A 120,684-nucleotide genomic window follows, 5' to 3' on the forward strand; every position below is an offset into this window, starting at 1 on the left:
CAATTTTTAAATTTTGGTTCATACATTTTCATAAATTTTGTCGTTACCAAGAATATGGTGGTCATGGTGAAGCCATAGCCTTCATGATATTTTTGTCTTTCTGGAATTTTTTCTACTTCGTGCTTTAAGCATATTCACCTGTGATATTTTTGTTGTGATTGTGGTGAAAACCTGAAGTTATTTTTGCCACCTTTGTGTGTGCTGAAGACTGCGATTTATTGTGGACCTTTGCGTCCAATTAAGTGTGTTCTACACACCGCGATAAACTTTTATAGTTATCGGCTTATTATTTTTTTTGTTGTCACAGTGCGTTGTGATATTAATTTAATTTATTTGAACCGTTGTTCACATTTATATATTAAGTGATTTTTTTTTGTTGTGCCCGCACTTATTAATATCTTTGGACTTTTTGTCCTTTTTGATATTTTTTTACTTGTGAAAATACTGTTTCTTTGTTATTTATTTTGCTATTATTATTATTATTATTATTTTGTTTTTCTCAGCTGAATTTACTGATTTTGATACTTTTTATAATTATTTTTGTTAAGTTTCATTTTTTTTTTTTTTTTGCTCTTGTTTAATTTTTGTTGTGTCCAGTAAGACATCAGACCGACTGTGAACAATCTATTTATTATTAATTTACTCTTTTTAGCGTTTTACACGCATTTGTTGTTTTACTAATTTTTTTGTCTATTTCTATTTTTGTTTGAGATGTCTGAAAGTGCGGGGAAACGTGCGTCACAGCAATCTGAACGATTGGACATCGACCCGCAAGCTACTTCTGCTTTTGAGCATTCTCGGTTAGTACCTCCTATTTCTCCCGTGCGTACAGAGACCACGGAATTTGAGTCGAACACTACTTTGGATGGTCTTCGGTTAATGGTAACCGATAACTCGTTAATTTGTCATCAGAATAGTGAGAAAGCCGATAAACGCAGTGATCCATTGGAAGAAGCTTTAATTGAAATAGCTGCCAGTGCTAAACGAACAGATCAGCGATTCGAATTGTTTATTCGATCTATGTCTGATCTCAAAAATCATTGTGATGAATCTGCTGAAAAATTGTCGAGTGATATTGTCCTCGTTGAAAATATGTGTCTAAAGTCTTCTAGTAAATTATCCAGTGATATAGAGTCTGTTAAAACTGAGGTTGATAGATATGTTACCATCACTATCAATCGCTGTAAAGGTATTGATGGGCAAGTTCGTGAAGTGGGCAATCGTCTTGATGTTATTTCCAAGACTACCCTGAATTTAAAGGCTGAATTCGATAGTTTTAAGTTAAAAATTCTTTCTGGTGAACCTGTGAATAGTGATTCCGTGACTGCAGTTCCTGCGTCTAGGCCTTCAATGTCTTTCGCGCCTCCTGTTTTATCTTCTACCTATTCGTTGGCATTTAGTAATATGCTGGGTGTACATAGTTCTTCATATAATAGTAATTCTTCTTTTTCATTGTTAAGTGAAAAGTTTCATGAAGCAGTTCCTGAGTTCTCTGGTCGATTAAATAATGTCCACCCTGAATTATTTTTGAGTCAGGTAGATTCTTATTTTGAGAATGTTGTGGCTTCTGAACAGTAGAAAATTAATTGTGTGCAGCGTCGTCTAATACAAATTGTTAGGATTTGGTATGATACTCTTGTTCCTCCACCTACCATTTTTGAAGAGTTCAAGGTTTTGTTTAGAGTTCAGTTTTGGTCCGAATTTGACCAGTGTGAGTCTGCTGTTAGCAGTTTGTCTGCAGTTATTCCATCTGAAAGAGCTTCATTTAGCCTTAATCATTTGTCTACTCAGTCTACTCTTAGTGAGAGCGTTATTCGTGAGAAGGTTGATGGAATTCCTGATATTGATTCTAGTCAGAAGTCACAATTCTTTGATGTTTTATATAGTTACCGTTCTGTGTTTAGTGACTGGCCTGGTCTAAATAATTTATATGCTTGTAAATTTGAAGTTGTCAAAGATGATCCCTTAAAGGTCAAGCCTTATCCCATTCCTTTTTCACAGGGGTCTGCTGTTGAAAAAGAGTTGAATCACATGTTAGAGTGGGGGGTGATTGAACGTAGTTCGTCACCTTACGCTAGTCCGATCATCTGTGTTAAATAACCAGATGGATCTGTTCGTTTATGTCTTGACGCTCGTCGAATTAATTCTATTATAGTTTCTATGTGTTATTCGTCTCCGCCTTTGGATAAGATTTTGGCACGGTTTTTCGGTAATCAATATTTTTCATCCATTGATTTCTCGTCCAGTTATTGGCAGGTTGGATTACATCCGTCCGTCCGGAAATAAGTATCTTTTGTATACAATGGAGGTACTTATTATTTTTACCGTGTCCCTTTTGGTTTCAATATTTCTAACACTGAATTTGGTAAAGCTTTGGAAGCGTCATCATCATCAATCTATCAACATCTACTATCAACGACTCAACGGACATCAACTTCAACCTTTATTACTATTCTATATTTTTTATCTTAAATTGTTTTTAATGTCCAAATTTAATTTCTTTTTAAAATCCTACTGCAGTCCGACAATACATTGTCTCGCCCAGTGAGTTGGCGACCCTTTTCTTTTTGAAATTATTAATGCGCCATGAAAGTTACAAATTTTCTGTTGTGACCAATTAATTCGATTTTTCTATAATATTTGTATGTTTTCAAATTTTTGTTAATGTCTTAACATATATTTTAATTTTGTAATTTATAAGGCTAATTAATATTCTATTTCCTAATTGTCGAGCTATAATATATATATAATAAAAACTATGAAAAAAAAAAGAGTAAATTAGAAATAATGAATTGAATTTGTATGTACTATGGTAAATCTACTCAGATTTAAATCAATTCTATTGTTGTACTTATGTCAATAAGTCAAAAATATGCATTTACGTCGTTGTTAAATCGGAAAAGAGGAAATAAATATTACATATAGTGTTAATATTTTATTTTAAATTGATGTATCATTATATATTATAATATATATATTAGGGTGGTCCAATTCTTATGGGTAAAAAAAAAAGTTTTTTTTTCTGAGCTCCACAACCATATTTTTGTTTCTTAGTCAAAAATAAATGTTCACGCCATAAACTAGCCCATTCTAAACATATTTAGAGGTCGCTAGGATTTGTAAGTAAGAAGTAATAGGAATTTATCAATGGTTTTTATTCTAGCGTAATCATTAACCGCCGATAACGAACAGATAATAGCTGTGCATAATAACCATGAGTATTTTACATTGTCCGTCAAAAATGAATTGTATTTTCCTTTACTATCTTATTTTATTTACATTATTGGTTGTCCAGTTAAAACTGAAATGGTGCGACATGAGTTAACATTTCAAACCATTTATCGACATTTTATTTTGAACTGTTGTTGAGTCAACATCGCTTGTTATAAACACGTGAGTATTTGAAACGTTACCTGCGGTTATTAATTAATTTAAAATACATATATTAATGATTGTACTTTTTTATTATCACATTTGAAATATTTAACACTTTGGTGTCCGTTGAAGCTATTGACATTTTTTTAACTATTCTAAAGTTTTGTTTGATAATCAAAACAAAATTATTTTTGTGAATTACCTATTAAATTTTTAACTATAGTTATTACAAAATATTATATTAGATTTTGTCTTAAATAATATAATGGCTTCCACCAGCAATTTAAAATCAACAAGAACATCAGCTACCGTGTGGTTGATTGGAAAACCTACAGAAACATTTTCATTTAGAAAAAAAACAAACTTTTAAAAAAAGTATAAGGTCTACAGCGGAATCCGTTTTGGAAGTTTGAGAAAAAGCAAGGATACCTACTCAAAGAATTGACTCAGTTGAAAGAAAACTAAGTAAACTGGTGGATGAATACTATCTTTTAAAAAAGAACAGAAAAACAAATCTTGATAGTTGCCGTATGAAAGAATTGGTATTTAAAGGAGACTTAGTTGATATTTTTGACATAGCTGTTAAGGATGCATTAAAAATAATGAAAAATGAAGAAGACAAAACATTTTTAATAATGCAGAGAGAAGACAGAATGAGCTGCAGTATGGCAGGTGTAGACAAGCTGCAAGAAAAAAAAGAAATTAGAAAACGAAAAAGAGAAGTAGAAGCTGAAACTAGAAGACAACATAATCAAGAAAAAACGCTAATGAGCTTAGAAATAGCATCCGATTCCGAAATAATGGATTCTTGTAAAAGCAGCTCAAACTGTTCATCGGGTGATGAGTTTCAAGTTCCTTCTACTTCAACAAATATAAAAAAACCCACCAATATTAAAAGTGTATTTACTGAGGATGTTGTAGCATCTATTGACCGTGTAAACTTGTCTGATCGGAATGCAATGTTTGTCGTTGGATCAATAGCTCAGGCTTTAGGAACCCCAATAGCAGATATCTCTTTATCACGTAGTACAATACGTCGTAAAAGAAATCAAATTCGCAAAACTGTTGTGGAAACTGACAAAACAACATCTTCTTTCGAGCATCCTCTAGTTTTGCATTGGGATGGTAAACTGCTGCCTGACATTGTTGGAGGGACGCAAAAAGTCGATCGAGTGGCTGTGCTTGTCACTGGCGGTGGTTTAGAAAAGCTTTTAGCAGTTCCAAAGATTGATAGAGGCACGGGCAAAGAACAGGCTGATGCTTGTCTCAATGTTCTTGAAGAGTGGAAGTTAAAGGCCTACGTGCGAGGACTCTGCTTTGATACTACATCTTCTAACACGGGGTTGAATTTGGGCGCATGCTCTTTAATCGAAAAGGCTATAGCATCTGATAAAGAGCTTGTCTGGATTGCTTGTAGACATCACATTTTTGAAGTTTTGCTTTCTACCGTCTTTAAGGAAGTGTTTGGACCAAGTGGGGGTCCAGATGTCAATCTTTTCAAACGTTTTCAAAAACAATGGCTGGGAATAGATAAACAAAATTTTAAAGTTGGTGATGAAAATTTATTTAACCATGACAACCTGCTTCAACTCCGTCAAGACATGCGTTCTTACTATATTGATGCTATTGAAACGCAACAGCCAAGAGACGACTACCTTGAAATAATAAACTTGTGCAGAATTTTTCTCGGAAAGTCAGAAGAAAGTAAAGTTAGATTTCGAACGCCAGGAGCCTTTCATCAAGCCCGTTGGATGGCAAAGGCAATCTATTGCCTAAAAATATACATGTTTCAATATCAGTTCGAACTCGCTGCAGCAGAGAAAAAAGGTGTCACGGAAATAAGTCTATTTGTAAGTCTACTGTATTGTCGTTACTGGAATGAAGCCCCAATAGCCGAAAGAGCTCCCCTTAATGATGCCGATTTGATTGGACTGATAAAAGATTACCCTAATCGGAAGATAAGTATTGCCGCATCTAAAGCATTTTTTCGTCACCTTTGGTATTTTTCAGAACATTTAGTTGGACTTTCTTTTTTTGATTCTCGTGTCAGTACTGAGTCTAAAAGAGAAATGGTAAAAAATCTTCAACGACCTTCCAAGGGAAATGCATTGAAAAGACTTGATGGCAAAACGTTCAATCACCAGGATCCACTGGAGTCGTTTATCACACAACGCACAACGGTTTTATTTGATTTGTTAATTAATAACGGTCGAGAAAAAGCAGCTTCATTTTTGGCGAAAGATTCATCAGAGTGGCCGACAGATTTGGTCTATATTGAAATGCTAGAAAAAGTTCGCTAAATGAAAGTTGTTAATGATTGCGCAGAGCGTGGGATTGCACTGATTCAAAAGTTCAACAATAACATAACGAAAAATGAGGAGCAAAAACAATATCTTCTCCGATTAGTAGATCTCCATAGAAAACGATATCCTTCTGCATCAAAATCTAGCATTATGAAAATGACTCTAGGTAATTAAAAACTAAGAAACATAGATTTTAACAAATATATATGTATAATATTGTAGCATAATGTTTTGTTTTATTTTTAAAAGTTGAATAAATTTTCAAGAAAATAGTTTTTATTTATTTACTATAACTTTATGCATAAAAGTGATAAATCCTAGCGACCCCTAAAAATTATTCAATTATGCTGAAATTTTTTATAAGTGCAAGTTAGATGGTCTGAAACAAAAACAAACTTGTGGAGAAACTAAATTCCAAAAAAAAAAAAATTGGACCACCCTAATATATATCTTATTTTTCTATTAGTATACATACTATTTTGTGTGATTTATTAATTGANACCAGTTCATAAAAATTATACATTAAAGCAATAATTGTGTTTTTCATAAAATAATTTATCTATATGAATTCATAAATAGTATTTGCAATAAAAGATATTTATAAATATAATTAAGCTTAATAGCCTATGTATAATTAATGACATTTTATTATTTTATAACAATTTATTTATTCATATATCAAATAATTCAACAGTTTAGCGTGGGTGGGAGCTAGAAAGCTATAACCTATTCTATTAGTAAATCGTTACTATAAATAGAAATTGACTTAAATGCGCGATATAAGGAAAAATAAAATCATTAGCATCTTTTAAACAAAAATACTGAGGTACTCCCGATATAAATTTTTATAGTTAAAAAATATGTAAAGAAATATACTGAAATGTAATGAAAAATTATTAAGATTAGTAATTTTTGGATTANGTAATGAAAAATTATTAAGATTAGTAATTTAGATTAAGTTAAAAATATATCTATATATATATATTAAAATATAGAAAATTTATAAATGTAGATATTCAAAAAGAAATGTTTTTGTAAAATTTGTAGTGACTCTGCATTAACATTTTTGTTTATTAATATTTTTTTAGTGTATTTTCATAACAGAACACTATGAATCTTGTATTTAGGATCTATAATATTTTTAAAATAATGTCATTTAACTTTTGCACGTCATTGAAAAACGAGCTTAAATAAAAGTTCTTTCAAACTTTAAGGTAAAATATTTATGGATAAAATTTCGACGGATGACAGAAACATATGTGAGGATGTTACACTGATAAAAAAATATTTATTTTTTATAAATTACACGTTTTTGATAAAATATGTAACAGTTGGAAATCATGTTATAGTTTCAGGTTAAGAAAAAGATAAAATATATATAATAAATAAATTTTTCATCATAAAATTTACAACACTTTAGACAATTATAAAATAAGAGTTATTGTTTTTCATTGAAGTTATCACATTGTACTCTACCAAAGCTTAAAAATCTAAAAATTATTAGATAACATTCTAGTTCAAAATATATTAATATTGAAAATTTTGTTTTTGTGCAAATTTCTCTAATTATTTAATGAAATTAAAATCCTCACAAATAACTAACAAAAAAGAGTACTATATTCTGTATATAATAAAGTAAAAACAGTATTTAAGTTTTTCTGAATTAAATTAAAAAGTAACCTGATTAAAAGTTTACCTGTATTCAGCAAAAATTTAAATAAATGGAGTTTCTAAAAATCATATACACTTTTGCGAATTTGTACGAATATAATTTTTTTTTTTATGATTCCGCTTTAAAATTAAAGTAAAAACCTTTTTTGGTTTCTACAGAAGGATGAAACCAATGCTTTATTCTTATAGCTAAAGTTAGTATTGGATTATTTTATCTTAAAATATTAATTATTTTAATATTTTATTATACTATAATTATTTTAACTTAATGAATAAAAAGTATGTTAGTTTTATTTTTTTAACAATAATATTATGTAGATATTTTTCAATTAGTACTAATACTAGGAAGACTTAAAATCATTATAAGAGTTTCAGTATCACTGACTCCCACTGAGACGAACGGATTAACTGTAAATTTTGTGTTGTTATTTATTGTGTAATTAATTTATTATTTCATATTATAAACTTTATTTATGTGCAGAAACTTTCCAAGTAAAACCTGAAAACTTCTACTAATATATAATGTTTAAATATCTATTGAACTTTAGGAAAAGAAGGCGTTATTATAATTGTTTCTGAAAAACCAAATCCAATTTATAACACTTTGTTTTAAATGATTAGGTAGTTTATGAGTCGAGTATGATATTATGCTCTGACCCATTTAAAATTTAATGAACCCATATACACAATGCATAATATCTATAGTTTAATATTGTTGTAATATGTATAAATATTCTCTTACGTATGCCGTATCTAACCTTTTTAAATATATTTCACAATAGCTCTGCAGTACCGATTTTTATTTTGATTGATGGATGTTAAAGGTAAGTATACATTTATAACATGAACATTATAATGTGTGCTGTAATTTTGAGTCTATTGATCTGTAGTATTTCTAAAATTATAAGGTATTACGCTTGACATATGTTATGTTTTTATAAATATTTTTAACTTTTAATTATTTGTTAAAAATGACTCAAAATCATTTTCTTATAATGAAAAATAATTTCCAGAAAAACCTGTTTTGCAACTTTTTGGAAAAAAATGTTTACTTTAGTTTTATTACTTACAACATTTAAATAAACATATATAATAATAATAATACTTAAAACATATATCATACTTTAACACCTCACTAGGATCTAACCCAAAAAAAAGATAAAGTCCTTGCATTTCTCCTTGCATCGTTTCAAAAACAAATTTTTTTAACAAAGTATAGAAAATTATAATGTAGATATACCTATATACCTTATATATAATATAACAATTATTATCAGAGAGTTAACCTATACAAAAGATTATTCAAAAGGTTAAGTATGGTTTTAAGGCTACAGTAATTCTAATTTATTCTATAATGGATTGATAAAAGTATTATTGTAAAAATGCGTATTTTAAAACTATTTTAAAAGATAATAAATTATTCATCATGAGGTTGATTTACGTCAGAGAACGATAAATTTAAGTATTCTAGGAAATAATGAAATATAATAGAAAAAATAGTAATTAGTTCTATAGATGAGTTTAGAGTTTTATATATGTCAATACAAAGCGATATTTTTATACGAAAAATATTTATTTTGTTTGGTCTAGCAATCGTATATCACATTTGTTGGTTGATAAAAAAAGGCAATTTAAGGTAGTTCAAATTTTCAAAGTAATTTTCTCAACAAAAATTTAAAATAAGTTTAACTTTATATTAAATGAAAGGGAAATGCCTAAGGTAATTATATATAAAAATATATATTTTGTTTTGTTCATTTTTAAAAAAGTTATGGCAGCCTTAAGTATCAAAATAATAACCAAAACAATGATTTTTATATAAAAATTACATTTTTTGTTGAATTTTGACAGCCATTTACTCATAAAAAACCCAGCACAGGGGGTTCGCGGCATAGTTGGATCAAGTATAATGATATCTGACAGTGATTAAAATCACTATCAAAAAAAACTTCGATGCAAATCTTTAGATAGTGTTTAATTTTAAAAAATTGGTGGATTATTCCAAAAGCTACATGATCTGCTAGTTCATTATTAATATCCTAATTAAGATAAAGTATGTCGAATGAAAAAGTGATTATTAAAAAATATTATTTCTCATAAAAAAATAATGTTGATCCATACACTTTTCAATAAATTATAGCATTATAAAGTTAAAAATGTAAAAAATAAAATCGAGAATTTTCACTCAATAATAGCCATTTTCACCGTGAAGATAAAATAAAGTCCGAAATTTTTATTTTGCATAATAAAGTATATTACATTAGCTTTAATTTAAAATATATATAAAAGTGTCAGACTTTCCGGAACACTTTCAAAAGTTAAGTTGAAAAAATTAATTTTTTGTAAAAAAGTTGTCAATTTAAATCCCCTTCTTTGGGCAGATAGAGTGTCAAAAAAAAAATATACCAAATGAAAGGTAATGATATCATGCATCTATAAAAAAAAAAATTATATTGATTTGATCATTTCTAAAAAGTTATGGCAATTTTAAATAAAAAAAATTGAAAAAATTTCGAAAATTAGCGATTTTTAAATTTGTAATTTTTTTGGAGGTTTCCCCCATTTACGGGGAACGAGGGAAAATTTTTTAATTTTTAAGGGTAATGTCTTCAATTAGATACGTTTTTTGATCTTTTGACGTATCATTGAAAGAAATCGGTTTGATGAGAGCTGAGAAAAAGTGGTAAGAGACACAAAAAAAAAAAAAACACATCTTAGTAAAACCAATACCTTCTCAGCTTCGCATCGAAGCTAAAAGTATCTAGACAATTTTTTTTTTTTTTTTTTGTCTTACTTAGTATAGTATGTAACATAAGTATTAATTTGACTTATGTTTAAAGCTCGTGGTATTTCCAGAATATTTTCAAAACAGTTAAAATAGTTAAATTTTTTTCAGAAATTACTTTTTTGAATTGTCTCCTTTTGGCAGGTAAAAATACCAAATACCATTATATAAAATGTAAAGGAAATGCCTAAGATAATTTTATAAAAAAAAGTTATTTTGTTTCGTTCACTTTTAAAAAAATTATGATAGTTTTAAGAAAAAAAAGTTTAAAAAAGTTGAAATTTTCTGATTTTAAAAATCAAACATTTTTCTGCTTATTTAAAGTGAACCAGAAATTTTTTTTCAATTTTTGACGGTAATATCTTCAACTAGATACGATTTGTGATCTTTTGACGTATTTTTGAAAGAAATCGGTCCAGTGAGAGCTGAGAAAAAGTGGCAACTGACATAAAAAAAAAAACACATAATAGTAAAATTAATAATTTCTTAGCTTGGCATCCCAGCTAAAATCTATATATGTAAATGATATTGGACAAGTATTTCAGATGACTATCAATGAAAATGAAATCGACTTTGATCTCCAAACTTTAGTTGAATATTTTGAGTAATGCAGACTTTTGTCAAATTCTCGTAAAACTAAAGCCTTGGATTTTTGAATAAACATTACAATACGAACTCGAAATTTTAAATAACTTTCCAAAATAAAGCTAAAAGTAAAAATCTAACAAAGTTTTACTTTAAATAGTATTTAGTTTCATTTAAAATATATCCAAATAATAAAGTATCACAATTTTACTGACATGCATTATGAATAAAAAATTCATTAAGCTATTTTTAAGTGTCATCTTTGTAAATTTTATATTTTTTCAGAGTCCTAATCTACAGTTGTTTTCTGCACAATATAATTAAGTAAAGTTTAAATTAATATGTGAACATGACTACAGTGATTATAGTATTATTTAATTTTAATATAAAACGCTATCCATTATTCTGCTAGATTTGTATTGCTGTACTGTGATAACTTTAAAGTAGTATAACGTTTATTTTACAAGTTTTTCATAAAAGAAAATCTAAATAAATCATAAAAATAGACAATTATAAACATAAATAATAATTGATTTAGTGATATGATATAAGAATGATTTTAAAAGTTGTTTTAATAAAATGTAGAATGGCCTTTACAATATATGCTTCTTTTACATTAATGAACAACGTTTTGTCCAAAAATGTATATATTTCATTAATTCTTATATAGTATTTAAAAAATCTTAGAACTTATTAAAATAAATACTGCATTATATATCTCTTTTATATTTAATCTTCATCTAAACCACTTCTATCATAATACTATTAAGAAATACAGTTTATAGATAAATTGTCTGTACATATAACTATTCCACAGTAAAGTAAATAAAAAAAACGGGAGAACATAGGGGTTGCGGCACAGTTAGGATGTGGCATAGTTGGGACAAGTATAGATAATATCTGACAGTGATTAAAATCACTATGATAAGAAATGCTTTAATGCAAATCTGTAGATAGTGTTTAATTTTAAGAAATTGGTAGATTATTTCAAAAGCAACAAAAACTCTTATTCCCTTAGTTTTATCCCGATTAGTTATTTGATTTATAATTATAATATATGAATAAATAATAATTAAAGTAATTAAATTTAGTATGAAATTGATATTCAATAATTGAATATTGTAATTTTTTCGAAGATATTATAAAAATAATAATGTAGTTGTATATTTCTTTACTTTTAACGCGTATAAAAATTTAAAGGGCTTGATACAATATTTTTCAATAAAAATTTTTGTTACTTATAACAAAGTTATAAGTTTTATACACTAAACTACAAGGAACTTTGATCAGAAACAAAAATATACTTTTCTAAATCAACTTTTTGCGATGTTTTCAAATCTGCAATTAGACTTTTTCTATCACTTTTAAGTTTTAATATTATTACTCATTATTAAAAAATAAGTATTTACATATAAAAAAATAACAAAAAAAATTTGTTTTCAAATTTTTGCTAATTTTGATTTTTAATATGTTAAAAAAAAAATGACATATTTAACCTATTTTTTTAATCCTTTAAAGTTGATTTTTGTGAAAGTTTATAGTAAAAAAAATTAATTAAATACCATAACTTTTAGCTCATTTTGCAAGTTTGAAATTTACATCATTAAATAGAAAATTTTATGAGAGTTAAAAAAATTGTATTGTTAAGATTAATATGCAGTCAGGAAATTTTATAATTACTATTTATAGTTAATTTATCAGAAAAGCTCAATATTTTTTTGCATTTTTATCGTAATAGATAATTTAAATAGAAATAATAGTTATCATTTCTTAGTAACCTTTGGTGTTTAAAAAGATTCTACAATTGAAATATGAATTAATAAAACTAATAAATAAAAAATAAAGTTGTTAAAAAGATTTACTCAATTTTTAAGATTAATATGCAGTCAGGAAATTTTATAATTACTATTTACAGTATATTTATCAGAAAAACTCATTATTTTTTGCATTTTTATCGTAATAGAACACTTATATAGAAATCATAGTAATCATTTCTAAGTAATTTTTGGTATTTAAAAAGATTCTACAATTAAAATATCCAGAACTGAATTAATTTTAATGATTTACTTTAACTAAAAAAAAAAAAAGTTATTATTTTGAATCCCTCTAGTGGGCAGGTAAAGGGTTAGATTTATAAAAAAAAAAACCAAATGATAGATAAAAAACATGCACCTATATAAAAAAAAAATTATACTGATTTGGTCATTTTTGATAAAGTTTAACAGTTAACAAAGTAATAAGTTTTATACACTGTACTACAAGGAACTTTCATCAGAAACAAAAATATAATATTCTAAATCAACATTTCGCGATGTTTTCAAATGTGCAATTAGACTATTTCTATCACTTTTAAGTTTTAATATTATTAAAAAATAGTATTTACATATGAAAAAAATAATTAAGAACAAAAAAAATTGTTTTAAATTAATACTGATTTTGATTATTAATATGTTAAAAATAAGGAAAATGACATATTTAACCTATTTTTTTAATCCTTTAAAGTTGATTGTTATAAATGTTTATAATAAAAAAATATAATTTATTTTTTCTTAACTTTTAGCTCAATTGGCAAGTTTGACATTGACATCATTAAATAGAAAATTTTATGAGAGTTAAAAAAATTGTATTGTTAAGATTAATATGCAGTCAGGAAATTTTATAATTACTATTTATAGTTAATTTATCAGAAAAGCTCAATATTTTTTTGCATTTTTATGGTAATAGATAACTTAAATAGAAGTAATAGTAATAATTTCCTAGGAACTTTTGTTGTTTGTTGAAAAGATTCTATAATTGAAATATTGAGAACTTNTATTGTTTGAAAAGATTCTACAATTGGAATATTGAGAACTTAATTAATTTTAATGATTTACTTTAACTAAATGAATCAATCAAAACAAAGTTTTTAAAAAGATTTACTCAATTAAACGTATTATAAAATTTGATTATAATTGTAAAAATTCATTGTTAAATTCAGGTGAAACTAAAAATCTTTTTTTTTAAAAATTTATGATTTATATAGCAACATGTTACAAAAAAATTTGGAATATTGTAGACTGGTAGTAGCACACACAAATAGAGTTAAAAAATTAATAAATTACAAAGTAAATTTATTTACTTTTGTAGTTGAATACTTTTATCATATCAAATCTAATTAGACAATAAATACTTTAAAAATATTAGAAATGAATGATTTTAATTGTTTGTATGGAAAAAGCTGGTTAAGCTACTTTTTATTTGAATAAGGAATATTTTTTCGATTTTTAAGAGTAATAACTTAAACTAAATACAAATTGTAATAATTTGACGAATCGTTGAAAAAAGTAGGTCTAGTGAGGGTTGGCAAAATAAATCGTAGCCACAAAAAGAACCACATAGTAAAATAATATTAACATGAATATCAATTTCTTCTCACGAGGGGAGACTATAGTGATANAAATAAGATATTTCTTCTCACGAGGGGAGACTAAAGTGATGGGATCTTTAATATTTATTGAAGTTATTGAATCTAAATGAGATAAATAGCATATGATTTGAAAATTTTATTCTAACTCAAAAAAAAATGCAAAATATATATTGCCACAGTCGGATTTGAACCTCGTACTCTACGCGTGAAAGACACAAGTGTTATCGATTTGGCAACTGTTCGTTGCCTTCGTCTCTTAAATTGGCTATTTAAGCTAACTCAAATTTAAAAATTACTTTTTGGACTTTAAAAAAGTAAAAAAATTAAATAAGTTTAATTTCTTATGTCTTATGTATTTTATTCTATGTTAATTAAATTATATAATATTCATGAAAGTCTGTGTATTCCCCTAATAAGATATTTTAAAATAAAATAAAATACAAAACCTAGAATTTTAATAGAAAAATAGCATATTTTTGAATACGGTAGCCGCCATTTGTGCATAAAAGATAGGTCGTCGGGACAAATTTTTTTTTTTCATTTTGTATTACATAAAATAAGCTTTAATTTGATATATATTTAAAGGACGCAGTATTTCTGGAACATTTTCAATAATTAAGTTGAAAAAGTTAGTTTTTGTAAAAAAGTTCCTATTTTAAATCCCCCCAAATGAGCAGGTTAAGTGTTAGATTTTCAAAAAAATGATATCAAATGAAAGGAAAATATCTAAGGTTTTAGTATAAAAAAAAATTATGTTTATTTGTTTATTTTTAAAAATGTTATGGAAGTTTTAAGAAAAAAAAGTGGAAAAATGACAAAATTTATCGATTTTTAAATTTGTAATTTTTTTGGATATTTCCCCCATTTGCGGGGAACGAGGGAAATTTTTTCAATTTTTAAGGGTAATGTCTTCAACTAGATACNTGCGGGGAACGAGGGAAATTTTTTTCAATTTTTGACGGTAATATCTTCAACTAGATACGATTTGTGATCTTTTGACGTATTTTTGAAAGAAATCGGTCCAGTGAGAGCTGAGAAAAAGTAGTGACAGACACAAAAAAAAAAAAAAAATAAACACATCATAGTAAAATTAATTCAGCTTCGCATCGAAGCTAAAATGTTATTGATTTGTTTATTTTTGAAAAAGTTATGGCAGTTTTAAATAAAATAAATTGAAAAAATGTTGAAAATTAGCGATTTTTAAATTTGTAATTTTTTGGGGGATTTCCCCAGTTTACAGGGAATGAGGGAATTTTTTTCAATTTTTGAGGGTAATGTCTTCGACTAGATACAATTTGTGATCTTTTGACTTATTGTTCATCAAAATCGGTCCAGAGAGAGCTAAGATTGATCGTTCACAGGCACAAAAAAAAAAAAAAAAAAAAAANAGAGAGAGCTAAGATTGATCGTTCACAGGCACAAAAAAAAAAAAAAAAATAAATTTCTTTTCAGATTCGCATCGAAGCTAATATACCCATGTCATTTAATTTTTTGGGCTAGTTTTATTAAATTGATAATTTTACATATGTCAACTACAATTAAATTTGACAAAGTTTAAGTAAATAAATCTTTACAGCTTCATTATATTTTACATACCTAATAATTACTTAATATTGTATATTAAACCAAATATTGTTAATAACTTTGAATGTAACCATTATTTGTTTCTCACTCTCGGATTATATTATAATATTATCAGGGAGCTGATTTAAGGCATATTAATATAATATTAATTTTTAATATTGTGAAATCTCTACTAGTTAGTATACATTTTTGTTAAAAGCTTGAAAACTGTCATATGTTGTAACTTTGGGTATAGTAATTACGGGAGCTTAAGGGGTTTATCTCATCTAAACGAAAACTATTTCTATGATTGATGTATGTATATATAACTCAGATGCCTTTCAAAATGACCAAAATAATAATTGTTCTCTGAATATATTTTTCAAAATCAATAAAAAAATTCTTACTAGCCTTTGATGTGCAACTATTATACATATAATAACAGAATGATACGATTATTGTCAATGTTATACATACATAATTCTATTTTATGTTTTTATAGAAAATATTCGCAATATACCGAATTTTAAAAAATTACACAATTACAATCATTACACAAAATGTTATTTAAAAAATTCAATGGTTCTCACTAAATTTTATCTTAAATAAATACTTAATTGACTATGAATGTTGAAAAATTTAGAATACTCTTAAAGTTTTTGTAAATGGTATTTGATCTACATATTGGTAATCTTGTGCGATTTAATTATTCATTTTAACCCTTAAGATCAATTGAATGTAACTATTATGTAATGCGATTGCATCCGAAATCCGTCTGCGTTTTACAAAAAAATCTGTTCAAATTTCAAGTATTGGTCGCCTATAACGAGTAATAAGTATGAACTCGACGACGGCGGTAGCTGCGTCTGAAATAGTTTGGAATCAATGGGGGTCGATACGAGCAGCAAGCTGCCATGCGCCAGGGGTTTGCTATATGTACCGGCGATTCCAGTTACACGTTCGCTGTAGTTTCGAACAGTCAGTGTTGTGGTACAGTCGTTTTCACGACAGATGTTATCATCCTCATACGATTTTCGTTTACGCTCGTTACCCGACGTAGTGCTCTCATAACGGTTTTATTACAATAGAGTATTTATATTGAGTGATTAAAAGTATCTCGTAGTCAAATTTTATTTCTTACATGAGCAGTACATTACTTTTGTGAGGCGTTAAATAAACTGTGAGCTGTTTTAACAATCAAGGCAACTAATGAAATGTAAGTACACACAATTGAATATACATCTAAAACATAGAAAACAGTTTATATAATATTATGCTCGGATTATATTTGACATGTTTAAATAGTATTTGCATTATTATTTGCAAAAATAGCAGAAAATCAATTCAATTTAGTTACTCAAATATTTTTGGTTTTTTTATGTAAACAGTTATAGCCAAATAAGATTTATTTGAATTTATTATGCTATAATATGCTTTGCCTTCATTTTTCTTACAGTACTTATCTTACTCGTGTAAATAGTAAATGATTAATGATACGTTGTAAAATAAATGAGACTTTAAGTAATTTAAAGGTAAGCATTTTAATTAATCAAAATATAACATAAATCAAGCTGTTCCAACGAAATTAAAAGCTTTGTGACTCATTAAAATTAATGTATTAGTTTTGCCTTAATACACCACAAATCCTCTTCATCTATAATTTTACAAAAATAATAATCATCTTTTTTTTTCAAAAAATAAAAATATTTATATGACGAAGCAGTTAATGTGCTATTTAAAATAATTCAAATAACCAAAAGAAAAATGAGAAATGTTTATGTGGTTAAATTACAATTAAAGTCAATGTTGTATTAAATATTTATGCAACATCATTTATAAAATAACGTTTGAATAAAATATCATTATTAAAGCTGATTTTAAAATTTAAATTAATAACTTGGACAGATGACGTTATTATAAGCGTTAACAACGTAGAAAAACTATACTTTGAGAAATCATAAATGTAGACAAAAATAGCTGAATGTTCTAACTAAACGAAAGTATTTATGTGCGGGTTAATTGAGTATAACAGTACACGACGACAGCCGGCATTAAAATGATTTCATGGAAGAATTGTCATAATGAAAAATAGTTCAATAATCATATATTATTTTAAATGAATCAAGCTCAGAATATTTAGAATGAAATAATTTTAAAATACTAAAAGCGTAATAAAATAGAGGCAAAAAATTGAGTATTGTTCTTAATTTTAACTTAAATATTTTATATACGTTTGTCTTTATTTAGTTTATTAATCACGTTATAAAGATTTATGAGAAATTAGTTTAATTAGACTTATAATATTTTTATTACGCCATACTCTATTATTTACAAACATTTTTTTCCTGTCTGAATAAACAATTAATAAAACTTTTTAAATTTGGGGAAATAAAACGTGATTAGAAAATAATTTTATAAAACTGTTGAGTTTTTATAGTTTATACCTTTTTTATTTTTTATAATTTTTATCAAGGTTGTTAAAATTTAAACACACAGTGTTTAAAATATCAAACATTTCAAAATTTACATTGATATTTTAGGATATTATAAACTTTTAAATTGTTTACTTATATTTTAAACAGGTTTTTTTTAACATTCTTGGTTTTTAATATTTGTGTTACCTTATTTTCTGATATTGTTTATATGATGACATTTAGCTATATAAAAATTATTGAGAATTTAAGATTCACTACAAATTAATTTTACTGAAAAAAAAAATATATTGAAATTATTTTGTTTGTGTACTTTGAAAAAAATTTGCAATGGTACTTTTACAAAATAAATTTTACTAGAAAAATTAGTATGCATTAATATTTAAATTTTAGGATTACATTATTAAACATAAAAGTTAATTAAATGTATGTTTTAAGGTATCAATATTTTTTTATGATTATCATAATTCTACATGTAGATGGTAGAGGGTTCGATAGATTTGTAAAACATATTTTTAACTGAAATCTTGAAATATCAATTAATTCTTCAATATTTATAAGCTACAGACACATAAAATTCTAAGAACTATTATGTCAAGATGTTAAATAAAGAAATACAATACTTTTATTATTGTAAGGTAACTTCATCAATAAATGAACAATTAAAAATTTTTTATCTTTCAAAGTTCTTTAGTAATTTATATTTTGGTGCCACATTTATAAAGTGAATAAATATTTGTTGTCTAGGAAATTCTCTTGTAATAATATAAAAATATTTATAATTAACTAAGACAAATATTTTTATTTATTATCTCATGTTGAAAATTTAAGTTTTCCAATGAATGACAGATAAAAACAACTTATTAAAACCGTATTAAACAAGTTTCTATTTAAAAACTCAGTAATATTCGTTTACTGGTAGTATTCATTCACTAGCGATATTATCCTAAAATGTTTTGAGTTTTACAAATGTTTTTGGAATTTATATATGTACAAGTATTTATACATGTAGATACGCATTCATAATGTGAATTTCGTGTTATATGTTTTATAATGAAAATTGACAGTATTGACACACTTTAAAATTGTGATAGTAATTTTTTATTTGAAAATACCTTAGGTCATACATTTTTAACAAAATATAATGTAATATGACATACTATGTACTCATTCAACAAATATGACGGAATCCTACAGTTCCACATCTCATGTTATTTATATTTGGTAACTTTTTACAATGATAGTAATTATTGAAGTATTTGATATTAAAACATTGTATACTAAACTACTACCTAAATTGTATTTTGTTCATATTATTAATTGAATATTTTTTTGATATTTTAAAATAATAGTTTTGTCTATTAATTAGTTAGTTTTCCATAACTGGTTGAAAACAAAGACGCCAAATAAACTTAAAAAATTTAATATGTTTATTTTAAGATAGCTTTTGATTTTTAAAATTTTAATAAAAAGGCTATAATATATAAAAATAAATACATTTTTATTGGTACTTGTTGCTGTTATACAGCAAAATATTCAAGTACTGAATAAAGTTTTTACATTACAATGTTTCATGCTCATCATTTAAAACATACCGTTAGTCAAAAGTGAACGTGATTCATAAATGAATTACATTAACTTTCATCATGTTGTGATTTCATAATTCTTTAAATATATTTCCACCAGACATAGGCTTGTTAAATAAATTTGATCACGTTAAACATCATTAATAACTGTTTGACGCTAGTCACAATTTCATCAGTTTATTAAATTCTATAAAAGTGTTCTATTTTTTTTATATAATATGATAAAAAGTGGATTTTTTTATTAATAATGCAATATTTTAGTATTTTAAACTTGATTGATTTTTGGGTGTTGATTCGATTAAATTTGAAAATTTGTAGTAGCTGTTACATAATAGATTCAGGACGGTAATTCTTAAATATTTTTCTCGAATAGTTTATTATAGTTTTAGACGGAATAATGGAGTTAGCAAACTGCTGTTTCGCCGTCAGAACGTTACTGTTAGCCTAACAAATAAAGTGCAAGGTTGAAACGTGCTACTGAACGGCTGCATGAGAATATTGTTGTAAAGTTGGAATTTACGAAAAAAAATATTATCCTAAACAAAAGTTTGTATTTCAGCGTAAGCGCATGGTAGTTTTATTATACTATGTGGACCGTAATGCGAATGTATAGAACAAGCATGTCCTAAACGAAGTAACACGATAAATTAGAACAATTACTCTTTGACCTATGAACGTTGCTGAATACTTATACGAACCAAATATTTCATATGGATTTCATTCGCACAATGAACATCCTAGTTGGAAAAGTTATGGCATTGTAATTTAGAGCCAACGACTGTATCGTTTTGAAATTCTACACTCCCATTCCATTTACATGTGTTTTCTTACCGCGTGACCGATAGCACAAAGCACGTTCGAACGTTCTTTACACAAGAATAACAACACACCCGTATGTTTATTTTTTCTGGACGCCCCAGATAAGCATTTTAGCGGATTAATTTTTTTTTAATTGTACTGTTTAAAGTCGACTCACCAAGAACTTAATAAAAAAATACATTTCAAATTTAATTTTATTTGTCACTGTTAAGATTTTTTTTGTAAAGTAAATGAAAATATAGGCCCATTATTTTTTTTAGAAAAATAAAATACATAAAAGTACTATAGTGATTTGAGTAAATCAAAACTGACTTTAAAGTGAGTTTAAATTATACTTTGGATACAGAAATAAAAAGGAAAACTAAATTAGATTCACAACAGCTGCAGTCTTAAACGCGTTTTTTTAAGATTTTAATGTTGTTTGACTAAAAGATAGCATACATTAATCTAAAGCAACTTTATTGACTTACCAATTTGAACAAAGAAAGACAACGGATTTCAAGGCACTTAATCTGTTAGACAACACATAGTTTAAAATTGTATATTAACTGTATTCTTGAAATGATCTATTTTTTCCAAAGTGGATTGTTTTATTTCATACGTAATATTTTAATAATGAAATAAAAATCCGTAGTTAAATTCATGACTGTAATTTGTTGATTGATTTAAATTATCATACTTAATTTTACCGTCCGGTATGATTATCAGGCGTTTTATATTGTTTGTTTTTCTCTTTAAAAGTTATGATTAAATTATAAGTCTAGAAAGGCACGACAAATAGTAATAAAATAATTTTAGGGTTTACTATAACTTTTCTATACTATTAATAACACATGGAGATAGTTTTTTTATAGCAAAATAAATTATATTCATATTTAGTTTAATTAATTTTCAAAAGCTTCTTATTCATTTTACAGCCGATAAAATATTAATTGATCGAATAAGTTCTTTTCGGCATTCTTTTTAAGTATACTTAAGTAAACTTTTACAAGTCAAACTTGATAAATGATATAAGCCTGATTTTGCTAAATTATATTGAAACGCTGTCACTATTGGGCACATAATTTATGATTAACAATAATAAGTTCTAAAATCAAATTAACGTTTCAACAATATTTTAATAAGTATAAAGGAACGGCGTTTCGGATATGCAATTGTGGTACGCGGAAGCGTAGAAGTTTTTACTGTCGTTATTTCCGTTGAAGTTGTTAATATTGTTATTTATTCTCATTTTATTTTATTGTTTTCGAACGTAAACTCAAATCTTTAAACGGAAGACTTATTATGGACTTCAAAAGTTTTTAATGCCAAAGAGATAGAAAAAATTAATTCCACAGAATCATTTTAGGGGCATATGACCGATAGAAATCAGTTATCTGTTTGAAATTCTCAAAATTTATTTTTCAGTGTGCAATATAATAATTCTTTAAGAATAATTTCTATTTAAGTTAGGTATTGCTACCGAGTATCCTTGAAAAACAATAGAATTGTGACATGGCAAAGTGTTGATGGGAAAATTTATACGGTTCTGTTTCTCTGTTAAGTTTTTTTTTGCTATTTCGAATGTAAAATGGTCGAAGTTGCGTTTTTTATAAGTCACCAATGCGTCTGGCGAGATCATACCATTATAATACTTTAATATTTTTCATACTATATTATATACTTTCTGCAAAACAGCATCCTACAACTTTTCCATCATTGTGTTCAAATAATTACGTGAACATGTTGAGTTGCATACAAAGAGCAGTAAAAGTAATTTAATAAAACCAAACATAATGTAACTTCTTTGAAATTTACAATAAACTGTAGATTTTTCTCCTTCATGCTAGCGTATACTTTATTCTAGCATTCTTTAAATCTAATTAATGTAAAATAATATTTTATGTTAACTTTTTATAATCTGTTTATGTTTTTCAAAGGTAAATAAATGAAATTACATTTTATGCTTTAAACGTAATTCTTATGAAACTGATTTTTAGATGAAATAGACGTATTAGAAAAATATAAATTTATAATTTTAGTATTTTAGATACTTTTTATAAAATATTTTGATGTAAAATTGAGACATAATATGTTAAAGAATAACACTCAAATTCTATAGTCACGAATATAATATTACTTAGGTAATTTTTAAAATGTATGGAAATTCTAAAAAAATCGACAATACTACATATTAAAAATATATTATTTGAATATTTTCTTTGATTTTTTTTCTAATATACAAAGATTTTTCATGCCTTAAGTTACAAATTTAATTTTTTTAAAGATATAAAGTAGGTATTTACTCAAACTAATTAATTTATATTTGATGGTTCATTTCAATGAACACTTTATAGACCTATTTATCATAAAAACTGTCTTTAATTTTATCAGTTCTATTTATAAATTCGAATAGATCAATCAAATAAGAGAAAATAACATAATTTACTTTATTTTGCAAATGATTCTATTTTAATTGGAACTTAAATATGAAATTTTAACTTATGAGTAAATAATAATATCTTAGTATAATTTATACACTCTACAACGTTGCGTATAGTAAATACAGATTATTATGATAAATCAAATACTTCAGATATTAATCTTTTATGATTTTAAATAATTTTGTTAGTACAAGAGAGTTTAGAGAGTTAAATGTAGTATTATGAACATCAAAGTTGCAAATTAAAATTTTCAAAATAAATAAATACACAAAATAACATAACTTGCTAGTAAGAAAAAAAACTTTATGCAGCTATTATGTATAAAACGACCACAATATTAACTTATATATTTAGTGTAGTAAGTTAAAAATTTTTAAATATAAATTTCTCTAACCATCGAAAATTTCTATGAAAAATAGAACTTTAATAAGATAAATGTTTAAAAATGTTTTTATGATACTTTGAAAATAGTTCATTGATAATAATATTTGACGCCAGTCATAATAAGAGTCCGGATTTATGCTTATCTAAAATGTTAAAAACTACATGCATTTAATTATATAACAATTTTTGAAATTATTATACGAGTATAACTATTTTTAAGTTATTAATATTTTTATACCTGGTAAAAAGAGGCCAAGAAATGTTTAATGATATGTTTAAAAGTTATTTACAGTTATTTTTAGTAATAATTAAATAAAGAAAAAAGTTATTTTAAAACTCTTAAATGTAAATGTTAAACTTTTTCAAAATGTCTCGCGTATTCAATTTCCAGACATTTTACAAAACATATATATATATGATTAAGTTATGGATTAATAAACTATTCAATGCTTACATTAAATGAAATGAGGAACTTATAAATAATAATGATTATTTGTTAAACCTAATTAATAATAAAGTATATTCTAAGTTGAATTTTATATATTTTTCAAAATCTAATTTTAGAACTTTATAATTTACTATTTTTCTATATAAAGAATAATAAAAAACCAGTTAAAATTAGGAAACATAATTAAATTCTATTGAAAAAATAGACTTGTTATTTATAATTCTGTTTATTTCATTTGCTAAAAAGAATTATTATTATTATTATTTCATTGAATGATTAATAAAATTGTTCGATGAACCAATTATTAAGTTTACATTTACTTTTTTTTTTGTTGACACTTCTTTAAACGATAGTAAGTAGTTATCGTTAGGTGCCATTTATGCATACATATTTTCATGTGATATTTATGTTAATATTTACCATTACATATACTATGTCCACAATATTTACAAAATACTAACTTTTTACCAACAAAAGCTTGCCAAGTTTTGTCGTGTGTAGTGATCCGTTATAAAGTAAAAAATATATGCGGTGACTTAAAGATCATGAAAACCCACTATTTAGACGATTTTTTTTTCTAGTTTAGTTTGGAGCCTGTCCTTCTTAAAACATACTTCTAATTTCATTGTAATGATTCAGAATTATATATTAAATGCCTTATAAAATCAAAACTTCACAAAAAATAAAAATAAATTCTTTTACTTATATAGATGATATTTTTTTCATAAATTGCAAAAATAAAAATAATTATGTCAATTATTTATTTAATAAACTAAATATCTTGTAGTAAGCTGTATAAAAATAAATTAACAACATTTAAATATTAATAAAAATCTGTCAATTAAATATAATAACAATATATAGTTAAGCATAATTATTTATAATAATTTAACAAAATAAATATATTGAAGTTAAATACAAGGTAATTTTTTTAATGCTAGCCACTAGATTTCTCTTAAAATAATAATTATGTAAAGAAAATATAATTTTCTATTTTTTAGTATGTTATATTTTTTTATTTATTTTTAATTCATACCTAATACTTTATAAGGGTAATTTTATTTTATTAAATGAAAACATACGGATTGAGTGAAAACGGAAAATTATAAATAATGTAACTACAATGTTTGAATGTAAACGATGAAATTGGCCCAAGTTGATTTTGTATACCCACTTTAATTTTATAACATCTATGAAAGCGCAATGTGGCTTCTTAATGAGGAATGTTACACCAAATATTTTCTTACTAAAAAACCAAAAAGATTTTTTTACAAGATAAAAGTTAATATAGTTTAAAAATGCATTTTAAAATTATTTTATGGAACATTGATTGGTGTAAGTAGGGTATTGTCCTGGGAGGGATGTGCGTCCAAAAATGTTTCGCTGTTCCCTCAAAATGAAAAAAAAAATTATCGTCGTTATGTAATTACTTATACTCGTATCTTCGGGGAATATAACAGCCATATATCCCCATATATTAATGTCAACAAATTATTTCTCAAGTTTTTAACTCACTGTAGAAAGATTAACTATATTTGATTTTCAGTGCAATAGTTATTGCTCCGAAGTTGTAATTATTACGTATAGACAAATTAGTGGTTATAAGATTACTGGGAAACTATTCTTATTTTAACTCATAGTATATTACCCTATCAAAATTGTAATTTTTTTTCAGAACTTTTAGTTCTAAAAAAAATTTAGCTAACAAAATACATCTAATAATTGGATTTTAATATTTATTAAAAAAAACCCAGCACAGTGGGGTGGCGGCACAGTGGGGTCGTGGCATAGTTGGATCCAGTATAGATGATATCTGACAGTGATTAAAATCACTATCATAAAAAACGCTTCGATGCAAATCTGTAGATAGTGTTTAATTAAAAAAAAAAAAATTGTCAAAAAAGTAGGTCAAATGAGAGCTGAGAAAATAAATGATAGCTACAAAAAAAAACCACATAGTAAAATAATATTTATATGAATTTCTTCTCACGAGAGGAGACTACAGTAATGGAATCCTTGATATTTATTCAAGTTATTGAATCTAAATGAGATAAAAATCAAATGAGTTAAACATTTTTTTTTAACTCAAAAAGAATTAAAAAAAAATTCAGTGCCACAGTCGTGAAAGACCCAAGTGTTACCGTCTCAAAAACCGTACGTCTCATTCGTCACTTAATAAAAATGGATATTTGACTAGTTCAAATTTTAAAGTTTTTTTTTTCGACTTCAAAGAAACAAAAAAATTTAAATATGATTAATTTTTTATAATATGTCATTTAGATTGATATAATATTTATGAAAATCAGTGTAATCTCCTTATAATAAAATAAAATACAAAACCAAGAATTTCAACACAATAATAGCATATTTTTATATACGGGAGCTATTTTCACCATGTATTCTCCTAATAAGATATTTTAAAATAAAATAAAATACAAAACCTAGAATTTTAATAGAAAAATAGCATATTTTTTAATTACGGCAGTCGTTTGCATGCAGAAGATAAAGTGTCGGGACAAATTTTTTTTTTTTATTTTATAGTACATAAAATAAGATTTCGTTAGATATATGTTTAAAAGACGCAGTATTTCTGGAACATTTTCAAAAATTAAGTTGAAAAAGTTAGTTTTTGTAAAACAGTTCCTATTTTAAATCCCCCCCAATGAGCAGGTTAAGTGTTAGATTTTCAAAAAAATGATATCAAATAAAAGGAAAATATCTAAGGTTTTAGTATAAAAAAAAATTATGTTGATTTGTTTATTTTTGAAAAAGTTATGGAAGTTTTAAGAAAAAAAAGTGAAAAAAATGACAAAATTTATCGATTTTTAAATTTGTAATTTTTTTAGATATTTCCCTCATTTGCGTGGAACGAGGGAAAATTTTTTAATTTTTAAGGGTAATGTCTTCAACTAGATACAATTTTTGATCTTTTGACGTATTGTTGAAAGAAATCGGTCCAGTGAGAGCTGAGAAAAAGTGACAACAGACATAAAAAAAAAAATTAAGTTATTTGGTTTTTAAAAAAATTAGTCTATTTCCAAGAGCAATATTTAATTGTGTCTAGATCTAAATTCACTAGAAATATAAATTAATAAGATTTATTAAGCAAAATATAATATTAACGCTTTAATTTGCAAATAATACTGCCAAAACCACACTATTATAATTAAAAAATAACGCAATGCCTAAAGACTAATGTTCATATATACCAAACTTAAGAAGTCTAGCATACATTGCCAGTATTATTATTATACATTATTACCATTAGTATTATAATTCACAATGATTTTTCAACATGGCAATGTTAAAAGGAAATATATTCCCTAAATTTATTTCACATAAGAGATGGACAATAGTTCACAGAAACATATTTGTAAGGTTTGTCTTATTAAATCAGGGAATATAATGTGTAGTATTACATAATTGAAAAGCGAATGAAATAACGAAAAAATTTAATTAAATTATTCCTTAAAAATAATATTTAAGAAAAATATATGTACTAATGACGTTTGTGTAAAAAAACCATCAAATAATTTGTTTTCGATAAAATTCTTTAGCGGTTTGTGTATGGTCATCATGGTCATCATGATTAACTGTACTAAGTACTTGATGATTAAATTTAATCTTTGCATTTAGGTTAAAACAAATAAAAAGAATTATTGTTTTTATGCAGCCAACTACCAAAATTTAGTTAGGTTTCTCAATAGTACAACATACGTTGGTTACTAATGTTTCACTATATACTTCATGAAAAAACGTAATTTCAGTAATTAATATTGTAGAATTATCTTAAACTTTTACATTTAAAAAAATTGACATAAAATTTAAAATGTACATTAATAAATTACATTATAAAAAAAATGTAGGTAAATCAAAGATTACTTCAATTGTTAAACATTACTGATTTATTTTTTTAGTGAATTTTAAAGTGTTTTTATTAGATTATTTTTTGTTATTACAGATATTGTTTGCAGTGATGAAAATGTTTTGGACGGTAAGTACATCAAAAGAAAAATTTAACAATCTGTATATACGACATTTTACATAAATGTATAATGGTTAAGCTTCTATACTAAAACTTCTATATTTTTTTATTAATTGCTAATTTTTTTTACTTAAAACTGCTTAACTTTTTCAATATCATTATATCAATATAATTTTTTTTTATAGATGCATAATGTCTTTACCTATTATTTGATATATTTTTTATAAATTTGATACTTTACCTGCCCATAGGGGGGGATTCAAAATGACAATTTTTTCACAAAAAATTAACTTTTTAAAATGTTTTGGAAATACTGACACTTTTATAAACACCTTAAATTAAAACTAATGTAATATACTTTATCATAAAAAAAAAAAATTCGGACTTTATTTTGTCTTTACGGTGAAAACAGGCATCAAAGTTCATAAAAAAATACGATTTTTGTAAAAAAATTCTTTATATATTTTTAACTTTATAATGCTATAAAATTTTGAAAAATGTATGGACCAATACAATTTTTTTATGAGAAATAATATTTATATCTTTTTTTCATTCAACATACTTTTTTTTTAAATAACATCATTTTCCTTTATATATTTGTATATTATATAAATATAATAAATATAGATATTTATTTATTCATATATTACACTTATAAATCATAAAATTTGTAATCAGGATATAAATAAGGAAATAGGAGATCATGTAGCTTTTGGAATAATTCATCAATTTTTTAAAATTAAACACTATCTACAGATTTGCATCGAAGCGTTTTTTATGATAGTGATTTTAATCACTGTCAGATATCATTATACTTGACCCAAATATGCCACATCCTCACTGTGCTGGGTTTTTTTTTTGTTCTAAAACTGTTTAGATAAATGACCTACATTTTTATCTTACTGTTTTTTTTATTTATGTAATAGAAGTGCCCATTTTAAAACATCATTATGATAATAGGCGAAACTACTGCTCGTGCCTACAAGGCCAGACTTAATATTTAGAATCCTTTGTGGATAATAAGTGTAAAACTTGGTCAAGTGGGGTTCTACAGAAATGTCACAAAATTATTAAATTTAAATTATAATAATGTATGAATTTTATATAAGCCAAAATAATAATAAGAAAAAAATCCTAAACAAAAAGAAAAAGTGTGTAAAATTTCTTAATAATTTTAAATACAATAGTTAATAGTCTCTTATTTTATCAGTGTAAATTATTTTTTTCCAGGGCTAGCGTTAGAGAAGGTAATGTAACCCATCTTTTTGGGGGGCCTGCACTTTAGAGCATTACCTACACAAACCTTTTCATTAATTTACGTGGTATCAATAAGGTGATCCAATACTAGTCATAAACAGAATATATTGATATAATTATTTGTTTACACGTATAGTATTTGTATACATGAACTATAGTATAAAATCGTATTTCTAGACGTATAATAAGTCTCCAGATTCTGTTGTATTACCCATTATACAAGGTGTTCAGTAAGTTAGGAAACAGTTAAATTGTTACAAACAATGAGTACAATAGAAATTCGTTTCCTTATTTACTGAACACCCTGTATAAATTATTGACGGTATTTTAGTGAGATAACAATATTGATAAATATTGATTTGGGTTTTGATGGCTAGTTAATTAGATAGAAAAAATTTAATGTCTCTTATTAATATTCTTCTTTAACTGATAGACTAAGTTGTCCTAGCTTTACAAGAAAACATAAAAACAAGCCATTGAAAATTTAATACAATTTTATTTGGCTTAGTTTATCTAAAGTTTAGTTTCGCCTATAATATTGATATATTTTAAATTTTGAGTTTATTGATATATTATGTTTCATAAAAGTAGAAATGACGGTAATTTAAATTATTATAGATCTTATAGTTAATGTATCTAAAATGAGTAACATTTTGAAACTAACTGTTGAACTTAGCCTTACTAAACTTTTTAAAATTAAACTAATTTAAAACTTTTAAAGAAAAACTAACAAATATACGAAAGTTGAAACTTTATCCCAAAAATTTAGTTGTTTGTTTTATTATCTAAAAGACGCATCGTACATAATGTAAATGGTACACTGACAAAATCATTTTATTCCGGTTCCGGATACGTCTAACGAAATTAAGTCTAAAGGTATTCTAGTTAGAATAACAATAGTACTCGAGTACTGAATATCATCTCTGAAACAATATAATTTTGTAAAATGGTAACTATTAAAAACTGAAAATAATGTTAATATATAAATTTAAAAAATATTAGGATAATTGTTATATTTTAATGTAAAATGACTCTACTGAAAAGTAAATTACTACAAATTAATTTATGATTGCTAAGATTTAAACGATAACGATAAAAAGAAATTTTCTTTAATAAAATAAAAACATAACTCATCAGTTTATTAAATTCAACGCTAATCACTTCAGGTCCTATCAACTAGACTACATTAGAAATGTAATGACAGCATAATCAATACTTAACATTAAACTTAAAACGACTTTAGATATTGACAACTTCACTTCCGAAAGATATTCAAAAAGCTGCAAAAATGTTTTCCTAACCCACCAACATAAAACTTACTAAAGATATTCTAACTCCTGAGCTTAGATAATTAATTTCCGGAAATAAGAAAGATGGATCTAGGTGACAGCTAATTCAGTTCTTAGATGAAAAGCATAAATACAATTTATTACCAAATAAATTTAAAAAACTACTTCAAAATCATAGAAATGAAAACTACGAGGCACATCTTAAATTACTCTGTCTCTTAAATGTCTCATTATGGAGAAGAACCAAATCACTCTCCAAACACAAAGAAGTTTCTTATCCTCTACGTATACCAGATTATTCTTTAATTAAAAATTACCAAAAAAAAATCTGACGCTCTTCTTAACTAAAATTTAACAATCTTTCAGTTTCATGTCATGTGTCGACCTCCTCACAAGTTAACAAAATTGAGCAGCACCTAACGTACCCTTTATCAAATACATTTCTCATTGAACAAATCAACAGTCTATGATCTCATCACGAATGAAGTAATAAAAAATCCCTTATATAAATTAATCATTCTCATCACATTAATATTTAACACCGTCTTATGTATATCATATTTTTTCTATAGTATAGAAAAAATCAAAAATCGTTATAGTTTCCTAACCGGTAAGCCACCTGAAACTCCACTTTTTTATAGGCCAATTAGTTTCCTACCAGCACATGAAAAATAGCTTGATAAACAATAACGAATTAGTAATAATTACTAATTCGTTATTTATCTATTGTCTAAAAATTAAAAACAATTCTTAATTTCTAATATAGTTTTTGTGCATTGATGGGTAGCACGCAACTATATATCAATTACATAGTTTTCACAATAAAGCTCAGGACTTCCTTTCGATCTGACACCCTGGCCTGTTTTTCAAAATCAAAAATATATTTACAACATCACATTACCTATTGATAAAATTCTACTTAGAAAATCGAACCTTTAAAGTACGGATTAACTACCAAAATTTCAAAAACAAGTTTCAAGCCGGTGTTCCCTAAGACAGTGACATAGTTTTATGTCTCAATATAATGTTTACCTCAGACTTACTAACATTCTTCACACACAATTTTTGACATACACTGATAACATTGAAATATAAGCATCTAATAGAGTTCCTAATATAGAACGATAACAATTAGATGAACACTTTGACACTCTTGAAAAATAATTAAAGAATTTGAAAATTAAAGTATATGAAACTAAATTATTACATGTCACAGTTAAAATTCGCTCTCTAAATTAATTTTTCGTTTCAGAAAGTGGTTTTCTCATCATCCAATTACCTCAAATAAAATATTTAGGCTTGATATTTGACAAGCGTCTAACTTAGTCTCCATATTTAAAAGAAAATTTCAAAACACTAAACTTCCGTTTTAATATGCTAAGACCATTACTATACTTAAAAGTATCACTCAAGATCAAAATTTTCCTTTATGATGCTATACTGAAGTCAATATAGATATATGGTATCATTATCTGAGGTTTAGCTAAAGTCTAAAATGTTAAAATTAACCAATCTTTCCAATTTATTTATCTCAGAACAATCAAAAAGGTACCTTGGTATGTTAGAATATCTCTTATCACTCTGATCTTACCATAAACACATTTGTTACACTCAAAATTTAGGTTGAGTGATATATCAAGATATTAAGAATTTTATAAAGAGTGTCCTAGATATAACTGATAAAACTTATTACTTTTGGTTCAATTATCATTCTTTTCTTATACTAGGGCATATTTTTTATTATTTATCAGTAAAAAGAAAAAGTTTAATTTTTTTTAGAATTAAATAATAGCTACTTTTTACCTCTTTTCTTGCAAAAAAATTTTGATTGGTCGATAACAACTTTAGGATAAATATTTATTGAGTTACAAGAATTTTAATAAATATAGTAGGTAAAATAAAGTTTTATAAAAACTATTATGACACTTGAAGGATAAGCCCCCAATTTTGAACAACTCTTTTTTAATAACATAAAATTATATCAAAAAAGTTTTAAAAATTATTATGATTTTTCATTTTTTTTTATAATAACTTAATTGTTTAATTAATACTTAATAACTAACTAGTAATTATATCAAAAATAAAATGTAATGGAAAAAATCTGAAGGCAGATTTGGAATCATTGTTGAAATATCTTATAAAATAAACTAAATATTTTGGACAAAAAGTTTTTCATATTTACTTTTCTTTGTAATTATTAAAAGAACAATAATTTATCAAAATAATAAATGTTTAAAAGTTGTCAGTTAGGTTTAAGACACTCTGATATATAGTGTTAACTTTAACGCATCAAATGTAAAATTTTTATTAAAAGATTTAATTTTTAGTTAGAGTACTCTAACTAAAAAGAAAAAAAATTTACGTAGGTTTAGTCCATTCTTTTAAGCTTTTTTTCAAAAGCGTGCATTATTTCTATATAAAATATCAATAAATATTATATTAGAACTGTTTTCAAAAAATACTTCTAATTTTAAGATTATTTGATAAATAAAAAATAAAAAAACTTTTAAAATAAACTTTACTAGAATTTTTTTAGTTGCTGTTCAAACAATAAAAGCATAATATGTAACAATACAAAATAGTTTTACAATTAACAATCTTCCTTGGTGTTGATTAATAATTATATGTACGTTTAATAGGAATAATAACTTTGAATAATTAATTAAATATATGATTACCTTGGAGTGAAAGTAATTGTTAGATTTGCCACCCGATTAAATGGTACTACGCCTTCGGTAGGTAAAATCGTAAACGTTTCACATTTCGAATATGCAAGAAAAGTTTCCGTGCCTATTATTAATATAAACAAAAATGAAATTATTATTCAACAAAAATTATGAAAAAGTGAAGAGGATGGTACCGAAAGTAGTGACTGAGAAATCGTTTTTCGGAAAATTTAATATCTAACAATGTGGAAACGGGGTCAACAACTAGGTTAATCTATACATTTATTAATTCACATGCACATAAATCTTACACACCTGAATAAGAAGATAACTTCACATCTATGGATTTTGTCTCTCTTATGGCCACTTTGTCAAAATTTATGTTTTTTACTGACAGTTTTAGCACCGGATAATGTATGTGCAACTCAAAAGAAGTTACTACCTAAGTATAGTAGTAAAACAGAGTGTAAAAAGAATAGTTTGTTTTTTAAATTTATCTAGTTAATTTGTCAGAGTTTTTTTGAAGAATGATTTTTTTGTTGGGTTGATAAATTTAATAAAATAAATAGGTCAAAATAGTTTGCGAACATCAATGTTATTTACAAAAAATTTATAACTAATTAAAAATAAATATATTTAGTGAAATAATTCATAGTTAAAAACATCAAAATAGATATTTTATCTATATGATAAAATAAATACTATATAATACATGAAAATTTTAAAAGTTAAAAATTAATCTAACATTCTGTGTATAATAACACTATATGAAAACTTAAATTAGGTATATGAAATTTTATATTGCATATTCGTTTATTTATGAAACAAAATTGTTTTATTTTCATACTCTAAAAAGATACTAAATTATAAGTTATTTGAATAAAAAATATATAATTCAAATAAATGGTATTCTCACATTCAAATAAGTAAATTAAAAACAAGAAATTCTGATGAGATAGAAACACGTGTAGCTATATAAATCATATACCGGCCACTTGGGATAAGTGTTTTAATGCAGAAGGAAACAACCTAAGGAAAATGTTTCAAGATTAATAATTTACACCTCGTCTAATTTATTGCACTGTCAGTAAAATCTTTAACTGCATAATACTCACCATGTTGGAATACCGTTTAGTTGAGCTATTGCATCGATTACAGAATTATATAGAGTGTTCAGTAAGTAAGAAACCAGCCAATTGTTATAAACAATGAGAACAATAAAAACCCGTTCCTTACTTACTGAACACCTTATATAATTAATAGTTAATGTTTAACTTATTAATATCCTAGAAAAAATTACAATACATAAGATTATCTAAAACTTACTCTTGGATTATATATTGATTCTGAACATTTAGCATATAACTTACTAGACAAAACTAACTTTCTTGAAATTCCTTGTATAGGCATTTTTGGTGTATTTAAGTTCATAATCGAAATTACAACTTCCAATTCTATCTGTATAAAGTTTTAGTAAAATGCAAAATACTGTTTACGTTATTATTACACGAATAATTTATAATTTTATAAATCATTTTTATAAATTGGTTTCAATAAAACTTATTTTAATTCTTACATTAATTAAGTCTTCGTAAAATATTCGAATCTCAGTATCACCTGGTTTAGTACCGCATCGTAAAGTACGAATAGATTTGATAAAGAATGGAGCATCAATTTCGAAAACTATGGCACTAGGGTATTGTAATATGTTCAACAGAGCTATATGTCGAGTAATCTTATGATGTGCTTTTTGATGGCTATATATTTCAACGGCTGAAATCTTGAGAAACACATTATATTAAAATGGTATAATTTTTCAAGTCAAATATTATGGAAAAACTTCATTTGCGTTTTTATTTCAAGCAGAACATTAAAATATATTAATAGCGCCCGTCAAGTTTTTTTCATTTCCGGTAATTTATCATTTTTTTAATGGGTTATAGTATACATTTAATTACCTGAAATATATTATTTTGATCCCGTATAAGAAAATTAGGTAGCAACGAGTGTCTCGTTTCTGACCGAATATCAACTGTCAGTGGCAACATGTTAAAACCATCTACTCTCGTGCAGTTTTTTCTGTAATAACGAATCATAGTATTATTATACAAAAACAACAATTTAGTTAAATAATGTCTAATTTACTATTGGTGGTATTATACCGCTAAAACATTTTGAAGTATGTTAAGTTTAAAATATATTTTATAGAATACCAAGGCTACTTTTATACCGTAACAACTAAGATAGTTTCGTTACTAAATATAATTCTATACTAAGAGCAAAATAGAGATGTTTGGTTAGTTTGTGGTTTAGGGTTCAGAAAACTTCACTCTTAGGTTTCATAGTCGTGATGAGTTTTCGGAATATAAACATTTTATTTGTTTAATTAATAACAACCATAAAAGTATTTACTTACTCAGGAGGATTTAGTGATGTAACTATACCAATAGCTTTTCCAAATGTGATGTTTTTTTCGTTACGTTTAACCAAAAGCTCCTTACTTCGGTCTAATGAAAATGTTACGAATTTATTTTCTCTCGGTTTTATCGATAAAATTTTTGGATCTACCTGGTAATAAATCAATTTTTGGTTAAAAATTGAATAAAAATTAATGTATTTTATTTATCTGGAACTTAATATAGTTAAATCTATCAAATTACAAAACATATATTGTGCATAATATATTTTATATTTACATGATCAAAGATGGTAAAGTAAAAAGTAGGTTATTAAAAAAATGCAAACGCTCTTTATTACATTATAAATGAATAATTATAATAATTTAGAAGACTCACTTTAAAATATTGCGGTTCATTTGATCCATAATAAGGTGCTATTCTAAACGACCAAGGTTCTGATAGATTAGGCGTTAACATATCGAGTAATACTGAAAATGGCATGTTCTTATGATCTTTATTGAATAGTAGCCATGATATCTGAATTGGAATATCACATTTATTTCTAATTGCTAATTGAACATTAGACTCCATAGAGTATAAACTAAAACTAAAGATGTAAAATGATAATTTTAAATTTAATAAAATAAACTAACATAAATATTATTAATAAGTATCCACTAAAATAGTTCAAAATTGAGATGTCTATTGACATCGTATTGTATTGTGAAGAAAATTTGACTTTGTAGAGATAATACCCTTATGATTTTGCCTATGATTGTTATTTTAGTATATTTTATAGATAATATAATTATACATATGAAATGGCAATTTCAGAAGCTATTTTGTTTTAATAGATAAATCAACTTTATTTGTAATACAAAACCTTTAAGAGCTATAATATTTTAAAATTAAATAAATACTCTTTTTTGAGTGTAGTGATATATGTTATAGTTATGTTAGAACTTAATCAGTCTCTTATCGATCACGTACTTAACATTGCCGGTGGGTCCGGGTGGCGTGGCCAGTGGAAACTCAATTGGGTACGTGACTACTAGGATAAAGATGGGAATACATACAGCCGGCAGCACATCATCATCTAAATGAAGCTCGATCAACACCTCATCCTCATACTGACCCCAAACTGTAGCCAACGTGCACACTGATATTGTTAGTTCTTTTTTGCTTGGTAAATCACTATGGCTAATATCAATCCATACAGCACAGTAACTATTCGATGTCTTCAAAAATTCTATTAATTTAAAGAGATTTTTTACTAATATTTATCAATAATAATGCAGTGAAAATTCTTAATCTAACATAACATAAAATACTCAATTTTAAGGGATACATTTTATGATGTTAATACCTAACAATGTTTTTTATTTTTATTTAACTTATACCTCAAAGTTTTATATACCTTAAAAGAGCTATTTAATGTATTAATAGTAAATTAATATGATAAATATTATTTTGTACATTTTTAAAAAGTACTTAGGAGTTCTGAAATTTAAAGTTTATGTTTAAAGCCGTTTCATTCATAATATGTGTTGAGCAATAATTACATTTTGATGCTGTATTAGTTTATGATGTTATAGTGACAACGATACAAAATAATTTAATACAACATTAATAAATTTCAATTCTGATATTTTAAATTATTCAAATAACTATAGAACTAACTATTCGTGTGGCTTTCTACAGTTACAATATATTAACACTACTCACTATTGTGGCTTTTTAGTATTGTTTTCAGTATTATACTAAAACATGAAACTTTTTTTTGTGAATTATTTTTGGTTTACTTGGGTTTTATCAATATGGTTTCACCCTTGTCTTATACTGAACACATATCTTATGTAATTCTGACGTGTATATAGAAATTGATTGATCGGTATATTTAATAAAATGACAGCCCATTTACAAGAAGGTTTAGTTTATAATAGTATATTACACTGTACTGTGTATACGTGAAATACGGACTAACAATTTTTGTTCAATTTTAGGATTTACATGCATAAGATTAAATTTTATTCACAATCTTTAATGTGATTTTGATGTGTTTATTAACTTGAACTTTTTTGTAAATTATTTTAATCATATATTAATCAAATAATTTTACTTTTAGATTATTTTACCTGAAATTGTAAGATAAAATAATTTTAAGTTTCCAAACCAATACCTTTTAATACCATTATATTAAGTAATAATTTTGTTTTGCGATATGATAGTTGATTTATTGGTAGAGCAATAAATATTAAAGTACCTGCTTTTATTGTACTATTGTCATGCAGTCTTACATTTTTGTTGGGAGTTGTTGGTTCGCGCAGTTAAATTTATTATAAATACAGAACATTATGAAATTATCGTGTAGGAAAAACACAACATAATTCCTTTTGCACCGTAAATATCTTACTAGATAAACTCCTTTCCGTAAACAATCAATAATTTAATTGATTGAGTATTTAACAGTTGTATGTCAACTTTTAGGTTCGATGCGAAGCTGAGAAGGTATTGGTTTTACTAAGATGTGTTTTTTTTTTTTTTTTTTTTCTCTTACCACTTTTTCTCAGCTCTCAGCTCTCACCGAACCGATTTCTTTCAATGATACATCAAAAGATCACAAATCGTATCTAGTCGAAGACATTACCCTCAAAAATTGAAAAAAATTCCCTCGTTCCCCGTAAATGGGGAAAACCTCCAAAAAAATTACAAATTTAAAAATCGCTAATTTTTGAAATTTTCAAAATTTTGTTTTACTTAAAATTGCCATAACTTTTTAGAAATAACCAAATCAATATAATTTTTTTTTTTATAGATGCATGATATCATTACCTTTCATTTGGTATATTTTTTTTTTTGACACTCTATCTGCCCAAAAGGGGGATTGAAAAGGACAACTTTTTCACAGAAAATTAATTTTTTCAACTTGACTTTTAAAAATGTTCTGGAAAGTCTGACACTTTTATATACAGGGTGATTTTTTTATCATAACCCACTCAATTACTTGCAAAATAATAATAATTTAAACATTTTTTTTTTCATTATCTTTAGATACACATTATTCTTGAAATTTAACTATGTAATACTTTTTAAGTGCATCCCTTATGCCTTGGAAGAGGGTCAACTTTGTTTTTTTAAATGGTAACACATATTTTTATTTTAATAAAATGTTTGAGCTTTTAATTTAATAGTAAATGGCATTTGAATTTTTAATATAACTTAATTCGTTTATTAGATATAATCATTTAAAGTTTCAAATTTTTGAGTTAATATACAGGTATAATACACAAGGGATTACAAATATAGGTAGCTAATTGGTTTTAAAGAATAAACACATTAAAGAATAATGTGTAACTAAAGATAATAAATAAAAAAAATGTTTAAATTATTATTATTTTGCAAGTAATTGAGTGGGTTATGATAAAAAAATCACCCTGTATATCTTAAACTAAAGCTAATGTAATATACTTTATTATGGAAAAAAAAAATTTCGGACTTTATTTTATCTTCATGGTGAAAACAGACATCAAAGTTAATAAAAAAAACCCAGCACAGGGGGGTCGCGGCACAGTGGTGACGTGGTATAGATGGATCAAGTATAATGATATCTGACAGTGATTAAAATCACTATAAAAAAAAAACGCTTCGATGCAAATCTTTAGATGCTGTTTAATTTAAAAAAATTGGTGGACTATTCCAAAAGCTACATTATCTGCTAGTTCATTATTAATATCCTAATTAAGATAAAGTATGTAGAATGAAAAAGGGATTATTAAAAAATATTATTTCTCATAAAAAAATAATGTTGATCCATACACTTTTCAATATGTCATAGCATTATAAAGTTAAAAATGTAAAAAATAAAATCGAGAATTTTCACACAATAATGGCATTCGGTAGCCATTTTCACCGTGAAGATAAAATAAAGTCCGAAATTTTTTTTTCGCATAATAAAGAACATTGCATTAGCTTTAATTTAAGATATATATAAAAGTGTCAGACTTTCCGGAACACTTTCAAAATTTAAGTTGAAAAAGTAAATTTTTCTACATGCATTTTTTAGATTTGAACCCCCCTCGTATATNAAATTTTTTGTGAAAAAGTGGTCATTTTAAATCCCCCCCTGTGGGCAGGTAAAGGGTCAGATATAAAAATAATATATACCAAATGATAGGTAAAGACATCATGCATCTACAAAAAAAAATTTATATTGATCCATAAATCATTATCTACTCACCTCCAGTTATTACTTTAAATTATTAATAACTTCTGAAATACTGGTTATCGACCAGTATTTTTTCAATTAAATTATTTCCTATTTTAAGAGCTAATTAAATATGTATGTTGCCATTTTAAAAAATTTAGTTAATATACCTTTTTTTAGAAGAAAATAATTTTTGAGATATAAATATATACAATTCAGCCACAATTATAAGAGTTCATGAGTTCAAGTATAAAAACTATAAATTTAAACAGTTATATGATATCAGCTTATTTACCTTGAACTTTTAAATTTTCTAAGCTTTTTGTGGATTTAGTGTTGTTTAAAGCTTCAAGGCTAAAGTTTTTTACAGATGTATAAACTTGACAAAAAATATCTGTAGTGTTGCATATTTTTAATTGTTGTTTGTTTACTGAAAAGTTAACCGAAAATATTCTTTGATTTATAAATCTGTGTATTTAAACGAACAAATTAAATGAAATAATTTTCTTGAAAATAGTATATTATTTTTTATTTATGGTTAAAACTTTCATTATTTTTCTAATTTTGAGTTTATTTTGACGTTTCATCAATTTTTTCTTACCAACGTTACATTGCACATCTTTGAATGCTATTGGATATTTCATTAATTGTTGATGTTTACCAATTGATGATGTCTTTGTAGCTATTGACGCCATTGAAGCGTCATGTCCTGGCAATTTGTGAGTGCACCATTTGACTAGTCCTGGAGCTTCCGGCCTGTGTCATTTCCGGTCAATTTATATTATACGTTCAATTTATACCTAATTTAAAGAACATCTTGCCTTAAAAATTCAAAGTACAGCTAAAATGAATTACTAACGATATTTTAATCCCAAAATAAGATGGCTAAAACAACTAGGAAAAGGCATGATATTCTTTAGTGAATTAAATTTTAAGTAAAGCTTCAAATTATTTATGATTAATTACTCTAATTCTGCTTCAAAGGAATTTTCCGATTCATAAACCATCGTATTATTTGACATCATGACATAGTTTTCGGTAATACACTCTGCTTCATTTTCTAACTCATCAATATTATCAATAGTTTTATTAGTTTTCCATTCCTTTTCCCTATATTTAAAAATATTAAACATTGATTAAAATTTTTTTAGCTATTTCATTCAAATTAGTAGATTTGCAAAATAAAATATTTTTACTAAAATAATAAGTATGCAATGTTGAGGACTATTATATCTTAACTTTAATATTTAATTATCTAGTTATAAATTTAATTCAAATAAATGTTCAATTTCAATAATACTAAATATTAATTTTTTTTTTTTAACTAATTATTTAACAATTTTTGCAATATATATATATATTTTTAACTAAGTTATTATATATTTTCTTACTGATCACACCAATGTATTATTCTTTGTATTCCAATTATATCGATGTATGATATTTTAGCGCTAAAATCTTTTACCCAAAACTCAATCATTAACTTTTCAGGTTCAATCGCATTTTGTATAAAACAAGGAATTGTAAAAGAATTATATGACTTCTGTTAAATTAGAAAAAGTTAAAATAAAATAAAAACACAATTTGCAAGGAAATTAGACATTAAAGAGATATAAAAATCAGCTAAATAATTTACATTGAATGTAATGGATATTTATTATTCGTGATTTTTTGTACATTGACTTTTAACGTTTGTTTCAAAAATTATAACATTTTATTATTTAATTTTACTTACATTTGTTTTGGGAGTTATGATAAGTTCAAACTCGATGCATGTATGACTTTGTATAACTCCATTAGTAGGTTCAGGAGTGCAAAGTACAAGATTAGCATGGGGCCCCAAAGGAGTACCCCAACAGTACATTTGACCACTATGTGAATAATTAAATAATGAGATTCCTTTGAGATGATAGCCAATACCTTTGTATAGTGGTTGGTCAATTGACACGATTTGCTTATTTAAGCGCACATTTGGTGCAATAACTAACGCTATAGTTTGGTTGTAGACAGTTTTACATCCTCCCAGCGTCCATTCAGTTAATTCACATGAAATCCCACTTGCCTAAAATGTTGATGGTTTTAATAATACTATTGAAAATACGATCAAAGTAGTGGCACAAACTACATTCTATTCTTTGAGTTGAATAATTTAGTTAATTCAAAACTTCTTAATGGTTAAAATATTATTGTTTTAGCATATATCAAAGTTCTCTTTTTCAAGGTAATATTTTTATAAAATAATTGAAACTAAATTATATTAGATTTCAGAGGTTCAAGTTAATAAAAAAAAATTATAAACTAATATCAAATAAATATTTATGATTACATACGTCTGTATTAACGGAAGTTTCATAGTTCTCTTTCATTACGATAATTGATTCAAGGTTCGAAACTTTTGGGTTCAACTCAAAAAAATAACTCTTATGCGAGACTAAATGTAATTCTCTGTCATTATTTTCAAAATAATAAACGTTTAAATTTATTGAACGATCATCGTGCATCCAGGATTTTAAATTTATATTGTGAGTCACCAATGTCCCAATGCTTTGATTTTCCAATAATAGTAGAGAAGTAGGTTCTATGATTACTCCCGGTGGTTCAATGTAACCTCGAACATATACTTCTATATTATCTACGCTGTCACGGTTAGTCATATTGAATTTAAGCACATTTCGTACGTGTCCTGTTCTCTTGGGATCAATTCGTATATCAAATTTAGCTTGTTGGTAAACGACTAAAAATTCAGGAACTACTTCAAAATTTATTGTCGAATCACAGTAGCTATTGCCTTGATTATTTTTTTCCTCATAGCGTAACCATGAAACATTGACTGGTGATGTTCCTTTGTTTTTAAAAATGATGGTTTCTTTCACGCATATACCCTCACTGTGTAAAATACAAATGTTCAAAAGGTTTTTATAGGCTTAAATCTATAATATGGAAAGAAAATAATACTAATTTTAAGTAAAAAATTATTTGACTATTTGTAATTTTATTAATAAATAATATATACTGTCGAATTGATATATTGGTATTAAAACCACTACATTTGTTTATTTATTATTTATTAAAAAATGTAAATTAATCATTTTATTTAATTTCGTAAATTTTGTTTGACAACATTTATTGAAAAAGGATTCATTATTTTAAGAGAAAAGTTTTAAGTGTTTATTTAAATATAATCATTAAATTTGAGGTCTAATAAAATATTGACTTACCCAAGTTTGTATTTATACGAATTTAAGTCGACAACTCTTGGGTATACCTCCATGCAAATAGGCTCCTTGCCTTTATATGCACATAGTACTTCAAGGTCAGCAACATTAACGTTCTCATACTAAAATCAATTACTCATAATTTAGGATATCATAAATTTTGGGAATAATTATTAGATAATATGCTAAAATATTTTAATAGCTATCATTTTTTATAAAATATCTCTCTTAAAAACTTTTACTTGTAGAAAAGAGAATAGCCAAATCTATACAGCCCAACGTAACGGAATCAAATTTTAGTACTTATGTACTGAGGCACAAATAGTGCCAAACTTAATTATTTAAGCTACATAATGGTACTTTTATGTCTTTCTAAACACAACTGAATAAAATAGAACAACTCAAATTTAATAGACTGAATAAGATTTTGATTTACAATGTGTCTCCATAAGGCGTGGTTTGGCGTTATTACTAACTTATGATCCGACAACACTCACGAACAAAGCTTATGCACTTGAATGGAATTCTACCATTTATGCCATTAATTTTAAAAGTCCCGAACATTACTGAATAATTTAATAGAAAATAATATGAGAGACAAAACATATTTTAAATATTACAAATTTTATAAATTTTGTATAATTTATTATTGTTATTCGGCGTTTTTTTATTATTATTGGAGTTATCCTCCATTCATTGTGAAATCGTATAAAATTAAGTACATTTTTTTAAATATTTAGTTTGTTACGTAAATGTGTACCGAAAATTTAAAATAAAATATTTTCTTAGTTCATAAAATAATCTATTATATTATACGGAGGTGTCAAAATCGTAATTTTACAGAATAATGAAATAGCTAATAGACTTGGAGAGACCCGACTAATTTTATCCATCACATTGGCTTTTCAAACAAATTACGATGAATTACGAAGTACAGTCCACATAATTTCAATTACGTTTGGTTCTTGTGGCTTTCTCTGTTATCCATAGTGGTTAGTTAAATTTAATTAGTTTAACTTTATTTACGCAGTTTGAATTTCATCTAATAATATTATTTGCACTGGTAAAACTAATAATGCAAATGCTACTAAAATACTATACATTATAAAATTAAATTATTTTCTCTATTATTTTAATATGTGTTATAATATATATATATATATAGATCAATAGATTTAGACATTATAAAAGATTCCTTAGGGTGAGTATACTTTTTTAAATTTATTATAAGAATCATAAATTATATTTATCCTTATTTTCTAATAAACCAGGATAAATAGTCTATATGAAATTGTAAACAAAATTAAAAAACAGCTATAAGAAAACATGAACTCTATGGACATTACTTATTTACCTTAATAAAACTTTCTCGATCTTCATTTCGCATATTGTCTTGATAAATTAGGCTGACTTGAGGAATATGCTCAATGATTAAGCTAATAAAGAACAAAATTATTATTTTGGTTCGATTATAATTCTTCAAACATTTTTCCTGGTAGTAATTATTAAGATAAAGTTAAAGTTATCCACAAAATAATTTTCCAAAATCAGTTATTAGCGTTTTTCAACAAAAAATTATCTTTTAAATGTCTAGAAGTAATTTGTTTAGATAAATAAAAATTCTGATGCAGACATTTATAGTAATAGTGGAGATTTATTTTCATTTTAAAATACATTTTTAAAAACAATTTTAAGTCAAATAACACAAATTATAAGACAGATATTGAAACCTAAATCAATTAATTAATTTACATAATAAAATAAAATGTTACCACATCTAAGCTGATGTAAATATTTATAAATTAGTTTACATATAAAATCTAAAATTTAATTAACGCAATGTAATACAAGTGTTTATTATCTCTAAGTTATTTTTTTTGTACATAAAAGTTCAACAACTTGCAAATATAAAATTAAATTATATAACATAAATTATTCATAAAAATGAACTTTATAAACTTGAATATAAAATTTAATATGGGGCAGTAAAAAAAAAGTTTAGTTATTATTCTATTTATTACACTACATATTACGTGGGATAAATAAATCTTTTGTTTTTCTATATGTTTGAAAAATATAAAACTATATATATTTTATTTTTATTATTAAAATTTATGAAATTTTTTATTATATTAAAAATACATATTACTTATCGTGCATAATAATATAATTATTATATTATTTAAAGAAAAAATTAACCAAGTTAATAATATTAAAAGTATATTATTTGTTTGATATAATAACATAGAGTATTTGTTTATTTAACCATTATATTATATTTTCTTATGAGTCGATCTGACCAAGTGAGTAGAAACGTATGTTACAATGCATGGAGTCTCAGGTTCGATCCCCAGGGTTCCAACGAGATATTTATTGTGATTTTTTCATTGATGGTGTATGGTCTCTGGTGCAATTCGTTCATAATACACGTCCCACGTCTCATTGGTTTAGCCAAAAACAATTTATGACTCCCTAACACGTGAAGTAGGGTCACCACCCACTGTAGCATATTATGTTTGAGAAATTAAAGAATGTAAAACGGAAAAAAAATTGTAATTTGTTGGAAATGATTATTTTTATTAATATATTATTTTTTTTACTATTTATACATTTTAATAACACTATTTTTTTATATCAAAGAGCTCGACGTGATTAAATGTTTAGTTTTATTGAATAAATTGACTACTAAAAATGATAGCACAATGATGTCATGATACATTGTGGACTTGGAATAATTGGGATATGCTTTGATACAAATCTGTAAATAGTGTTTAATTTTAAAAAGGTGATGTATTATTCAAAATGAACCCTTATTTTCTTATTTATAACCTTATTACAAGTTTTATGATGTATGAGTGTAAAATATGAATAAATTTCTTATAAACTTTAAATATAGTATGAAATGTATATTTAATAATTTAAAATTGTAATTTTTACGGAGAAATTATATTAATAATGTAGTTGTATATATCGTTATTTCTATGGAAAATATCTATAAAAATTGAAGCGCTTGATGAAAACTCTTCTACAAATAATTTAGTTTAAATTGGTCTACAAGGAATTTTCATCAGTGACACAAATGTATTTTTGATAAACCAATTTTTTCGCAAATTTCAAATCTGCAATTTGATTTTTCGTATCACCTCTAATTTTGAGATTATTACTTATAAGTAAAAAACGAATATTAACATATAAGAAAAAAATTTAGGATAAAATGAAATTTATCAACATATCAGTGATCAAAATCATAAATGAAACTAGACTCGGAATATTTCTGATTATTAGTTTATTATACGAGGCGTGTTCAGAAAATAACACAAATTTGGATAATCTGATTATCAAATTTTTTATCATGTTGGTACACATGTCTCTGAAGTATGATACAATTTTCAGCTAGATTCATTTTTTACTTTGTCAGTGGCAGCTGCTAAGATTAGACGTGTTTATATGATCTCGTCGATTTTCGTTAATTAAAAAAAATTTTGCGTAAAAATGAAATAAAGTGTATGATATGATAACAAAAGCCTATGGTAAGTCTGCCATGAGTAAAACAAAGGTTTACGTATGGTATAAGCGTTTCCAAGATGGGCTTGAAGACGTTGAAGATGACGAACCCCTCAGATGCCTCAAGACATCAACAACTGATGAAAACGTGGATAAAGTGAAAGAAATGATTATGAACGATCGCCGAATTACAGTAAGAGAATTCACTGATGATTTTGGAATACCAATTGGCTCATGTCATAAAATTTTTTCAAATATTTTGCGTATAAAACGCGTAGCAGCAAAATTTGTTTCAAAATTGTTAAATTTTGATCAGAAAATGCGGCTAATGGAAGTTGCTCAGGAGTCACTTAATGATGTCAATGACGATTCAGAATTACTGAAACGTGTTAAAATAGGTGACAAAACATGGATTTATGGATACGAAGTTGAAACTAAGGCTCAATCGTCCCAGTGGAAGCATTCTGAATCGCAAAGACCGAAAAAGGCTCGACAAGTGTGATCGAACGTGGAGGTTATGTTCACCGTGTTCTTTGACTTTAATGGCATAGTGCATTATGAATTCTTGTCACGAGGTCAAACGGTCAATAAGGAGTACTACTTATAAGTTCAACGCCGTTTGCGTAAAGCAATCCAAAAAAATACCCGGCTTTGTGACAAAATAATTCATGGCTTTTGCACCACGATAATGCACCTGGTCACACTTCATCGCTTGTTTGTGAATTTTTGGCCAAAAAAAACACTGTAACGATGCCACAAACTTCATTTTCTACAGATATGGCTGCATATGACTTTTTCTATTTCAAAAAATAAAGAAAACCTTAAAGGACTGTGGTTTTATAAGCTGAGATGACATTATAAGCACATCGCTGATTGAGCTGAAGGCTATCCCAAAAATTGAGTTTGGGAAGTGTTTCCAGGATTGAGAAAAGCGTCGGCACAAGTTCAAAATATCTAATGGGGACTTTTTTTAAAGCGATAATATTAATGTAAACGAATAAACAAATATTTTTTTCAAAAAACGAAAATTCCCCTTATTTTCTGAACACACTTCGTAGAGTATAATTAGGGTATAAAACTATATCCTAGTTATTTATAGTTCTTTTATAGTTCTAAAATATTTCAATTAAAGAATCTATAAACCACTAAGAGATTCATATAAATTATTATTATGATTTCTATTGAAATTTTTTAATTCGATATTTATACAAAAAAATTATGACAATGTAAGTAAAAATAACAACTTGAAGGACCGTTTCATATAAAATACAAATCTTCGGGACAGTTTAATTTTTTTAACATTTAGTACTTAAAATAAGATTGATTATAATATATATTTAAAACTTGGGTATTTCCAGAACGTTTTCAAAGTTTAAGTTGAAAAAATTTAATTTTTGTGTAAAAATTGCAATTATTAGTTTTCTTATAGGTTAAGTTTTCAAAAAATGTACACTAAATGAAATAGATATATCTAAGATAATATATAATAAAATTATTTTTTTTCATTAATTTTTAAAAATGTTATGACAGCAGAAAAAAAAATAAAAATGTATTGATTAAAAAAATAAAAATTTTTTAGAATTTCCCCCATTTATTGAGAACAAAAGAATTATTTAAAATTTTCGAAGGCAATGGCTTCAACTGAATAAGATACGATTTGTAATTTTTTGATCTCCTATTGAAAAAAATCGGTCTAATGAGAGCTGAGAAAAAATGGTGACAGACATAAAAAAAAAATACACATCACAGTAAAATTAATATTTTCTTAGTTCGCATTCAATCTAAAATATATTAACTATATATCTTTAACAACTCAATAGCTATCAATCATAAATTTTTTATTATTTAAAAATGATTTATAGGAGTTTCTCAGAAGTTTGAATATAACTAAAACATTTACATTACCTTTATTTATGACATATATTAAATATAATATGTACCTAAAGGAAATTAGCATAAAAATATAATCTAAAATTCCTCATTAAAGTGATAGGGATAACAACTTGAAGGACCGTTTCATATACCATTTTATTTTATTTTTATATTTGTAAATTAACATTAGTGTCATTAGCTGTAATCTAATTTATTTGCTAAAAGTTTATTTTTATTGCAAATATAAACTCTCTGTAACAGAGCGTTTTATTTAAATTTCACCAACTAAATTAATATAGAGTGAATATTGAAGAACCAATGTATGATGTTTGGATATTTATGAAATATCATATTTTATATTCAATTGTCATTAGTTCATTTCATTTATTTCTATGGGAATTTAACATAATGTAGTATGAATAGTAAATCGTAACAGTTATATTTATAATATCTCATGACAAAATAATACGATATTATTAAAAAATAAGCTTTAAAAATGATTTGCAGGTTTCAAATTGAGCAAAATATATTTTAAACAATTTATGTATAAAGTATGTATAAACCGTAAATAATAAATTGTTTCGAATGAAAAACTTTATAAATAATAAATCCAATATAACTATTAGTTAATTATACTAAAAAAAATACGAGACTTATGACTTTTATGTCTAAAAATATATACATACGAAAGGATCACGTGATATTTGCCGACAAGTTGTTGATTAACAATCTCACTGGTGACAGAACATGTAATCGTGAACTTGATTTCAGAAAAACAGTCCAATGTACCAGTTGACGGATTGACATTGAATTCCACTTTGGCGTTTTTTGACCACGGTCTATCAACCACGTGATTGATGACCCATCGATAAGGATATTTGATTCCACTTAAAAAGTATGAAAAATCGTACATAAAGATTTATTATGTTTATACGGCGATTCGATGTAAACAATTGATATCTCAAATGTTTATAAAAGAAACTTTAAGATTAATATTTATAGATCACTATTACATATAACCATTATTTTTTAATTAAATTTCTATGAAAATTAGCAAAATATTAGTTATTTGTATCAAAGAAAATGATAATTTTTTATAAATTCATGAATAATTTAATAATACGAGATATTTTATGTTTTGGAAAACTGTCGGATAAGAATAGTGAATATTTTATTAAAAATTCTTGTTTTCACAACAAGATAATTTATCATTTCGAAAGAAATTTAGTTTTGTATGGTAATTATATTAAAATATTATCTGGTCTGAAATCTCACAAAATCATTGAATTGATTTCTTATTAACTTATAAAAATTATGAGATATCCTTATAATTTTTTAGTAACTACAATTAAATTAACATGCAAAATGAAATTATTTGAATACTACTTATAGTATTAATGTTGTTATGTTACGTATTAAATAAGGTATACATTCTTTAGTGAATAAACAATTAATGATTTGTTTTTTATATTATTGTAATATCGAAAGAAAAAATAATTAAACAGAACAAATTTTTACTGATTTGAACTTAGTAATGTAACTATGTCTTATTACAAAGATTATACTTTTGGGATATTTAGTGGTTTATCCTCTAAAACTAATAATATTTCTATGCTATAATATAATATACTATGACAAACTTATAAGTAAACTTGATACTCTTCAAAATGATTGAAACAAAATTTATAAATGCATATAATTCTTTACCCTATTAATAACATTTGTATCCCCGAAACAGATTTTTTAAGTCAGCCTTACTATATGAAAATGAAAACATTAAAAATTCTTTGAATATTTAGCATTTCACTTTACATTTAATGTAATATGATGAGTATGTATATGTTGTACGTAGTCAGCGAAAAAAAGAAATAAGCTCTATAAATTTATTTGAAATATTTTGTTTCTCTCAGTATTAAAGAATTTAATTTTTGCTATAGGTAATTAGTTAATATATAAAACATGACTATATCTCTATTAATTTTCATAATAATTAATAATTACTTAACTATTTATTAAATAAAGAACAGTTAAACAATTTTTTTTTATTAATATATACACAATCTATACACAAACGGCACAATAAGAGTATTAGCTAAGATAAACAAGAATGAAATATTGAATGAAGAAGCCACCCACCCAATTTTAAAATCTAAAATATAATAATAATTGATTTATGGAAACAATATTTTTTATAAAGCATCCTCTTATTGCTTTTACTTGAAATATTTACCAAGAAAAAAAATTTGCTATTCGTAAATAAAATATAAGTATTATATTTTAATATTTTTAAAAGTAAAAATGTATTAACTTTAATTGTTAATACATTTTTGTCAAGTATTTAAAGAGAATTTTATTATTATTTTAATACCTTTATTACTTCTAAATTTTTTCTTGTCATTTAAAAAGTTACTTATGATTTTAATTTATCATTAAAGTTTAAGTAAATCAAAATATTATTTGAATATTCTGTAGCGACCAAAACATACGCAACGAATATTCTCGAATGTTCTCGTTATCAAAAACCTTCGAGAAACTTCGATAACGCCATAAGATAACCTACGCGGGTATAGAATATTCTAGAATTAGCGAGAGCCTTATCGGAGCTATATATATATCGGAAGAATCAGTCAGTTAGTTAGTTCAGTTCAGACTGTCTAGTCCGCGATACGCTACACGACCGCTACACTCCGCCGCTGTTGTCATCGTGTATTACGTTTACTTCGATTATTTTATTTTTCCTTACTGTATATACATATATTTTCTTTTAGTGTTTATACGTCTATTTTCGTGTTATAATTTTGTTTAATAAAAGTCTACCGCCATTTAAATAATTGTGTGTTGTAAGATATAACCCACAATTCTATTTGTATTATTAAAGCTTTAATAGGTCATTTTACTTAAAAAAATGTATGGGTGAAAAATTTGTTGGGAGATTTTAATAACTTAGTTTATCAAACTTTTGTTACAGTAAACGTTTGTATTAACAAAATTTGTGTATCTTGATTTTAAGATTTTAAATTTAAAAAAATTAAATTAAATTTTTTAAATAGAAAAATTTGATTCGTTTTTCCATGGTTAATTCAAATTTAGTATTTATAATTTAAAGGAGCTAGATTAAATTCATCCTATATCGCGATTTCAATCCCTTCCGAATATACTATACAATCTAATAATATCCTTAATCGTATGTCACCCGTTTTACCCTTGTCCGGAATGGAACTTTATCACGTTTACCCCATCTGTTTTCTTAGAGTGCACATGTACACAAACCCTGCAGGGAACGTGAGATGACTATAACTACTGTTGTCGTCGTCGTTGTAATATTATCATTTTAGCACTATCCAACTCTTTAATATATCGTCCTTTCGTACATACCTCGTATTTCTAATGTACAAACATCGTGTGGTTTCACCAATTTCGCCAATGTCCAGAATATATCGCCCAATCCCTTTCACCATATTATTCACAGTTATATTCTCGAGTCCTAGTCCCTGTAAAAGTTTAAGACATCTAATGAAAGTTTCTGAGACCGCTAAGTTCTCCTAAGAATTTTAGATTGGTTTTAGATAAAACAATAGGGCGCAATGGTTTACCGTTAGCAGGATACAATTTTTATCAAATAGTTGACCATCACCAAAAACATTAATTTCTTGTGCGCATGAGTTGTCAGCCACGATTATAAATTTCACACACTATAATTAAATTATTCAAATTATAATTACCTTAATACAGTATACAGATATTAAAAAAAATTTATGTGCATAATTGATAGGGAGGTATAAAAAGGTAGTAGTCAATGTTTTCCATTTTGATTTTATAATTTGATCCGACAGCTCAATATCAATAGTATCAAATAATAATAACAATTTTTTAATAAAAAAAAATTTAATTTTTCTAGAATTAAAGCGTCTATTTTTTTTTTATTGTTGAAAGAATATGAATTTATAATTTTATTATAAAAAAAAAACATTAAATGTTAAGGTCAAATTTTACAATATATATTTTATTTATAATAATTCAGTTTTAAACTAAACAATTTACAGTAGTATTTTACCAATAATTATAATTACTAATAGGAAAATAAAATAAAACGGACAAAATTATTTTTTTAATATAGTTTCACTTAACAATAATAAATCGCTTTAGAGAACACATTTATATAATAAACTTACATGAAATGATGGTGAACTGGGCTGAAATGTAACTTTTAATAATTTAGTCTCTTTTTGTTTAATACTAAATACAGATGGTTCAATTGAAAAATTTTTTAATTTCATACAATTATCTTTAGGTTTTGGCACCTAAAAATTAAAATAGAAATAACGTAGATAATATAGAGTAGACCTTATTCGTATATCTATTATAGGGTAAAACTCTTAAGGGTAAGCAGTAAGCAGACATATATGAATACATTGTATAATGCTATACTAATGTTTTACTGTTTTTAAAGATAATATTATTGTTACTAGACTTAAACCCAACTTGTCAATATTTCAAGTTTCACACTTTAATCATAAATATTTGGTATATTAAGTCAATTATTTTTTTTTTATTTAATTAAATTTTTCCATATTCAAATATTTTACTTATCATAGCTGCTATATATTTTTTTGATAATAATTTAACTTACTTCTAATGCATTTGAGTACCAAAATTCTTCAGAAATACAAACAAAACTGGATGTACGTCCAAGATTACAAACAGATATTTCTATTGTTTTTGAGGCACCCACTAGACATGAATTACACTCAAATACACAAATATTAGTCAAATTTTTAACGATAGATGAACTTTTTTTTCTTAAAATTATGGAGTCAAAACTATTTATGACATCTAAAAAACAATTAAAGATGATTATATAGGTGTTCAGTAAGTAAGAAAACGGTTTTCTATTGTTGTCATTGTTTGTAACAATTGACCTGTTTCCTTGCTTACTGAACACTCTGTATATTTCATTTTGAAATACAAAATTGAATAAAACATATATTGATATTTTAACTAATTCTAATCTGTTTTAAACATGATGCATATAGAATAAGATACACGCTTAATTTTATCTATACTATAAAATATTATTCAACTGTATTTCGTGTATGAAAAATATGTGTGTTAATTATTATGATAGAACAGTTTTGTATGGTGCTAATAATAATAGATAAAGTGTATATGGCGCATTAATGGCAATTGTTCCATTGCATAAAAAAATGTCTACGAATTATTTAATTTTTTTTAATAAAAAAATGAAAGTCATGTTACTTACACCTAAGAATAGGCATTTGATTTTCAGCTCCTATTAATAAATGGGTTAGATAATTTCCATCTTCTACGATTGTTAATAATTGAAATACATCTTCCATAGAACTACAGTGAAATATAACTGTCAATTTAGTATGCATGCCAGGTGCAAGTTGTCCTTTAGGTGAATAATCAAAATTAAACACATCATTTGAATTATTATCACTGGATATAATTTTAAACGAAACGATTCGATGTCCAGTGTTACGAATTGTAATCGATCTCTTAAATAAATCAACAAAAATGTTTTTTTCAATACAAAAAAATTGATCTACTACTCAAATCAATTTCTCATAAAAATTAGGAGATCAAATAAATGAAAACCAGTACAGTGGAGATATGGTAAAGTTGGGGCGTAATATATCATCTAAACGATGATACTGACTGTGATTAACTCAAAAATTATAAAAAACACTTCGATGCTAATCTATTAAATTTCATAATTTGTATATTTGTAATATAAAAATGTCTATAATTTAAAATTAAATATTGTTGATTAAATTATTTGCTTAACTAAAAATAACATTATTTTTTTGCTTTGACAATCAAATTCACATATTAGAACACAATCGTCAGGACAAATTTAAATTTTAAAAGCTCATTAAATTATTTGTAATATTACACATGCATGGTAAATTTCTGTAATTTTATAATCTATATTTTCTTTCTAAATATCAATTGCTATCCTATAGTAACATGAAGTACATAAATCCCATTTCTTACTGTTATTTTTTTTTTCATCCTTTTGACAATATATATACCTTTATTTTTTTAATTGCAATTTTTTTTCTTACGGAAGAACAACCGTCGGACAAAATTTTTTTTTTCGTATATTGTAGTGCACTTCAAAAACTTTAATTTGGTATGGGTTAGAAGTTATCAAACCTTCCAGAACATTAAAAAATTTTTACATGTTTGGGTAGTCTTTTTTAAAGTCAATTAAAAAAAAAAAAAATATAGCAGTTTTAGAAGAAGAAAATATTTTCAAGAAATTCTATTTCAGATTATTGATTTTATTGGCTATAAAAACAAAATCCAAGAACATTCAATTCCTATCTACAATTTTTTTTTTTTGAGTCGAATAAGTAAATTGCTAGCAATCTTCTTTTGATTTTATACTTAAAAACTAACCATAGTGATATATTTAACAATGATTTTTCATGAAAAAGTTTAAGAACAGAGTTCTATACTTAAATATAACTTATGTGACATATTTTGTCATTAATTATATCGATAAGTAGGAATAAAATATACAAAAATAAAAATTAATGATATTAATTAATAATATTCATATATTTTTTTTAATTTTTATATTATATTCTTAATTTTAGTAATATTTTATCGGTCGGGGATTAAGTATTAAATATGTTTTAGAGTTTAAAATGTATAATGGTTCTATTTAAAAGATATCCAGAATCAAAAAACATTATAGAGGAAAATTTCAAGTTTATTAAATGATACAATAATTGTATCGTTAAAAACAAGAATAATAATTATAATTATAATATAATAATAATTATGATTTTTTATTTTTGTTTTTAACATTAAGTGCTATCTAAATTGATACTTCTATGAACCTGTCTTAAAACTACCATTATTTTAATACTTTTAAATAAAATAGTGAATGTTCGGTAACATAATATCAAAAATTAATAGTTGTGACAATTCTAAAAGTAATAAAAAATTAGCGTAATTAACCAATAAAAGTAAAATTCTTACTAACTTTGTATATTCTACCAGGCACGAAGTTATTAAAACGAATAATGCTGAAATCTGTGTGAAGAGAAGGCTTAATGTTTTCTACAGTTTGTAAGAGTGCCTTTGAGGCAACGACAGGTAAACAGGACTTACAAGGAGATTTAAATCTAAATCAAAAAACGTTAATCACCCCGACGATTTAAAATCCATTTAAAAACTTACTTTGGCTTTTTCTTATTCAAACGGAGTCTCAAACGTTTCATTTCCTCGTGTATACCGTAAACCTTTTTATTTTCAATATCTACAATATTATACAATTCAATAATGTAGCACTTTGATAAAATAATATAACAATTATTTTTACAGTGGGTAACTGTTATTAACTTTCTTACTTCGTTTCGATTCAGCTATATTACTAAAATTATTATTATTTAATGCCTCCAGGCGTAGCAAAGTATATTTATCCACATAGTTGGAGTTTAAACTATGGAATTTGTCGATTGAATTTTTTTTAAGCTTTTTTTCTACTTTCATAACATTCTCTTCAGCACATCGTATATCGCTAATACGTTTCAAATGATTATAGTACTCCTTAAAGCAATATGATATATTAATCCTTTTATAATTTAGTTTTTTAAAATAATTAATATTTTTTATTTACATAAATTGAATACTTTTGTGTTGATATAATAAATTATATATTATATAAAATTGAAAAATATTTGATAACAGTTTTTGTACATTAAAATTATTGACTGAACAATAATAATACATATAGAAGTGATAAATGTCTTATAATAAAGACAAAAGATAATATTATGGAAAAATATTTTTTAAATATAAATTTTTCATTTTAACCATAATAATAAACGTGCAAAATATTTATCTTATCAATTAATTGAAATAACAATGTTTACTTGGCCATCGAAAAGTTTTCTTTGATTTCCAGTAAATGTTTTCTGGAGGTATTCAAAAAAAACATTGTTTATTAAATCAATTGCATCATGTACTATTGGTTTCTCAATGATTTCAGGAATTCCAATTTTAAGAATTTTATTATCATCTTTACATACATAATATTTTTGGGTAAATATATAATAATAACAATTTAGAATTTTAAGGAATTATAAAATAATTGTATAAATAATGAAAATCTAGTTCTAAATTCATAAATTTACTTACTTAGTTCTCTATCAAAGAGTTTAATTTCATTTTTACCATTTGTTTGATTGTTTAAGTCGTTAATTAAATCTTTTGCTAAAGCTAAACGAGATAAAAATTTAGTGGAAATAACTATCTTTATTTAAATGTTTAGAAATTTGTACCTTCTACATTTTTTGTGTGTTTTTTTAATGCGAGTAAGTGAGCTTTACCATTATCACAACTTTTTATAGTATTACGAGCCTAAAGGCAAAAAATTAAAAATCGTTTTATGAAAAATTGACATTAATAACTTATTAAGTGACTTCTGAAATATTAAAAATTGTTTTCTTTTTATGAGCTGATGATAGTTTATATTTTGTTTTTGTACTATCAGTTTTCTTTACACTGTTTTTAATTTTTTTATTAGCTCTGTCTTTTAAATCACTAGAATCACTAACAAAGTTATCGATATCTGAAAATTATTTCAAAATAAAATGTATGAATACAATAATTAACTAATTATATACCATTTGATATTAAAACAACGTTTGATTTTATTGCCATAGTAGGTTTTATTCTGAAATAATTTTTTTTTGAAATTATAGCTTCTTATGAAAAAAAAAAGATAATATTAAATATAATAAGTGTGCCATAAAATTCCTACACGCACTCCTCAATATAAATTTTAATATATTGAATTTAAAATACAATAATATAATTAATATTAATTTGAATCTACAATATTATCAACTAGCGTGTATATAAAATTATTGTTATTTGTTATTTTAAAAATGAAAAAATCTTGAAAAATTTGTTAGCACAATATTTATACAGTATTAAAACAAATAAATATATAGCGAATAGTAACTATAACAATAAATTTAAATTCTTATTATTTTAAATTAGCTATTGACAGTACACATTTCTATTCTACTCTATTTTAAAAGTTTCTCAATTGTACTATTCATGACTATAAATAACTATTTACTGAAACTGTAAGCTGTGGCTTACAATTGATAATAAAAATAAAACAATATATTGAAGTTTTTCTTTTCGACCTTTTTAACTTTTGAATTTATCTGTCAAAGTATGAAATGAATTTTTCTTGTTTATGGAATAAAGTATTATAGCTCTCTTATCCAAGATAAGGGAATTTTATGAAGTATTATAAATTAAATTTATATTGTTAGTTTCTAAAAATCATAATTATGATACATAACAAATTAGTTAATATTTTAAATTATCTTCAGTATTTGAATTATTGATGTAATTGAATGTTTTGTTTTTTTTTTTTTGTCATTGTTATTTGAGCTATTTTATAATCTTTTAAAAATACTTAGTATTGATTTAATGCCAATTGAGACTTGATACATAATACAATATTATTGATGTATTGATATTACAATATAAGTAAAATACAATTGAATAAAAAAGAATATATAAGTTATAGATTATAAATTTCACATCAAAATGCGTTTCAAAAATTCGTTATAATGTACGTGCACAGCAGCAAACATTCGGTGGCGTAGGTTAAACATGGTTTTCACATTTAACTGGTGTCCTTAATAAGTTAGTACTTTTTGTTTTCATTTAAAAGCTTCGTTGAAAAAAAAACAGCAGGGAGATATATTTTAAACAGCTTAAGAAAGAATTTTGTTTAGTAATTGAAAAATATTTTCATATATTGATGTTCACATGCTAGCTACAATAATCATTATTTTAAATAACAAGACCATTCTTAATATTTTTGATTCAGCTCACTCGCCCAACTGTTTTATACCACATAATCGAGTTTATATTAATTCAATAATTTTATATTAGTGTGAAAGCAAAGTAAATGGTGGATGTTACCCAAACGATGTATTAAATAAAATGATTATAACTCAATAGGCACTTATCCTAAGTTGTTATGATTTTATTAAAATTTTTTTTTAAAAGAGCTAAAAAGTGGATATTTTGAAAAAAAAAATATTTTTTTCTAATTAAAGATAATTAATAGTAAAATAAAACTTATTGAGGTACCCCATTGTCGACAACGATACATACTTTGGATATTAGGTGAAAATGTGACGTAGTGACGGTTGAGGGTAACGTGACATTGTAATAACTTCTTTGATTATTACAGTGAATTTAATTGACAAATAATTCCATAAAAGAAACAAAAGTTTTGAGTTCATTCAGTTTTCAGTGACAGATTAATTTTTTTTTAAATGTACATACTAGGGGTCTAGTAAAGGCTTATTTATTATAAGAGTACGTGTACTTTTTCACAATTAAAAAGAAATTTTCACAATAAATGTTGTGACGTTATTTTAATATTATTTCATATCAATTATCTATTAAAATAAATCAAGTAAATAAAAATGTAGAAGTACTAAAATGATGTTGGATTGGGTTACTATGTTAATTAAAATATTATACCTTTTGAAGTATTAGTACAAAGATATTATCAGATTGATGTAAACGATAAAAATATATAGCGAGCTATAATAATTAATAAAAATTTATTGTGATTAATTTAAATGTTGCCAATGCTACTGTTATCTCATTATTAATTATTTATTAAATTATTATATAACATTTTATACAGTTATCTTATAATTTCTATTAGGTCTTATCAGTGCATTAAATTATATATATTCATAGTTCATATAAATCAATATTTACACAAAACATTTATTTCTTGTGGTGTAAAAATGACTAGGGATAATACACCCATTTTCTTAGAATTTATATTATACAAAATAATCTAAAAATTCTTATATTTCATAATTTATAATATGACATTTTTATTACACACAAGTAGTATAATTTTAACATTGAGTATCAAATATTCGTACACAAATAAAATATTTGTAATACTTTTTATAAAAAAATTCGCTTATATTAATGCTTTAAATACTTCAATATTTTATTATTAAATATTTTCAATTTATGTAAAAAAATAATGTACAAAAATAGAGAAAATACTCTACAATTATATGTAGTTAAATAATTTTTTAACTATCCCTCCATAAAACCTAAACTTTAATTTTCTTTAGTAGGAATCTCTATTGACTTCGATGAGTTACTACTCAAAATCTATCATTACTTTTTCTCAGCTCTCACCAAACCGATTACTTTCAACGATATGTCAAAAGATCACAAATAGTATCTAATCGAAAACATTACTCTCAAAAATTGAAAAATTTTCCCTCGTTCGCCGCAAATTAGGCAAATTTTTTAAAGAACTTGATTTAAAATTCTAATTCATCAATAAATTGATTTTCATAATATCAGAGGCAACAATAACCAGTATAAATAGTCCATAAATTATTATCAATATTTATTATTGCTAACTTAAGGAACAGATATAATAAAAAAATTGGCTTCAAAAACTTGTTTATGATACATTAGAAAGAAATAACGACTACTTTGTTCTTAACAGCAAATTATCAATAGAAAATTCGCTAAACTTTAACGTGTGATGACAAAATAATGCATTATCAAATCTTATTATATAATGAAACATAAGCCAATGCTGGAAAATTTACTTTTTTATTTTAATGAAAGTGCACGGTGACATTATTCTAGGATAATTACAAGTGAGATGAGAAAATTTTTTTTTACATATTGGCCTCTTCACTAAAAAAAAATTCCTGATATTCTTGACATATTTATAATCAAAATACCTAATTCGTTAAACACTAGTATATATAATCTAAATGATAATTCATCTGATCATCCAATCCACACGTCCTACCCTCATTGCGAGTAGAGTTAATTAGTTTAAGATTAATCTTGCTATAAGCAAAGAAATAACTTCTACAATTTTCTTAAAAATATTTAGATGAAGTTAATAAGGCAATCGACTCATTTACTTCTCTTATTTAACAATTTTCTATTAATGCAATAGCGTCTGCTTTGACGTCTACTAAAAAAAAAAATTATCAGCACACTTAAAACAATTACTCGAAGAAAAACGTTCGGTTAGATTTCATAGACAATACTTTGGAAACCCTAATATAAACATAATTTTCATAAAAATAAACTAAGCAAAGCTCTCTAAAGCTACAAAAATGAGAGTTATAATTTGTGTTTATCAAAATGATCAACCCAAGATTCATCCATGTGGAAAGCCATAAAAAAATTAATTCACCAAAAATACTCTCTCCTCCTTCGAAAAAAACAGACATCATGTGGGGTATTACTGATGTTGATAGAGCAAATATTTTTGCGGAACACCTCTTAAATGTTTTTGAATCACATGTCGTAACTTCTAGCAGCACTCAATAACAAATTATTGCCAAATTTCTAAATTCTCCATTACCAATTACACTACCCGTCAAGCCCATTAGTCCTAGTGAAATTCAGTATATAATACAAAATCTTCCAATCAATAAAACTGCTGAGTATGACATCACAACTAATTTTAGAGTCAATGAACATCTTCCTGACAAAGGACTTGTTTTTTTATGTTTAATTTCTAATGCTTAACTTAGACTATCTACTTTTAACTTTTTTTCCACTCTAAACTAAAATACCACGTCAACCCACTTGTAAAGCAACTTTCCTCACTAACCTTGCCTGAAAATCCTCTTAGAAGACTAAAACGTAACGTGTCCAAGAGACCTTCTGAAAACTTAATAATAATAAAAAAAAATATATGTATAATAAAAAATAATAATAATCCAATAAAATAAGATGTCAAGTGGCGGTACACTGGGTGTTTTACTTCAATACTATCACTTACGACATTGTAAATAAATTTGTCATTATAATTGCTTATTTTACAACAGATGAATAGATTGAAATTTTTTTATAAATAATAAAAAAAAACTTATTATTAAATATAGACGTAAAATTGTAAATTTTTTAGTGGTCATAAGAAAAATATATTATTGTTAAAAAAAAGATTATAAGTAGTTATTATATTTTATTGTGGAGAAGCAGTATATAGATTAATTTCTATAATACAAATTTTTTTTTTTTAATTTTTCCATAATTTAGAAAAATTATTTTTCATCAATTTGTCATTTTTTTGGACATTTAAAATCTTTAATTTCTTATATCAATGTTAAATAATGTTTTAATAGTGTATAAATTCTTTGGTAAAATAAATAATATTATAAATTTAAATAACTTACAACAATCAAATAACAGTTAGCCTAAAAATCTCGATTTTATAAGAGAAAAAATGTTGTTCAATTATTATACTGCGTTTAATACTAATTTTAAATTGTTAATTTAAAAATAAAAATAAAAAAGATCAACTAATTAAAAATTTCCTTAAAAAAAAAAAATTATTATAGGTGTAACAGAGATGAGAATGCTTAGATGGATGAGTGGTGTGACTAGAGAAGACAGAATAAGGAACGAAAATGTAAGAGGGAGAATAGGTGTAACGTCAATAGTGAATAATAAGAGAGAAAATAGACTTGGATAACTTGGTCATGTTATAAGGAGATAGGAATCGGAAGCCGTAGGAACAGATATGGAAATGAATTTTAAAGGAAGAAGAAGTAGAGGAAAGGCAAAAAAGAGATGGTGAGATGTTATTGAATATGATATGAGAACGGCTGATGAGGGGGAGATCGTGTCAAGTGGATGTCTAGAATAAGTGTGGCCGACACCAAATAGTTGGGATAAAGGAGAGGAAAAAGAAAAAAGATATTAAATACATAAAACGTGAGATAATTTAATACAGTAGTTTTTCGACGGTCTGTAGTACAGTTTTAGTTGGCGATTATCAGTGTAAATTTTTTATTGTACATATCGTTTATTTTATAAATAATTCATTTTATTATTGTTTTAATAAACGGTTTTATTTTATTTTTCATTACGTTCATTTGTAACAATATTATTTCATGGATAAGACATAAATGTTCAATTTTATTATATACTTTCGTATATAATTTACCCATTATATTAACCAGTCGTTCTTCCACAGATCTGGTCTCTTTTCTAAACACCCTCTCAATTTAATTAATACCTTTTTATAATAATATTGGTTGACTGTCTGTCCACTAGGAACTCATTCAACCAAAATTGTATCCTTAATTTCAAAGGAAACAATGAGCATTACTTTGAATTTTAACTTACACATTCACGCTTTATTTTTTTGGGGGGCGGAGAATTTTATGTCTTCCAATGTATGGATTACCTTATTGTTTCACACGTAAGAACATTATTTAAAAAAGATTAATCGTCTTTTAAGATTTTTAAAGTGTTTGAACAAATCTCTTCACGATTGAACTTATGAATTACCGTCAAATTTTTAGGGACCATTTTGACACACACTTTTCATGTTTGAATTTTCAATTAAAATTCTACAAATACTTTCTCTTTTAATATTAACCATCTCTGTTATAGTCATTATACTTAATCGACGATTTTATTGAATAATTTTGTTGATTTTTCAACGTTTTGATTTGTTGAAGATAACCAATCATAATCATATTTCAATAATCTCTGTATAGACAACGTTAATAGTTTACGTTATATATAAAAAGTCTAGTTACTTATTTGTTTCACCTCATATATCATTCATCCTAAAATTAATTAGGTAGGATAACAATAATTTTTTTTACGATTTTTATATGAATTCTTTATGGAATTTCGATACTAATTCTGAATCTCACTTATGATTTTTTCAGTCATATCTAGTTTTTGAAATAATTACTAATTAGAAATGAAGCAATAAATATATAGTAAATTGTCGTCAAAAATAATTTTTTTTTTAATTTTCCAAAATTACTTCATGATATTTAATAAAAGCTGTTCAACACTTGTGATTATTTCACAGAGTTTAACCGATTTTTTTTGGATATTTAAAGTTGAGTTCAAGTGTCATTTTTTTTTAAAAAAAGCTAAAATATTGAATATATACTTTTTTAGTTTAATTTACAATTCTGAAACTTTAACTAACAAATAATTTTATAAAGATTTAAAAAATATTAACTTTATACATTTTTAATAAAATAAAACGAAAATATTATTGTTAGTACAAAAAATGAAGGAAAATCTTAAAATAATGATTTTTGAATTTATACTTTATGCACGTCAACTTATCGAGTAATTAAGTATCCGAATAACTTAAAATCTGCTATTAGACCTATTCCTAATAATCTAATGATATAAAAATAACTGAAAACTGAAAAAAAATACGTCTTTAATAAGTGGTTCAAGGAAGTGTTCGATTGTTAAAAATAATTGGATGAATAAAAGCCCTAACCTTACTTATCATATACACCTTATATGTCAGTCTTAATAGGTTCAGCAACTTAATGCACATTTTTATTGTAAGAAAAAAAAATTAAAATATAATGACATAAAGACATAAAAAATAATATTTACATATACAGTGTTCAGTAAGTAAGGAAATAGGTGAATTGTTATAAACAATGAGAACAATAGAAATCCGTTTCCTTACTTACTAAATACCCTATATAAAGATATATTATGCCTTATTATTATTAACCTTCATAAAAATTATGAAAATTAGAATTTCCTTTTCTTACAAATAATTGTCATTTATATTGAGGGTTCCTATGCACAACTTATTTTACTTGAAAAAAAGACTTTCTTTTATAACAGTTGAAAATTCTCGTTTTGATTAAGATCGAGCTTTTCTCTTTTATTGTAAGAAATATTTAAAGTTGTTAAGTTATTTGTACTTATTTTGTTATTCAGGTCACGAGATTATTGTTGGCGATGCCGTAGCGACGCAGTACCGGAATGACAAACAGCCCTGGGGCCTATCATGCCACCGAAAACAACCGTAACACTAGCCATACAACTGCAACTTCCACACCAATCTCTGCGACGAGCCGTCGGCAGGACACTTCCTCTCACTACATTATGCCTACAGATCCGTAAGCAAACTATAAACTTACTATAGAGAAATTAAAATATAGAATAATTTATTATCAAATATTAAATAAAATAACAAAATAATTTTTACTATTATGAAGAAATAGTAAAAATTATATTGCTTTAGTGTTACACAGATTTGATTTCTCAAAGGTTCGATTTTAAAAACAGTCAGTTAATAAATTCTGCTCTTTTGGTCCTAAAACAGTCAATTTCAAAAAAAAAAAAAAATTTTTCTTATAACAACATTGCTTTATTAATAAAAATCTCTGAAATTCTATAAAATGTATAACCATTTTAATGTTCTCGTCGTATTCCATTTATTCAAAGTAATAATAAAAGGAGATAAATTAAAGATTATGCATTATATTGTATTGTAAGAAAATAATTTTATATAATCAAATGCAAAAATAACTAACAACAATTTAACTTTGTTCAAATTAAAACAGGGTTTGCCAATTTCTTAAAATAAATATTATGAATTTACAAAATTAATTATTTAATTTGTAAATAATATAAATGTAAACGTTATTTGAATTATTTTTTTTCAAGACATACAGATTATTTGACATTGAATTATTGACTTATTATACGCCAAAGTCAAATTACTTATATTTTACATTGTTTAATTCGTTAAATTTGATGAGATCTGCCATTATTCAATTGTTGAAATTTGACTAAAAGACATATAATAATGAAACAAAGCAAATTGAGATGTTATCGGGTTTAAATACACATAGTTTAGTTTACAAACATTTCTTCCAAAAAATTAAGTGCAACATAAAGTTTTACTATGTACATATTAGCTTCGAATCTATTAGATGCAAATCTGAAAAGGTATTAATTTTACTAAGTTTTTTTTTTTAATTATTTAAACAATATAAATCTTTTATCAAAAAGTTATAACAAAATATTTGTTTATTTCTTTTTACCAGTATTATTAAAAGTCATAAAGTTATGAAAAAATATGTTTTGAAACCCATTAAACATTGTGTGTTATCAAGTATATTCCTTGTTTAATTCTTCTTTTTAGATATTAGCATCGATATAAAGCTGAGGAGATATTAATTTTACCATGATGAGTTTATTTATTTGTGTTTGTTACCACTTTTTCTCAGCTCTTACCGAACCGATTTCTTTCAACGATACGTCAAAAGATCACAAATCGTATCTAGTTGAAGACATTACCCTCAAAAGTTGAAAAAAATTCCCTTGTTCCCTGTAAATGGGGGAAACCTCCAAAAAAATTACAAATTTAAAAATCGCTAATTTTCTTATAATTTGTCATATTAATTTAATCAAAAGTTCTACAAAGTTTTCAATGAAAAATTGTTTATAATAATTTACGTACTTCTTTCGTTAATACATTGTTGATGAAAATTTTCTGATTTAAATGATTGACAAATATTTTAATTATTTTTAGCGTACTTTTATCAAAAGTAAATTTTTTAATCATTATTATTACTTTTTTGACACTTTAATATTATTTTTTAAAAGATGTACTACTTAATTTTACCAGAAACTTCTATTAAAAAAAATATGTTACTTTCATAAAAGATCTTTTTTCTTTTTTGAGGTATACATAATTTATACTATAATAATATATTTAGGATATAGGAACATTTCTAATGCAAAAACAGTGACGATAAAAATAATATTTTAATAATGAGGAGGTATAACATGAAACGCTAGTGAGAGATTATGGGGTGGACGACAGATGTTGAAAATTTAGTCGTTACACGCTGCAGATTTAATGGGTTTAGCTCAACAAGGGCTTTGTTGGTATTCTCAGTGGTGACTGTAGCGTTTTCAATGAGTCGATTTACATGCGTCCGGCAATGCCTTTAAAACAACAATGACACGCCGGAGTACATTAAATCGTGGACCTAACGTCCTCAGCCAAGCCATTCTTGTTCCTGGCTGTATTTGGTTTAAAGCTATCCATAGACTGTAACATTTTAAAACGTCATTGTGATCTGGTCAACAACGCCATGTTTAGGTCACAGCTACGTGATCGAACCTTAAAACAATTTGCGAAAAACAATAGTGTACTAACCTTTTTGAAACAATAACTTGCCGCAAATTCTATATAACAGGATAATGATGTACTGAGACGAGTTCGTTATACTTTACGACTTGATTTAGTCCCTACGGCACCAATTGAAATATACACGATTGTTGTCAATATAAGACAACAAAGTGTTATTTTTTATAATTCTCATTTAACTTCTGTTCAGTATATTTTTGCAATTTTATTTATGAACCAATAAAAAAAATTACAACTGTTAAATATAACGTGACTTAAGTTTCTTAAAATTTCTCTTAATTTTATTGAAATATATATTTAAATGTGTTTATTTAATCAATTGTTACTTCAACAATAATTCCTTTTGGAAACATTGTTTATGGAGGATGAAAAAAAAATTCCCAGATAACAGTGAAATCCATTATCACACCAAAAATAAAATAATTACACAAAACATTGGTTAATCATGAGTCAAAATTAAAAGTTTGGATTTATTGAAAAGAATTTAGCTCAAAATACTTGTATGTGTAGAGTTGCGTGATGAAGTTTAGATATATTCAGTGCAATAAATAAAAAATGAATCAATCAATTAAATATTAAAGAAATTTAATAGGAAATAAACAAAATATTCTTCTTTAAAATTAAAATTTTATTAAATAATTTTTTTTAACTTAAAAAGCCACAAAAATATTTCGTATACGTATTTAGGGAACAATATTATCATTATCAATGCTAAACATATACATATGTTTAGAGTTAAAAATTTGTAAAACAATTTTAATTTTAAATAATATTAGTCACAAGTGATCAATTTTTATTGTATAATTCTTCTTACTAAAAACTATTATTAAAAAAAAAATACCGAGCGCTATTAAAATATTTACTATAACATCAATAGAAAAGTAAACCTACTTTTTCTAATAAAATGTCTAATTAAAATACTACTAAAAATAAAATAAAACAAGTGAAGATATATAGTTACATTATTACAAGTTTTAGAAACTGATCAAAAGTTTTTGTATCAAATAAAAAGTGTAAAGTTTTTTTCACAAAATTACAGATAGTTTTTTCACTGAAACTACCGAAATAGTTTCATCCAGTGAATTTTTATTCACGAAACACATGTCGTTGTCACGTCAGATACAAGTAAAAACAATATTTTTACAGTTAACGTTAACAACAGTTGGGTTAGTATTGAGTGTTTTGGAATTCAAAATATTCTAGCCTTTTTAGCATAAAATGACTTGGTATAAAATCCCTTATTTAACATGAAAACTAAAGTTTGGTCGTATAAGCAAGTAGCTCAAACATATGTATTTCGTTAACATATACTTAAAAGAAAAATCCAACTTGAATTTTTTTTATTAAATTTATATACTTTTGTATCATTAATAGAGGTATTTTAAATTCAGATATTGAAAATAATATTAATATTTAATACATGAAATAATTTTTCAGGCATGGTTGCTGCGATCCAGCACCTACTGTATTGTCAGGAGCAGGCATCTGTTTTATAGTACTGGGGTATACAATGTTTGGTGCATTTACATTCATGACATTAGAAAATAGTAGAGATACCGTTCAACTGCGGTCTAATCAACATCAGCACCAGCCATCACAATCACAACCACAACAGCAACAGTATCAACCTAATAGAGTATTGTCCGCGTCCAACGATAAATTAAGAGCTCAGACGGTAGAAAAACTATGGAAAATTACGGAAGACTTAAACATACTTTATAGAGATAACTGGACAAGATTAGCTGAACAAGAAATTCTCAAGTTTCAAGACTCGTTAATAAGAAAATATGGAAATTCTAATCAATTAGACCGAAGGCATCGTTGGAATTTCGCATCTTCGTTTTTGTATTCCTTGACATTGATTACCACAATTGGTAAGAATTTTATTTTTAAATAATTCACTATAAATTAAAATATTAATATGTGTAAGGAACAAAAGGTAATAACCTATAGGAAATATAATTTTAATTATTTATCTAGGATTAATATGTTACTATGATAATGAAAATAGAATCAAAATTATAAACCCAATGTATAAGTTTGTTTACCCATTATATGTAGTCATTATTCATTTATTGCTACTTAGTACTTAATAATAATTCATGAACTCCAACCCAACTCTGTAAGATTTTCAAATTAATTAATGATTTTAAATAATTATAAAGCTACTGCGAACCGCCATTCTATATTACCTTTGATCGAATACGTTAGTATTGCACAAATTGGTTTATTTTGTTTGTTAGCATTAAATATATACACTTAGACCCATTATAACAACAAAATTTAATTTACACAGAAATTGTAAGTCGTCGAAAAAATTACTACAAAAGAACTTTAATTAATATTTTTGAACATTATATTCATCGATATTGATTTTAGTTTTTATTTAGATCTGACTTTTTAATGATTAATATGTTTTTTAAAAAATCTATTACATTTTAATGTAGAATGATAATTTTAAAAATGATAAAGATTTGAAATATTGATAATTTTTTATTATTCGCAAATTTTGCTTTTTTTACGTCCAAATCAAAAAAATACTCACAATTATTCTCTAGTTATAGTTTTCTACTTTTTTGTTATTTATGATTATTCAAATATATACTTAGCATTTTAGACAGTGGTGTTTGGAGAGATTTACACGGGTATGTGATGTTTACCCATTAACATTTTTATCTTCGATGCGAAACTGAGAAGGTATTAGATTTACTATGATGTTTTTTTTTTGTGTCTGTTGCTACTTTTTTTCAGCTCTCAAAGGACCGATTTATTTTAAAAATACGTCAAAAAATTACAAATCGTATCTAGTTGAAGACATTACCCTTAAAAATTGAAAAAATTTCTCTCGTTCACCGTAAATGAGGAAAATCTCCAAAAAAAATTACAATTTTAAAAATCAGCAATTTTCGACTTTTTATTCTTAAAACTACCATAACTTTTACAAAACTTCAAACCTTAGGTATTTTCTTTTTGTTTGATATCATTTTTTTGAAATTCTGACCCTTTATTTATCCACAAGAGGGGATTCAAAATTGTAACTTTTTTACAACTTTTACATATTAACTTTTTAAAATGTTCCGTAAATACTGCGTCTTTTAAATTAAAGTTTATGTTATGTACTATAAATTAAAAACAAAATAAATTTGTCCCGGCAGTTTATCTTCTACGTGCAAATGGTTGCCGTAGTTAAAACACATGCTATTTTCGTATTTAATTTTTTTTTTTAGTTTATTTTAAAATACCTTACAAGGATTTGCCATAGTAATGAGTCCACCAATTATTATAAAGTTCCATTAATCTAATTTACATTAAATATAAATTTAAACTTATTTGATTATTTTACCTTCTCAAAGTTAAGAAAAGCTACTTTGAATTGTTAAATTAGCTTACATAGTTATTATATAATTACAGATATAGTACTCAATGGCTGCGTCGTATAATAATCACTATATACGCATGGGGTATAAAATTTGAACCCCGCTAGACAAAATAATTTTTTTGCATTTTTTCTCAATTCTTTTTTGAGGTAGAAAAAAAATTGAATATGAATAATAATAAATAACATTCAATCATAATGTTCAATAAATATCACTGTCACCGTAGTCTCCCCTTGAAAAATCCTTTAATTCTAGCAATCTAGTCAAATATTTCAAAAATATGGTACTTCAAAAAATTTGTTTTTATACTGAATTACATAGTAAACTCATATCACTAAAATGAAATATTTTTTTTTAAGATTATAGATCAATATATAATTAACTAAACCAAATTTTTCAATTGAATTTCAAGTCAACTGAAATTAGATTTTTTCTAATACCTCATTTTTGAGATTATTACGAACTCGAAAGCCAGTATTTACAAATGAAAAAATTTAATTAAAAAATAATTTGTATCAAGTTATTATTAATTTTTAACATGTTTAAATATAATTCGTGTAAAATTTAAATTCACAATGTCATTTTTAACTTATTTTTTTGATCTTTTAAAGTTGACTTTCATGAAAGTTTATAATTTAAAAATATTGAACTTTTAAATACTATTTTAGCTAAACTTGAAAGTTTAAATTTAATATTATTAAGTAAAAAATTTTATAAGGAATAAAAAATTGTATTTTTTAGATTAATCAGAAATTCATATTATTACTATTAACAGTAAATTTATAAGGAAAACTCAACATTTCGTTAAAATCAACTTTCCGGAAAGTCTGACACTTTTATATATATCTTAAATTAAAGCTAATGTAATATACTTTATTATGATAAAAACAAATTTCGGACTTTATTTTGTCTTCACGGTGATAACAGACATCAAAGTTCATAAAAAAAATACGATTTTTGTAAAAAAATTCTTTATATATTTTTAACTTTATAATGCTATAACATTTTGAAAAATGTATGGATCAATATAATTTTTTTTTGTAGATGCTTGATGTCTTTACCTATCAATTAGTATAATTTTTTTATACATTTGACCTATTACCTGTCCACAGGGGGGGATTTAAATGACAACTTTTTCACAAAAACTTTACATTTTTAACTTAAATTTTTAAAGTGTTCCGGAAATACTGATATTTTTATATAAACCTTAAATTAAAGCTAATGTTGTAATATTACTGAGAACATTTTTACTTTTTTCTTCTTAATTTAAACATTTTTATAACTATTTTGGTATTTTTATTTCGATTTAAAAAGAAATTTATGTATTGTGCAGTTCTTCAGGACCGCACGAACTTATATAAATCAATAGTTCTCGGAAACAAAAGTTTACAAATGGGTTAAAAGTTTTCTTTTTAATAGAGTTTTTGCTTTCATTTCAAGTATAACAGCTTTTTTTTGTACGTTTTTGCAACTTTCATTTTTAAATAAACACTAAACTTAAATCATTAATAAATTGAATATTATTTATAAATTTTCTTTAAAAGCAAATAATAATAAATTTAAATAATTTTAATTATGATGAAATCACAATTTTTTTAATACCTCATTAATTATTTATTAAACTGTATTAGATTGTTAAAAAAATATATTTTAATCTTTTAACTATAATTTAAATAAATTCCTAAATAATAACTTGCATTTACTATAAAAATTAAAGAGAAATAAATTAACGATAAAATAAAATGAAATAATGATAACTTCTCAATTATTTATATTACTAATTATTAATTAATTTTTACTGGATAAATTTAAGTCTTCTTCGTTTTCCTTGCCTTAATCCCAACTACTTAAGGTGGCCACCCTTATACGCTCACATCAGCTGTCCTCATATCGCATTTAATAACACCCCTTCATCTCTTTTTTGGTCTTCCTTTACAACTTCTTCCTTCAATATTCATTTCTATAACTGTTCTTACAGCTTCCGATTCTTCTCTCCTCATAACATAATCAAACTATCAAAGTCTATTTTCTTTCATCTTATCTGCGATTGACGTTACACCTATTCTCCCTCTTACATTTTCGTTCCTTATTCTGTCTTCTCTAGTCACACCACTCATCCATCTAAGTATTCTCATCTCTGTTACACTTATTCTCTGCTCTACTTTTTTGTCAATCACCCAAAACTCTGAACCATTCATCATGGTTGGTTTCACTACAATCTTATAGAACTTACCTTCTAGCCTCATTGGAATAACACACCAGACGCTTCTCTCCACTTCAACCACCTGCAGTTAATTCTATGTCTTACATACTCATTAATATCACCATTCTTTAACTGATCCTAAATACTAAAAAATTTCCACCTTTCCTATTACGTCCTCGCATATTCTTACTTATCTCTTCATCTTACCTACTTTGTGTTTTGTCAAACTCGTACTCTATATACTCTGTCTTACTCCTACTTATTCTTATACCCTTTTAGGCAAGAGCTGATCTCCACACCTCTAACCTTTAATTAATTTTCTCCCTATGTTCTCCTTTTAACACAATATCGTCAGCAAACAATATGCACCACAGCACCTCTAATGTATTTCTCTATTAATTTCATCCATCACTATAGAGAATAAGTAAGGGCTTAAAGCAGAACCTTGGTGCACTCCTACTCTTACCCGAAAACCTTCTGATACTCTTCCTAGGCTCTTTACCCTGGTATAAGTGCCATCATACATAACTTCTATTATATAAATGTACCTTTTCGGGCCTCCTTTTCTTATTAATGCCCACTTTAAAACCTCTCTCGGTACTCTATTATACGCTTTCTCCAAATCTATAAATACCATACACAGCTTTTTCTTTTTTCCCTAAACTTTTTTATTAGTTGCCTCACACAAAATAATGGCTTCATTGTTGACTTACCAGGTATAAATCCAAACTGGTTTTTAGATACCGATGTCTCATTTTTTATTTTCTTATCTATTACTTTTTCCCAAATTTTCATACTATGACTCATAAGCTTTATGCTTCTATAATTTCCACACTCCTGTATGTCACTTTTACCTTTAAATATTGGCATCACAATACTATTCCTCCATTCATTTGGAATTTTTCCTTTTAATAAGATTTTATTTTCCATACTTCTACTGGCACTTCATCTGGTCCTACTACTTTATTATTTTTCATTGATGCCACAGCCTCCCATACCTCTTTCTCACTCGATGAATTTAAGTACTCTCTTTAAATATTAAAATCTATAAATCCAAATAATTCGTAATCAATTTATTTATTCTATGTAAACATTTATAATATTTTTTAGAAATATATAGAATAGATTAGCTATTTTGAAAAAAATACTTAACCATTCCATTCAGTATGAGATATATTTATAATTACAATGAAAATAATCTGTTAATTCAATATTTTTTTAATAATATTCATTTTATAATTCGAAATTATACAATACTTGTCGTACGTCGGTAGNTTGAAATTATACAATACTATAGGACGAATATGATTACTTTATATTTTTGCTCACTAAATTTTTTTTTTTACTTTTTTTTTGTAAACCATTATACCGGTTTACAAATAGCACATATGTTATTTTGTTATTGTCTGGTAAATATTTTTTATTGTATTTTTTATACAATAAAAAAATTGTTTTATCCAATTTTTGAAAATATCTTTTGTTCAAATATTTAAATTAGAAACCAACGTATTAAGTTAAGTTATTAAATTATTGTTTTCATACACTATTCATTTTATATTCACCAACTGATTGAAATTAATAATTTCTTTAAAAACATGTTTTAATGTAGTAATGTTAAAAAATGTATATTTCAGGTTATGGTAATGTGACTCCACAAACACCCTGGGGTCGAGTTATTACCATTCTGTATGCATTAATTGGCATACCATTAATGTTATTATATCTTTCAACTATGGGTGAAACTTTGGCCAAGAATTTCAGACGCATCTACTCAAGGATGTGTTCTGTTCCGTCCCGTCGAGATGAAGAAGATGATGAACGTCAGGATAGCAGACGTAAACGTCTTCCTCCTAATACGGTGTCAAGTAACCACATAGGAACTACTGGAGGAAGTGGTGGTGAATTCATCGACTACTATCGATATGACTTTGAAACGATAACGGGTGCTACTGCATTACCACCTATTTCTCCTTCGTCTGCAAATATTAGTTTTAGTAACCAAAAACGAGTGCCCATCCTATTGTCACTTTCCATCGTTGGATTATACGTAGCTTTGGGGGCGTATATCTACCACAAGCTCGAAAAATGGACGTTGTTGGAAGGGTCATACTTTTGCTTCACCAGTCTAGGCACTATCGGTTTTGGCGAGCTAGTACCCGGTGGGGTANACTATCGGTTTTGGCGAGTTAGTACCCGGTGGGGTAGAAGCTACCAAAGACGTATCGGTCTTTGTGTCGTCTGGCTACATACTCATTGGCATGGCTATTGTAGCCATGTGCTTCCAATTACTACAAGACGAATTAGCCGCCATTGCCCGAAATTTCCGATGGTGGTGGTGGTCAAGTAGAAAAGAGTTTGAGGATGCGGCTAACAGTAATGATTCTGTATTAATTGTCAGCCCGACGCATAACTCCTGACAAACAGATTTCGGGCCGGTGACGGTAATCGATCGATCGCCACCGTCACCTTCTCTCGTTAAAAAATTGCCACTACCACCACCGGCATTCGACGATCACGATCGACATCGCAGTGGAATGTGCAACGTGCAAGTTCCTCTTCCTCCACTTTCATTTCAACGAGCTTCCGTTGGTCGCTGTTCCGTTCAGCCAATCAGCAGAACAATGGCGTCCGCAGCCACCACTACGGAATATTTGATACCCCGCAGTGCTAGTGAACACAATCTCTGTTCAACAATTGAACTGGAGAAACTACCACCTCTACCACCGTCCGCTTTACGTGTTGTTTCGGCAACACCACCAGCTAAACAGTCTTGTATCGTTCGATCTAATCGTGACAAAGTAGTCACGTTTGAAGATGAAAAAAGAACGTTCAAAGATAGCAATCGAATAGCTAGTAATAATANTCAAAGATAGCAATCGAGTAGCTAGTAATAATGATCTAGATGTGCGAAGTTTTCATTCAAGTAATTGATATTAAATTATTTTTAAAAATATTGTTAAGCAGTGCTCATATTAATAATTTTTAATTCATTTTTTCTGAATGGACGTAAAACTAAATAAAAGGCAATTACAATTTTTTTAACATTTTTTGTGTAAAATTATGAAATTTAAATTAATTTTAATAATTTTAGAAATTGAGTAAATTTTCTTTAAATTTCTTTAATTATAGCGCATTATAATTTTTTAAATAGTTAATATATCTTATAATTAAAATACAATTTCCATTTAAAATTTGAATTTGCAAAATAAAATACTATTTGGATTTTTATTTTTTAATATAAAGCTTTATAAAGTAAATTTTAAATTCCACCTAAGATAGATATTTTCAAAATCAATTATTTATCTTTTCAATAGAGGTATATTTTTATCAAACTATATAAAAAGGATCACAAAGAAATGATTTTAATTTAATTTGTTCTTTAAGATTACATTACTTTTCTAATAAAATAAGTTATCATTAAGTAAACAAACAATAGCCTTTATTTTATAACCCTATAATTCAGCCAACCATTAATTATATAATATCATTTACTTAAATTAACTAAATGGATTTCAATTTTTAAAAAACAAATACTTTATTTACTATAAAAAATATGACTACACAATTAACGAAATATTGGTTAAAATAATTTAAATAAATTTTATTAAAAAATCCAACTTATTCCTAAAAAAAATAATTTTTCTTTTATTATTTCTCAAATGTTATTTCTAAACAGTATATTTGATATTCAAATGTTTCTATAGAAATTCCAGTCTAAATTTAAAACTTAATAGCTAAAAGTTATTCATTAGATACAATTGGTAACTATTCTTAAATATTTACAAAGTATTGTAAACATTTTATTTCTGTTGAAAATTATTTCGAATAACCCTTCAAAACCGTTTAAGAGAAACCTCCAATATTTTAAAATAAATATAATAAGAACATACAATTCTCATAAATAAATAATAAAATAAATTTATGTAATACTGATAAATAACTTATTCAAATTTTATTTGTAAAACATTTAAGCTTATTATTAATTACATATTTAAATATACCTTCGAACATTTTTCTATTGGTATATTTTATGACTAATTATGTTGAATCTTATACATTAATTTTTTTTTTATATATTCTTCCAATGTTTTTTTACTAAATAATTATTAACAAAAAGCCTTAGTAATTCATTTTTATTATTTTACAAGTAATTAAAATTTTAAAGTGAAAAACTAACATCAAATTTAACTCGATACAAAATGTTAACAATATACTCAGATGAACCCAAAATAGTTTAAAATAATTAATTTATGATATTAAAAGACTAATTAATAGATTTCTAATTTATGAAACTAAGGATAGGCATTTTTTTTTTAATCACTAACAAATATATACCTGTTTCTTTGTGATACCTATTTATTTAAAACATTTTTTTTCCAAATGTTTTCAACATTTAATAGTGAGCTTCTCTTTTTACTTTTATTGGACTATATAAAACAAGAAAAAAATTCTGTAAATCCGTAAAAAGTCATCTAGCAAGTTAGTAAGCACAATTTTAATGTCGAGTGCCTTTGTTCAACGCATCTTAAAGAAAATATAAACCGGAATGTACACATTCAGTCGCTTAAACTGTGCTCTGACTTAAGCCACTTGACGTTGATTTACATTTGTTGTTTTAAGAGGGCCTTATGAATTATAAATGTGTTTTCGCATCACTAAATGTCTGATAACCCGTAGAATATCCAACAGGCGATTGTGGGTTGAAAATGGCATGATAAAAACTTTCAAATAATATCTGTCAACGTCGAATACAGATTAAAGCCACAAATTATCGTCTCTTTAAATGACATCATCACTATCCACGACAGTTCTTCTTTGACCAAAAACAACAAATTTTACTTTTTCATTCAGTTATGGAATTAAATATTTTTGTTAGAATTATAAATTCTGTAACTAAAAAATGAGCATTTTTTAAAACAAAAACTCACTAATTTTCTCGGGCAAGAATAAAAATAAAAATTTTGTACTTGCAAACAGACCCAATACAAATAAAAACCCGACTAATAACTCATTATATTAATTTAACACGAGAAAGCTTAACTGTAGTAGTATGTTTATATGTTAATCTACACTTCAAATAGGCATTGTATTCTTATTTCTAAGTAACCCTATTACATTGATCGTAAAGCCATTCTGAAAGATATTTCGAGACTTTTTGTATTTTGTTATTATTGCATATACAATACGCCTTTAACCATATAACTAAATTGAAAATCAACACTTAGACATTCTTACATTATACGCTTTTGTTGGAAGAGACACAACTATGTTATCGTTTTTCAATGGTGTTGATCCGTTTATCGACAATATCAGGCTGTATTTGTTCGTTCATATTATTCTATTTGTCATCCGGAATGTAAATAAATCCATTAATATCCTCTTTTGGCTCTCTTTTCACTTACTATTTGTTTCATTGCTTGTATCGACTTGTTAGCCTTTAACCCTTCATATAATTTCTACCAGTATGGAATTAAATTTTTTTAGGATGGTCGGGGATCGAAAAATTGGTATAATTAGAAAAAAAACATTTTCATAAAAATTACTACAAAAAAAAAAAATTTCTATTTTATACTAAACGAAGAAATGTGTTAATTATTGATGATAGCTAAATTATTGTCACCGTGAGATAATTAGAAGAATTATGAACACTCAAAGGAGACTAAATAGTTGCACATTTGTAGTATATTATTTAATTTTTGATGAATAAACAAGTTTGTTGACTTTTTCAATTACTTTTTTGACCAATTTATGTAACATATTATATTAATTATAAATAACATTTTGTAAGATTTAAAGAACTGTTTTTGTTTATTGTTATATTTCTAATAAATATGAAAATTAGTATAATGAGAAAAATTACTGAGGGCCAACATCTTTTTTAAATTTTTTTCTTATATATGCTATTTAAATAGAGTCTTAAATTTTTATTTTTAAATACAATAATAGCATTGAAAATAAGTGTATATGAAAATTAATGTAACAGTAAAATAACTATTTATTGATAAAGCTGAATTAAAAACACAATAAATTTTTTATAGAATTAAAAAAAATTAGAACTTAAAAAGTTAAACATGATTAGAGTAATACAAAAACTCACAAGAGACTTAATCTTATTTAACCCATGTTAAACTTCACCAATGATAATTTGATAATTATCAGATAGTCTTATTCAACAACTCCAATTATTTTGATATTAATTAATTAAATTGTATGGGTTTATTTGATAAATAAAATTATATTACATTACTATCAGCAAAATACATCCTCATTAAATTCAATCTTTACAGCTAAATCACAAATATTTTTCTCAATTATCAGATCACCAATTAAATAAATTATGTATACGTACTTTTATATTTTTATCATTTGGATTTTTATAAATTCATATAAATAAAATACTAAAGAATTGTAAGTATGTTCAAATAATATTGAAGTTGAGGAGTATATGTTGTAGTATATGTATATAAAAAAAAATTGTATTATATATTTTAATGAATAATAAGTTACCCGAATAATTTATGGGACAAAATTGTGATTTTTGCCATAGGTATAAACTATTTTTAAATGAATAATTATTAATATAATATGATTGTGCTCGAGAGAAAAAAAATTTAATTTCTAATTAAGTACTGTTGTTCTATATTTTAAGTATTATGATTGTATAAACTAAGATTTTTTTTTTGATAATTCAAAGAAATTATTAAAAAATATTTGTTAACTACTTTTTTATGTTGACTTACATTATTATAGTTATAATGTGCCTATATTATAGGTTGTTATTTAATAATTATATGAAATAAAAATAAATTATTGTAAAAAGATATTTTATTTGATTGTATGGTTTATTGATTTATTTTTACTCCAGCCTACATTTTTTTAAAGTAGTAGGAATATAACAAGGAGCATCATCGGTGGGTTGGTCTATTGTAATTCAGAAGAAATCGATGCAGTATAGCGTACTTTTATAATGACCAAAAGTTTTCTTTTTATGGTATTGAGCAGAAAAAATCTATGTGTTACATATTGTTGTTTTATATTTATATTACTATTCAGTGAACTAAACACACACCACAAAATTAAGCAATATAGTTGTACTTTGTGCTGGATGTAGTACAGTTTAAAAATATAACCATTTAACAACCATGTAAAATGTAAATCCAGTAACATTGAAATCATTTTTTTTCATAGATAAAGCATATAATATTCGTAAAAACTAATATAACAGTAAATTGTGTAGTTTACATTAGACTGACTTTTTCAGCGTATATTTAAACATCAGCAATCTTTAGAATATTCAAGTAGTAGATTGTTTTATCCATATAAGTTTTCGTACAAATTGAATCGGGAAATAGTATGTGAAAGAAGTTCAACTATACCTGTGCCAATATAAAGCATATGACATAGAAAATGTCGATTTACAGTATATATATTTTTAAACATAAAATTCTTTTCTATAAATTATTCAATCTTCAATTACACACACACAAAATACATTTTTACATGATTGCTGAGGTACGCACAATGGACCAACAGGCCTGAGTGCATGGGCATTATGTCCACCTCGATAATAACTAAAACTAAACTAAAAACTACATGGTTGCTAAGTTCCTAGAAAAGAAGATAAAATCTAATTACTGCATTATAGCTATTATTGAGGTATCCAGAATATTTTTATAGGGGAATATATATATATATATAATGGAGTAACGCTTTATTATGTATTCATATAAAAAGAATTGGGTTCTTAAGACTATGGAAAAAATTATTGATATGCACTTTAAACCGAGGACTCTAAAGGAGAACCCTTTACATAGGAACCAACATTTAAAATTAGAAAAAATTTAGAATTATGGAAATTTACTAACAAAGCTCCCCATAATTTAACCATCATAGCGCGAAAGCTGTAGAGTATAAAATGTATATAGTTAGAATACTACTAGACATTGAAGGGATTTTTGATAATACACCCTTTAAAGCTGGAATCAGTAATAATTTCTATTCCATGCTACTGTAAATAGTAAATAGAAATCATGCTTAAAAAACACTCTATTTTGCGACAGCACAATGAAACTAAAGTAATTAAGAGTGTTAAACAAAGTAGCCCACAAGGAAGTTTTATATCCATAGTATCTACTTTTAGACTCCATTATTAAATAATTAAACAAATATTGTTTTACACAAACCTATGCGGATAACTTAGCTATACTAATGTGAGTAAATTCTCATATAAAATTACAGACAATCAGCAAAGATTGAACACCTCAAACATATGGTATAGTAAATATAGCCTAGCTATTAATTCAAACAAAGCAGAGGTAGTTATGTTTACTTGAAGAAGAACAGGTCTTGATAGCCTTGGCACACAGCCTGAATGAACAAGAAATTGACTTTAATTCAGAGGTGAAATATTTGGGTATTTACCTAGACTAAGTAATAAATTATATATTAGGGCAAGAATCAAAATAGCAATGGCTACATTGCAGCAGAACTCTTGAAGAAACCTGATATTTTATACCAAGAGTTGAGATTTTAACAAGTAGGGAATGGAGTATAAGCACCAAAGTAGAAAAGAGGATTTGTGATCTATACAAACTGCTCCAAAAAAATTAGGCGAAGCGGGTGCTAGTATTTGGCATTCAAAATCTCGCATAAATGTTAGCATGTCAAAGGGAATAACACCCTCTGTGTTCCAAAAATAGGTAATAACAATAATAGTAAGGTCCTAGAACCTAATAGTATTCATGAAAAAGAACATAACTATCTCAAGTGATAGCCAAGCTGCTCTGAATGCACTTAAAATAATCAGGTGAATTGATGGCCAGTCCTTGAATAAAGAGAAACTTTAGAATCACTATCAAAGTTCAATAAAATTACAACAACAGTGTTCAAACGATTAAATTCCTATACAAGATTTAATGGTTTATAATACTCAATGATATACCAATACCAATCAAGAACCATTTAATTGGTAATTTAAGCATTTTATAATGAGGGTGGGAATAGTAAAAATATAAAAAATTCCATATTTTTAATTTTTTTAACTGTTACTTCATTTTAAAATATTGCTGTCAATGGGAGGTTCAAGACGTAAACTATTTCACTATTATAACTATATAATTAAAAATTATTTTAAATTATAGTATAACATATATATATATTATAATAGATTATATAAAGTTTTGTCCATTTATTTTTAGCAATCAGTCTATTGTGCATTTCAGAGAAAATTATCGGAGATATGAAGAAGATAAAACATTTTAGAAGTTTCAAAAAATCGTTTTTATTATTTCAGTACTATAAAATTGGACTGTTATAGATATAGATATTCATTTTTTTATGAACTTTTATCTTCAATACCGTAAGGAAAAGAATAAAATTTGTTTTTACCTACCAAATAAAAAATTGTTTTTTTTTTGGATAATTAAAAAAATTCCGTTATAAAGTCTAAATAACCTATTTAGATTAGAACTTAATAATAATAATTATTACATAATAATAAAACATGGATATCAAACAAAAATATAAAACTATCACTAAAACTATGACTTAAATTAATAGCGTACAAATAAGTTCTGTCATGTGATAATAATGCAGTAGTAATCAATTAAAATAGATCAATCAATAAAAAATTAGCTGATAAATTTGAAACATTTTAAAATTTTCTTAATGTTGAAGCATGCGTTATATTTTTTCTACAATTATAATTCCAAAGATTTTTTAATTATAGTTAAAATATCAAAAAGTATTACTTCAATATTAAATTATTGTAATTATTTACTAATATTAAAGATATACATTAGTATATTTATCATAATATTTTTGTTATGCTTTCATATTAAAGAAAAGTTAAGTAAAAATTGGAATTTTGTTCTAATTATACAAATTTATTTATGTTAAAAAAAAAAAATAAAAATTTATTTATTTAATATATCACATTGAAACTGAGTACACAATAAAAAAACTTATTTCAAAAGCAATAATTTTAACTACATGAATTTTTCATTTGTTGATGTAATGTCCAATAAATAAACAATTTATTATTGTTAGATCATAATAAAACAGCCAAGAGTAATGGATATGACAGTTTTATATATAAATCTTATGCACATTAATTCACTTGAAATGGTTATTTGTATTATTATTAGTATTTAAATACAGCGTTAACATAAAAAGCTGCACTAATACACCATCAGTTAAGTTGCCGTGATTACTTACTAATTTTATTTTATCGTTCTCTACATTAGCAAACCGTTAACGTTTAATGCACACAAACTATGTATATCACACTAATAAAACCTCAAGAGCCTAATAAAGTAAGCCTTGAAGCCAGCTTTATCTACGTTGTTTTGGGGTTTTCATAATGCTCTCTATTTAGTAAGGTCAAAATGTGAGGTTATGCATGGTTAAATTACAACAACGACTGTACTATATGTTTTCAATCCATTAAATACCGTTATATTATTTAAATACTCACCAACAAAATAAAATAAAACATTATAACATTCATCAACTTATTCGTCACATAACTAATAAAAAACAAATAAATAATTTAAACAAACTTCAGGAAATTGTAAGTAAATTTTTTTTAATATTGTACATAATTCCGAATCTGAACTTTAATTTCTTAAATTATGTTTGATTTTGAGAAATTTTCTTATTTCTAAATATAATTAATAATAAAAAATGTTTTTTGACTTTATAGAATAAAAATGGTTTCTTTAATGTAAATAAAAAAACCAAGACTATTGTATCAAGATTAATCTGTATAACTTTGTTGAGATCTTCAATTTTATTTTTTTATTAATACAATTTTAAAATTCATAATCTACGTTAAAATTGTATTTTAACTCTGATGTGATGCTGAGAAGGTATTAATTTTACTATAATATGTTCTTTTTGTTGTGACTATGACCCTTTCTTTCAACTAGCAATGGACAAATTTTTGACAACAACGCGTCACAAATCGTATATGATTAAAAACAATCAAACTAGTTTTATATATATTTCCAACGTTTTTGTCACTTCAAATCAACAAAAACGATTTTAATATTTGAAACAGCTTAAATTGTTCTATTTATCGTTTTAAAATAGCAGAGTCGGATGTCGGGATGGTAACGTCTATCTATTGTTTTGATGCACTCTGTTTAAAACTCATCATGCACATTGATTTCATGCAACTTTTTCTTAATTTTTAAAGGGCACCAATTTCCAATTTTTTTTTTTTGCTATTATCTCTTATTTAACGAACGATAAAATAAAAAACAACGTCCTGACGACTTATCTGCTATATACAAAAAGCTGCCGTATTTAAAAACATGTTATTTTGAGTTACAAATTTCGATTTTACATTTACGACTTGAAAATGCTATAACTTTTTTAAAAATGTATAGATCAATACAATTTTTTTAACTAAATACTTCATATATACCCCTTTCATCCAAGATTTATTTTTAAAATCAAACCATTTTTCCTTGTACAGAGGGTTAAAAACTTGAAATAACATAACCTTGAAAATGTTCTAGAAATACCATTTCCTTTAAACATATGTTAAATTGAACATTATGTTACGTACTATAAATAAAAAAAAAATTGTCCCGATGACCAAATAGGTCAAGCAGGTGTTTCATTTTTATTTTACCAATTCTAATAATTTTTCGAAAAATATGTGGATAAATACATTTTTCTGTGAGTACTTAAAGCATACACTTTTCATACTTATCCGACATACTTTTTTTTAATTAAAATATTGTAATAACAGAGGTAACAGTGATAACTGAAATTATAATTAACTAATGAGGGCCAGAATGATCAAACTTTTTTTTCTTTTTATTAATCCATACTTACAATTTTGCTATACGTTTACCATGTAGTTAACAAAATATGCAACTACATTATAATATTCAATGATTTGAACTAAATTATTAATATGTAAATAGTAAGCCATAAATTTTTAAAATCAGGATTTAATTGAGGAAATACGATTTGATATTGCTTTTGGAATAATCCAACAATTCCTTCTAAAAAATAAACACTTTCGACAGATTTGCATCAAGCATTTTTTGTTTGTGATTTTAATCACTGTCAAATATCATCTATACTTGTCCCAACTATGCTACGTCCACACTGTTCCACCATTTTTTATAATAAAATTTGTTAATACATTAAATGATTAAAAAAGTAATGCTTACAAATAAAAATAATTAATATCGAATAAACCAAACAAATACATAAGTACAAGTAGAATATTTTTTACTAAAATGGCTACGATTTTTTTAACAAAATAAAATTGCACAGTTAATTAAATATATATATGAGAAAGCTTTTGAACTGAATACTTTTTCTACGTCTGAAAATTTTCTGAATATTTTTCTACGATGATCATTGTTTAGGAATTAAACTTAACAAATAACTTTACATTTAACGATGTGTTTTTATTGTATATAAACATTTTAATTTACCTAACTATATGCTACGTCGTCATTGTGCTAGTTTTTTTCAGAATAGAAATTTTAATTGAAAATTAATTTAGTAAAATTACACTATTTATTAATATTTGTCCAAAATTCATGCATCTCTTTTCTATAATCAGCCATCAAAATAAAATAATTTTTCAATCAATTTTTTTCATATTCGATTGAAAACAAAAATAACAAAAACAAGTACAACAAAAAATGAAAACAGCAATAACGATAAACACAAAACAATAACAACTAAAAAAAAAACAATAATTATAATGATAAATAGGAAATGAACTAAATCAGCAGTATAGTTCCAACCTTGGACTTGTAACTATCACTCTGGAGATGAGCTTCACAAAGATTTCATTGTAATATTCTAAATAGTAAAATATAGAATTGAATTATAATAATAAATTATTATTCGATATAACATACAACGATTTTTTCATTATTTAATGACTTTAGCTACTATAACGGCCATTAATCTTCTTTTATTTTTACAATTTATGAATTTTAAAAATGCTTTTTATAATGTGATTTAAATAAATATCTAATCAATTTTTGAATAATTAATTAGCTAAATAAAAAGAGAACAGATTATTATCATTTTATTTGTGTTATAGATTCTTTTGGGTAACTTAAGATACTGAATATTAAATTAGTCTAAAAAACCCCAGAGCTAGTTGAATCCCTTAATTTTAGATGATGTCTAGAATTTTTAGTAGAAAAATTAAATGAATTAAAAAAAAGTCATTTAATATATAGTTATAGATAATCCGTTATTTTTGAAACAAAAATAACTGTAAAAAGTAGGTTTGCAAAAATAATTTTACATTATAAATATTTTTTTTTATCCTAAGTACTACTAAATGTATTATAAACTTAAAAACATCGAATACTTTTACTTGAAAAATTAAAATGTTGGAATTTAGAGTAAATTTACATTGTGTATGAAGACTATATAAATTGCATAATTTAAGTTTATTACTTTTTTTTTAGATTTGATAAGTATTTAAAAGAGTGTTCCCTAGTATATTATAATATTATTTTATTTAAGTACTGTAAAGTTAATCAAACAGCATTCGATAAATATTAATTTGAACATTTTCAGCGTTTCTCTTAAGAAATTCCGTTTGATCCTTTATAAAACATTTCTTATATAATAAATTATTAAATATATATATATTATTATTATATATTGCTATTAAATCTAAAAATTATAAGAAAAATATTGATTTTCATTTAAATTTTTAAACAAAAAACTTGTACGAATTTATAGTATGCATATATATGTTTATTGTTATTAAAATTTCTTTTTTTATTAACAAGCTTTTTTATTCTTTTTTTCTAGAATCAAAGAACTTGCAGATCTTAGTTTGAAAAAAAAATAATAACGATAAAAAAGTAATCAAGTACGTGCTGAGTATAGTCTTAAGGGATATATTTAGCTAAACTTAAATCTGGGAACGTTTAAACTATTATATATTTTCGTGACTAGCAACATTTTCTTAAATTTTTTATCAGTTTAGCAAAAATTCTAATTGTCATCACCTCTTTATTTTTTTAATTGAGTCTCATTAATCCCAGCAAGTACATATTAATTTTATTTTAAAAATTATGTTAAAAAATTAAATCTAAATTTTTATTTTGAAAAAGTTCTTTTAACAAATAACGTTAAAATTATATATTGGAGTGAAACTTCTTGAAACAGATTTGAATATGATTATGATAATCTAAGAGTTAGTCTGTTTAAATTGGTTTTTGTAAGGTTTTAATATTATATAAAGAAAACATGTACCTCAGAGCATAACTTACGGTATAATCATTTATTAAAGTATATTTGAATTTTAAATAAATGAAGCATGATGACATTTTCTTGAAGTATAGTTTTTCTGAGTCCAAAAAAAAAATCTAATTTATAAAATGAGTCATTCAGGTATAAGTCATAACATAAATAAAAAATTTTAATATTTTTTACACGATAAAAGATTAAACAGTTAAATTTGACAGCGTGGTCATATAATATACATATTTGAGATAAAACTGTGTAAGATTTAAATTATTAAAAATTCAGTACATCCAAACTTTTTAATAGATAATTCTATTATTTAACTAATTTTAATTAACTGTTTCCATATGAATGTGGTAACCAAGTTTGTAATTAGAACAATTTTTGACTTTCGAGTGTAATCGATTATCAAATCAAACAATTACTAAATTCTTCGTTTTACATTGTTTGATTTATTAATTAATGGTATTTATAAACTTAAAACAACTTTAACTTTAAAGAATAGTACCACCTTAGTCGCATTAATATCGTCCTAGAATCTTACGTAGATAAATTATAAAATAATAATATATAGCGTTAATTTATCGTACAAGTAAAAAAAATATATATGAATGTTTGAAAGTACAATTTTGATATTATGCTCTTATTTTAATGAATATCACAATTCTAAATTATTCATTTAATGTTAAAAATAATAGTTTGTGTTTACTGTTACATACTATTATAAATCAGTAATGGGCAAAAATCCAAATTTTATCGATATAAATTTTTTTTAACCAAGAAAACTATAATACAAGTAAGTTATGTTCAAAATATTGGCATCTGTTATTCATCTTTGACGGTTATTGTTTTTTTGATTGCTACTATCGGTTGAAATATATTTAATATAAATATAAATCCATCGCAGCAGATCATCTGAATCAAAATTTCAAGTAAAACATCATTATTGGTTTAAGTTAAAATTAAAACATATTTGTTAATATGTTACATTATTGTGTAATAATGAAATTTTATTTTCAGAATTAGAGAAAATAAAATAACGTTCCATAATATTTGATTATTTTTGCTTTGCATTTACTAATATATATAAAGTGACAATTGGATTAGTTTTCAAAATTTTCATGATTTTTGTTGGAATACATCATATTTGGACCTGTCTGGGGTTCTGTGTATGGCTAGTTTCTGAATAATCTGAAATAATAGGTCTACTTGGGGTAGTGGTGCAAACAGGGAGATTAGGGAACTGTAAACCCTCCATATAAAATGGTAAAAATGTTAAATTTTTATACACTCATAATAATCAAAATTATACACTCATAATATTTAATTCAATATCTTATAGTTTTTGGTGAATATCTATTTAGTTATTTTCAAATTGCAATATTTGTTATTCACTTTTTACGTATAAGTAGTATATAATAGAGAAGTGAGAGATTGAGTTTGAGAATCAGGCAGAATGACTACTTATATAAGAATTCAAAGTTATTTCCAAATAAAATAAATGTCACCAGTACTATTGATCGTTCGAGAGATATAATATTATAATTATTGTTATTTAATACATAAAAATTTAAACAGTGTTCATTAAACAAATAAATGAAAATACGAATTTTGTGCAATTGTTGTTCAAATGAAAAGCAATGTATCTTTTAGAATTTAAAATAAGTAAATATCCAGTGCTGTATTATTTTGTTAAAAATCTGAATTAAGTGTTATAAACCAAGTAAGTATTAATTTGATCGATTCTTAAGAATAATTTTTATAAATAAATTTTGAATGATATTTTGCACGAACTTTTTTTCATACCTCGTATTTACATCTGTAAAGTAGTCGAGAAAAAGTATTTACAGAACTTTATTTATCTCTTTTTCCTTAGGTATTTTAAAAACTTTTACAAAGTATTTGATTTTAAAAACAAATATCTTTCCAAATACTATTAAAATTATAAGCTTTAATATTTTTCCTTCGCCTTTATTCAGTAAAACAAAATTGGTAAATTCAAAAGTTTACATTCTTGTATTTGATAGCAAAAATTTTATTTCCAATTGTTTTATTATTTGACTTTTTTCAGATCGGATAAAACATTATTATTAATAAGTATAGATATTTGTAGATTAAGACCAATCCATCGTTTATTGAGCACAATGAAATATTAAAATTCTGCATTTTTATCGACAACTATTTGTGATAACAAACACTATACTACCAGAAAGACTGTTTTATTGGCGAAATAATAACTATAATTTTCACACGTGTCTTCAGCATATCTAATTCTAAGAAAACATAACTGACTGTACTATTAATTTTAGATTACATTCAGCTAATGTATAAGATGTAATTTTCATAGCTTCAACTTCGCTGGCAGTCATAATAATAATAATTCTATTATTGTTTAATCATTATTATGACAGTTATAATTGTAAATATTATTTTTAAAAAGTTTTCATTTAATATTTTAATAATCATACTTTTGTTAGAATTATAATAAAAGTCAAAATGTTTTTTTAGACGGGTCTGTTTCTGTTAATCCCATGCAATGTTATTTAATTGCATGTGTATTTATTAATTTATTTACGGTAATGATATATCTTGTGTAAAATAAAATCACTTTTTTATAAGATATATTTTTAACAAATAGTATTTGCACTTTATATATTTCGGTGAAAAAGTACAGGATTTCAATTTGTCTAACTTAGTTGTGTAATGTTTGCCGTTCTCTTAAACTAAATATAATTTTAACTAGAGACAAGGCCGTATATAAGATTTTGGCGCCCACAATTTTTTTTAATTACATTTATTTAAATAACATTAAGAACAAAAAAAAAATAACATTTTCACGGGTCGATTTTTTTATTCCAGACTTTCATCGAACTTATGATGATAATCTTAAAATAAAAATTAAGAACATTAAATATATAAAAATCATAATAACCAAAATGAGAATAAAAAAATTTTTTCGACTATACGTTGACAATATTTGTAGGTTTATTTTATTAATTTCTCTTATAGTATGTGTATTTAAAATGAATGTTCAAAGAAACGTTTACAACTGTACTCATATTATTTAATTACAAATTTTGATAGTTTTATTATCTGATTTAATCTGAATTAAAATTTGAACACACCCTTTGTGTATTATTTTTTTTTTACTTAAAAATAAAATATTTAGAATAAATTGACAGCGAAATGTTTGCCTATAAATAATTAAATCGCATAAGCAATAGCCCATTGTTTAAGTACCAATTATTAAACATAATATTTCTTTTTAAGCCTAAATAATAGTTATTAGCCTATATCAAATCATACTATGTTACATGAAAGTAGTGATCAATTACCAGCTTTTTAACATTATTTATAAAGCTATAAAACGTATTATTGTTTTGGCACTAAATAATGTCATTAATGTTGCGAAACGTCAATTCTTGTTTTATTTTCTCTGACAGCTGTACAAATGTGTGTTCAGTTTATGTTTTATTAAAATAAAATATAACTATGTTTTTTACAACATGAAATAATAAAGTAATAAATAAGTACCAATGGTCGGTGTTGTACAACTGGCCCACACACTTGACTTAATAAATCAAATTGGCCGTGGCTTAATGTGTATTACTAATTTAATTGATGATGTCCCATGCATTTACCATTTTATAATAATGAAATATTAAATCGCTTACTCATAACAGAATTAAAAATGAAGAAGAACAGATATCCTTATCAATATAAATACAGGAAAACTTTTGTATAACGATCATCGAAGGGTATTGAAATAATGACCGATTTAGTTGGTTTGTAACACTTCCTTAACGGAAGATGCTCGTCTAAAAAGTGTTATAATATAACATTTTATTTAGCAGATATTATATACTAAATCATGTACTCTAAGGGGCACGCAAAAAAGGACATTTGTCGTGATTCTTTTAAGAGTCCATATACCTTTGGAAGTGGGAATTTTTTTTTTCGATTTATTTGAACGAATAATATTGCCCAATTGTAACAGACAAAAAATAAACTTCCTCTTTAAAACTCACACTTTTTCTATTATTTAATTGTAGCGGTTTATGATAATTTTTCATACATGCCATTTATGTAAAATATTACATGTTTGCAGATTTTTAGACATATGTGAGTGTGGTAATAAATCGAATGATCTAAGTTATAGAGTGCGTACATACAACAGCAAAAAACAAATATACGCGAGTATAAAATGCATTAATACATTAAAATGGTTTTCATTAAGTATAAAAATGAAATAAGTTATTAAAAAATAGCTAATTTTATTAGTTGGTTTTAAATTAATTTTATTATTTGAACTAAATAGTTGACTTTTAAACGCCACTAGTCAACTGTGTCTTTATCAACCGATTCACTCTTGTCAAAACGACTTTAAAAGAAATATTGTAACGCGATTTAAATCCAAACATTTGATACTTCAAAACTATCAACATTAAGTTCTTTACTTACTTGTAAAGTTGTTTCTTTGAGATTGGAATATTTTTAGCTCGAGCAGACAAAACCATTTATGCACAACATCGTTGACATAACTTGATTCGGTTTTACTACGTTTTACAGTTTTCATTTGATCATTACCGTGATATTTCCATAATTTAAAAACTGTATTTTTATTTTTGATTAAATCGGTGCCTTGAGTTGTTCCTATTCCATTTTTTTTTCTGATGGGAAACGTGCAATAACATTTTCTTTTTTGTAAAAATCTAATAACTAGATTTTTTCCTCTAATGTTTGATGTTTTCTTTTAGACGCCATCAAAATTACGCACTTTGAAACACTTAAAATTAACATAGTGAACTAATGAAACATGACAAAGGTCTCTGTTTGCCGTGTTGTCGTACAAATTCAATAGTATGACAATAAACTGCCGTTAATTTACCTATCTACGCACTTTTATTGTGAACGTTAATTAGAGTGCCCACTATAAAGAGGTGTTAATGTGTTTTTCCTATAACACTTGACGGCACCAAAAAATATGACTGTTACTGTACTTAGAATTGTTGAAACAATTGTTTAACAGTTTGTGTTTTCATTAAAAATTATGTTCCTTTTTTTAGAATCCTGGAGAGGTTATTTACGTTGTTTTATTTAATTATTAATACTGGCGTGGTGTTACTCAGCGTCCCGTACGATTGCCAATCCTCGGCATTGGCTTCAACGGGCTAATTCGAGAAATGACTTGGAAGGAGACTAGCCATCGGGACGGTTCGAATGCGGTGTCCAGTGAGCTTGAAAACGTATCTAAAAATATACACAAACACAGTGTGTCGATGGTTTGGGTTAAACTGTATGCGCGCCTGGTAGCTTACAGTCGCTTTTCGAAACAGCCTAATATATGCGGCGCACTGTGACGTCCTGTTGTTATTATTATTTCATTGACTGGTTTTTGTGATATTATTTTATTATGACATTAGAGTCTCGTCGACAGGATCGCACGCGTCAAATAACTAGACAACGGCAATGAACGTATTGCGTAACACCGTAACTGCAACCACGACATCAAAAGTGATAGCGACAAGTACCTCCGGTGCCGATGGAGCGGAAACGCAGCGGCCGGCGGTACTACAACAGAAGGAAAAAGACCTGGACGCAGCAGTGCAAAGATTACCTACGACAGTTCATTGCGTTCCTGTTCAGCAACATAGGGATCATATGCTTGGTAGTAGGTTACACCATAGCCGGCGCTTTCATGTTTATTTTCATCGAAGGGACGTCGAGCAATGCCAAAGCCATCATAGACCGAGTAAGCGCCAATCGGTCAGGAACCGTCGCCCGTTTATGGGATCTAACTTGCTGCACAGAGTACTGCGAGGAGACCTGGCGAAAAGAGGTGCAGACTCACCTCCGAGCGTTTCAGAGCCACGTCATCGAAGCAGTTCGCAACAGCTACGAAGGCGCCAACAAGGAAATGACCCGTTGGTCGTTCTCCGGTTCTTTCCTCTACTCGCTGTCCGTCATCACTACCATCGGTAAATAAGAACATTTATTTATAATTCAGATATTTAGACATCTAAAAATAAAATATTAAAATTATTTTAAACATATAAATTCGATCCATGTGAAATTAGAAAGTTCTATTTATGGTAATCGTTTTAACCTACTCTAGTTGGTTAAATCATTGATATATAACAAAAAAAAAAAAAAAAAACAATTAATTTATCTAACTTATATCAGTTTATTTTTAATAAGATGAGCTTTAAATATAACATTTTCAGAAATCAAAAACAAATTTATTTATTAAATGTTTATTTTTTCTACATCAGATTTTCATATCTGTTGAAATTGAAAACATTTTTCTAAATTAATAAGGGCTGATGAAATTTTCATAACACCAAAGTCGTTTGGCCGATGTAAACTCATGATCTTTTTATGAAACTATGAATAATAAAAATATATTTTTCTAAATTTTTGTTTTGAGAATTTTTTCAATCGCAGAGTTGATTATAAATAAGGTTTTTTTTTATTTAACGATATCTTAAGTCTAACACAAAAACTTAATGCCCATTAAACAAAATAATAATATATATTTAATTAAAAACTCACAGTAATTACAAAAATTAATTCAAGAAATTAACTGGAGTTATAAGAATTTAAATAAGTACATACATTAATTTCGCTCTCGTAAATTATTTATGATCATTTTACACTTGTTTAAATATCAAACCAAAAAGTTTTAACAATTTTCATTCAAAAATATTAAAATAAAAGTAACGTTACAAATAACAGTCAAATGGTTTAGATAATGTTCACCGCCTTGTCTTTTATCGTAAACGTTTGTAAAAATATTCGCTGGCAAGTCGTTCATTAACAAGTAATATTAAACATCAACTTATTAGCATAATTTATTTCGCAGTAAATTTTTAACCTTGTCTCATTCATATTTTTTTATAACGTTTAATAATTATAAAATCTTGTTTAAGTCACATACATTTAAAAATGATTTGATGCATCGACTAGTACAACACGTTCTTATGTTTTTTTTATTTAATCAAGTTGTAAATAAACCAGCTTGAATTTATTTCGTTTAAAAGTAAAACTTTGCAAAGTTTGTTTTAAATTAGTGTTAATTTAATGGATTGTCAAAACAAATTAAGAAATACAATGTTAAATATTTGTAGCACTTAACGAAATTATTCTTAGATTTTTTTTTTTCATTTTATAGTTTGTTATTTGTGTCAAATCATTTTTACATAAGTAATGTATCATTTTAATCAGCTAAAATGTGTTTCCTGTCAATAACTCTTCCCGGCATATTTTTAGAGCACTTCAGTGAATATGGATTAATTGCAATTTGTTTTGACACAAATGTGGCCAACTTTAAGTTACAGTTCCTAAAAAATTGAAAATATCCTATAAAACACGCGGCATACCTTTTGTAATATTTATAAATACACTTTGAGCGGTTGTTACAGTGTAATCCGACATCCGCGTTCCCTTCTTCCAAAATCGTTTCGATAGATACTTGGATATCTTTATGCAGCCGAGATTAAGTTTAAATTATTCTCGGGAGAATTTATAATTGACTTGTACGTGTACGTGAAAACCTTTAGCATATTAAATAAATCAAATTATAAACTGATCATTGTAATATATAAATCAATACGATTTTATTCAAAACTTAAAATTAATATTTAATCGCTTAATTGCATATTTTTGGCCACGTGTTTTTCATGTTAAATTATTTGAGTAATCGAATAACACCTTAAAAGTTTCGTTGTGTATAAATATTAGTGCACACATAAAAACTCAAAATATACTAATCAAACATTATTTAGGACTGTTTTTTTTTATATGCGACTAATTTTTAGTAAGTACTTTATCTTCATTCATTCTTGAATAACATAATTTTTGAAGTTTTATAATATTGATTAATTTTCTCTTTAAAAGACACGTGTAGGAGTCTCTGTGAATATTTGTTAGCCTTATGACTTTTACGCCAAAATTACGTAAACCATAATTAGCGTTTGGCACACCATATTTCCTGACAACTCGTCCTGAATGAAGTAACGGGTTAAAATGTACACAGAAATTGCCAACTAGAAATTAATATCACTTACAATAACAGCCAAAAACAAACGACGTGATTCTAAAATACAGTAACGCAAAAAGGATAAAACTGAAGAAATAAATATAAAAATTATATTTATTAAGAAAAATGTTCACAATAATGACATTTATGAATTTATCACCACTAATGTCATGTTTTTATACTTGTTTTGTATAGTAATTTTTACAGCCAACTTGAACATTTTCAAAAATACATAGTTTCTCTAAATCTAAACCTAAACGAGATTACGCGTACTTTGCAAAAATGCTTTAATAACAAAATTAAATTGTGTAATACAACTCTAATTTTACCATTACATTTATTTATTTGAAATCATTAAAAAATTCCATCATATTTTAATATTTTATTTGGAAATTTAATGTATAAAATTTAGCACATTTTTGGCATTAATTTGATTTTCGAGCTATTAAATATGAAAAAAATGTTTTTATTGTAACTTTGTCAAGACAGTAGAAACCAAGTTTGTCTACGTGTATTATAAAAATTGTTATTATAATAACACAGTAACATTGTATTTGTATTATAATGGTTTAATTACCATAATACGATAATCCGATACGTTTTAATTATTCAAAAAGTTCAGATACCATCTTGTACTTGAAGTTTTTTATCGTGATTTTTTTATTTGTATCGCTTGACATACTCTGAGAAAGAAAAAAAGTCTAATCTAATTGTATTTGTATAGTAAATACAAAAAATACAGCCAATTATCATGCAAAAAATTATATTTAAGAGTAAGTTTTAAAAGTATTTTAATGTTTATATCAATTTTTATGTAACTTTTATAACTTTACTAAATTGGCTACGTTTTTCTTAACAAAATAAAATTGCCAAGTTAATTAAATATATACATATGAGAAAGCTTTTGAACTTTACACTTAATTTTTTTACATTGATCATTGTTTAGTAATTTTACTTAACAAACTTTTGCATTTAACAATATGGTTATTTGTAAATGAAAATTTTACTTGACTTCACTATGCCTCACTGTACCGCGACACCACTGTGCTAGTTTTTTTTCAAACTAGAAATTTTAATTGACAATTAAATTAGTAAAATTATACAATTTACTCAATTCCGTCGAAATTTCATGCAATTCTTTTCTAAAATTAGCCATCAAAATAAAATAATTTTTCAATAAATTTTTTTCATATTCGTTTGAAAACAAAAATAGCAAAAACAAGCACAATAACAACAAAAATAAAAACATGGATAACGATAAACACAAAACAATAACAACTAAAAATTAAAAAAAAAATAACAACAAATCAATTACAATAATAAATAGGAAATGAACTAAGTCAGCAGTATAGTTCCAACCTTAACCATCGCTTAAAGTTATTTCTTAAGTTACAAATATCTTATTTATTGTAAATGAAAATTTTATACTGTTTTTGTCTGTACCACGATTTATTTAATAACTGAAAAATTATAACGTTGTACTTTTTAACTAAATATTCTATGTGTTTCTATGTAAGCTATGTAAATCGAATATTGGATATTTCTTTTTCGAAGATTTTGAAAAAGCTGATACGTATTTTAAACTCCTTTGAAATATATAAAGCACTTAAAAATTAAGGAAACCGATCATTTGTTACGGAAAATAGGAATAATACAAACCTTTACCCTTTCTTATTGAACACTTATTGTATTTTTTTTTTTCGATGTAATACATATAATTATTAGCCAGAGGTGTGGTGTGGCGCAGTGGATCAATCAGACGCCTCTTTGGAACTAACGTTCAGCTCTGCTGTTTGCTGTTAGTTTTAGGATGGGTGACCACACTGAAACTTTACCAATGGCACAAAATCTTGCCTACTTTCTGATTAACTCAGCCATAATTAGGTTTTGTCAGTTTGATAGCTGGTGTAAAATTATGTCGACTCGTTAAGTCCCCAAAAGGTGTGGATAGAAGCTATAATGCAAATGTTGATTATATAATTATTAGACTGAAAAAACATGACTGAATTAAACCAATACTGTATTAGTTACTGATCAAAGCTGAATATGTTTTTGTTTTTTTATAAACCAATAGTACATATTGAAAAAAGATTTTTAAATAAATTTCAGCTTTTGTGATCAACCCTAAAGAGTCGCCTAAGAACATTTTTCTTCCTATATGTTTTCTTCGTGGGAAAACATGACTTGTAATAAAAAATACTCTTTTTAAACAAAGTAATTTGTTTAATGTACATACATTTTTTGAAAACTTTATATTTTTAACTGTTAGGTACTAATTAAAGGACCTTGCTGCAAAATCTTGACAACTTTATTAAAAAATTCAATTTTTTTGTAGAATATTATATGGCAGCAACTACTTTATGTATAAGAACAACAAAAAGATAAGTTCAATAATTATTGGACATATAATTATCCGTGAAAAATTATAATTCTCCATTGAATTCTTGAAAAATAATAATTGATGTAATTTTTGTAAAATAAATAATTTATTAAAAACATTTCTATCAATTATATTTTAATAAAAAATAATTAGTTTAATCATTTAAAATAGTTTATATATTAACAACAAATAGCAAAATCAACGAAAGAGCTCAACATTTTTGTATAATCACTATTAATTTGGATAAACACTACATACAACCAAAAAATAAAAATTCTCATATTCAATAAAATTTTGTACTTAATGGATTTAAAAAATAGTTTTAATTGAAATTTTATCTCAATTAGCTTTTAATTAAAAAAAAAAATATATATATATATTAAAGTCGATTTTTGTTATGGAATTACCCATATATATATATATATATATATATGTATCATTAGGTAGTTTAATTTTCATTTTCGTCTGAACGTGTATAATTTATTCAATAGATATTTGTTGTTAAAGAGATTATGTTAAATGTTTGCGTGATGACTTTATGTATATCATGTAATTAATCGTATTAATTGAACATAGCTTTACTATGTTAAGATATGCCAGTTTGTTTTTGAATGCATACTATCGTGTCTACTTCAAGATTGTGAATATTACACAGGGATTATTTCTCAATTACATTGTGCAAGGTAGTAAATTATATTTTGCGACTAATTTTTTTAAATCACTTATTTTCTTTTAGTTTATTAAGTTGGAAAGTAACATCTTCATTTGAAAAAGTATTATTTTATAATGAATGAATTGATTGATTGATTAATTAATTACACTGGTTAATAATATTGGACATTTTTAATTTTCAGTAATAGAAATATTATTTTCTAATGATTAATTTTTCGAAAAATATTACATTTATATACTTTTCTAGGGCTTTAAAGTTAATTTTTTATCACAGTTTATAAAAAAAACAAGTTTAACTTTGTTCTTTATTTTTTACTCATAAAACACCCAAGATGAAATTAACATAATCAAATAGAAAATGAAAATGTTAAAAATTAAAAAAAAAATATGTTAAAAATATTTTAAATTAAAAAAATGTAGNACTGAAAAAACATGACTGAATTAAACCAATACTGTATTAGTTACTGATCAAAGCTGAATATGTTTTTGTTTTTTTATAAACCAATAGTACATATTGAAAAAAGATTTTTAAATAAATTTCAGCTTTTGTGATCAACCCTAAAGAGTCGCCTAAGAACATTTTTCTTCCTATATGTTTTCTTCGTGGGAAAACATGACTTGTAATAAAAAATACTCTTTTTAAACAAAGTAATTTGTTTAATGTACATACATTTTTTGAAAACTTTATATTTTTAACTGTTAGGTACTAATTAAAGGACCTTGCTGCAAAATCTTGACAACTTTATTAAAAAATTCAATTTTTTTGTAGAATATTATATGGCAGCAACTACTTTATGTATAAGAACAACAAAAAGATAAGTTCAATAATTATTGGACATATAATTATCCGTGAAAAATTATAATTCTCCATTGAATTCTTGAAAAATAATAATTGATGTAATTTTTGTAAAATAAATAATTTATTAAAAACATTTCTATCAATTATATTTTAATAAAAAATAATTAGTTTAATCATTTAAAATAGTTTATATATTAACAACAAATAGCAAAATCAACGAAAGAGCTCAACATTTTTGTATAATCACTATTAATTTGGATAAACACTACATACAACCAAAAAATAAAAATTCTCATATTCAATAAAATTTTGTACTTAATGGATTTAAAAAATAGTTTTAATTGAAATTTTATCTCAATTAGCTTTTAATTAAAAAAAAAAATATATATATATATTAAAGTCGATTTTTGTTATGGAATTACCCATATATATATATATATATATATATATATGTATCATTAGGTAGTTTAATTTTCATTTTCGTCTGAACGTGTATAATTTATTCAATAGATATTTGTTGTTAAAGAGATTATGTTAAATGTTTGCGTGATGACTTTATGTATATCATGTAATTAATCGTATTAATTGAACATAGCTTTACTATGTTAAGATATGCCAGTTTGTTTTTGAATGCATACTATCGTGTCTACTTCAAGATTGTGAATATTACACAGGGATTATTTCTCAATTACATTGTGCAAGGTAGTAAATTATATTTTGCGACTAATTTTTTTAAATCACTTATTTTCTTTTAGTTTATTAAGTTGGAAAGTAACATCTTCATTTGAAAAAGTATTATTTTATAATGAATGAATTGATTGATTGATTAATTAATTACACTGGTTAATAATATTGGACATTTTTAATTTTCAGTAATAGAAATATTATTTTCTAATGATTAATTTTTCGAAAAATATTACATTTATATACTTTTCTAGGGCTTTAAAGTTAATTTTTTATCACAGTTTATAAAAAAAACAAGTTTAACTTTGTTCTTTATTTTTTACTCATAAAACACCCAAGATGAAATTAACATAATCAAATAGAAAATGAAAATGTTAAAAATTAAAAAAAAAATATGTTAAAAATATTTTAAATTAAAAAAATGTAGTGTTCAATATCTTTAAAACCACCAAATATTATGACGCGGTTGATTCTAATCTTAGAAATTAAGAATGTATTTTATATTTATCACAATAGATTGATTTCATCATCATTTTCATTCTTAATAATTTTTTAAGTATAAATTATGTAATACTATATATTTTAAGAAAGAGCATTTGAAGCGATTACCTATCTTTAGACCAGCGCTAGCCTTTTTTTTTTTTTTTATGAAGTCGATATTTACGAAATATGTCTCTAAAGGCCTTTTTTTGTTTATCACTTTCTTTTTTTTTTAATTTTTTCTAGAATGCTTGCCATAATAAAAAAATTGAGTCACCCCGTCAAAAAAAAAAAATGTATTTTCTTTTGAAAAGTTCTATAGCCTTTCTTTAACAAAATTGTTCCTTTACTTAAAGACAAAGCTAAAAATGTTTACACTTAAAGCTTAAGTACTGAATTTTTTAATAATATAATAAAAACGTCTACATATAATTTGTCATTTATACTTAAATACCTTATTAATTTATGAGCTATAATTTCTTCCTATGAGACCTATTATTAACTGTTAATTAAATGTGATAACTCATTTCTGTTCAGATAATTAGATTTTAGCAAATCTCCGAGGTGCTATTTATTTGATGGGTTGTTTAAGTACTAATGGTGCACAGTATCATACTACGATACGAATAGAGAGGTAGATTTTAATGGTTTAGCTTTTAGGTTCTTAACTTTTCAATCAGGCGCCTGTGTCACACATACTAATATTTTATAACTTGAAGTGTAAAACTTAAAAGTAAATATTATTATCTTAAAAAAAATAATTGTAAATTATCTAATTTTTTTTATATTTGTAGCATAATAACTTTTATTAAAATACTATGCATTTTATTTTTTTTGTAATTTCATAAAAATATTTTTTGGAAAATTGTTTCAAGTTTTTTTATAATGAAATGAATCCTTAGATTAACAAACATCAACAAAATGTTGCTTATATGAGGCCTTTTTATACCATAACTTAAATGAGTTTAAATTGTCTTTCGTTGTATTTTGATTATTAATTTTCCTTGACTCATTTAAATATGAAATTGGAACCAAAGCTAGTTTTGTGTAAAGTCAATAGTAATACACGAGAAAAAAAAATGTGAAGCATTGTGTTATTAGTATACATATACGCTTCATGTATATCTAACGGTAAAAAATACCGAAAACTCATACGCCTTTCCATAGTCATCATTGGGGTTGTCTCAGTGAAACTCATACAAGGTGGGTGGGAATTATTCAACAGTTGTAAGCTATGTTTTCTTTTGTTTGTATTATGTATTCATATCAATCAAGAATAAAATAAAAACAATGATAGAGTCGGTAAAAAGTTCTTATAATCCAATCCAACCCAGTGGCGTATGTAGTAGGGTATGTTTCTAGGTTTTTAAACTCCTCCCTAAATTTTTTTTACGATATATGACTTGTTTCAATTTTACTACTCTAGCTAAAAACAAAAAATAACGCAATCAAAGTTTAAAATATCTCAATTTTTATAGTTTAAATTTACAAAACAACTTTTAAACGATTTTTTAATATAAGAGAGCCAATGTTTAAAAAAACAATATTTATACAATAAATTATATTTTCATGATTTTTATAATGTTAATTTAAAAATAATTAAATTTAATCAATAGGCGTATAAAACATCCTAAACACTACCAAAAAATAAAACTTATCAAACATTATGTCATTATTTAATGTGACAGTTATCAGAACTGTTTTTCAATATAAAAACTTTTTTTATTAATGTTTACATTCACTTACTTTTTAAATAGAAAAGAAGTAATATAATTTTTAGCTAATTAAAATACAGTATTTTCGTAGATTTTTGAAAGTAAAAATTTAATATTACCTTTGACATCAATGACAATTTTTATTTAGATTAAGTATTCATTTACTATGGAAGAAATATTTTTAACTGTGAATTATTATTTTTATAAATATGTCAATATACAAAAAAAAAAGCTCAACTTTTTCAATTATTATAAAAAAATCAATTTTTATAACCTTTTACCTTTTAAACCTTTTTTTCCTTTTTTGTATTTCTAAAATCTAAAATTATTGATATTCGTAATATACTACATATTTACATATAAGTAGATATTTTTAAAATAATGATAAAAAATTAGTTATAATGGTACTCATTTTGTGGCTGCTAAGTTTTTCTTACGTGATATTTTTAAATTTTAATTACTTATAAAAAATTCATAGATTTTGTTAAGTCTATGTATAAAATTTGATACAACTTTTTTCTGAAATTGATAAAAACATTCCAAATATTCAACACACTGTATGTTACCATGAATGTCATCTTTGAAACATTATATTTTTACTTTTTTTCTAATGTAAAAATAGTTTTGGGCCTCCTTTTGTATATCCATTATATCTATAGTACAGAACTTCTATATTTTTTAGAGCAAATAATATTTTCTAACAATATTTTAATAAAATAACAGTTAATTTATTGACAAAATAAAATATATTAATTTATTTTTATAAATATAATTAAGTCAAAATGAAATTTCTTTTTTATTCGATATTTTTGGGCAACTAATGTACATATGCGAAATTTCTGTTGCCGTTTTTAAGTTCTAGAACATCTATAAGAATTGATATTTAATTAAACATCGATATTTCGGAGATAATACGCTTTAGAATGTTGTCCTACATTTATGATTATTCTAAAGTGAATATTAGAAAAAGTTTTAAGAAGTTTAAATGTCGAAACCATTCAAAAATATGCATCTCGTGACCAAGGTATGTCTGGGTGTGTATGAGAGTTGTTACATCCCCATTTGGTAAAATTAAATTTTTTTATTCGGTAATTCTTTAATAAAAGAAGATGCTACCAAAAAATAATTATTAGAGTAAGATTGCACAATTTGAAAAAAATTATTCAAGCAATAATAAATATTTCATTCAACCATATTTTGAACTTAGGGACGGCCGGTATTTACTCACTTTTGCTTGCACTTATGACGAAATAATTATGTCAATTAATTTTATATTTAGCATTATATATAACGTCTAATAAATATTTAAATTAAATTTTAATACTCTACGCTGTAAAAGACATTGTTCCGAAAATCTTTTCATACTAAAAGCATTTTTTTTCCCTCTTATTTAATGTTTCTTCACAATATTGTCAGTTACATGTTAATAAGAATTTATTTTCGAATAATTTAAATAACAATAATACTATAAAGTATAAATCTGAGATTGACTGATGAACAACCTTGCTAATTAAAATATCTATACTGAACATTTTTTATGGTATCCTGATTATGCAGATAGTGAACATTTTAGCAATTATTACTTATTAAATCTCCAATGAATAATATATTTAAATATTTAAAATACAACTTCATTTAAACAAGAACAATCAAGAAAATTATCATTCCTCTTGAATTCGTATAATGAACACAAATGTTCATTATTTTAAAATTTAATATTTTAGTAAATTATTAGTAGTAACATAAGAGTAAACAATATTAAAATTATAAATTTTTTGAATGTTTCAGTTAATATAAATAACTGATTACCACGTAATATAATTGAATATTTGAAAATATTTATAATTAGCCAATCTAACTACATCAAAAATAAAATAAATTTTTATATCATCTATACAGTATTTGAGGCATTTAAAAATTGTAAGGGGTGTTAGTGACATTTTTTTAATTTCTAGATAATAGAGTTCTAAATATAAGTTTTCCATATAAAGCCTTGTAAATTAAAAATAGATTTTTTGTTTGAAGTGTTTTTACCTTTTTCTTTTTCTCAAAACTTCCTGATAGAACTATTAATTTTTAAATTTGCTGTGAACCCAACTCAATTTTAACATTTAATTCAAATACTTTGTCTATAATAATCCATAATTTTTATTTTATATCATTCATAAAAGATTACTCTTAACTAATAATAATAAATAATAGGTGAATAGTTCCCCTAAATATTAAATAAGTGTCAACTAAATTTTACTACCAATATTTAAATCCACCAATTACATTTTATTGTAATGCATTGCCCAGCTTGACAAGTTAACGCAATGGTTTGCTGTCCATTTGTACATTAAGTACAAATCGGCTAAATCATTGTTGTCATTTGTCCACAAATAATGGTTTAGCCATCTGTTTTAGTGTTAATGGAATCTGCAACTAATTTATGAACTTGACTTTCACAGCAAAAAGCTATTTTGAAAATACACATCTTTTATAGTCTACGTTCATTACTCATATAATTTAAAGTAAATTCTAAACAATAAGTAAAACGCAGTAGATAGCCGTAGTTTATATCAACAGATTGTAATAAAGTATTATTTACATAATAAAATATAAGGAAATATTCTTTTCTTTGTAATATGAAAACTAAAGAGTTATAAAATGGCGTTATAGTTAATTTCGAATTTATATGCAAATGTACACTTGTAGAAATAAATAACTTTATACAGTAAAAAGAGATGAACCCCGAGTTGTATTATACAAAGTGATTTATTAAGAATACTAGCCTTAATTTTTCAGCTAAATAATGTTTTTTTTCGTAAAAATGAACAAATTAAAACTCGATTTATTTTATATGAACTATAGTAAATATCAAGTCAATTATAAGAAATAATTATTTCCAAGGGTAGATTTTAGGGGTATTTTACAAAAATGAGAACCTATAATTAGTTTTATTCTATTAGATGGAGAATGGATTAAATACTATGTTGACTGGTCGATAATCAGTTTTGTATTACATTTAAAGTTAATATAATCCATTTAATAGTAAAAAAACNATATTTAAATATTTAAAATACAACTTCATTTAAACAAGAACAATCAAGAAAATTATCATTCCTCTTGAATTCGTATAATGAACACAAATGTTCATTATTTTAAAATTTAATATTTTAGTAAATTATTAGTAGTAACATAAGAGTAAACAATATTAAAATTATAAATTTTTTGAATGTTTCAGTTAATATAAATAACTGATTACCACGTAATATAATTGAATATTTGAAAATATTTATAATTAGCCAATCTAACTACATCAAAAATAAAATAAATTTTTATATCATCTATACAGTATTTGAGGCATTTAAAAATTGTAAGGGGTGTTAGTGACATTTTTTTAATTTCTAGATAATAGAGTTCTAAATATAAGTTTTCCATATAAAGCCTTGTAAATTAAAAATAGATTTTTTGTTTGAAGTGTTTTTACCTTTTTCTTTTTCTCAAAACTTCCTGATAGAACTATTAATTTTTAAATTTGCTGTGAACCCAACTCAATTTTAACATTTAATTCAAATACTTTGTCTATAATAATCCATAATTTTTATTTTATATCATTCATAAAAGATTACTCTTAACTAATAATAATAAATAATAGGTGAATAGTTCCCCTAAATATTAAATAAGTGTCAACTAAATTTTACTACCAATATTTAAATCCACCAATTACATTTTATTGTAATGCATTGCCCAGCTTGACAAGTTAACGCAATGGTTTGCTGTCCATTTGTACATTAAGTACAAATCGGCTAAATCATTGTTGTCATTTGTCCACAAATAATGGTTTAGCCATCTGTTTTAGTGTTAATGGAATCTGCAACTAATTTATGAACTTGACTTTCACAGCAAAAAGCTATTTTGAAAATACACATCTTTTATAGTCTACGTTCATTACTCATATAATTTAAAGTAAATTCTAAACAATAAGTAAAACGCAGTAGATAGCCGTAGTTTATATCAACAGATTGTAATAAAGTATTATTTACATAATAAAATATAAGAAAATATTCTTTTCTTTGTAATATGAAAACTAAAGAGTTATAAAATGGCGTTATAGTTAATTTCGAATTTATATGCAAATGTACACTTGTAGAAATAAATAACTTTATACAGTAAAAAGAGATGAACCCCGAGTTGTATTATACAAAGTGATTTATTAAGAATACTAGCCTTAATTTTTCAGCTAAATAATGTTTTTTTTCGTAAAAATGAACAAATTAAAACTCGATTTATTTTATATGAACTATAGTAAATATCAAGTCAATTATAAGAAATAATTATTTCCAAGGGTAGATTTTAGGGGTATTTTACAAAAATGAGAACCTATAATTAGTTTTATTCTATTAGATGGAGAATGGATTAAATACTATGTTGACTGGTCGATAATCAGTTTTGTATTACATTTAAAGTTAATATAATCCATTTAATAGTAAAAAAACATTATAGATTCATATTTAACTTTCAAAATTTATACCCAAACGAGGTATATAAATTTAACAGTATTTTGTACAAATCGCTAATATATTTTCTGCTCTATTTATTATTGCAATATAAATNCATTATAGATTCATATTTAACTTTCAAAATTTATATCCAAACGAGGTATATAAATTTAACAGTATTTTGTACAAATCGCTAATATATTTTCTGCTCTATTTATTATTGCAATATAAATTTCAGTTTTTTGTAGACTGTCGATCCGGATTTAGATTCATGTCAGTACTGTCCGAGATTACCGTCTTCTAAAAATTTTTACATATTAACTAAATGGGAAAGAAAAACCATTTCATATCTCTGTGCAGCTTTCAAAACCTCTATTATCCTTTTCTTACCTTTGCTGCGCTTATATATTACATGAAAGTTATATCCTGATAAATCCTTCTCAATACACATATTGCAGCTACTATACATCATATTTGTGAATATTATCTCTGTCTGAACAGTAGCTTTCACCTTACACATAGATGATTTAACTAATAGTTTTTGAAAAATGCGGTTATCGTTACACCTATTTTAACTACAAGTAACTTTTATTTTTATAGATACCATACTAACATGAATTTTTTTTTTTTATTTTCGTAAATTTTTATGTTGTATAAATTATTTTTACTATACATAATATTAAAAAAATAACGATGCGTTTTTTTTGTTTTTAGAAACCCTACATACACTTATTTAAGACTAATAATTTTTTAGCTTTATTCAAGCAAAAATACNTTTTTTTGTTTTTAGAAACCCTACATACACTTATTTAAGACTAATAATTTTTTAGCTTTATTCAAACAAAAATACAAGTAACTAATAATAGCTTTTAACTTTTTATTTTTTTAAACATTTTGATTTTCAAGTTCATAAATGCCTTTTGTTTTTCTATTATAGCTATTTAATTTGAATAAATATTTATAATGGAGTTTAATATATATAATTTAGCAACTTGAGTTCAATTTTAGACGTTATTCAATTAAGTATGAAATTGATTTTTTGTATTTAAATTAAATTAAAAAATGTTTTAAAACATTTGAATACACTGCTTTATTAAAACAACTTAATAGAGATAATAATTATGGAAAAAGCTTCAAATATTTATTAAATGCTTTGATAAATTAATAGTCCTTATTTTTTTTTAATAACTTTTAGAGCTATTAAAAGGTTGTTAATAAGACTCTTGCGTAAATAATATAATTGTATTTTAATTACTTTAATTTTTCTCGTTCCCCTAAATGGGAACACCCTCCAAAAAATTACAATTTTAGAAATAATTTTGTTATTTCTCTTATGTTTTTAACTTAAAATTGCTGTAACTTTTTTAAAAGCACCTTAAATATTTTCCTTTTACTAGGTATATTTTTTTTAATGCAACCCTTTATCTACTCATGTGAAGAAGTCATTAAAAATATACTTTAATGTATGAAAACTCTTATGTCAACTTTTTTCCACTGAACTTTTGAAAATATCAAGTAAAATGAAAAGTTGAGTTATGTTCCGGAAATATTGCGTTCTTCAAACATATGTTAAATTAAAGTTTATATTACATAATATAAGTTAAAAAATAAATAAATGTACAAATAACCTTCGAAGTTAAACAAAAAATGTTTTTTCTGTGTAACATTATATATATATATATATAATTTTCTACTTCAATTATTAATTCCTACATTAAAGGTCTATCATTATAAATAGAATAGTATATTAAATATATACAGGGTTAGTAAATAGCACCTTAAAAATCCTCCCTTTCAAAAAAAAAAAAATTTTTCTAGTTACCAAAAACTTATTATAAATTACAATTAACAAACTAAAAAAATTAGAATAATTGAACTTATTAGTACACTCGTTTCGAAACGTTTTATAATAATGATTTTAATCACTAACCCCTCTGTTACAACTAATTTTTTTTTTTTTGTTAAATTTAATTTATTTTTACCTCATTAATATTATTATTAATATTAATATTTTAATATAATATATAAATATATATTTATAGCTAGTTATAGATTTAGTTATAATAAACAAATATCTGTTATTTACATTTAATTACTTACATCTGTGTTATAATTATCTCTTATATTTTTTAAGGTTATGGAAATGTGACCCCTCGAACTCTTCTAGGCAAACTTGCCACAATATTATACGCAATCGTAGGAATGCCTCTTTTTCTGTTATACCTATCGAACATTGGAGACATTCTGGCTAAGAGCTTCAAATGGATATATGCTAAGTGTTGTCTATGTCGAGGTTGCAAAAAACGTCGAAAACGTATGTTAGCATTGCAACGGAAGGAACAGTGGAAAGTAAGGGGCATTTGAGACCATGTTGTCAATAACACATAAAAATGACGTTGATGTATTGCACTCAAGTGACACTTCAACTAAAGTAGTATTTATAGTATTTTTTCTCATTTCGATACTCCTCCATATTTTACCATTCAGCTCTCGCTCATAAAAATTCAGTGCAAATGCGCCAAACACTGTAACCTTGTTTTCTTTATTTACTTAATAGAATTTTCATTTCATTAAAAACCTACGTTTTTGATTATTTTGTAGATGGATATGCGAGATTTCAAACTTAATATCGGTGTACTTACTGAGGGCGAGGAAAGTGACGACGAGGGCACCACTGATGAAAGTTCCTCGTTAAGCTTCAACGATACACAAGAGGTTACCGTGCCAATTTCACTGTGCTTAACTATTATGGTTGGGTAAGTAAAATAAATGTGTAATATATTATAAGTATGAAACTTGTATGCCAATTCCACTTCATGCATAAATATATCGTACTCAACATTTTTAGGAGAATTAAAATAAGACATAATGAACTAATTGTAATAAATTTAACTAAATACTTACATTTTTGTTATACGTGGCGACTTTAAAAATTAAAATTAAACTTCGTGACCCAAAATCTCTCGCTATTTAATAATAAGTCATTCTATAATTGTTATAAAGAATGGTTGTTTTTATAAAAGATTTTATTTATATTAACCTAAGTATGAGCTGAAATATTAGTTATTCAAACATAATCTGGGGTCTTTTTAAATGCTTAATATTTGTACAGAATCAATTTCAAAAAGTACCGCGGATATTTTTATGTGTAAATATGATTCCTAATCAACGATCAATATAATTAATATGAAACTTTTTTATTGCTAAAATACGAGTGTTACAATTATTAATACGTAACTTTAAAGCAGATTTATTTAAATTTTATTATTAATTACGTGACCCAGTATGTTAAAATAATATTTCTGGAAAACATAAATAGAGCAATACTTTTACGATTTGTACATTTTGGGTGAGTTAAATATAAATTTACTAAAACTTTTAAAACTCAAGGTGCTTACCTTTTTCATTAAAACTTACCAAGAGGAAAAAAGTTTATCAACTATTTATTTTAAATCACAGATAAAGGAAATACAATAATAAGTATTTAGTTACATTTGTTTCGAGTGCAATATTCTTTTTCGCAAGTAATAATATTCCAAGGGAAATATAATGATTGAACATTGTTGGCATAATTTCTAAAAATTAAAAATTAATAGTAAATTAAAAAATTCTGAGGGGCATATATTTTCATTATATCCATATTATGATTTTTTAATATTTTCATTTTGTTATTTAAACAGTGAAATTAAATTATAATGTTATTTGAAATATTTCTTTTGTCCAACAACATATTCTTAAATTATTTACGAGAAATTTAATATAATTTTGAAATAATTAAATTAATTGTTCTTATATATTATTCCTATAATTATTAACATTATTTTAAGTAATTAAGGGTAGGCAATATCGGAGGTAATTTATACACTTTTTTAAATTACATTGATAACTAAAAAACCAATTGTAATTTAATGTTATTTTTATTCATTTTTAATTCATTATTCACTAAAATTACACTAAATAAATAAAAATATATTTACATGTCATAAATTGTAAAATTTTTGTATGATGTTGATTTCATTCAAGGAATTCGACATAATTTAAAAAATTTGTTGTTAAACACAATTTGGTATGTTTTAGACAACTTAAAAAATGTACAATTTTACAAATATATAACAACACTATTTTTATTTTCTGATTTTGAACCAACATATATAAAGTAACATGACATTTTAAGCCAAGACAATTTATTTAACTACAAGTTAATTATTTCCGTTAGAAATTTTTAAATAATTTTTTTTGAATTATTAATTTTATTTTGCCCCTCATGTAGCAATGTTCGTATATCTCGAGTCATGTTACCTTACCGAGTGTCTTACCCAGTGGCAATAATTCAAAATCAGTGGAATATGCAGTGACCCAACTATTGGGTATGCTTCAGCACCGCTAGACTTGATTTTGGCACCCTTAGGCTCTAGTACAGTCCCTGAATTTTAATATCTGCAGTTCAACGTAATATTTTTATTTAGAAAAATTTATTATCAAATTTTTTCTGTATCGATTTTTCTTTTACCATGACGTTATAGTACTATTTTAGCGAGTAAAATCGTTATTTTTCGCACACTGGGACATTTTAATATTATGCCATCGATCAACAATAATTAGTAATTCAGCAATATATTATATTACTGTGGTGGATTGGAAGGTGTGAGACTCCACCCCGACAACTTCATGAGCCTTATACATATTTATCACTCCCTGGATTTTTACTCTAGTTGCGTCACCACTGTGAATATGTTAATTATATACTCTAAAATTTTACGAATCATTAATGAAAAACATTTGTGCTAATCATACAACCCTAGTTTTCAGTTTGTTTAATATTACCATGAAATTAGTTTCTGCGAGAGTAAAATTTTTTTCTACAGTGATATATAAATATATCAATATTTTCTATATGAAAATAAATTTCATATTTTATTTAGATCATTTTTCATGTTCAAATGTTTAATGGTTTAAAGAAATTTTTTCTTACCTACCAAATAAAAGTATGGTACTATCTCTACGGGCTGAGATGACATATTGTCGACCTGTTCCATCCGACACGTTATATGGCAAATCCCAAAGGATGAACTATTTCGTTTTTGTTTCTGCTGCTTTCTTTATCTTACACGTTTGTCTACCGTCGCAACAGTTCACCAAATGTGTAGAAATCTATCGGAGGTAATAATAATAATTATGTGTATTTCGGTACTAACAAACGTGTTCGCCATATTATTCAAAACGATTTTTTTCGTAGTCGAATGAATGAGATGGTATTGTGTATTTTGTTAGTTGGTAAATTCAGTTTTTATACACACCTAAATAATTCTTGTTACCATATTACGATACGTCTGATCGAGATAAAAAAACTAGTGGCATGCTTTGGTGAAGGAAAAGTGAACGAGTCCCAATCGCATATATTCGTTGTAAGCGGACAAAGGCGTTCGATGATACTGATTTATTGTCATTCGATTCTATCCCAGCGAAACAACCGATTTTTACGAGATGCAAAATCTACATCCAGGCATTCGGTTAAAAAATGGGTCGTCTGCGTCGCGACAAAGACGTATTATACAAATGTCGCTAGAATCAAAAAATGTTATTTCTATAAAAAATGTGAACTTTTTTTTATTTGTTTAAATAGCAAACACAAACTGATGTGCTTCCGCCCAATTTTCAATTTAATTATTTGCAAACCTATAAAGCTTAGTAGACAATCATAATTATTACGAGGTTTAAGATCACTTGTTTGAATATTCACTTGGTTATTCCCACATACACAACATGAAAAGAATATGTACTTATTTTTGAAAAAGTAGTATGAAACTCGCTAAAAAAATTTAGATAATTTAATAAAATAACAATTATTGAAAATATAGAAAAATTTTCATTATTCTACCAATATATGAGTAATAACGCTTAAATTAAAAATAAGGTCTCATAAAAATTATTTCAGAATATCAAAAATTGTTATTGAACGTATTGTTCTTGAAATATTATTAGATTATTATTGTCAGTCTCTGCTTTGTTTTTAATGTCGTCGTTTTTTACAATGATAGGTGTATCTCATTTTGGATATGAATAAATTATATAGGACATTGATCTAAATATTCTGCACGTAAAATAGCTCACAGATAACAAAAATCGTATTTCACCGCACTACATCTTTGGTGGAAATAAAGGCATACTTTTTGCCCGTCGGGTATGACACCAAGAAGTTCCATTTACTGTATTATTCATTTTATTTCCTACGCGATGACTGATTACATTAAATTTAGAATGTTTCAACCAGTTTATACATTTAATGCCGTTTAAAACTATTCAGACTCTATGGCGCTAAGCATACGACATACAATTAATAAAATGTTATGTCAGTTATGTATATGTTCTATTAAATATTAGATTGCTGTAAATACGTTTTTTTTTTCAAATATAATATTTAAATAAAAACATTAGATTTGGATGGTAAAAATATAAATTAGTGAAATGCTTGTTTTAANAGACTCTATGGCGCTAAGCATACGACATACAATTAATAAAATGTTATGTCAGTTATGTAAATGTTCTATTAAATATTAGATTGCTGTAAATACGTTTTTTTTTTTCAAATATAATATTTAAATAAAAACATTAGATTTGGATGGTAAAAATATAAATTAGTGAAATGCTTGTTTTAATATTGGGCTGTTAAAGTCGGAAATTGTGTTAATATCTAACCTAAGAACTCAAGGCGTTTTGATTAGGCTATATAATTGCATTAGTGTAATTGTAATGGAAAACCTTTTAAGTATAGGTAGTTTTACATTAATAACAATGAAATCAACAAAAATAATATAAATATTTCTTAAATGTCAAGTTTTCAAAATTCATTTTTACTATTTAATTGACTAAAAAGTAAAAAGATAACTCCAAATGTTAATATTTTAAAAACTATAACCTACATCAATATGAAAATGCCAACTTCCTTTAACTGATTAGTGTTTTTCCAATATGATATCATTAATCATTTTTTTTTTAAGAATATCAGCAATTAAATAATATTAGTTAATGTTTTTTTGAAAATTGAAATTATTTTTTAACTTTTGAATTTTACCCTTTAGGTACATATCTGGAGGTGCAGTTTTATTTGCTAAATGGGAAGATTGGGAATTTTTTGATGGGTCTTACTTCTGTTTTATATCTTTGAGTACTATTGGTTTTGGTGACTTCGTGCCTGGTAGTAACATAACTGGCCCTGGAACAGGATCAGGTCCTATACAAGGAGTTGAGCTCAGTTTTATACTATGTTCAATGTATCTAATGTTGGGAATGGCTTTAATTGCCATGTGTTTTAATTTGATGCAACAAGATGTGGTAATGAAAATTAGAACATGCACGGACATACTAAGAAGAATTACCCGGTGTAAAAACTAAGTTTATTCAGATTTTTCCGAAAATCAAAAACATCTTAATTTATTAATTGATATATTTAAAGAATTATTTGCTGTTTTTGATATGTTTTTGTATAAATCCACGATATTGTGTGTACATATGTTTGATGAACATTGGTTAAATACATGTAATATTGTAAATTTTGTTATTGTCCCAGTTTTTTTTTTCAATGACATTGTTCCCAATTTTTTATTATATTTTTTGATTGTTTTGTGTATATATATAAATAAAATTCTTATTATTAACTTTTTACTACTGTGACTAAATTTCTTAAAATTTAAGAGTGTGCAATTTGAATTACTCAATTAATACTTACAGGGTTGCTACAAGTCTAAAAAACAGAAAAAATCAAGAATATTTTTTTTAGTCAGAGTATCTCTGTAATGTCAAGAAAATTTATTAAAGTACCTGGAGTTTTGACAAAATTGTTTTACGGTGTAATGCAGAGCCGTACTGAAAGGTCAACAGTGCACAAGGGGCGTAAATATTGAGGCAGCCCAGCTTGCCCCACAAAATATTCTTATCGCTTCATAAAAAAAAAATGAACAAAACTACATTTTATAAACCAGATTAGCATAACATAATCATAGTGGCCCTTATTACTCTATAGACAGCGGCCCAGAAGGCAATTCCATCTTGCCCCTGGGTCCTCTACTGGTGTAGTGATTTTCTGTCAAAACTTAATTATCATTATTTTTGTATATTGATGAATGTATTTTAATTGAATTTAACATTAAAACATTATAATTTAACGTCAAAAAACAGGTGAAATTTTATCATTTTTTGTGATAACAGTTAATTATTTTCATGGGTACGTTTATTTATATTTGTGCTTTATTTGAAATAATAAATGTATTATTTAATTTTTTTCTACCACAGTTAACAACGGTAATAAATTGTATTAGTCGATAAAAAGTTAATTTAAAGATCCATTTTTTTGTGCGTTGCATGCTTCTTGGAAAATGATTAGAAAGTCGGGGAATATCAAAATTAAAATATTCTGGCAATCCTGATTTAACAAAATATTTTTTTAAGTTAAAATCTATTCCAGTATAATTTTAATCTTAACTTAAAACTGAACATTATCATTATTTTATTGATCGTGCTTAGGAATTACAAAACTATATTAAAAAGTCGTAAAGAAATAAATTATTTTCAAACATCCACCCATAGCAATAAGTCAATAAACTCTTCATCAAAAATAGACACATGTTACAGAACTTTAAGCAAAACTGACCTTTTTTCAACTTAAGTTTTCTAGTAATAATCGTTGCGTTATTGAAGTTTTTGAAAATACGTTACTGCGACATATTGTCAACACTTTTCATACGTTACAACAACGGCAGCTAACTAACATTAGAAACCGACCTCAAAAATCAAATTAATAGTTTTTAATGACACTATGTGAAAACTTAAAAGTGTATAGAAGTCGAGATAGAATTTAACTCGAAGTCATATAAAATAACCGAGAAAACTAATGCATGTCAGTTAAACTTACATTTATAAAACATTTTAAGAATTATGATGGGACATTCAAGTTTTTACTTAAAGAACTTGTCAACTCACTATTATTATATACATTTTTAAATATGTTTCTATGAAATTAAGTAAAACTGCTTTTATGTGTACTATATATCTGTTAAAGTCTTCAACATTTTGGTTGCTTTTATCTTATAATTGGTTTGAATTATCATTATTTTTTTATACAACCTTATTGCCAGTATTAAAAAATTAATTATAAAAATATTCTTGATAATCAATTGTCTTTTTATATAAAATAAAGTGTCATATATAATTAAAAATAATTGTGATTGATCTCTTATTATTATGACATATTTTTCAAGTGATTTTCATCTACCACACATATTTTTTTTGGACCATAAATAAAATAAACCAAGCGCGTATAACAAGCAATTTACGTGCTATAGAAATAAAGCGTCTTGTGAAACACAATGATATTTTTTATATATATATATTTGAATCCGACAAAAACAGAAGACATTTGCCAACACAAAAACTACACGTCTGCAGCAGGCCTAAATGTGATCGCAATCAGCTTTATTACATCCAATTTTATAACTAGCTTTCTCAAAAGTCCTATTTAAATTCGCTTTTAGTCTATGTTAAAAAATTGAAGTTTACTTTTATAGCGTATTGACTTGTGTATTTTTTAATAACATTTTTAATTGTTTAAAATATTTCGTTTTAAATTATAATGAATAATTATTATAAACAGATGAACCAGATATAAGTGACAACTCTTGTAACTTAATAATTATTTCGCTGTAATTTTTCTTTAACAATTTTTGCATTCGCAGTATAAGTTTAAAGTTAATTTTTTATTATTTGTCTTTAATGAGATAATATAAAAAAATTTTTTATTTTTTATTTATACAAATTTTTAAGCTAGCCCTTTCCTTAAGAAAAATGTTGATGTTTCAAAAAAAATTTTGTTACAACTATTAATTGGATTTCGAATATTTTAATAGAATTGGCATATAGTGCGGCTACCCACCCGCGCTATATGTACACCAGTACATCTTGTACTGGTGTGTATTTATAATCTATACTACTTTTTAGTAAAAATTTAAACGTAACATAGTTTAACCTTAGATATAACCACATTGATTGATCACTGAATATATATTAAAAATAATATATACATCAGAAAGGATTTCTTAGTTAGTTTTATAACTAATTTATCGATTTGAAATCTGTCAGTGATATGTGTTACTTAATAATAATGATTATTAGGATATCGAAAACTAATTGAACTGTTTTAATAAATTCTATAGAATAATATTGTTTAATCTTTCTGAATAAATAATGAACAAATTCATTCAACTATACAAAATTTATAACATAGAAAAATAATCTTCTTTTAATTAGCTTAATGTATACGTCAATCTTGCTTATTAATTAGTGTTCATTAATTCAAAATAATAAATACGTACAATAAAGAAAATATTTTATTAGCTTTATGAGTATAAATTTTTCTTGAAGAGTATTGCACCAAAATTTTCTTACAACTTCAAAGTAAAATAAAATGGAATTTTTGTTTTGTAAAAACATTATACGCATTCCTTTGGCATAACTCATTTATTATGACGTGTAATAAAAGAAAATATTTGTCCAGAAAAGTTTCAGAATCTATACAAATGAGTAGTAAATTTATAATATAACATAATAAACCTGAGAATACTGACGGAATGCAATTTATCAAATTGACGAATGAGACACACGGTTTTAATTATATACACGAACCCTGTCTTCTTCCTTCAGCTATTTCAATTAAATGGATTTAACAACGATAGCTTGTTCATTCAATTGCATATACAGTTACATCAAAAGCATTATTACGTTAAACGTATTAATGCGATAATATTATTAAAACTAGAGGTGTAGAAAATGGCCTATATTCTACTCACGTCACTTAAGCTTTGTATGAGTTTATTATTTTATATCAAAGTTACTTTTCATACTGAAATTATATGAAATGTTAACACTAATTTTAAGTAAAGAAATTTTATTAAAACAATAGAAAATATATGTAATTTATATTCCACATAAGTTTTTATATTCATGCGTATTAATATTAAAAATATTTTGGTTTTATGGCCAACAGAAAGCTGCGTATGAATCGTGAGCTCATTATAATAACTTTAATACATACATACTATAGTATATGTATGTCCTACATTTTTTTGCTCCTGTCTCGTGTGCGGCATTGCCGTCAGGATAAGCTAAGTTTTTACTCGTCTATTTAAAACAAACAACCACAAAAATTATTGCATTGCTTTAATTTGGTTTTACACGAATTTTTTGTACTGAGAATAACATAGCCGGCGGTTTAAAGTATATATATAAAACATTAAGACCACAAAAATAATTTGTAACTGAAATGGAAAAGAATGAATAAAGAAAATCTAAATAAAGAGAAAATATTAGTTATTTGAAAAGTTACTGATACACTTCTTTTTCAGATCTGTATCTTTAAAAAAATCTGTCAACATATTTTACATCATTGCATTTAGTGGTATAAATTGTTAACAAAAATTTGTATAATATTGTAAAATGGATGCTTATTATTCGTATTATAAAAAACACCAAAATACAAGTGGTATTTTATAAAGAAAAAAATAAAATTTGTAACAAAATATTAAAATGTGTAATCACTAATTTGTCAAACAAAATCACTAAACAAATTATTTTATACATTATTTCCAATTTTATGAGATATTAATTGAGAAAGCATTTAAATGCTCTGTTTGCCGTTAACACCTGGATGGGTACAGAGACTTTAACAAGGATGCATGTCTAGCTCTCTTACTGGTTCTCTTAGCCATAGTGAAGTTGCGATGTAAAAATCGTGTAAAAACAATATAGTAGAGCTGATAACAAATGGTTGGTTTGGAATAGATACTAATATTATGGTTAACATCAGAATTAATACAAGTATTGCAAATTAACATCCTATTTGCTTAGTTTTTCATCATCACCTATCGCATCATAATTTTTTGCATCTTCTAGCTTCTCAGAATTTATGCATTCCCATGGTTACTTAAATGTTGATAAAAAGTAAAATAGTAGAAAAAGTGACAGAATTATTTTCGTAAAATTAGTAAAATACAAGTAGGATGTGATGAAATAGACAAGGAAATATTTTGATATTAGATATAGAGAGATGAATGAGGTGATGCAAGGCATTTTAGTAATGAAGATGTGGTGATAGGTGGAGATATGAATACAGGTAATGAGAGAAAAGAATATGATCTTTCTTATTTAATTATTATTTCATTTATGAAATTAAAATTGTGATTATCATAAATTATTGGTAACTAGACATTTATTTTTTAAAGTGTAGTCCAATTCTTTTAATATAATTATTTAATAAAGTTTTAAAAAAATGTAGAAATTTACTGATATTTTATGATTTTCAGCATTTACGAACATTAAGAGAAAATTTTTAAATTTTGAGGGTAAGTTTTTAACTAGATACAATTTGTTATCTTTTGATGTATCGTTAAGAAAAATCGGTTCAGAGAGAGCTGAGAATAAGTAGTGACAGACACACAAAAAAAAAAATAAATAAACACATCATGGTAAAATTAATACCTCCTTAGCTTTATATCGATGTTAATATCTAAAAAAGAAGAATTAAATAAAGAATATACATAATAATACACAATGTTTAATGGGTTTTTAAAAATATTTTTTCATAACTTTATGACTTCTGACAATACTGGTAAAAAAAAATAAACAAATATTTTGTTATAACTTTTTGATGAAAAATTAATATTGTTTAAATATTTTTTAAAAAGTTCATAAAAGTTATCATTGAAAATTCACTATTTATTTTAAATGAAACTAGTTTGTGAGCATTTTATATCACTAAATACAACTCAATAAAATCATTTTTATCATTTTAGTATTTTATGAAGAAATATGAACGTACAAAATAATTAATAAGTAAACCTTTATAAGGTTGTTATAATATCAGGTTATCAAAAACTTTATTACTCTGTAGGTCGTTGAAATCTTAAACTACAAGTTTATAAAAATAATATCAGACTAACCAATTAAACCATTACTATTATCGGCTGACTTTAAAATACTCCACTAAGTACTCGTTAAATTAACAATTTGATTGGATCATGTCAGTATTAATTTTAAACCAAATATTTCATTAACTATATTAAATTGATATTGTCAATTTACTACATCTTATAATTTTCAAAAGTTTATTTAAAAGCTTACAATAACAATTATATGTTTCATAATGACATATGACAAAATTAATAAAATGTATTATTTGTACAAGAAAATATTATGATCTAAAAATATCGCTAAAATAACTAAAATTATTAATGGAAAATTAAAAAAAAAGACTTATTATATTGAGTGTTTAAAAATGATTGAATAAGATATGTGTTGGCATAAAATTGGCATCTCTTATATTCAGCTTAGGTGGATATAGAACAATTCTTTACTTTAAATAACATCAATATCACAGACACTTTTTAAACACTAAATTATTTTTTTTAACACGCTTACATTAGTTTCACCTGTATGTTTTATATAATATGTTAACCAAAAACATACATACCGTAGCTGTCTATGAAAAAAAAATATAGTTAAAAAACTAAAACACACGCTTCCTTAGCATATGAGACTAAAAAGTAAAAAATTATTGTAGTTTAAACAAAAACCTAAAAAAACACGCTTTTAAAGCACATCGAACTAAAAAGTTAAAAATATTTTTTAAAATAATACTAGTATTTTTCGTTCATTATTATTTTAAGCTTATTTTAAGCTTATTTTATTTCAAAATAATACTAGTATTTTTCGTTCTATTATATATTTTTCATTACACTGTTGTATATTTTACAGCACGACAAGACACACACACACAGTTTCTAGTATTTCAAAGTAGGAAGAAAATATTTTGCTGAAAGACTTATGGGAAAAAATAACAGGAAAACACACTTTTGACGTCAAGTTCTACAATGACATTGCAGTTAACTAAAAAACATTCAATAATACACGATCTTTTAAAAATGCGTAGTAATAAAATCATTAACATAACAAATATGGTGTCCCTCAGCCCGTTGCGAGGGACTCTCCTCAATTTAGATTACTCATATATTAATATTTGTATCCTACTTAATTATTGATAAACAAATCAATATTTAAAAACTATATTTAAAATGAATTATCTTTCACTACTTTGACCAACAACTTAACATAACCATATTGCATAAACCCTAAAACGTTGTGCTTTTCATAAAAAAAAATTTACTTTATATTTGGGAGAGTCGGACCTGGAGTGAGATAAATTTACCTTGTAGCTACGTGCCTAAATAATGTTTATTTATAGACGAAATTATGGTATAAACCGTTTTACACTAGTTTCACGTAAAATATTGACCACAAAGATACCTACGGTAAATTGCCTGCTATATGTGGTACAGTTTAATATCCCTTCATGTCTTAAGAAATTCGTACAGTTCAAAATTGTTATTTTTAATTCCATTAAGCCATCGAATAACCCATCTGTTCCACCGCGTAATGGAATGTTTTACTTTTATTTTTTTCTATAGTAAANAATACACAATGTTTAATGGGTTTTTAAAAATATTTTTTCATAACTTTATGACTTCTGACAATACTGGTAAAAAAAAATAAACAAATATTTTGTTATAACTTTTTGATGAAAAATTAATATTGTTTAAATATTTTTTAAAAAGTTCATAAAAGTTATCATTGAAAATTCACTATTTATTTTAAATGAAACTAGTTTGTGAGCATTTTATATCACTAAATACAACTCAATAAAATCATTTTTATCATTTTAGTATTTTATGAAGAAATATGAACGTACAAAATAATTAATAAGTAAACCTTTATAAGGTTGTTATAATATCAGGTTATCAAAAACTTTATTACTCTGTAGGTCGTTGAAATCTTAAACTACAAGTTTATAAAAATAATATCAGACTAACCAATTAAACCATTACTATTATCGGCTGACTTTAAAATACTCCACTAAGTACTCGTTAAATTAACAATTTGATTGGATCATGTCAGTATTAATTTTAAACCAAATATTTCATTAACTATATTAAATTGATATTGTCAATTTACTACATCTTATAATTTTCAAAAGTTTATTTAAAAGCTTACAATAACAATTATATGTTTCATAATGACATATGACAAAATTAATAAAATGTATTATTTGTACAAGAAAATATTATGATCTAAAAATATCGCTAAAATAACTAAAATTATTAATGGAAAATTAAAAAAAAAGACTTATTACATTGAGTGTTTAAAAATGATTGAATAAGATATGTGTTGGCATAAAATTGGGATCTCTTATATTCAGCTTAGGTGGATATAGAACAATTCTTTACTTTAAATAACATCAATATCACAGACACTTTTTAAACACTAAATTATTTTTTTTAACACGCTTACATTAGTTTCA

At 25.2% G+C, this 120,684-nt stretch overlaps 4 protein-coding genes across 4 annotated transcripts; 3 read left to right on the forward strand and 1 right to left on the reverse strand.

Annotated features, from left to right (window-relative positions):
- The first annotated feature begins 16,770 nt into the window (after nt 1-16,770).
- On the forward strand, nt 16,771-74,645 carry LOC126896701 (TWiK family of potassium channels protein 7-like). Its single transcript, XM_050669676.1, has 6 exons — nt 16,771-16,904; nt 27,742-27,774; nt 63,979-64,160; nt 67,643-68,079; nt 73,420-73,937; nt 73,972-74,645. Exons 3-6 carry the CDS (start codon nt 64,024-64,026, stop codon nt 74,200-74,202), a joined length of 1,323 nt encoding a protein of 440 aa, XP_050525633.1. The 5' UTR covers nt 16,771-16,904; nt 27,742-27,774; nt 63,979-64,023; the 3' UTR covers nt 74,203-74,645.
- On the reverse strand, nt 29,694-90,966 carry LOC126896668 (uncharacterized). Its single transcript, XM_050669621.1, has 30 exons — nt 90,494-90,966; nt 56,490-56,568; nt 56,347-56,427; nt 56,082-56,227; nt 55,557-55,755; nt 55,387-55,465; nt 55,190-55,331; nt 53,432-53,690; nt 52,802-53,004; nt 52,344-52,472; nt 51,765-51,863; nt 51,547-51,662; nt 48,858-49,058; nt 44,150-44,231; nt 42,799-42,917; nt 41,911-42,466; nt 41,316-41,642; nt 40,972-41,123; nt 40,547-40,690; nt 40,182-40,336; nt 39,876-40,010; nt 36,367-36,625; nt 35,773-35,983; nt 35,394-35,545; nt 34,936-35,056; nt 34,554-34,757; nt 34,304-34,435; nt 33,293-33,419; nt 32,990-33,101; nt 29,694-29,945 (listed from the first exon to the last, which is right to left on the reverse strand). The coding sequence occupies exons 5-30, from the start codon at nt 55,696-55,698 to the stop codon at nt 29,852-29,854; spliced, it is 4,452 nt and encodes a 1,483-aa protein (XP_050525578.1). The 5' UTR covers nt 55,699-55,755; nt 56,082-56,227; nt 56,347-56,427; nt 56,490-56,568; nt 90,494-90,966; the 3' UTR covers nt 29,694-29,851.
- LOC126896699 (uncharacterized) lies at nt 74,320-85,638 on the forward strand. Its single transcript, XM_050669673.1, has 3 exons — nt 74,320-74,632; nt 74,667-74,708; nt 85,595-85,638. The coding sequence occupies exons 1-3, from the start codon at nt 74,320-74,322 to the stop codon at nt 85,621-85,623; spliced, it is 384 nt and encodes a 127-aa protein (XP_050525630.1). The 3' UTR covers nt 85,624-85,638.
- A 380-nt stretch (nt 90,967-91,346) lies between the features above and the next one.
- LOC126896687 (TWiK family of potassium channels protein 7) lies at nt 91,347-112,920 on the forward strand. Its single transcript, XM_050669655.1, has 4 exons — nt 91,347-92,010; nt 107,419-107,633; nt 107,886-108,040; nt 112,364-112,920. The coding sequence occupies exons 1-4, from the start codon at nt 91,575-91,577 to the stop codon at nt 112,674-112,676; spliced, it is 1,119 nt and encodes a 372-aa protein (XP_050525612.1). The 5' UTR covers nt 91,347-91,574; the 3' UTR covers nt 112,677-112,920.
- The last annotated feature ends 7,764 nt before the right edge of the window (nt 112,921-120,684 follow it).

This window comes from Daktulosphaira vitifoliae, unplaced genomic scaffold (assembly GCF_025091365.1).
Source record: "Daktulosphaira vitifoliae isolate Bord-2020 unplaced genomic scaffold, ASM2509136v1 Scaffold_1, whole genome shotgun sequence".
NCBI classification, from domain to species: Eukaryota; Metazoa; Arthropoda; class Insecta; order Hemiptera; family Phylloxeridae; genus Daktulosphaira; species Daktulosphaira vitifoliae.

What these genes read in the sequence shown, in the direction of transcription:
- LOC126896699 (XM_050669673.1), top strand. Translation starts at nt 74,320, where the DNA reads ATGTGCAACGTGCAAGTTCCTCTTCCTCCACTTTCATTTCAACGAGCT. An exon ending in GTTCAAAGATAGCAATCGAA is followed by an intron (nt 74,633 to 74,666) that starts TAGCTAGTAATA and finishes ATAGCAATCGAG; the next exon opens with TAGCTAGTAATAATGATCTA. An exon ending in TGTGCGAAGTTTTCATTCAA is followed by an intron (nt 74,709 to 85,594) that starts GTAATTGATATT and finishes CTTTTTTTCTAG; the next exon opens with AATCAAAGAACTTGCAGATC.
- LOC126896701 (XM_050669676.1), top strand. Translation starts at nt 64,024, where the DNA reads ATGACAAACAGCCCTGGGGCCTATCATGCCACCGAAAACAACCGTAAC. An exon ending in GACATTGATTACCACAATTG is followed by an intron (nt 68,080 to 73,419) that starts GTAAGAATTTTA and finishes TGTATATTTCAG; the next exon opens with GTTATGGTAATGTGACTCCA. An exon ending in CTATCGGTTTTGGCGAGCTA is followed by an intron (nt 73,938 to 73,971) that starts GTACCCGGTGGG and finishes GGTTTTGGCGAG; the next exon opens with TTAGTACCCGGTGGGGTAGA.
- LOC126896687 (XM_050669655.1), top strand. Translation starts at nt 91,575, where the DNA reads ATGGAGCGGAAACGCAGCGGCCGGCGGTACTACAACAGAAGGAAAAAG. An exon ending in AACGGAAGGAACAGTGGAAA is followed by an intron (nt 107,634 to 107,885) that starts GTAAGGGGCATT and finishes ATTATTTTGTAG; the next exon opens with ATGGATATGCGAGATTTCAA. An exon ending in TGCTTAACTATTATGGTTGG is followed by an intron (nt 108,041 to 112,363) that starts GTAAGTAAAATA and finishes TTTACCCTTTAG; the next exon opens with GTACATATCTGGAGGTGCAG.
- LOC126896668 (XM_050669621.1), bottom strand. Translation starts at nt 55,698, where the DNA reads ATGAAAGTAGAAAAAAAGCTTAAAAAAAATTCAATCGACAAATTCCAT. An exon ending in AAATATCACGTGATCCTTTC is followed by an intron (nt 44,232 to 48,857) that starts GTATGTATATAT and finishes GTTCTTTATTAG; the next exon opens with CTTAATCATTGAGCATATTC. An exon ending in AATCAATATATAATCCAAGA is followed by an intron (nt 33,420 to 34,303) that starts GTAAGTTTTAGA and finishes TACTATACTTAG; the next exon opens with GTAGTAACTTCTTTTGAGTT.